Raw genomic sequence first — 126,906 nt, forward strand, 5'->3', positions numbered from 1 at the left:
CAGAGCTAGGAGAGAGGTTTGCTAGCACATAAACCTTGTAAAACCACAACTTAAGGTTTTTACACTTTCATTTTTATCAGGAAAAAAATTTAATGACAGTAGTTATTCTTTTTTCTGTGATAAGATAAAATAAAATAGTAGACTGACATGGAGGGTGGTCTCCTCTGACCGTAAACCAGTCAGGTCATGGTCAGGTTGAAGGAAACATACATGGCCACTGTCAACTGTCAAGCAAAGTATATGTCGAATGCTGTGTTTTCCAAGAACACTGGATGAATAACACAGACAGTACAGTGTGGTTGCGTCTGTGGTGACATGCTCACAGTGATGAACTAAGATTATTGCTCTGCTGCTATATGCCTTTGCCAACCAGTGCAGTTTCTGTTTACATACATTTTTCTCCACACTTGTATAAGGTCACCATAACAACTTTGATCACTGAAATCGAATCAGTTCATCTTTGAGTTCAAGTGACAACTGATTCAAAGTTGAAGACATTAGCTAAAGGAACGCTTTAAATATCATGTTCAAAAGGCCAAAAACATGGTTTGTGAGGCCACTGTGACCTGACCTTTGACCATCCAAATCTAGTCAGTTAGGTTTTGAGTCCAAGAAAACGTTTGTGCCAAATTGAAAAGATTCTCTTGAGGATAAGATGACTTTGAACCTTGACCTCCAAATTCTAATCAGGTAATCAAAAGTCCAAGTGAATCTTTGTACCAGATGTAATTCAATTCTCTATGGGTTTTCCTGATATATCAGGTTAACAAGAACATGAGGACAACATGATCTTGACCTTCAACCTTTGAGTCCAAGTGAACAAATTTAGACATTTCCTCAAGGTGTTACAGAGATATTGCACTAAAAAACAATATTTGTAAGGTCACAGCGACTTTGACCCTTGACAACCAAATTGGAAGAAATCCCTCAAGGCATTCTTGAGATATCGTATTCACAAGAATGAAACAGATGGACAACCCGGAAATATATACATTCGGCCACCAGCTCTCACTGGTGTGGAGGAATAAAAAGGCCAATCTCAACATCATTATAGATGAAAACAATCCAGCTAAATGCATTGAAACTGGATGAGTTGGATGAATCTGCAGTTAACACTCTTTGTTGGAGTTTGCTGTTCAACAAGCAGCTTTCACAATATCACATTCTGACATATACTGTATTTGCATAATACTGATAATATTATGCAGTTAGCTAATAGCTAAGAGAAATTGTGAAGGGGCCCTTTTGTTTCCATTGTGGAGCTGCTGGAAACGGACAAAGTAAAACTGTCCCAACGGATCAGTTTGTCTCGAAGATCATTTGCAGAGAAGACAACTGATGGCTTAATATACTTCACTTCATTTTTCTCTAGTCTGTGATGAAAGAAACAGACAAAACAAATACCAACCAAATAGCCCTTTTTGTGTGTGGGATTACAGAGAAATGACTGTTGATGCACCAGCTGCAAGTAGCATCATCCTCACTTCCATCTGACATCAGACGCCTCACCAAAGAGAAGCAGTTCCAGCCATCACATTAGAGAGGATAGTGTGACATATGTGTTCAATCATTAAGTATGGCTGCAAAAACTGAAAGAAATATCCTCCCCGCTGCTAGGCCAACTGTCTGCTGGTGCTCTAACATACAGAGGTAACACTGTGGTATTAATCTTCTCATCTATCTTTTAGTAAGAAAGTATATAAGAAAATGTACTAAAATGTCAAACCGGTCGTTTTGAAAAAAAAAGGCTCAACAAGAGTTTGTATGTTGGGAGCTTTAATATTCAGGATCAATGTGAAGAGAAAATGCTCCACAAACATGCAGTGGAGCACCTGCAATGTCTCATCCCAGTTCATACAGTAAGTCGTCACCAAGAATACAGGACATGCTCCCGAAAGCCTTGATGAAAGAGGATTATATTCTAACATCCACAGCACCTTCAACTTCACTTGATTCTCTGGCTGAACGACTACCATCACAGGAGCCATGAGCTTTCAAATAAATAAAACTGATAAATACACAATATCCCCTGCATAAAAAAGACGTTTGGCAGTAAATAAGACACACGAATATTTTCTCTCAGCCATTTGCAAACCATACAGAAAATGCTCACAGCATACTTACCAAGACTGACGAGGTGTTGCCACGAACCTTTCAATAGTAACAGCAATAAAGTGCAGATTTACGGCAAATGTTTTCATCGTTTCGCCTCTATCAGTGCCCCTGCTTCAAAATTAATTATTGATTAATCGCTTTGCTTTTTAAGCAAAAATGCAGACTAGCAATCACAAAAAAATGATTATGCCCCAAATCGCATTTATCTCGCCCATTCATTACTATTGTATTGACAAGAACCAAAGTTGTTAATCGCCAAAACCAAAGAAATAAGCAGTGTCAGCATTTCCGCTGACCGTGCTAAACCAGATATATACAACAACATGTAAGTGAATGGATTGATCGAGCAGGAGGGCAGGGCTGGCGAGGCTAACCATGCAGAGGAAGGTGCATATGCATAATCATCAGTTTGCTTTAGTCTTAAGTCTACACGAAACAGCACTGAGACATGATGACACAGATACTACTGTGAGTGTGGGTATGTGTTGTGTGTATTGGGGGGGGGGGGGGGGGGAGCGGGGGAGGGGGGGGGGGGGGGGGGTGGGGGGGGGTGGGGGGGGGGGGAGGGTGGGGGGGGGGGGGGGGGGGGGGGGGGGGGGGGGGGGGGGGGTGGGGGGGGAGTATGTGCATGTGTGCCTACATATTGAAACTGCTGCTCAATTGCCAGTGCAGGCGCCAGCAGTAAAAGGTCAAGGCAAAGTTTAGATGGCGTGTACCAGGGGCCTTAAGATATTCATAGCCAGCATTTTAGCCTGGAACATAATGAGATGGAACTGGTAAATATTTGCTGATGGCCTGAAAAATTCCAACCATGCAGGGAACCTATTTTGAATACAAAAGATGTCGGGGGAGGATGATAAGTGTGGATGGGTGGGGGTGGGGATTGGGGGTGATGGTGGGTAGGGTGGGTGGGGGGGTGGCACTTGATAGCTAATTAGTACATTTGCCCAAATAATTAGAATGAGCGCTCATGGCTGATATCACACAGGAGAGAGGTGTGTGCAGCATTCTGAATGGGGGAATCTGCATTTCATAGGCCGCTGGCTGCTTATAATCCCACCCCCAGGGGCCTTTAATGGACATATTTATCTTTGCTGCATATTGGTTATCTGTGATTAAGATTGGCAGGTTGATGCACCAATGAGTGTGCTCTTCCTAACATGAGAAATCACCACCTGAAAATGCTGCCGCGGCTGCTCGAAGTGGATCCTCTGGCTGTGTGGTGAAGTTGAATCACACACTGAACAACCCAGCTGTGTGACCGTGTACCCACCCCACCTGTCACCAGAGGTGAAAGAGAGAGGTCCACGTGTCTGGAGACACACACACATTACACTGTGCAAATAGATACTCCGTCTCATTATCCTGTCCTTTAAGCAAAAGCCAAACATGGCTATTTGTGGTACCCCTACTTTGATTACCACTTCACTTCTAATTCACATTCAGACAGTCGAGAAATGGAGGGAGACATGGGAAGAGCAGAGATGAGAGGATGGAGGGATGAGAAAAGAGGACTGGGGAAGGAGAGGGAGAGAGAGAAAGAGAAGAGACGTAAAGGAAGAATCAGAGGTAGCCTACAGGAAACAGGATGTGCAGTGATTTGTGTTGGTGGAATTAACGCACATGTACAGCAGGCCTCACAGTAGCTAAACAGTATATGCAGACAGATACAGGAGTGGCTCAGGAGGTAGAGCGGGACGTCCATTAACTAGAGGGTTGACGGTTGGAGCCCAGTCTTCCCCATTCCGTGTGCCGAAGTGTCCTTGGGCAAGATACTGAACCCCCAAATTGCCCTTGACTTCGGTGTGTGAGGGATGTGTGATAGAGAAAGTGCTGCACATAGATGCACTGTATGAATGTGTGTGTGAATGGGTGACTAGCAAAACTGTGCTGTGAAGAGTCATCAAGTCCTAATCAATACAGACAATTTATGAGGAGGCCTCAAATTCTTAGAATATGTTGAAACAGGTTTTCATCCAAGTGAGGTCAGAGGTCAGAGGTCAAGGTAGTGATTGAATTTCTGGGTTAAAGCAATAACTGTATATAATGATGGACGACATTTCGATCAACTGGTGGTTGGCTGCAGTATCAGAGGTCGTAAACCCTGCCTCTTCTGTGTTAGCAGATTGGACATGGACAAAGTAGAAAATTCAGTGTACACGTTTCGTACATTTTTCTCAAAGATAGTTTCTGACATTTTTAATCACAGAGATGTTTATTCAAATATTCATGTTTCTGATAAGTTTGGTTTTATTTTGTGCTAAACACAAAGGGGGCGAGACGTCATGATTGACACCTGAGACTGAGTCACGATTGGTCAGACCAATATGTTTATGATTATCACCAGTATGATAATCTTCCACTACTTACTGCAGATACACCACTGTTCAACCCAGCTTAACTCACACTGCACTTCATCATAAATCTCACCTAGAGTCTTTTATTCACTATAAAAATGTAAAAATGTCTTTTATTTTCAATTTGATTTGCTGATTCAGGCTCAAACACACACCAACATGTGAACAAGAGGAATTCTGACCCTTTTTTCAACTTCAAGCACTGAAACATATATATTATCTTTTTATATAAAATAATTGAACTTTGACATTTGAAAATATATATACAACATGTTTCATTAGTTTAAACGTCAGTTAACTGGACACTATGTATCCACTGTCCCACAAAATAATTTAACAAAAATAACTGAGATTAGTCTGCATGATCAGATACTCAATATTTCTGGATCAGATGAGGTCATCCTTACTTTGAATGAAACCTATCGTTTTTCAAATAGAAATATTGATAACACACACATTTTTAAAATGCCCTCTGGGTCTGCGCCAATTACAGCCATTTGGTATTCAATCTACGCATCTTGGATCCAGATCAGGAGAAAAAATGTAATTGGGGCCTCCCCATAGTTACTTTATAGAAAGGCTCTGGATTAGGGGCCTCCTGACCCCTTAGGCCCTCTGTGCCTACTTAATTGATTCAGTAATCCAAATACCTACCTGAGCTGCATGAGTAAATAGTCAAAACTGTGAAATGTGGGAGGACTTGATGGCTCTTTCTGCTGCTTCGAACTCTGACCCCGAAACAAACCACTGATTAAAGTTCTTCTGTCTACAAAGTATGGTCCCACTACTTAGAAAGTGACTATTATATCGTTTGGTGTTTTATTTAACCCCTTTCCTCACACAGAAAGTGTGAAAGCTGGAGGCGGAAAAAGACAGATGAATGATGCCTTGCATGCCAAATATAAATGGTGGGTCTGTGGAGAAGGCCAACAGAGAGAAGAACAGGGGATGAGAGGTGAGGAAGATGAAAGGGAGACAGAAGTGAGGAGGAGAAGGGAGCAAGTGGGAGTACTTCACTTAGACCTGGAAAGTTTTTCAATGTCCTCTACAGATGTAGCTTCTGAATTCTTCACTTTGTACAAGTCATCAGGCAGTAATTTTCCTGCCTCGACTCAAGACATGGAGCACAAGAGGAGGAGGAGGATGTGAGGAGTCAACGTAACTGAAATAGAATCTGAAATGGAAGCAAGGATACAGATCAAAATGTAATCCTGCTTATAGCTTGGTCCAGTTGAGGGGAGAGTCGGATACAGAGAGAGCGGGAGATTATGTGATACTGTAAATACCTTACCCTATCTTTACAATTAGTCTCCTGCAGGCACGGCACACTCCAAAATCACATTGAACAACTTCTCTAACAGGGTCAAGGAAAAGATGATTTAAGCCTCTACTATATTTACGTGCACGGCTACAACAGCCTGCCGCAATTTGTCTCTGTCTCGCTGTGTTTTAGCAACATCTGGTGCCCAGAGATTTAGGTTAGACAGGTAATTAGTGGCACGTATTTGTCCTAAAGACAGGTGTATTTTCATTTAAGAAACACTCCATCACTTCTCCGGATGGGAGCCTGTTTGTTACACTTCATCTGAAGGATAAACAGCAGCTCTGCAGCTCTGCGGTGGACACAGAACACATCTGTACGCGGCCGCTCGGTTTTATTTTCATTTAGATGTTTTTTAGATTTAGCCCTACTTTCCTGACACAACCCTTGCACGATTGCAAGGTTTGGCAAATCCCAAAATGTTTTCCTGCTTAAGTATGAGGCATGAATCTATGTTAACAACTTCACACAGGATTAACATCAGTGTCCCTTCTAAATACATATTTTTCTTCCTCGCTCCTCTCACTCAGCATCACCATTACTCCTTCGTTCTTTTCCCCCAGCAATGTTCATCCCTATAGGATTACGGATTTTACATTAATATATCTCATTTAAGTGCATCTATCTAAATTATAGTTTATAATATCTCTCAAATTTGATTTACTAAAAATCTACATTTCTCTGTGTCTCTTGTGTCTCTTCTGTCCTCCACTCATTCCTGTCTGCTCTACTCCCGTCTTCAGCCCTTTCCCTTCGTGTTTCTCTCACTCTTTTACTTCCTTCTTCCCTCTCCAGATGAAGCTGTATAGTCTTTAAAATTGAGATTCACTTCATCACGGTCACTTGGCTCTTGGTTCTAATAAATCAAGGGCTGTCCACCATTGCTGCTCCTCTCTGGAAAACAAACTACCCCTGGATGGATCTCCTCAGCTGCTCCTAATGGAGGTCGCATTCACAGACACACATTCAGCCGCACGCTGGAGAAAAAAAACAAAATACTGTCCTGACTGAGCGTCTTTGCATTAAAGCACAAAGTTGAAAAGAGAAGAGAAAATCTTTTTTAGGTTAATGTTGCTAGCTGTTATTAATGGTATAGGTCAGGTAAACGTAAATACACTAACAGAACAGCTCATGAAGAACACATGTGCTCATTCATGCAGTTTTCCAATCAGCCAATCATGTGGCAGCGGTTACAGGTCAGGAGGGTTCAGTTGATGTTTCCATAAAATATCAGAATGAAGAAAGAATGTGATCTCAGTGACTTTGACATGGCATCTTACCAGCTTCTATTTCTGTTTCTGAAACTGTTGACCTCTCCTGGGATTTTTACACACAACAGCCTCAAGAGTTTTTAATCATTATGGAGCGAGGAACTAAAAACATCCAGTGCGAAGGATGGAAAACTCATTGTTGATGAGTGAGGTCAGAGGAGAAAGACCCGACCAGTTGGAGCTGACAGGAAGTCTGCAGTGACTCACATAACCACTTTTTACAACTGTGGCGACCAGAGAAGCATCAGAATACACAATACATTGAAACTTGAGGTGGATGGACTACAAGAGCTGAGACCATGTCAGGTTCCACTCCCGTCAGCCAACCACAGAAATGTGACTTTGCAGTCAAAGACTTGGAAAACATAGCCCGGTCTGTTGAATTGGATCTAAGCTGAGGTTGCAGATGGCAGCTTCATAATGTGGCATCCATGTAGACTGTCCAATCTTTGGACTATGGGATAGAGTGGCTCCAAAATGTACGCCCAAATCTGAACTGGAAATGTTCTACCCGACCATGACCGATCTATCATTTGAAAGCTGTGACCTAGAACCAAGCAGAACAGAGAAACACTGGACCTGAACCAGGCCAAGAGACACAGACCCAATCTGCACCAATTTCACATTTGATTGCTTCAACAAGTTAATGTTCATTGACAAGGGGTCAAAACCAAACTTTGTGCTTTAACTAATGTAATGTGCATCCAAACCTGTATGTGTCCCGGGTTTGGCCTTGTGTCCTGCGTTCCGGTGAACCATTGGAGATGTCTACTGTGGGAGGAACCATGGCATGGGGAGAACATGAAACAGAAAGACTGTGGTTGGCCGGCAGATTCAACCTTCGAGCTGTGAGGCAGCAAATAAAAAAAAAAACAGCAGGTCATGGCTTTGTGGTGAGCAAGCTAACCTCCTTCAGAAGGAGAATTTGTGAGGGAGCCTTGTTTCCACTGTGGAGAAGCTAGAACCAGACAAATTAAATTGGTCCAAATTATTAATTTGTGTCAAAGGACCATCGACCACTGATATGGCACAAGAAATTAAACAAACACTGAAGGACATGGTGAGAAATTCTCTCTTGTCTGTGCTGAAACAATAGTTGTAAAAAATTCCACCCAACTGGACACTTTTGTGTGGAATCACTGCCAAGTTTGATACAACTGAGAAACTACTGTCTTTCCACATCATGCATGGATCCACCCAAGGTCAGGATTTGTTTGGATAAGTTGTTTAGGCAAAAATCTGCTGTGAGAAGCATCATCATCATCACTACCATCTGACTTCAGATGCATTATGCAAGAGAAGCAGTTTCAATCATTGCATTAGAGAGTTTATTGAGATGTACATGTCAGTTATTTGAACATGTCAAATAATGTTATTATATTTGAAATGGCCAGTGATAAGAAAAAGGTTTCGCTCCACGTCACAAAGTTAAAGTCTCAGACTAGTTTCATGAACATGACAGTGAGTTCATTGAACTTCAGTCACCAGATGTGAATCCACTATAGAATCTTTTGGATGTGTTAATGTGTTTGCACTGTTTTACTGAGCCAAATTTAGTGACTCTGGCATAAGCATCCTTAAAAAAACATTCATTTATAATATAAGGTAAATTGCCTGTTAAAGTCTCCTACAGTCTAAGTTGACGTGTTCAGGTTTTTGGTTTTGTCTGACCAACAGTCTTGAACTCAAAAGTATTCAGTTTAAAATCATATAATACACATAAAAGCTCATTAGTGTGACGCTGGAACCAATGATGGATTGGCATTTTCACAATTTAAATCAAAGTGATTGAAATTATTGCTGATCAATTTCCCTTTTTAATTAACAAATCGATGCAGTTTCACTTCTAATTTCAACAACATATTTCACCTCCATGTTTCACATATTTATTTATGATTAGTGACCAGCCATCGTCCACTCTGTTTCATAGCTGCTATTGCCATGTTTTGATTAGTGGTGCGAGGGAAATAAATGAAACTACAATGTCACTCAGTATAGAGCATAACTCTGACAAGGCTGACAACAGTCCCCCTATGAAAAATGAAATATCAGTCCCTAAAAATGCCAGATTAAAAAAAATCAAGATCCATTAATATTTCTCTGAGAAATCAATTAATATCTTGAAAAACGCCCTTTCACGCAATATGAAAGAAAGTGGGGGAAAAAACCTGGATCCGCCCCCTGATCCAGATCTGCACCAAAATATAATGGGTTCTTCCCTGACCCATACCACATCCTTCCACATAGTTTCGTTGTAATCCATTCTGTAATGTTTGTGTAATCCTGCTAAATAACTGACAAACAGACGAATGCAGATGAAAACTTTACCCCCTTGGTGAAGGTAAAAATGCAATCGATGCTTTTGCAGTAAAGTTAAACTTAAACCTGACATTTGTCAAGGAGCACAGGGCGTTACACTAACATATAACCAATTAAAAGATCTTATTTCATGAAATTAATTAGAAAGTTCTCCACCACAGTCCCCACCTCCATGCTGATATAGCTCATTATAAGGCATTAAAGGTCATTAGTCATTATAATACCTTATGATATCATGCGTTAAGTCAGGTATATACACATCAGTTACTTGAATGCCTCGTCATTACAGAGACATTTTTCTTCACTATAGTCTCTGGTTCAGTCAAACTGCCAAATGTGTTGTCCTGCACAAACCACACCTTCTGTAGCCACTTCTTCCATAGAAATATATTCCTCCACATTTAATTGTAAGTTTGGGGGGAAAAAAACAATGAGATCAATTGTGATTCAACTCATTCCTCTGAATGGAATTATCTGCACACAAAAAGAAATTCAAAGTGTCTCTGCTGTACGGGCTCAATCAAAATATTCTGATCCTAGTTACAGAAACTGAATATGTATGAACAGCTCAAATATGCTGAATTTATTTTGAATATTTAATGAGATATAAAATATAAGTCTATTTCAGCAACTAATAAAATCAGTCTTGTATGAATGTGCCATAGATTGAAATTGAATGGTGAGAGAGGGCGAGACAAGAGGGAAGAGGGGAGGGAGGAGTGCGAGGGAGGAGAGACGAGGGAGAAAACAAAGGGTTCAGAGCTTCATCAACATGCTATAACTGAGTGGCACGGCCATATTTTCCTGCATCAAGCTCAGTCAAAATACCAATGTGCAAATCTGAGCACCTCCTCCCCTCCATCTCTCCATCTCTCCACATTCTGCCACCCCCTCCTCCACATCTCCCTCTCCCTCTATCTCTCTGTGTGTCCAATCACACGGCAGTCCTTCTCAATAAAACAAATTAACTGATTAGACATTTTAATCTCAGTTGTCTTTGACCTTGTAGAATATATTACTGATGTCTACATCGCTGAGAGCAGATAATGCGGCAGGCAGCTGCTTTTCTTAAAGACAAAACTGCCCTTTTTAAAGAGGCGCCAGACACACAAGCTAACAGGTTGGGGGCAGAAATTTCCCTCCTCCTCCTCATCATCACCCTCCCTCATCCGATACCCCCCCCCCCCCCCCTCCACTTACACACAATACACACACACAACACACATCCCACACCACACACCACACACACACACACACACACTGTTCTCCCCTCCCTGCAGGCAAGCCAGCAGGGAAGGGGTTAAGGCGGAATGCATTAACAAAAGAAAATTATAGCGTAAACATTCATAAAATCTCACAGCCCCTGATGTCGGGAGCTAGATCATTAAATTTCTGCAACAATTAGACCTTTTCTCACGGCGGCAAATTGGAGCCGTTGCCATGGCAAATCTGAGCCTTAAGTCATTATATCTTTGATTTGCGGAAAGGTCAGGCGCAGACAGCCTAATAACTCAGGGAGCTGTTTGACAGATTTCATCCAAGCATGATCACATAACAGAGCCAAACTATGTCGGCAGTTGTTAAAAGCAAGGGAGGGGTCATTGGGAAGGTTGGGGTTATGGAATGTTTCTGCTCGGCTGGGCCCAGCCTGATCCTGATAATGTTCCTGACTGACTTTGAATCCACTGGAATAAAAAAAAAAAGAAAAAGCCAATTTCTTTAACTGTGGATTGGTGGGGGCTGTTGTTTTATTTTTCTTCAAATGGCCGGAGCCAGATTAGGCTGTAAGGAGGGCAGTGGTGTTAAGGATGGCTGATTTAATGCCTGCATGAGAGAAATGTCTCTTAAAGACGGAATAATAGAGAATAGAAAATAATTAAACAGAGCAGAGCAGAAAGCGGAACCCATGCTGAGCAGGAGTGAATGACAGTGTTCTGAGACGCCAGTGATGAACTATGAATTATTTCCCATTCAAACACATATGTTGAGGGAATTGAGATCGCTGTGAGCTGCTGGTACAGTGTGGGATCGAGCGGTAGGCTGCAGCACAAATCCCTCTCATTGACTCGTTTAACAGCCTTCACACAGAACTTTGAATAACGATCAGCTCTCCCGACTCCGTTAAGACTATATGTCTGAAATTTGCTGGCTTGTTTAGACCCTGGCCACCCCTCCTCCTCCCTAGCCCTCTACCCCCTCCTCTATCCTTCTGAGTCTGTGGGCAGTGCTGGCATTTCAGTTGTACGTCCCTCAAGGCCCCAGCAAAGAAGCGAGTGCTAATACCACCCCCTACTGGAGGAAAGGAACAACTGCCACATGCTCTGTCCCGGGTAACAAAGACAGAGGGGTACGGTTGGTGGACAAAAAAATAAAAACACCTCACAATACAATGAAATCTGTAAAAACAACTGAATCATTCAGAACTTCAACCCAACCTGGACAAAAGAGAGAGCATTATTTGTTAAACAGACGTTACATCTATGGCAGAATGGCTGTATTGGATTGCTTTGTTACAGCTGTAGGTGTTGTACAGTATCGTATGAGAAAAGCCAGGCAAGTGAACCTCTCATGGTAAGATTACCCCACTATGGACTCCTGGAGCAAAAAATATGTTGCTGGGCCTCCAAATTCTGACACTGTGTGGATGTATGCTCTGTCACCTATAAATACCCACGAAGTGCAAACTGCAGACTGCACTGCAGCTGGGCAATATCATATTTTACCTAGAAACCCGTAAACAACCAGTGCTACCTGTCCCAGGTTTATTGTGTGTCATATTGTAGGCAGGCAAGTTTTTTTTTTTAAGGATTTAACTCAGAGCCGCTTACAAGACAACGTTTCAAGATACGATAATGATGTGAAACCCGTCTTTTGTTTCTTTGATTTCAGCTAATTTCAGATGGTCTGAAAACTGAAATGTCATAAATAAAGTGAGTACACATGATCAATAGTGTGCAGGATGTTTCTGTTCTTTCACAGAGTTTTTGATCTAGATGGAACAGTGGATGGCTGCTTCGGTTCTTAGCTCCCTCTCATGCTGTCACTTGTTTTTGCAACTTCAACATGATTACTTTCACCAGTGAAGAACTGCTGTTTTATTTTTTACCCATCTTTACGAAAACAGAAAGTCTTGTGGGGATTTTGGTCAAAGGAGTGTCAGCTGCTTTCAGACATGCACTGAACCCCACATAATCTCCTGACATTCTCCTGAGGGGCTCTATGTTAGAGCAAAAACATCTGGGTGAGAAGCTCCGGACCTTTCTCCAACCAGCCCCCTGTGCTCCACATCGATTTGACTTTCATTCAGTTTAGACTTGTGTGCTGCATCTTTAGCCTCTACTGTATCAGGGTGGCCCTGTCTGGCCCCCCTTGGCATCATCGAGGCGCATTGCTCCGCTGGTCAACAAGAGATTCTGCTCCTCTGCTCTTGGGAGGGGTCTGGCCGTCCCTGTTTACAAAAACTGATAATCACATGTATTAAGTTATTAATCGATGGTGTCGGATCATGAATCCGGTCACTTTAACCCTGATGTCCTGTAGCACATGTTGCGTCTAGCAGATGAACTATGTGTGCATGTGTTTAAATATGTGTCTCATGAACTCTAAAGGGAATCAAAAAAGTACAAATTAAACATCAAAACTGTTCAGGTCCTAATAAATTCGGATTAGTGTCTGTGTTAAAGTGTAAAGTGAGCGCAGGTCACGGTAGAGACGACCTGTCCTGATCCTGAAGCAGCGGTGGTTATAATTATGCAGCAGCGGGACATGAACGTAGCGGAAAACATGAATCAATTATGTTCTGTCTCTGCATCGATGCAGAGTCGTCAAACTGCACCCAGCGTCTGCAAAGAGGATGTTTGTTGGCTCTTTCAGACAGAAGACCAGGAAGGCAGGAGGCCCACACAGGGGGTCGGTCTCCTCTATGTCAGTCTGTGCAAACCAGCTGCGCCCATCCTCACCATTTAAGTTTTGAAAGCTGCAAAATAACACTGACCACCATGAAACCCTCCATCACAACACTCAATGCCTCACATCACACTGATGTCTGTGGACAATGAAGTTCTAAGAAAGACTGGTGGTTAACCACCTGAAGGACATCACAGCCCTCAGTGAGGCAAACAAGTGCAGGATGCAGGTTACATTAACACCAGACATAAACAAGCATTCAACCCCTAAAAAGGACCATTTGGGATTTGCTGCTGATCCGGTTTTAGGTTGAAAAATCTGAGGTTGCATTTTAGTCTGGACAAGCACAAAACAGAGACTTTCACTTCCTGATTGGGTCTTATCCCTCATGACGTATTCTTCTCTGATCATACAGCTTCTATCATGTGACCCTTTCCTGGAAAACAGTATTAGCCTTGACTACCAGAGGTGAATGGAACATGGATTATGAATTACAAGCCTGCATTTGAATTCTGCATTTTACTCTATAAACTGCTTACATGCACAGGAGGCGAGCTATCATTAAAGCCATCTGCAAAAATTCCCATGGGCATGTGCATGCCCAGTGTACGTGGTCATGCGATATGGCTTCTCAGACATGAGATTATTTCTGACAAAGAGCGACAAAAAAATACAAAGATTATGTTTTTTAAACAGCATTTTTTTTAAATGGTGTTAGAATGGACGTAGCTGCGACCATGACTGCAGTAAATCCAACAACACCTTGTCTCCTAAGAGACATATGCAGAGATCCTGTGTTTGGACTTCAGCTCATCCCTCAATACCATCATCATAGAAATCTTCTTTTCAAACTCACTCACCTCACTGTGCCCTCCTTCACCGGTAGATCACCAACTTCCTAACAGACAGACCGTCATCACTGCTCTCCCACTATAACCATAGTCTATTTCCTTGTGGGTGCATACTTGGCCAGTAAGGATTATGACTCTAAATCTCATCTCTTACTTCCTGGTCATATATCGTCCAAAATGTTGAAATGAAAACGAGTAACCAATTTACATAAAAACTAACTGACATATTGTTGTGGACTTTTAGGAGCCTGTGCCCTGGTGATTCAGCCCTGGAACCTCTTTTGACTTAGGGGGTCCATGTCAGTCAGCAAAACCCCTTCCCTCTCCCTTCCTTCAGCAGAGGCTGGAGGAGCAAAGGCCACTGGGAGTTGTAGGAAAATAGGCCAGTGGGTAGGTGGTATTGGAATGCTGAAGACAAATGTGGAGGTGGGTTCAGCTGTGACACAGGGGTAGTCTCTGGCAATAAGATCCTTAATATTATCTCCCCAAGTCCAACCATGAGTCAAAAATCTCCTAGAGCGCCTTATACCTTCTGTACTCCCTGAAACTTTGGTCCCACAGTGAATACACAGGTCCCCAGTGTAAAGTTCTAAATGTAAAGAGCTCTGCAACATCCACACACACTCAGGCGGGGTTTTCAGGTGTAGATATAGAGGTGTAGAGTTAGAATGAATTATTCTAGATTCAATACAGAACATTTCAGTGCATATGTTTTACCTGCACCCAAAATGCAACAGAAACCACAGGGAGTCTTCAGATGCCTTTCATTTTGGTACACTTTGTGTTGTCAATTTATTTTAAATAGTTAAAAACGTTTTCTTCCACTCAATAAAAAAATTATTCAAAATGACAAAGTTAAAATCTTCAGAAAGGTTTTCTTGAAGACGTCAAAAACTGAATGGGTCTGAATACCTTCTGAATCCACTGTATTTCAAGTCTGACGGCATCACAAAACCAGTACAGCAGGACCAGCACATAGCTGTCTTTAACCTCACAATCGTCATGACCACATAAAAAATAACTTTCTTTAATAATTTCCCCAACTTGTAAAGTCATGACTCACCCTATTGTAAACCTATCTCTTATAATGTCCTCATTCCTTTATAATGTCAACCTTCAAACTATTGGCTTTGTTTCTTAAACTGGACTGGATCAGATGTCATTGTCTCATAGGTCATCACTGGAGATAACACAAAACAGTTTTTGGTCAGAATTACCACTTCTAACGTTCCTGTACTGGTCGAAAATGTCATCAAAGCTTTGTTGTTTGATTAGATATCCAGCAGATACAGAACAACGTTGTGATACCTGGCCAGCTGGTGAATGTAAGACCAATATTCACTCTATTTTAGCTCAGTTTTTGGTCTCTACCAACACCTGACGAAAATGACTCTTTGGCTGCTAAACGCTCATCTGCTCACCAGCAGAGATTCTCCGCTCTGGAGCATTCAGGTGAGGGATGGTGCAGCAGACAGAGACAGGACGTAACGTATTGATCCAGCTGCCGAGATCACATGTTTTTGTTTAAAGCACACCGACACCGGCGTCAGCTCTTATCAACATAATCTCACTTGACATCTTCATCCGTGTCTTCCACGTGTGTGGATCCTCTTTTTCAACTCGAGAATTTTTTCTCTTTGTGTTTTCCTTTTTCATTTTTGTGCCTGTTGCATGTTAGAGGCATCATCAACCCCACCCTTGCTAGCTGTGAATCCAGAGGAGGATCTGCTGTGTTCTCACATAAGCTCTTCTGGAGTTTCTGCAGACTTTATACTAGGGGGCCAGGCGGAGAGAGTATGCAGAAACTCTGAAGGCTCTCACCTGGACATTTGCATCCACTCGTACACCTTGGAGGATCTCCAGAATTCAGTGTATGTCTGAAAACAGCCTACCTGTGGCCCTGTTCAGACCTGAATGAATAAATGTGCGCAACTATGAAGAAAGATTTGACGTTTTTTTGATGGATACATATTAATCAACGTATGGACACTGAGAAGCGTAAAAATATGTTTCAATGAGAGAAGGTCAGAGGGACGTCAGCTGAGAAAGGGTTCCTTCATATGTGGCTCAGGACACATGTGTTCAAGAGTGAACAAGATGTGGCCACAAATGTCCCAGACCACCTCCAAATTTGGTTTGGTTTGCATTCAGGACACATTTGGGTTTGTTTTTAAACCAGTAATTTGTGCTGACCTCTTGTGATCGGATCATTCGGGATGGAGTGTAATATCAGGTCTTAATGTCAAGCACCAGGATTGACCCTTTCAAATTGTTCATGTTATCATGTGTTTCACAGACTATAGAATAACGGTTGGAGAGAAGATAATGATCAACAAAAAATATTTTTTCTCACACATGACTTTATGGATCTTGGCTCTTCTTTTAACTTTGCTACAAACTTGCCTCAAAATGAACACAGTGCTGCGTCTTGTTCTGACTGACAAGAAAGTACATTTAATCGGTTTAGAATTAGTTTCTATGCTTTCTTTAACCATTCTTAATGCACATGCGTATTCTTTAAGACGCTGTAAGAGAATTTGGCACCATATTAGTTATACCACCATACAGAGATCACTCACTGGGTGCTGTCGGTAATATATCATATTTGGCTTGATTGGGGGTTTTAAAGATGTAGTATTTCAAAGCCTATTCAGCCACATCAGTTTTGATAAGTGATGGTCATATGTCAACCTGTGCTCCTGTGTCTCGAGCATCACTCAGTCAAACTGCTCAACTTGCTTGTTGAACAGAACCAAAAACTGGTTTAGGGGTTTTAAAGGCTATAGCACAACAGAGCTGATTTTCTTTGATGGGCCCGATTTAGTTTCTCCGTCTACATATAGGAGGACGTACATGGATCAAACATAAAATTCTACCAGTACTTTTACACTGTTCCACGCGTAATACACTAAGATGTTCTGTATTGTGCTGCCAGGAGCAGAGAAGAAGAAGGCTGCTGTGGACCAACAATGATGCACAATGAACAATCATGGATATAAAGTGCTAAGAAAATCAGCTTTCCAAAGGTTTAATGAGAAAGGAAATGCACTCAGTGATACACTGTATGTTCTGATCAGTAGCACTGAATATAGACATAACTTTTGTTTGTTTGCAAGATATCTGCAAAGGGTGCCATTAAGGACTGAAGACATGTGGACAGGGACACCTCTGACAATAAGGAGAAAGGTTGGGCTGTGGTGAGAGGATGGGCCACTTAATTACTAGAGGTATTTTGAAGTAAGCACATATCGTTCCCATGTACTCCGAAACAGCAGGAAGTCAGACAAGCAGCTCATCACATGCACTTCACACGGAGAGGTGGGAAATGCACCCCCCTGGGAACTGCAACAACAGAATTTAAAGGTTGATTTATAGTTAAGGGATTACAGCATAACTGAAGAGCCTATGTACGTAGCCCCCTCATCTACACCATAGCTAACATGCATCTCCTCAAAATCCTGCAAGTTATGGCTACAGCAGTCATGGAGATTCCATGCAGTAGGCTGTTGGTGTTTTGTCCAATGGGTTTTTGATGAGATATTGTTTTATTGTTGAAAGTGACGACAACATTAGCAGGCCAAACAAAGGTTTGTGTATCTTTTTACTTACACATATCTAGCATCAGCACAGCCTATGGTCAGCATCTTGTATTAACTATGAAAAACATGGTGGACCACTGTTGCTTGTAGTAGTAAACACAGTTACTGTTGGGAAAACAATTAAATCATGACATGTCTGTAAAGGTGCAAAACCTCTCTGTGGAGATAACAGGAAGAGAAATCCAATGTTTACGTACACAACTAAACCTAGACTGTAGGTGAGTTCAGTAGGAGTAATGGTGTTATTAGTAGTGGTAGGGATGGAGATTGTAATTTAAAAAATGACGTAAGATGAAAGTCAAATTAAAAATAAGAAAGAAATCTCTATATGTTAAAGGCATTGAACAGACATCATTAAAGAGCATGAATTAATTGTATCAAATGCCATATAAGGGGTTTATTTAAAACCTTTCACTGATATATTTTAAAGCGGTTTGCACAGATCTTTTGGACCTGTAATTATAGCAGCGGTCTCAGGCATAGTGACACTGATTCTCTCAATCAGCGCTGCCAGCATAGATACAAGTTGGCAGATGGACCCATCACATTTGTTAATCAAGAATGGGAAACTGATTCTGACCTTCACAAAGCTAAATGCAATAGATGTAAGACATCATGAGGAGTTATTGATGAAAAAAAGGCAGAGGCATGAATTCTGTGAATGAGCACTGTGTCATGGCTAAATGCAACATTTTGGCACAAATGCTGAAACCAGTCTACAGCTGTGGTATTAATTTGATCTGTCAGGGGATTCAAAAATACAAAAAAGTATGGCCAAAAGAAAAAAAAGTAATGTCAGACTAGGTGAGAAGTGAAACATGAAGTGAGGTTGCCACTCACAGAACAAGGCAAGTGATGGTGTGTGAGGCTAATATCTCCTCTGTCTCTGCTGAACCCTTGTTGTTGCGGGGAGGAGGAGGAGGGAAGGAGTGGGTCACCTGTAATGACGGACTCTACATTGTGGCCATTCCACAGTCATTACACCGTTTACAATTACTGCTACCTATCAACCCCCCCTCCCCAACTCCCCAAGAGGCCTGTCTCAACCATTAGCACCACGACTCAAATGAAGTGGATAATTGTGTCTCTCTGTGGCACATCATGAGACAAGAGAGTCAGACGAGAGGAGGAGGGAGAAGAGAGAGTGACCAAATGAGGGAAAGAGAGAGAGTAATGTTGAGACGGAGAGTTGCACAAAATCTAAATGGAAAGATGTGTTGTAATCACAATTCAATAGACTTTAGCAACTAATAGCATTACTTACACAGCTATGCATGGAAGTCAGTGTGGCGTGACTCATTTTGCATTAAAGTTACACTGCAAACAGCTGTAAACACCTGGAAGTTCAATGACAATGATCTGTCTTGAGTGAAGTGCAGAATGCGTCTTTTGCTTAAATATCTCAAACTTTCATCTCTAATGCATGATTAGGCTCTCACCAGATAATCAGTATCCCTTTGCATTGATGTGAGACATTATTTTCCTAAGGAGAGCCAAGATGCCAAACTTCACAGGCATACCATTACCTTGAGCTCTGCACACAGCTCAGAGTGCATTGCTCAACTCTTGTCAACCTCCTTCTGTTAACCTTGTCCATCAGGTCAGCACAACTTATACTGCTCATCATGAATCCTCTAATGATGTCAGAAACCACAGAGGAAACGCATGCTTCTTCCAGTGATTTGGGAAATTGCTCCTTTCTTTGCTCACATCTCTGAGCAAATGGCCAAATGTGAGAACTTTGGCAGGTTTTAAACTTCTGTCTCATATACATCAGCACATTTTAAACAGTATACAACTTACTGCCATGAATTACTTTTACAAAATTGCCCATGGCCTAGTACAACTTTAAAGCGTACTTTAATTCCTGTCCTCACCGGAACAAAGTGGAGATAATGAGGCATTGCTGACCTTGTATCTGCATTATAGGGATGCGCGGAACGGTTCTGACGTCATCCTGATCCACATGTATGCTTGACTCATAGACTCATCCACCCATCACCCACCCGAAGGAAATACTTTCTCCAATTCAGAGACCCACACCTGCATGAACATTCCAATAATAAAATAGCATCCAATTTGACAATGCTCAAGATTCTCTTAGCAAGGTGCTGCAGCTGTGGGAATGAGCTTCCTTGTTTCTCCTCAAAAGAAAGTAAATTGTCCTCTGATGACTCGTCCATTTGGCCTATTTTACCCTCTTTTCTTATCAGTGTTTTTGCTTTACAAAAAGGAACAAAGACAAGGCAGGAAGAACATGAGCACTGAGGAAGTGTTCTCGCTTATCTACCTCATCTTTGCAAATGACATGCACTCCTATCTACCTAACTAGCCTTCAAAGCTAATAAGTATGCTAATTGTCATGCTAAAAGTCTTCTAAGCTAACCAGCTCAGTACCTGAGCCACCTACAAGACCAAACAGCACGTGTAATACCTTTTTCACACTGAAATTAGTGGGTCATTAGGTAACATAAGTCTTTGCCTCAGTCACACACCTCTCTTCCAGCCCGCAGCCAGAACTTGCTGCAGGGTCTGTAATGTGTTTCACTGCTCAGTCAGAGACAAGACTGAATTGCTAACAAAATTGCCAGCAAACCCCTTCATCCAACCTCCACTACCAATCAATCAATACATTTTTATTTGTATAGCCCATACTCATAAATCACACTTTGCCCTAAAGGGCTTAACTAGGTATAAAAAAAGGTGCATATGGCCTAAACCCTTGAGTAGAGTAAGGAAAAACTACCAAAAGTAAACAAAGGTTTGCCAACTGTGTATATCTACGTTGTTTCTCTCATGGACCATTTCTGCTGTGTCCCCACATATGTTCAACTCCACAATCTAGCTATCTACCGAGGGAATATGAGCCGTGTTCAGAAATCTTCTCTCATTTTCCAGTTCCTCCCTGCCGGTAGCCACCATGCATCATACCTGTTCACAGTTGCTTGCTGCCTGACTTGTTTACCATCACGAACAAATAAAATCCCATTATGTTTCTAGTGAATTTACCTCTAACTGCTTGCTCTCAGTGGCTGCTGCACACACCAGCCGTTAGTTGTGTCCAGATGTCTCAACCTTGAGACAGGCTTTTTATGCACCTTGATAGAGCGTGCCAAAGCGTAGTTACATATACCTACATGTACTAAAAACACAACATTGATATATTATCATCATGTAAAGATAACATGTTAGCAAACAGTTGCATACACATCCAGCAGACAGACCTATTCATTTGGATTTCAGTTCTGCCCACTTTTAGCTCTTTTTTGGTCTCCACCAATCTCTCTCTGCTTGCAAAATGTGGGGTCTTTTTTTAGCAGCAATATAGCATCAAGCATCAGTAGGGGAGGAAATAAAGCTGGCCACTCTGATGATGGGAAACGCTATCTGCTAGAGAATGGGTACAGATGCTGTTAATATGCACGTAATCTGACTGCTGTGTGCGTGTGTGGAGGGTGGCTGAGGCGAGACAGACCACATCAGTGTCAATTTACAGCAATTCCCACTGTCAAAAGTGGGAGGGAAAAAAAAGGGAGAGTACTTCCCATTTTCTTCCCAGATCTTTTACTTTAATTCAATTGGACCTTTCAATACCTTACTTTAGACACACAGGAAGCGTTCAGCCTATTGCATTATAGGGAGTGGGGCAGAGATAAAGACACTGATTCTTTAAAGCTCTGCGGCACGAAAGGAGATAAAAGCAGATAAAAACCCGAGTGTGTTTTTCCTTGTGTTCTGTTCTGTATTGGAGGAGAGAGAATTAAGTCGCTTTACATTGCTGCCTGTCTGTGTTCGAGAGACTAAACACAAGCTAACACATTTTACTAAACTAAGACCAGGGCTTCTTCTCTTCATGCTCTCAAAGTGATGACACACCAAACGTGTAACCTTGAAGTTATCAGGCGCTTTCATCAGTGGATCGACGTGTTCTAAACCTCTTCTATTATCAAGCATGTAATAGACATGTTTTGATAATCAACAAGACGATCAAAGGGATCATTTCAGTATGAGTGTGAAACCACAGAAAAAAAGGTAGAGGAGAATCATGCCAACAGGAAAGCAACAACTTAGTCTGCCACACAAGAATAATAGGTCAGTTGTGATTGAACAGCTCCATCTCCGGCGATGACAAGCCTGCATATCTCTTCTTTTTTCCAGGAATCTCAATCAATAAGCAGTCTCTAATGTCTCTGACTGAGTGAGAAGCCTGAATCCATATTTAAATATCAGAGATTCATAAAGATTGCCAGTGTCTTTAACCCCCGTCTTCCAGGATCACCACCCCTGTGCGCTCCATGCGCAGGCGCTGTACACAGCAAAACACTCAGAGGTTGCCAGATAAAACATCATAAAATGACACAGTAGCACCACCATGATGGCTCCAGGCGCTACCTTTGTCTCCATCACAGTGATGACTAAAATCAAGCATTGTAACGCGACACCCTTGATTTCATGCAATGTGGCGGATTATGGATATGAATTGAACGCTCAGCTCTTTTTTTTGTGTGTTCCAATTTCCAAATTAGGATTTTCTGCCTTCATAATGACACAAAGTATTCTCTTAGTCAAATCAATGGCAGCTATTTATATGAGCGGTAATCCCTCAGCCAGTGCTGAACTGCCAGAAAAAGAGGGATGGCTTTTAAAGTAATGCTGCAAAACAAAAGGAGACACTAAATGAATGCAAATTGGCTTCGCCGTCATTCTGAATGTCCATCTCTGAGAGCGCGGCTCAGCCGACGAGGAGGACAAAAAACACCCAAACAGCTGTTTAAGACAGCTCATTTGGTAAATAACCCATAACACCGTGTTCACCACCAGTTAGGCTCAGAGTAAAATGTTGAAATAAGCTCCCCTCCTGTCCACTAGCAGAAGCAGCAGCAGCTCATTCCTCTCTGTCTTGCATTTTAACAGAACAGGGCATGAATGCCTGACAAGTAGGCTATCATCCAAGAGATCATTAAGCACAAGGGTTGAAGTGCCATCTTCAGTGCCATGGCAACTGGGTTGTGAGATGAGATAAAAACAATGCGAGGCAGGAGGCAGGAGGCGGGGCGGCTGCTCAATGATCACCACTGATCGATGGATCTCTCTCTCTCCCTTTAGAGGCCAGGCACAGGAAGAACAGGGAGGACAGCGAGAGAGAGGAGTGGGGGAGAGAAAAGCCGAACAGCTTCAGGGCTTCATAGGTGCTCTAACAGTGGGAACTGCCTCTCTTCAAAGCGCAGATCGTTTTTCCTCACAAGGGTCTAATTGAACGTGTCAAACAGTGCATTTGCATGAGAATGATTATTTTTACTTTGTAGCAGGGCTGAGCCAGAGGCCTCGCATCTGTACCGAAGAGGAGCAGCTCCACACTCACACAGAGTGGAAGATACAGTATGAATGCCGGTCACAGATTCCTTATCATACCAACATGGCTGATTATTTTACAGCTGTTTTATTTTGTTGCTCTTTTAATGGTTCATGAGCTCAAAAATCTGGGTGCCGATGACGGCCTTTGTGTTACAACCCAGACGGATCAGCCTCACTCCACTGTTTGTGAAGCATAAGCACTTTTGTGAGTGTGTGTTTGCATAAAGTATCTATTTACCTCTTCCTACATAAAAGCCGTTTCAAGTATGACAGAGGTGAGTGGAGAGGAGTGAGTGTATTATCTTGTGCAGCTGTCAGCACTGTATGTGGTTTTGTGCCGGAGCTCCGCACGGGGCTCCCACTAAATGCCATCAGGTTACAACTGTGGTTGTTTGCTCTTTTTAATTATAGCAGGAATGCTTTTTGAAGCGTGTGATAAGCATTCTACAACTACACAACCCCCACACAACACCCCCGTGCACCCACCAACATGCAAATCACACACACACCCCAGTTTGGGAAGTTTCCCCTCTTTCCACATGTGCTAATCAATCTGTCGAGAGCAATCTGTCAGGAAATCTTTAGCTTTCAACAACTTGGTGTGAATAGGGATGAGGCCCCTTCCATGGTGCAGGGCACTGCAAGGACTGAGCAGGAGCTGTCTTCATGGAGTGTCAATAAGGATTATGAGAGTGAGCTTTTATCTCTTCAAACACAGAGACCAGTCACTCATTTAAATGGATGAACAATTCAGGTCTGCTCAATAAATAAAAAAAGAATATACTTCCATAAATACATTCAAATCCCAACTCCATTCAAATTCCAGCACCATATGCTTAATTTAAGATCTAATCTCCCGTTTTCTATTTCCACCAATTCACAGACGGCAAATCTTTGTACACGTACTTGTTTAAGACCTCAAAGGATAAACACAGACTACCTATTGTTGATGGCAATGCACCTTTATCCTCAACTTAAGACCCACAGTTCCTTTGAGAGTGCTCCTGGCAGATGCTGTATGCAAAGCAGGTGCACTGAGGGAAACATGCCCAACAAAAGAGACATTATTGCATTTCACAACCTCTCAAAAAGACGAGCAGAATATTAAAGGTGACACAACTGTATTTACACACCATTTCAATATACCTAAAATAACCCTGTTTCTATCTTGCTCTATCAAATAAAAGGAGGCAATAAAATCTGCCAAGAGAAGAACAAATAAAAGCAAATTTTGACATTTTGCTTTCTGACGCCTTCCATTTATAGGTCAGAGGAAACACCAGCCGACCTCTCATTGTTTTTTAAATGGCATTTTGTAAGGCCGGGAAGCAGGAATTAATTAATGCGAGGGTAGCTGCCACTGTCAAAAGGCAGCACATTAAAATCAATGATTAATAAATTCAAAACACACAACAAACTCAGCTGGGAGATGAAAATAGTATTGTGCGCTCCATAGGAAGCAGCCCCAGTGCGGGTCCTCCCACTGAACGAGGCGTCCACTCAGATGGCTAATGGAAAGTAGCCGGTGCCAGCTGTGTGCCTGTGAATAAAATCACTTTAATTAAAGGAATTACAATGGAAAAGGAACCGGGGATGTGTGGAGTAGTATCGACAGGAAACGGCCTCTCATGTGTGACGCACACATATACTCACATCCACACAAACACACGCACGCACACACACACACACGCATACTATGAAATCCCATAAAGACTTAAAAGAACAGAGTGCCTTTGTGCTCGTATTATTAACTGGGTCTAATCCACACATGCTCTATTGTACCATACAGCTCTAAGATTTACTCCAAATATGTCCCCCTGAGTCGACATTATAAGGGAAGATACAGATACTTTAGTAATGTCTGGCAGCGCGACACCCACTGAAGAACAAAAAACAAATGTCTTGAACAAATAACAAATGTCTAAATACGATTTCATAAGGTATTTGTTTGCTCAAGCAAGGACAACAAAATTAATGAAAGGCAAATATTAGATCTTGTTGGTTTGCCTGCAGGGGACATGGTAATAAGTGCAGTTTGATTTAACCTTGTATCAAGCAATACATGAGAATGAGGGATGTTTAGAAGTTGTGGGTCTGCCACAGACACACAGTTACATCCACACACAGTTCACAAGAGGTATTTAGGTGGACTTTTTTTGTCGTTAACAGCCCAGAAACTATGTCACATAGTCTGCATTTGCATCTTTCCTTGCACTGAGTGAATGTTAACAATAAAGAAGGAGTATGATCCATACTTGTTGTGTAGGAGATGGAGAATTCATGTTTGTAGAAAACCACATTTTCATCCTTTCCCATAGCTGTTGAGATGTTTTACTCTGGACCAAGATGGTGCACCGACCACTGTCATACTGAAGACATGAAGTGTCCACAATGAGTCGTGATTTATTTGACTAAGTGTGATGATGTGAAAATTATCTCCAAAGAACAAATGTGGGGCTAAACACATACAAACACTGGCACAAGAAATCTGGAAACCAGAGCCAGAGTTCAGGATGTAGTGTTTATTTAACGAAATTAAATATATGCTAATTATAATTTGCCTAATATTAAGAGATCCCTGCATGTAGAAATGGGGTTGACGATGAAAGAATCTGAATATTGTGAATGAAACATCGTAGAAACAAATTTATTGAATTTCCTGTTGTCCATTATATCATGAGTTCATATATCATATTCCAGATTTGGATCTGAAGAAAATTGAGAATAGAGCTATAATTTAATATTTTTTCAACAATGTTAAATCTCAATTTATGTCTTATAAGCATCCAACAGAGGCCAATAAATCAGAAAAACAGAAAAATGTTTCAAGGAGTCCATGTTTCATTTAATAGTGATTACTTTAATTATGAATTGTAAATATTAAACCTCACAGCATATATAATAGCACAGATGTTATAGACAGCAGATATTGGACTTGCCAGATAGCAGCGTTATTTAGAACATTATTAATGACTGTACTCTATTTAGATATGTAAGTTTCAGTGTCTGACTGACATGAGTCAATGTGACACTCTTAGAACAGATTCACCTTCTACTGTCTGTAGTTACATGTCTGCTCCTTCTGTTCAGTACAAATATCTGATATGAAATATTATACAGGACGACGTGATGGCTGTCAAAAAGTCATATTGGTCAATTTCTCTCAACTGTGTTAAGTTAATAGTGTGTAAAAAGAGATACATGAAATAATGCAAAATATTTTTTTCTTCCCGAGGAAGGAGCGTCCGTAAGGAATTCATGGTTCATCCTGTAGTTAATGATAATAGCCACAAGAGGGAGGCAGACATTAGACATAAATTAAAAGAGCCCTGAGCATTTGAACCATCGCTCTCATGACCCTCACACAGGCTACTGGCACTTGGGCTCATCAGTGTGCTGCTGCCATGTTTGTGTCCCCACGCACCACAACATACAATCATCCTCTGAGTTTTTTAACGCAGCCGTTGTCGGCCTTGTTACCATCGATATCTCACTCCACTGTGGTGAATCAGCCCGAGTCAATAAAATATTTAAGAGTAAGAGAAGAAGAAACTAAGTCAGCTGGTGACATCAAAGTGTCGACTAATATACACTGGAGAAACTTGTTTACATGGGATGGTGGCAAGGCCCTGAGGGACGTCTAGCCTGGTTCCAACTCTGCTCAGCGAGAGCAAACAACAGCAATGGCAGTGTCAACATACAGAGAAGAGACGAACCACTGGAGACACACACGCCTGGATCCATGCTGGTGGTTTACAAGAAACTCTGAGTAACCAGTCTCATCGAGCTTCTTATTCTCCAGTGACCAAGGGAAGAGCAAGTTCTCGTGTATCAGTTAAAAAAGATCAAAGGTATTTCATAAAAAGGTGGCTCAGAAAAGATGGGATTATTTTTGAAAAGTTAAATTAGCCCAAAACTGAAATTTAAATCATATGTTTCGTTAAGTCATGTCATGTCTCCACGTCTGGGTTGCAGGTAGGAGTGAAAGTTACCAGGCTCATCTAAAGAAGGGGGTAGCTTCACTCATAGAAAGATCAGGAGAAGAAGAATAGAATAATAGAAACAATAGAAAATGTGTGATAGTGGTAGTGAAGGTGATATTTAACCAGGAGAAATTCAAATGGCATAATCCCATAAATAATTTCCAAATACTCAGAATCCAGCTGAGGTTATGAGTCTAGTGTCTCTTTAGTATAAGGGTGAGTTGTTTTTATTTTTATGATGAACAAGAGACTGCCGGAGCAGAGGGAAAGAAAACTAGTTAACGTCTGACTGAAATATTCCTTCTTCTATTTTTAAAAAAAATAAGAGGAATATTTAATAGTTTTGGATTGTTTTCCTAATAATAGCCAGCACAAGGTCATTTGTTATTTCCAATCATCTCCATCAAGTCTGCAGCGACTGGATATGAGGCACTGTCCTTCAGGAGTAAAAGGTTGTTTGCACAAGCAGCTATAATCATCATTATGTATTAAGTAATTTACATTAACACTCTTTTTTTAGGGACTGTGTATTAAACACGTGGACAAAGAGTGGAACAGCAGAGTGATTCTGCTGACCTGTAAAACTAAACTCTTCTCTTTGCACCAACTCATTTGGAAAGAGAAAACGGCCAGTGGGGAAAGTACCAACACTCGGCCCACAGACCAGAGATGGAACTTCAGTCGGTCACACAGCATTCAGCTGATCAATGCTGGAACCTGATCACTCAGCGACAAAAAACACATCACATCACAAGAAAAGGCCTTTTGGAAATAACTGTAAAGGACCTTGACTGTCTATGATTAACTGAAGATGAGGGTTTTAGAAGTTTTGAAAGGAATGTGAAGTGTGTAAGAGGTGTTCACAACACACCCACGTGGACACCAGGCGTCTAAGAGGTTTACTGTAAATGTCATGTGCCATTTTGTTTATGGGCACAAGTTAAACTAATAATAATTTATATAGCACGTTTCAAAACACATTTACAAGGTGCTTTACAAGTTAGAAGTGAGAAATTGTAAAACGATTAAACTAGACTGTAAGATCGGAACTAGGAGAAAGCACACCTATAAAAATGAATGTAAATGTAAAATAAAAGCACATGTCCTTGAAACCTCCCAACCTAACTACCAAAGTTCTGTAGTGACAGATGATGGTGCCAATATTGTAGCTGCAGACTGAATGTACTATTCTTGTTTGGCACATGACTATAAATGTACTTGTGAAGGTGTGCTTTAAGACTCTTCCTGATCTGCTTCCCACACAGGAGAAACAGTGCGACAGTAGTATTCTCTCACCTCAGCATGAAGGCACCAGAGAGGCTTTAAGAAATACACAGACGGCTGAAAATCCCAGAAGACAAACTGAACTACAAGCAGTTGAAAAAAGGTGGAACCTCTGCTATTCTACATGTTTGAGAGAGTGAGCAGAAGGAAGCAGCTCCCACAGTCGTCTGTCTTCTCGCAGAGCGCTCGCTGTGTTTAAGTGAGGAGGACAGGTCTTTGATCAGTCTGTCCATGCATGCCCCGAGGCTCTTTGTAGAGGGAACAAGAGAGATGGCGTCTAAAAAACATGTTTTACTTTCAAACGTGATCTCCCTCGTGTAACTACTTCTTAAAGCTACTACACCTCATGAACATGTATCTCCAGAGCTGTCACTGTCAACATCTCTTCAGAGGAACCCAAACCTTTCATGGTGATGCTGTCAGTACGTCCCCGGACTCAATATTTAAAGATCCAGTGTGTAAGATTTAGGTGAAAGGGATCTATTGGCAGAAATTTAATTTAAAATAATCCTAGTGATGTTTTCACTTGTGTGTAATGATCTAAATGCAATGAATAGTTGATTTCTTTAACCTAGAATGGGCCCTTTATATTTAAATACTTTATATTTACACAGGGAGCGGATCCTCTCTATGGCGGCCGCCATGTTTTTTTTACAGTAGCCCATACTGGACAAACACCTTTTGAGTTTTTATGACAACTAAACAGTTACTCTTTCAAGTTTGGAGGGGAGGGGGAGGTGAGGAGTGCCACTTCACCACTAGATGTCAGTAGATTCTACACACTGAACCTTTAAAAACAATTCCAAGACCACACGTGCGCACAGATTGGCCATGGATGTATCGTGGGATGCTACTAGGGACTTTTGACCCGTTCCTTTATTGTGATCTATACGGACACAACTATGGTCGGAAGAAAGAAATCTAACAATTTATTTAGAATATCTTTACTGCATCACTAAGACTGATAAGAGAAAAAACACTGAACCAGCCTCGGTTCTCCATCGTCAAATACTAGTGTTGTGTTACCCACCACCTAAATGCATTTTGCATAGTGTAATGCTTCCTGCAGATGAAAGTACACAAGGGATATTTTAGTTATTATCATTGTTTGCACCAGGTTTGCACTAACATCCCAAGAATCAGAAGTTTGTAGGTGCTGGTTTCTTGAGAACAGTTCTATTGCTGACACTGGTGGTATACTTAATTCATTTTATCCATAACAAATCATTTGAATGAACCTATGTGCTTGATCCTCCTCTACACAAACAGCTGCTCTCTATAAGTCTCAGGAAGTTGAACAGTGACACAACAGTATTTGCGCTGTGTGCAACATTCTTTCAGTCCCAGCAGGCAGCTGACTCAAGTTTTTAGCACCACAGCTTCCTCAAGCATATCATCTCACTTCGCTTTTATTCCAGTGAGTTGTAAACATTTATTCAGCATTAAGTTTTCACACTCTGTCAGGTTGTGAAGTCAAGTTTACTGTATCTGTATGAATGACACATATCGAGACTGATTACACCCCTGGTCAACATCACTATAAGGATGAATAATGACTAATCATGTCTATTTAGTAAGTTGTATTTGTTTTTAGTCAAAGCCCAAGAAGAATGAAGCCAATTAGTTTGGAAAAGATAAATGTTTGACTAATTAAACGACTGAATAATGAAAGGTTCATATTAAACAACCTGCTGCAACAAAGGTTTCATTCATTTCATCAGTGACATTCCTTTCTTTTATTTTAATTTTTCATATTTTGTGTGTCCATCTATTATTTTTGATGACAGATCTAATCCTCCTGGGTGTGGATGATATCAGTCTTCTTCACTGATGAGTCTCGTCAGCTGCTCTTTGCTGGAGGGTTTTGTTGCTCTTTCCTCTGCTTTAAAACACTTCAAATGTTTTCTATTAGAATCATAGTGAGAGGACATATAGGTCATTGTTTTATATTCTTTATAAACACGTTTGTGATTTTCTTCAGCGTTTGAGATCAGTGTCACGTCGGGAAATTCTTCTCCTTTCAAGCGGCTTTAGACTGGGTGTCATCGTTTCATTCAGTATTTTGGGAAAACAAACTTGTATTCACAGAACCATCTAGAAATGTTATCTCTCCTATACGCTGTTGACTATTTCACAGACATGCTGGATCCAGACATATGTATATGTATTTAGGTTTCATTTGATCAATGAACGTGCTGCCAACATTCACCAGGCCTCACTTCTTGTTCTTTACTCGAAAAGTTGAAGCTGCAGATTTGTGCCGATTTTTTTAGTTAAGATTTTCTCATTTGTTTCTCGATCAAAGAGTTTGACTTCATGCTTCATGCGGCGTCCTTCACTCAGTGAAGTGATCAGTGACTGAAACGCCATTTTCCACAGATAACCCTTGTACCGAGTCAGAAGCACTTAGACGTCTGTTTTTCAATGCAAGGCTGCATAAATAGTGAATCATGCATGGCGTCATTTCTCAAGGACGGACACTGTCCCTTCTGTTATTGGTGGTGTGGCTCTTCCTATTCCTCCTTACCACCTGCTGCTGCTGGGTTTCAGCTTCACTAGCTGTGTGATGCTCTTTTATCCTCTCCATCTTGATGAATTTTCACAATCTGGTTTCTCACTGGTTCAGGCAGTTCCTCATCATATGGAGCCATATGCATTAGACACAATCCAGGTGAGTAGTGTTGAAGACGTGGCGTTCACAGGTTATCTTGGAACCTTGTGCCTCAACTGGAAATCACAGATGTATTTACACATATTTGTTGCAGATGTGTTCAGTCTTGCTGCACTGGGTTCGTTGTACTTTGGGATCCACATATTCAGTTCATATAATTATACATAACATGAAATTCCGAACACTTGAACTTGAAAGTAATGTAATAATTACCTCAGATAAGGTTTCAGCTGTGTATATTTGTTTGCCTATATTTGTCTATTAATTAGCAGGATTACACAAAACCTGCTGAATGGATTATCATAAAACTTGGTGAGAGTATGTGGTATGGGTCAACATTTTCCGTGATTTCTCAGAAAATAATTCATGGATCTTGATGACATAAATCTGTCATGTTTAGGGGACTGATATTTCTTGGTGCGTCCCCTAACCCCATGAGGGGACTGTTGGGCCTCGATGGAGGTGTTTGCTCTACGAAGTGCCTTGAAGTTGTAAAATGACAGACACAGATTTTAATAATATTGACCAGGGGCTCTTCTTAGTTTTGTTCTTGTTGTTCTGCACTTCCCTGCTCTGTGCCGGTTGGTGTTTTTGTGAGTCTGTATTTGTTTAAAAGAAATCTCAAGTCAGGATCTCCACCCGTACACTGAACTGTCGACGTCAATGTCCAGTCAGGATCGACATCATGTACCTGAGATGGTGTCGGCTCTGTTTCTGGAACAGAAAATCCAATGAGAGCTGATAAACTGTACACAATACCTGAGAGGCGCACCATAAGACATCTAACACACGATCACACTGCTCATCTGGAGGGAACAGATGAATATTAACCTTTAAAAGAAGCATCATTAAGAAGTGGACTGTATTAACATAAGACTGAACCATAGACTACTGCAAGGGGCAGCACATAACATAATATACTGAGTGTGTTGTGTTGAACTGTACTTGATGAAATATTTCAATGTTTTATGTGATCTTTTTTTATATTAGGAAATTATTTAAGTGTTACTTTCTCTTAGGCTAAGCCATAATGTCTATGATTCCATACTTAAATCCCTTCTTAACAAAATCTCATCTCATCTGTGGTCTCATCTGCTTCTCTTTTCACTTTGTTTACCTCTGTTTACTTCTGGTTTAAGCAGCTCAAATAAGGGGAAATCTGATCTAAGCAGTAAGATGCCACCATGAATACGTCTCTGCTGGATTCAGATACCTAGATACGTTACACACATTTTACAGAGAGGTGCTGATGAGTGAAACCTTTTTAACCTTCATGAATGTAGGACCGTCGTGTTCCACTGTATTATAGATGTACCTGATAAAATCTAATCTAATGTATGATCCATATTTTCATCCATTAAGAACATTCAAGTCCGTTAAATGATAATTAAACTGTAATTGTAAAATATAATAATGTTACCTATTCCATCTTTTCATCCTCAACCTTTCACTTCTGATGCTGCTGCTTTTTAAAGATAAATGTGCATAGTCCACAAGTACTGGGATAAAGGGGAGGCTCTGCTCCGTATTACCCATTGACATGGTGGATCACACTATTTGAGCTTTTCTTTTTTTTCATTCACCACCAGTGAATTTACATTAAACGGACTAGACATGCTCCGTTTTTGCTCATATGCTATCTGAAAATGTGTGTTTCTTTTTTTGTGTTTTGTGAAATGTAACAGTTTCTCTCTGTTTTTGTATTTTGTGTTGCACCTCAGAGCACAGAACTTTATACAAGCTCCAAAAAAGCCGGTGATTCTGTGCTGTTTGGCCTTCATCTTCCTGCTGAAGCATGTTAAAGATGCTCTGTCACAGAACTGCAGACTTTCAGATTGTCAGATTCACAAACATAAAAACTTGAGAGAATGGCACTCAGTAGAGCGTATACATCCACCAAGGCCCCAACAGTCCCCTCAAATTGAATCAAGCTGCATTAACACACTCATAGATATCAGTTCCCTTAATGTACCCGATTCATAAAATTATTCCCCAGGAAAACTGTGAAATGTTGAAAATGTTGAATTTTAAAAACAGTAAAAAGAAATACTAGATCTGCCCCCTGATCCAGATCCAACCAAACATTAATGGTTTCTTCTCTGACTAATACCGCATCCATCCACCAAGTTTCGTGGTAATCCATTAAGTTGTTTTGGTGTTTTCTTTCAAACAAAGAAACCAACCAACAAACAAACAAAGGGACAGCGATGAAATCATGAGCTCCTTGGTGGAGGTTATTAGCTGGATTGCAGAGACACTTGTATAGTGACCCATGGTTTTAACTGGAAACGCCCATGATGAGAAGTATTAGTGAGAGAGACAAAGTAAATGGCGAATGGTCTGTATTTATATAGCACTTAGTGTTGATGACCACTCAAAGCTCTTTACAGAAAGATTTTGTACTGAATGAACCCTGTGAAAGTTTTTCCTTTCTGACGTTTCTTATGTGGGCTTTGTCCTTGCCTGAATTTGAGTCTAAGGATACAGGACAGACTTGTATCAAGTCTGTGTTTAGCTGCTGCTGTTCTCCACGAACTAACCTGAGAGACCTCTGGAGCTGTCTGAAATAACTGGGCAGTGTGAACACACGCTTCTACAGGACACTTGTTCTAAATCCAAAGAGTAAGAGCAGAATTGTCAAGACACAAAAAAAATTTCTCTCTCTTTGCCATTATCACATTGTTGGATAGAGAACAGTGGAGAAGACCACACAGGTTTCTGGCAGGATTCAAACTGTAAGCATTGCAGTAATGTGGCACTCACTGTTATTCATCATCATTGGAGAAATTTTGCTCTGCAGTGTGTTCAGCACAGGTACTTTATCAGATTGTATCATTTACATGTGCTGTTCTTATGTTTTAAATATGCAGCTCTTCATGCTGTTCCTCTTAGACGTCAAACCTTTTTTTCCCCCTCTGTCACCTTCATTATGATGGTTTGTGTACTTTTTTCCTTCACCCTTTAAGAATCCAGTGTATTTTGTGAATACATTCTTTACTCCTGACTGGTTGCTGTGTAGTAGTGTTGTACCACTTTCGGAATGTTGCTGCAGAACGTCTATGGTCGTTAAAACTCCAAACCAGCCACTGATGGATTTCACCACACTTTTCTCCGAACATTAAAAGTTTCAGATCATAGCTCCACTTGCACTTCCCTTCAGAGGACTGAACCCCTCAGCTGTCATTTAAATACATTCTGCATTCACAATGTGACCTGAGTGACAACTGATCGTCTAATTTTGCCTCTCACATCATCACTGTACAATGCATGTTGTTTTTGCATGTTCTCTTCCTTAGTGAGAACAGAATGTGACAGAGTCACACTGACACCTAGTGGAATAAAGTATGAGTGCATGTGTGATCAGGAGTCGGTACACGGAGGGTCACAATCACAGTAGTAAGAACAGTCTTCAGCAACAAATGGAAAATATGTAGCAGCATTTTATTTCAAAAGTCAAATAGACATCTTACATATTGGTGGAGGGAAAACAAACTGCAGGTTGGGTTAAAAAAAATAAGAGTTAAATACAATCAATAGTTTAGCTTCTGAAGCTTGGTGTTTTCACTTGTCCATTCATGTAGCCAAGCTACTGGTCCCCAAGTAAAATATGGCCATGTGTTGTCCAATAAAATGTCCAAAGAGAAAAAGAGTTGAACCAAAAATGAGCAACACCCTATTCATTACAAAAAAATTAAAAAACACACACACACACACACATACACTCTCTCCCCTGTTCCATCATGCAAAGCCCACTTTATAGCAGCACATAGAGCCAAACATGACCCTAGCAATAGTTTTTGGGCAAATGAAGCCACTAATGGAAAAATAAAACAATCACTATTAAAACACAGACACACACACACACGATCAAATACAGACTCCATTACACACAATTTGGCCTCTGCATAGAGAATAAAGATGACAACCATTAAAAGTAGGTGTGGCTGGAAATTGATGCAAGGATGAGGGTGCAATGCTATTAAAAAATAAGTTTCCTCTTGGGCCTTTCCATCCCTACTGGCCCTTTGTTTTGATCCAAAGTGGAGGGTTGAATAGGTGAGATTCCTATGGGGATAGGGGCATTTCAAAACCATTTGTTCACTGATTATCAGTGCCTGTTCCCCATACAGACACTCAAAAGCCTCCGGATCCAAGTAATCAGCATCGCTTTGAAATAACCATTTCCATCAGTGTTTCCTGAACAATAATCCATCCAATCGTACAGGTTCACTGGTACTGCAGAGGCGTCCACGCAGGCAACACACGGGAGTCGCGTCTTTCTTACAGCCATAATGTAAAAAATCTAATTGGGACTTGCTGTAGTCTCGTCATCTTCAGTCGTTGCGTCTCTACTTTGGGGAATGTCGCGGTGGAGATGCAGTATTCATCCTCGGTCGGATTTTCAGGACAGCGGGATCCACTCGGACCAGCTCGTCAGTCTTCTCACTGCTCAGGGGTGGAGTCAGGACACCTGAAGGGACTGAACAGCTGCTGTGACACTCCAAGTCCACATCCTGGTAAGAGTAGGCCTTGTCCTGTACACAGCAGAAATACACAGGGATTAACAGGAGGCGCGAGGGGCTTCTGTGCTTTCCTAAAATCTGAGTTTGAAGTTTCGCTCTAGGACTAGGGGATACATCAGTGCATTTCTGTACTTTCTAAATTGCAATTAAAAGTGATCAGGTTACAAGAGGTCATCGGCATGTATGTGACACCTCTCAAAATGACAATGACCTAAAGCAAAGAGCCAAGACAATGCTCAAGACAACTTGAGTGTCACAGACTTAAACCGTACAGAAGATCTGTGGAGAGACACTTCCCGTCCAATCTAATGGAGTTTAAGAGAATGTGATCAACTGTACATATCCAGGTGTGTACAGCTTGTAGAAATTTCACAGAGAAAAGAGTTAAGGTTCCGAAGGTTTTTGTAAATGAGGGATTAGAGTTGTTCATTTTTAATAAATAAGCAACAATTTCCAAAAACATGAATTCACTTTTCCATTAGTAGTTGTTATTTCCATTATTGACAGTAGACAGGTGGGCAAAAATATTAATATTAATCTAATAACTCACATGGCAATAAAATGTGTTACACGAGTGGGTCTAAATACTCTGAAGCCACTGTAGCTGGTCCTCAGTTCAAAAGGTTTCAGTTGTGATTTAAATGGCAGATTTTTTGCAAACATCATAAGTTTGTAGATTTCAAGGTATTTTCATGAGCTCCAGATTTCTCCAAGAGTTACTATTTTTCTCACTGCTTTTTGCACATATCAAAAGTTTAAATAAAATGTGTGCCCTCTTCTCATTACAATATTTTCACTTACCAGCCACGTGAGATACGAAACATGGGTCTGGATGTTGTGCATGTCATCTGCTGGGATTCCTGTGTAAGTCTTCATAGGCGACCCGCCGATCTCCCGCAGTGCCATGGCAAATGGAACCATCCACCTCACACACTCCTCCACCTCCACCCTCTTCAAAGCTGTACAGAAAGAAGGACGAGGTCAGGACAGCAAGAAACAAAACTGCATGCCAGAGCTTCAATAAAACTTAACTCAAGAAGAGTACATCTAAAATGAAGTGAGTTTGTTTTATTTTTACCTGAAACGTTCTCCACCAGCTCCAGAGAGGAGAAGTGAAACAGAGCTGACGCAGCAAGGAGGCCATTGGAAAACTCAAGGCAACGCACATCAAGCAAGCAAAGGTCCAACAACTAGAAAAACAAGAGAAGAGCTGAACTTCAACAATCGTAAATGTGTCTGCTTTTAGGTTTTAAAGATCCAATATTATTTCATGAAAAATTGAGGAAAAACACCCCATTTTGCAACATTAATGAAGGAGATAACTTTTAAGTAGATCTGCATCAAACTTTAGTGAGTTCTTCTTTGACCCATGCCCCATCCCTCCACCAAGCTTGCAACAAATCATTTCTGAAGTTTTTGCATTTTATCCTAGAAATAATAAACAGACATAGACACATACCTCTGCTATGTGTGCGAATGTGGCCTGGGGGTATTTGGGGATGAGCAGGTCGTCCGTCTCTTTCAGGTAAGCCACCTGCATGTACACATTGAGCCAGGAGATGGGAGTCTGTGGGCTCAAACTCCACTTCAGCTCCTGTGTTAGAAAAGAGGAAACAAGCCGACAACCGTCAACAATAGAAATACAAACAACTTCAACCTAAATTTAAATCAAGGTTTTCCAGGATTGTCAGAAAAGAATTAATACTTTTTTCTAAGATCATGTTCTAAAAGAAAAAGAGGGCTTTCCACTACAGGTAACTAAGGGCCAATACTTTCCAAAGTTTTAACAAACCAAATCAATTCTAGCAATACTAGACAAATGCAGTAAAGTTCATACTGTTGTATCCTGGATCTAGCATTTCTTATATTTTATGTAGTCTGTGGCAGCCCGTCATTGTCTTACTTGTCCTGCCAGTTTCATAATGAATCGACTTTTTCACTTTTCATAAAACAAAAGATCTTAGTGAGTTGTGCAGCGCTCTTTGCCCACGGTCACTCTCTCTCTGTCTCTCTCACAGAAACAGTCTCATCTTTCACGGCCTACATCCACATTACTATGTTTTCCTTTCAAACTGCACATAGACCTGGCTTCCACGCTGCTCTGAGAGGTTTTGGAGCTGCTAAAACTGAGAAGTTTGGAAATGCTGTTGGCCCCATTCTAGTTTAAAAAATGCAGGGCAGCATTTTAGTCTAGCCGGGCAGAAACTGAGATGTTTTGGAAATGACAAACACTCAAAACCACTTGCTGATCAGGTCTTTTTGTTCACGACGTAGCCTTGACTGATTACTCAGGCTCCTCACATGACCACCTTCCAGATGAAAATAACTGACATGAGCCTCAGCTAATAGTGTAGAACGCACCATTGATAATCAATTACAAGCTTTGCTGACCCTTTTGTCTTTGCTAACAGCTATTGTGCATTTATATTCTGCATTTTACAATGATTTTCATGAGCGGGAGACTAATTATTATTCGAGCAATCTGTGACAATTCTGCAACAAACAAGTAAATACTTCCTGTGCACACCAGGACACGCATACTGACTGTACTTGAGTGGTCATATGATACGTGTTTGAAAATGCCGTTTTAGTAGTAGTATGGATGTAGCCAGGGTCGGACTGGCCATCGCTACACCAGGAGAAATCCTAACATGTTACCAGTTGTCAAAACATCAATCCTCATTTCCTTGCCCCCAATATCCCAGCTACAAATTCTGTGGTAACACTTGAGTATGAGTAACATGCATGTTCTTTACCTTCATAACAATGATTTCCATACTGAGAATCTCATCTTCAGTGCAGGCCTCGTCTGTAACATAGGCAAACTGGTGGACCTTGGGAGGATACATTTCCTGGTTGAGGCAGAGATACAGGAGCATTAAACAACCGATCATACCAACGTGCATATTTTAGAATGTTGCTGGAAAAAAAGGGGCAACTAAGATAATGAAGGTAGAACAAGCTCACAACAAGACACACAGAAAAGGCTACTGGTTTCATTCATCCCACCTCACATCCCGTGCAGTCCCACAGTTCTCACCTCTACTTTGGCAGCGATGAAGAGACAGGTGATGCCGATGAGCTGCAGCGTTGATTTAAAGACGTTTCTCTGCGTGCCCATGAAGCGATCAAAGTAGTCCTGAGCCAGGTGGTATGTCTCCCTGTGCAGTTTGTACACCTCGCTCACCTGAAACATGCACCAAACAGAACGTTAATGCACTGATGAGGCCTCCTGGGACTTCAATACCGCGTCCACATTATGTTTGTTTATGTGAGTGATATTAAATGGCTCTAGGAAGTTCGATTTATCAGGAGGAGCTGGTCTCGTGGCAAAATGAGACCAATTCATGCTTCTGCGTGCCTCCACATAGACGTGTACCCTGCGCAGAGCCCTGTGCCGTACCCTGATGTGCACCTCCCCAAAAATGTAACGCATTTCCAGTAGACTCGCCACCATTTTTGAATTGAGTTGAAGGAACGAACATGGACAACATAGCGGTGATGTAATTGCAGTGCGACTCACATTCACCTACGCACAACTATGAATGCTCGGCCCGTGCGTAGGTGACGTGGGTACCTACGGCGTAGCTTTGACGCAGAAGCATGAACTGGGCTTTAGAAACATCATCAACACGCCCACTCACTCGCAGTAAATAGTCCTATGGTTTCTGCAGACTTTACACTACAGGGCAGAATCTCCAGAGGCTCTCACTCGGACATTTGCGTTCACACGGACACGTCCTCCGGAGTTCAGTGCATGTCTGAAAGCACTGCAGATATTGTCTTTTGTGATGCGGTTCCACATTACCTCCACGCAGCCCTTATCACCATAATTCATATGGGTTTACACTTTGATATGAAGAGGACCTCAAATCAAAAGGCTAACGCTGATAGGGTCTTTACTGAAAGTGATAAGGGCCAAATCAGACTGGGTGATCTCCTCCAGAGAGAGAAGAGCTCATAGGTCATTGCAGCTCATAATTCAACTTCAAAGCAACCATGTTCAAAGAACTGTTCCCACTGCCAACAAGACACTTTTCAGTATAACTGTTTGTGCCACAGGATGTTGACTGATGAGATGTTTTTTTTTTCATGGCAGACATTTTGTTTTTGGAAAAGCACAGGTGTAAGTACTGGTGTTAATTAGTGGGCCTCTTGAATTAATTAGAGCCGTTGTTAAAGTGACCAGGAACAGCTGTGTTTCTCATAAGGTCACATGACATCAAAATGTCTGCTGGGAGAGTTTACACTTAGATTCTCTCAACAAGAATATCAAAGCAGAATTTGACTTTGCTTGAAAGCAGTTAAGGTTTAGTGTTGCTGATGTTCTGCAGTGCAGTTTCCACTAGTGACAGTAACGTTAACCTGAGAACTATTGACTATCGACTGTAGTCATGAAACCGAAGCTGCTTTCAGACATGTGCTGAACTACAGATAATCTCCTGACATTATCCAGAGCTGTTGTATGTGAGAACGCAAATCTCCCAGTCAGTTGCTGCGGATATTCTCCCGAGTTTCTCCTGCCAGCCCCTAGTACGTCTCTGGGTAATGTCCGAGTGAGCTCATGTGAGAACACAGCAGATTATCCGGAGGATTCACTGAAAGCAGGTCATTGATGACGTTTCTAACACGCGACGGACGCAATACTGAGAAAAACAAAAAGAATACAAATAACTCAGGATGAAAAATGTCAACTTGGAAGCGAGATTCAAGAGCTTTTGGTGAATAGGGCCGACGCTGGTGTTAATGTGATCTCTGAAGCGGAACTTAAAAGTTACGTCCTGCCGGCTGCACCACCCATCGCCTGACTGCTACTGCTGTGTTCTTCATATGTGGAGGTTAAATTGGTCACTGAGACGTGCTACTGACCTCCATGAGCCAGTCCAGGAGAATAGCTCTCATCTTTGGCTGCAGATGAGGATGCTTCTCCATCACGTGGACGTCCCTGGTGTAGGTCTTATCCTTCTCCAACATGTTGTTCCACACCACATCCTTACTGGCCCAGCTGGTGAACAAAACCACTCGTGTTTAAAGTAAGGTTTTCCATTGACAGAAACATGAACCAGAACAACAAAACACTAGTGAACACTTTTCAGTCAAGTCCCTACAAGGCTGTAATTCATCCCTAGTTGCATAGGTAGTGTTAAACAGTCAAACAAAATAAATAATTCGTCGACAAGTAAAGTGAAAGGAGATGGGTGACAACTTAAAGAAAAAACAATATGTAGTATCTCAATAAGGTGCTGTTCCAATACAAGTATAGGAAACAACTTTAGCGCTCTGCATTTTGACTTTCTCAACAACAATGACTTTAAACTTGGCTGGTTTGTTGAGGAACCATGGAATTGTGGTGTCCACAATAAAGTTTGGATATATTAACACGACAAGCGCATGCCAATTGTATGTGAATGCTCATGCGACTGTCGGGGTCATGTGATAGGAGCCTGACTAATAAGCGAAGGCTACGTTATGACAGATAAAGACCCAATCAGCAAGCAATTGAGAGTGTTTGTCATGATTTCCAATCATCTCCCTTCATGTCCACCTAGCCTGAAACGCAGCCCCACAGTGTTCAAACTAAAACAGGGCCAGCAGTGTTTCCAGACTTCTGTTTTAGCGGCTCTAAACTCCAGAGTAGTGAGGACGCAGGCGTATCTGTATCAGACTTGATTCATTTTCAATGGAAACGTAGTAATGTGGAGGTAGCCTTAGTAATGAAGATTATTTCTGATATGCAGCTAAAATGGTTATTAGATTATTTTAAAGACTGATTTAAAACTAAAACCTTTGTGTGGATGTAGCTTTAGACTCACCATAGTTCAGGGAGTGGGGCACAATGCACGGGGGTTGCAAATATGTTGTTAAAGATGTAGTGGGGGAAGCCTGCGTTTATAAGAGTAACAGGTCGGTCCTCTTCCTGATCCGGTGTTGGGATCAATCTGTGTGGACTCTTGTAACCAGCACCTGGACTCCAGGTCAGCTGCACAGGACAGAGAGGGGGATAAGGGATGAGAAGGAAAAAGGGAGGATGAGACCACAGTAAACAAACATGTGGTAAGGACGGCTCTCCAATAGGCTGACTGCAAACATTAAGTAAGTTAAGTGTATTTAGTATGGCACCGTTCATAGTACAAAGTGCTTTACAGAAGTATTACCAAGAGAGGAGACTACAGACACACTACTTAAGAGAATAACACAATTAACTATAGATGAATCTATATGAGGAGCTTACATATAAAACACAGCAGTGGTGCATTAGATACAATACAAATCAAGTGGTGGGGATGGGTAAGTGGGCCACATATACATTAACAGAACTGAGGCGTGGGGTGAGGTACACGCTTTACAACCAGGCGTGGAAACCAAGCCTACCTCACAGTCCCGCTGCTTCTTCCTCGTCATCTCTGCTACCTCCTCATCCAGATCCTGTATATACTGAGAATCAGAACAAAGTTAATAAGCACCAATGAAAAGCACAAGAAAATGCAATTCTACTCATAGACAAAAGAAAGCCAGCTGCATCAGTCAGTAAGCCTTGAGTGACACAGGGGACAGTGATGTATGTAAGTGACGTCAGTCTCAGATATTCATTCAGGCCTACATTTGCAGGCCAGCTCCAGAAAATGTGGTGTAGACCAGAAACAGGCCAGTGACAGGTCCACAAGCCCAGCACAGCTACTTACTATAGCCACATCTGCCTTCCTCTTCCTCGGTCGGACGGTGTTTTCCTTGGGAGCAACAGACTCTGCTTCTGTGTCTTCCCTGTAACACCAAGACACGCGCACAGTCACTTCCACGAGCTCAGACACACATGCTAACAGGCTCATAATAATCAGCTCCCACAGCAACAAGCTAACTAGCCGAGTGGCTAAAGCTGCATCCACTCAACTTTTCTCTCGCTCACTTTGAATGACGCGCCTGACGAGAGCCGCGCTCTAAATAAGAGAGGGACTCACCGTTTTCCTCGCATTCTACTCGGAGGGGTCGGCGTCAGCTTCAGAGTCAACCTGTGGAGGAGTGGAGATTTTAAAACTTTTTATTCTCTGGGGGTTCAAATAAAGCACACCGCTCCACTCCCAACCCCCACTCCCTGCTCCCTCCCGCTGACAAAGCCCAGCTCAGCCTGGCGCGGGGAAATGGAAACAGTACGTGGTGCTAAAAGTGGCCAGAAGTGCCCCAAACAGCGAGGGACACCCAGCACAGTCCCACGGAACACACAGCAGACACCACACTGTCCACCCGGCCCGGTTGTTTTGTGTATTTTTCATGGGAAGGTGGTAGATTCGCCCCTGCTAACTTTGAACAGCTGGCTCGGCACATAATGGCCGAAAGGACCCCGGGCACAGCTGAGACGCCAGTTTCCTCAACTCCCCATTAGAACACAAACACACCCGGAGGAACCACGGAGGAGGTGAAACAGTGGGAGCTCCTGTACTAACTTGGAATCCACTGTTCGACTCCAGCGCGTTTGCTGGAGCTTTAGCTGCAGCCGAAACTAGCTAAACCGAACTAACTCGATAAAGCGTCGCTTCGGCCACTCACCTCAGGATTGAGCCCTTGAAGTTCACTCGTGTCTGGAGGGAAACACAGGTGCAAGTGGACTCGGTGCTGGTTCTCCTGCGACTCACCCTGGCAGCAGCTCTTTGTGTGTGAGTGTGTCTCAGGCCGGGCTGGTTCCTCTGAGCTGGCGCCTTGTAGGGAGGAGTAGCTCGGACTTGGCGCTAAACCTCCAGCCTGAGCGCCTCTTTACGGGTCAACTCCAGCTCCCCAATCCGCAGCTCTCACACCTGCAGCGGACACTTTGAGACTATATGTCGAGCATCCTCCATGTGAGGCGTACCACGGCAGCAAAATCAAGTTTGTATTTTAGCAGACAAACAGGAGGCGTGTGGTGACAGCTGCAGGGGGCGGGGCTTGCAAAGCGGAAGTGCCCGGGCACCGCGTGGCTAGTCTGTCAGATGTAAACAAAAGCGCGGTTCTGTGGATTCGACCTGAAATAACACAGCACAGGGCCGAGGAGCGAGAAGTAGCCACAGCTTGTTGTGATGTGCAGTCACAACAGGTTTCTCAGCCGCTGCCACTCTCCGATATTCAGCCAAACGTGAACTATGCTAACCTGCGGATGTTTCTGCCGGGGACGCCCCATCCACTGCGCGGGTTTTATACGAGCCCTCACATCCTACTTTGTAAAAACAAGTTTTGTTTTGGATCTAGATGCCTGGTTAATGGTGGATGCTTGTTTTCTGCACCAACGCTTTGGGTCGATTTTGACGACGGTAACATATTTGACCTTTGGTCAATCACGTGATCTCCATGTTTAAAACGCACACACAAAAATGATTTGCTCTCTGCTCCCTGATTGCTTCACTGAAACGACAAGATGAAGTTTTTGGATCTTTTTGGACGATTAAAGTCTGTGGTTATTGGAATGATCCATGTCAAAGCATTACCAGGTAAGATCACAATCACCTGTGTTCACATGCAATGTTTTCAGTGGTGGAGGAAATAGTAGAAGGGAAATAATAATACCACTGTAAAAAAAATGTTCCATTACAAATGTCCAGCACTGAAAATGAAAAAGGGCGCAAGTATTACTAGCAAAATATACTAAAGTGTAAAAAGTACATGGCCTCATGAGAATGTTATCCTGTATATATTATATATTACGGCATTAAATTATCTTCGGCCATGCATTAATATATAAGAAACATTCTTATGTCACAGGAGGTTTTGGTCTCTGAATTGTGGAGGAGTAAAAGTGGAAAGTGGAATGAAATGACAGTATAAGTACTTCAAATATACTTACTTAGATTGTAGTGCTGTAAATCTAGGCGCTATCATTTTTGATGGATTCTACTGTATGTAAACAAGTTTCTCATTTTCCTCAGGCACCCCCCTGGGGTGTATGAAAATGTCACAGATCGTTGAGGAGGCGTGCAGGGAGGCATCAATCTACCGTGATGCAGGGATTGTAAGTTATCTCACATTGTGTGAATTCCTTATGAATCCTAACTTTCACCTGGCCAACCGGTAATCATTTTTTACCAATCTTAACTGTGACCTGGTAAACCATTTGTTGTAACCTCTTCTCCCAGGATGGTCTGATCATCGAGAACATGCACGACATCCCTTACTCATTCTCTGTGGGCCCTGAGGTGTGTGCCTGTATGACAGCCGTGTGCAGTGCTGTGAGAAGCGTCTGTCCGATCCTGCCGCTCGGAGTCCAAATACTGTCTTCTGCTAACCAGCAGGCAATGGCCGTAGCTCTGGCTTCAGGTTCATACTCTACACCAGCTAACTTATTCTTACGAGGCTGAAATCCTCTGCAGTTTAAGCTTGTAGAACGAAGATCTTCAGTCATGTGTTATCACTGCCAATGTTTAAATAGACAAACAAACATCACAGCAGCTGATATCACTGTGTGGTCACCCATTCTTATTAATGATGTATTGTTCTTCCTGAACAAAGATCAGATACTTGTATGTCAGATATCACCTGTACTTGATGCAGTGGCTACCAGTTGGTAAACTACATCATTCTAATGTTTGTGTATGATCACAGGTATGGATTTCATCAGGGCGGAGGGTTTTGTCTTTTCTCACGTGGCTGATGAGGGCCTCTTGAATGCTTGTGCCGGAGAGTTACTGAGGTATCGCAAACAGGTCGGAGCTGAGCATGTGCAAATCTTCACTGACATCAAAAAGAAGCACAGGTGAGGTCATCGCCTGCACTGTTTGATTAGAAAGTTCAAAGCAGAAAACCCACTGATAGACAGCAAATAACTGAAAACATATTTTACACATATAACTGTAGCTGTTGATGTAGGACTGCTTTTATTCTGACGATCCTGACAAAATTACCAATGGCAGGACTTACCAGTGACCCAGTCCCTTTCTGCCACTAAATGAAGATCCATACCAATATTTTTGGCGTGTCTAGAAATAGAACATTAGTCAGGGAGATTTAAGGTCTTTTTAAGTTCATCAGGAGCTTTAGTTTGGCTGCCATAATTTATTTTATCAAACTGCTGCAGGGGAAACGTTGGACTTAAGTCAACGGTTAGAATGAAAAACCCTTCAGTTGTATTATCACACACATATGTAAGAATAAAACCTGTTCACCAAATTGCTTATAGTTCGAGAATGCTGCCAAATGAAAGAGATTTCCAGGTACAGCCTGATAGACAAATAGTTTAGTGTGTTCCTAAGCAGGGGATCTTTAATGTTTTCTTCCCACTCTGTCTCGCTCCCTTCCTCTACCATCTGTCTCTCTATGTTCTCCTGGTGTAGTTTTGGATTTACATTACTCTGTTTGCAGTTTTCAGGGATGCAACTAATAATAAAGGTAGCATTAGTTTTGTTAGCAGCTATTTTCCATGTGTCTTCATTGTCGACACTTGTCGTAAATTCCCCCCATTCTATGTTATTCTTTATTTGAAGTACAGCTTAATTTTATTCCTGCGACAGTTGGATTTTATTTTATTTTTCATCTCAGCCAGCCTTTATTTTACTTGGTTTATTTGTCTGTATATTTTATGATTAAATATGATTCTTAACTTATTAATGACCAATAAAAATATGAAGAATTTCACACATAAAATGTTCTCAGTAAAAATAAAAGACAGAGGCTTGTGGAGGAAACACATTATTTATTAAAAAAGTAAGGATTTTGTGTAAAATGATGAACAATGCAGCTCATGTACTATCGACTTAATCAAAGTTAAAGAGAGTTGCTTAATAAATGTCTTTTTCTTCACCTTTAGTGAAAGAGTGAGTTTTCTAGAGTGTTAATACATATTTTGTTAGTAGCCTGACCAGTATTGGTTGGTCAATAATATCGGTAGATATGAGCCTCTCACAGACATTTTGCGTTTATGTTTAACAATTTGAAAACTTTTGTTTTAAAGAATTAACAATGCAGAAGAGATGTGCAATTATGTTTACATTTGACCTTAAACATAATAATATTAGTTTCCTTAATTCAAGTTCTAATATAAAGTTGTATTTGTGTGTGTTTTTAAAATATTTATTGTAAAGTTTATGGTTAAACTATAAAATATCAAGCCTCAATTACATTTCTGTGTCATGAGGGTTTCATATCAACATCCTATAATCATTGTTCTATATTTTTATATTTAATGTAGGCTATACATGTGTTTGATAAACCTAAGTCAAGGACAAGTGCTCCAAAAGATCTTGTTCTTACAAAGTACCTCCACTTTAATTTAGGCTCAGTCATTGTATGTGTTGTTCCCCAGCTCCCATGCCCTGACGTCAGACGTGAGCATTGAGGAGACGGCCCGTGCTGCAGAGTTCTTCCTCTCTGATGGACTCGTCATCACAGGAGCGGCCACTGGTACAGAGGCTGACCCTTGTGAGCTCAAAGGTACTTCCACAAAAACTCCACACTTCCACAACCAGGAGAATCATGTTTATCAAGCCAGCCTTGAGCTTTCAAATCACTGTTTGACACTTTGGTATACTTTTGGACAGTAACAAATGGCTATAACTGATGTTTCACCATTGATTCTATTGAGTTAGCTGTGATCTATTTAATCAATCATCTTTAGTTTATAAAATGTTTTTTTTTAAATCCCCTAAGTGAAGAAGCACACCCAGTCACTGCCCAGTCTGTCCAGCAGAGGGCACAATCACCTGCAGTTATTGTTATTATCCTATGAGAGTTCCTGACCGCAGTGTTCAGTGTCCACTGTTGGTTATAGGACAGGACACAGGTCGGCAGGCACCCAATATGGCACCCATGTGAAGCCGAGCTGCTCTGTGGCTCAATTTAGGAATGCTCTCACCTTGTCTCTCTCTCTCTCTCTCTCTCTCTCTTTCTCTCTCTCACACACACACACACAGACAGACCCACATTGTTGTACTGCTATCTTTGTGAGGACACTCTTGGTCAGTTTTAGGGTTAGGGTTAGCCTAACCCTAAAACTGAGGGTTAGGCATTTAGTAAGGGTTAGCCAACCCTAACCCCCTAACCATAACCTAAACCTAATTCTAACCCCAAAACCAAGTCTTAACCCTCAAACCCCCAAAAATGTCCTCACTCTGTAGGGTCTATGCTCAAAATGGTCCTCACAAAGTATAAGTATACACACACACACACACACACACACACACACACACACACTATATTCAGTGTCGATGGATATAAAGTAATATGAAGCCTGAGATGTCTGACCTCCTCTGTGAGGTTAAAGAGTTGTTCCATCAGGCAGGAAAGGAGCCTCAGCACCAGGTAGTTGCTGACTTGGTGGTGGAGGTGAAGGTGATGGTGGTCGTCAGCCTCCTGGTGAACACTGAGCAGTGTACACTCAGTCCACTACTTGTAGAATTAAAGAAAATGGCTCATTTCCACGAGATTGTGCTCAACAGTTGCCATCATTATTCTAGTTTACACACATGCAGAAGCACACACAGTATGAATACTGTTCATGAGAGTACCACTGAATCACGCGTCATTGGTTCCAGCATTAATCCAGCATTAGACTGGATCTAAGTTAAGTCAAGTGGAGGAAAGTCACAAAGCAAAGATTTTCTTGTGCTGAGTACTTTCATGTTGTGCTACTTTATAAACCTCCACCACACTTCAAGTGGTTCACTGTGATTTAGTCAAATTCCGTGGCTGCACTCATGAACCTGTTTTTACTTACACACACCCATTTCACACTGTACAGTGTCACAGCAGGAAGTGAACAGGTGCACAGTAAAACAGCTGAATGCCATGACGCTGCTCCAGTTTCAGGGTCCTGGTGTTGTGCACGCTGACTCACTGTCATGGCCTCATGGAACACTTGTATACAACCCAGCCAATGTTATGTACACCTGTGCTTTTTTTTTACTATGAATAGTTAAAGTGTCTTCCATGAAAAAGAACAATGAAAAAAGATGTTGTGTTCTATGATGTGTAGCTTGACAGATATCGGTCATAGCAACCAACCCACAGAGATTTATTACCTGTTTAGTCTGTTGCCCTGGTTTGGCCCCTTATAGCTCATTGTTTGTTCCACAAGTTTCCACTGTTTTAGTATAAAAGCTCAGATTAACCATTGTTTATCAGCCCCAAGCAGACAAAGTTAGTCAGTAACTGGTGAACATAGAGGACCAGTAAACCGTTCAGGAGCCACATATTTAACTCAGGAGACCAAAACAAAATTAAAAGAAGAGGACATATTGTATTATTAATGAACAAACACATGAAATTATGCTAATGCCATATCAAGTCAATGAGTAAAAAGGCAACCTTTTGTTAATATGTTCACTGTATGAACATTATCAGGTGACAGGTCACAGTTGTGTTTAGTTGTTTTTGTTGCCCAGTGGACAAAAGCTGCTTCTTTAATAAAACAAAGACATACTTAAGAATCCCCTTAATGTGAAATACCTGTTAAAGCTAGAAGCTATGAAACTGTTCTAATGTGTGTGGTTAGTGATAACCTGGTGTCACATTTGGTTCAGTTTAAACAGGCAGCTGTTTTAAGTGAGCTTATTTTAGAATAGAATAGAACCTGGTATATTCCTCAGTGGTTGGTGGATATGAAAGCAGAGTTAAAAGGATCACAAGTCAATATCTACATATCTACTTAACTTGTAAATAAGGAGCTGTTTCCAAACAAATTTGTCACATCAATCAGACAAGGGACATACTATGTCAGCTTGCTGTAAGCCAAAAATTCTTTAAATTCAAATTCTTTACATAATTTACCTGGTACTACCAAAGTAAAATTAAGCATTTTTACTTTTAATGGAGTATTTTTCCATGGTAGCGGTCCACCATAATTCAAATTCTTCACTGGATTAATCTGTGGGCTGTGATAAAAGACCCCCTGGTCTGTATCTGCCAGGGTCAGTTGGTCTGAAATCTGGACAGTGTCCCTCACATAGCTAGGGCTGTTATTTTAAGAAGCTTCCAACCACCATATGCAACACAGTAAACACTTGGAGCTTAACAGGCACACAGGCTTGGTTTCGCAAATGAGAGCATACAAACACACACACACACACGTGCACTGTATGGAGGTTGGACTCTGCTGTGTGCAAAGATCACTGGGCGTATCACAGTCTCTCTTGGTTAAGCCCCCTCTCACCAGTACCACAGACACAGTGGGGACAGGTGCAGAGTGCTACACTACACTGACATGAGCTTAGATGCCGTTTACACATTTGGTTGTAACGCTGTACTGTCTACATTTTGTATGATTCGATTTCAAATGCATCCATGTACATGAGCTGGTGAGAGATGGGTATTTTATAAAGCTTTTGTATGACTAAAAAAACTTGATGTTGCTGAAATGATTATTTTTAATGATTTAAAAAAACTGGTTTGCTGTTTCTTTGCTTTTGCAGAGGTTTCCCAGTCTGTGAGAATCCCAGTGCTGATTGGTTCTGGAGTGACCTATGACAACATGGAGTGCTATCTTGATGCAAATGGAATGATCATCGGTTCTCATTTCAAGGAGGGTGGCCACTGGGCCAATGCAGTCCATCCAGAGCAGGTGAAAAGGTTCATGGGAAAGATTCGTCACCTTCGAAAATGACAGGTCCTATTAATAATGCTCAATTGTACCGTCAAGTCTTAAAAAGGTTTCACTTGACCTAAAAAAAGACCTCAGTTACTAAAGGTCGTAAATGTAATAATCAACGTAGCGTAAATCTTGACTGCTGTAGAAAGTAACATTAGTTATGAAGCTCAGTGATTCATAAAGCACAAGGGTCAATCTTCTGCATCCAGGTCACATCAATTAATTCATTATATCATTAGGATATGTTGTTTAATGCAGCTGGAATATACTGACAAGAATGCCATATAAATGTCAATAAATGACTGTTTTAAATGTTATTCTTTGTATTTTTAAAAAGGACTTGAACAATCAATGATTGAGTTTGTCGTTTTTACTGCCATATTAAACAGAAACCAGCTTAAGAAAACAAGATTTATTTGACTTTTTTTTTTACAGTTTTATAAATACACACAAAATAGAAAAGCATAATATTCAACTGTATTTACAAATGTGAGTCAAAAATAAACAATTTGCGTGGATTGGAAAAAGTGGGTACCAGCTGAAAAATACAAAACGGTACACTTAATACAAAACTTAAACTGTGGTTTTGAAATTACCCCCTAATAAGAATCAATTTAAAACAAATAACATTCATTTTAGGGAATTCAGAGATAATAATTTCACATGATATGAATACTGTACAGGTGCACATGGTATGAAATATAGCTTTTAATATACTTCTTTTAATCACAAGAACGTCTAAAGCTAAGGCACATAATATAATACACAGAGTACAACCATGGAGTAACCAGTCAGAGTCTGGCAGCACCCAACTGCATCATACGTCAGAGCAAAGAATTTTACAGGATAGAATTGTTCTTTTTAGAACAGTGTCACACACTGTAACAGTAAAAACATGTCACACACCACAACAATCCAAACAAGTCACACAACTCAAATCACCGAAAATGTACATATGCTTATATTTTAAAAGTAACTGCACACGTTACTAATGTTTTCCAATGTGAGCGACTGACTGTCGTTCATGATATCAGGAGATTGAGGTTCATTGTTCTCAGCTTTTTCAGAAGTGAGGGCTGCCAACGTTAAAGTCAAAATTAAAAACTGTTACAGTGTTGCAGTGAAACCAGAGTATTTCAGAGTCGAGGCACCATGCTGCTCACTGGGCCGTGGTGGAGGCAACCTGAGACACACCCTCTCACAAGCAGTTTCCTTACTGCTTGTTAGTAGTTGCAGAGGCGCTGGCAGGGCTGCTTGAAGTGGCCGTAGCGTGGGGAGAATCGCAGCTTGGCTAAATTCTGCCTATGGAGGGAGCTGCGGCTCAGCTTCTTCCGCTCAGCCTGAGTCCTGGCCCTCTGGACAGCCAGCAGCTGGATGTTGCAGGGCAGAGGGATTCCCCAGGCAGCCAAAAGCCAAGAAATGTGCTGCCTCACTGCCACTGACCTGGACAGACACATGAACGGATGTTAGAGTATGTGTTGATACTATATAAGGTGAATAAACACCTGAGAAATTACTGTCAACCAGCCCTGTGTGAATGTTCTAAATCCTCTGTCCTTCTCAAAACTAATATAAGATTTAGACCAAAAATATGACATTTTGTCAAGATTTTGAATGATCCCTTTTTGTCAGGACATCAGATTTGGGTTAAATCTTGAGGTTATAGTGTTTATCAGCATTACAATGCAGCAGTTATCAATAAAAAACTCTTTAGTCTATCCATTAAATATAGTTAAATATGAGGCAACCCAGTTTGCTTATGCCTTATGATTTGTGGTTTATTTGCCAAACATTTCTTGACATGGTGCAGCGATTCTAGCATAAAACACACAAAAAGCTAAACGTATCTGTGGCATTCGGCCTTGCCACAGGGCTCTCCCACACACAGCCAGAGACGGAAGTGTTGCTCTTAAACATCTTTATTAACAAATACACATAAATCTCTAACTACCAACATAAAGTAGACTGGCTTTGCAGCCCAGTCCTCCACTCAGTGTCTGGGAGTCTCTGGAGCCTCAGTCTCTCTGAGTTCCTTCCTCAGTTCCTGAGGCAGCGCCGACGCTGCCTTTTAAGCATGAGGACCAATCAGCTAACAGCTCTCACCTGCGCTGATTGATCCTCTATAGCAGGTGAGGGTGCTCTCCCAGCCCCCTCACCTCCACAGTATCTCTTTTGCAGTTGGTTTTTCTTGTCATGTTAGCAGCTTTCTCCTGCTTGCAGTCTTTGTGCTAGCAACCATCCTCTAGCTATAGCTACATACAGTATGTAACCTCCCAGACAGAGTGGTATCGATCCTCTCACAACTCTCTGTAAGAATACCAGTGAGCATATCTCCTGATGTGCCAAACTAGTCCTTCCTGCCGACATGGACCACATAACAGTAATGAACTCGCGTGTCGACAGATCAGTTTCAGTGACAGCTGAGCCACCAGGTGAAAAGAGTATCAGTTCTGGCACAGATCATCAAAGAGACAAATAAGAACAAAAGGAATGTGAGTGATCTGTGCCTCATCAATGGCTCCATAAGCTAAGCACTACAAAAAATTAAGAAACACCTTGTATGATAGGGAACCTGATCTTAAATATAAACAAGGGGAACAAAGCTTCGAATGGCATTTTGAGGTATAACTTAAGAATTTCAGGTGACCTTGGCAAGCCAGGTCATCGTGCTGTGAGACTGCACAGATGTTAAGTTCAGGGAAGCTGGAATCAAGATCTGTACTTTGGTAACGTGGCCAGCGACTTCAGTAGGGCAGTGGCAACAGGATGCCAAGACACTGGCTGTGAGACACCGTCTCTGACAAAAATCAGACAGATGGAGGCGGAGGGGAGGCAAACCCGAGCAGTCCAAATGAGAAAGCAACGCAAGTGGACATCCTGGAAAGGTGTCAGAGAGGGAAAGAATTTGTGGGCTGACATTTTGGCGATGGAGCCCAGCAGGATAAAGTTCATCCTCCGTAGCATCTATGACCTTCTTCCAATTCTAACAAACCTTGTCCTGAGGGGACTAAAACGAGACCCAAGCTGCACATTGTTTGGACAACTAGTCACTCTGAAACACATATTGTGTGAGAAAGCACTCACAAAGCAAAGGTACAGATGGAGGCGCCACAAGGTCCTGGCAGTAAAATCATCACAACTGGAAGATGAGGCCAAGAAGTTGAACACTCATCCATAAGCAGAGAGAGAGAGTCTGGCGCCCACGATAGGGGCTTGGAGCAGCAACAGACTAGGAGCAGACCTCAGAAGATGCCGCATCTCCCCTAGGAGATTTACTGATCTGGTCCAAAAGCACAAGGAACATCACCATGATGGAGCTGGTGGTCAAAATGGAAGTGAGGATAAAGTAATCCTTCCATCCAAAGCTGTGAAAATGCCAGGCACTGGTGAAAGAATGGACTTACAACAGATGGAAGGTTAAGGATCTACCTGTGGAGGTCAGAGCAAGAGCATTTCCAGGCCAGTCACTGTGGAGAACACAGGGCTGCCCCCCAAAGCCCCAGAGACAACCCACATGTTATCAGTCGAATCAGTGCATCAAACTATGTAGGAAAACAGCACGGAAGGCTGTAAACTTGAGTCTTGTCTCAACTGAGCCAGTTATGCCAAAATAACACATTGGCCCGGCAAAATGGGGGTCGTTCTCCGAGGTGAACCCGAGAGTAACCAGGCAAAGATGAGACACAACATCCCTACTCTAGCTTCCAGCTGTTTCTCTATGAGCAGCTGTAGCCATGAAGGAAGAGAGAAAACATAGAACTAGCTTTCTAGACCTAAAATCTGAGGATAATGACCCCAGATATCTAAGGGGAATATCTGGGGTCATACTTTAATTATACTTTACTTTTAATTGACATTCTGAATGCAGGTCTTTTACCTGTATTCAAGTATTTTTACATTGTGTTCCTGCTATTTAGGCTTAAATAAAAGGAGCAGAATAGTTCCTCTTCCATTGTGTGTGTGTGTGTGTGTGTGTGTGTGTGTGTGTGTGTGTGCTTGAGTGTCTGAATGGAAAGTAACCTGGGAGTGTCCTCTTCATCTTCGTCAGAGCCTTGCTCCTCCTCTTCCTCCTCCTCCTCCCCACTCATCCTGGGTCTCATCTGGTAGACAGACATGCTCGGGTGCTCGATCAGCAGGTTCTCGAGTGGATCCGCCTCAGGGACTGACAGCGACCCGCTCTCTGTGTGAGGGACATCCCAGTTCAAACAGATCAATTTTCATCCGGCTGTAAGCTGTGCCCTCACTGACCCACGAATGTTAGAAGTCTCACCTGGGAGATTAACAAAGACCCATCCTCCCTCCTCAAACTCCATCAGCTCGTCAAAGCCATCGTCTGCTGCCTCAAAGTCCTCGCCTGTGTTCCAAAGCAGATGAGAAAGAATCTTTCCGATCATCTTGATGCCTCGGCTTCGCTCTGTAAATGACCAAACACAAGCAGGTAAATCACAACTATGCAGCAAAGTCACTGTGAATAAGTTTTGGAAGTTTTGTGGACTCAAACACTTCACCCACCCCTCGATCGGCACAGTGGTGAGTAGATAATGAATGGATTTTCATTTCTGGGAGAACTATCCCTTTAACTTCCTCTCAGCTTGTGTCTTTAACAGTGCAAACAGCTCCCCTTGAGGCTGTCTCAGGAAACACCCCAAAGACATGTCTTGACACCTGCTCTATATCAACAAGTGCTTCCATTACGCCTGCTTAGAAACCTGAGCTGCCTGAGTTGTTAGATATATCTGCATAAAGGGGGGGGGGGGGGTGCAAGTAATGTAATGTAAAACATAAACATCATGATGCAAGAGGCTGGAATGACACTGATTTAAGCAGCATTATACAATCTGTTATCTGTCGTCCATGTAAACATTAACATAACTTTAATTTGTGACCGCAGCTGACTGACATGTATTTCAACACTGGGTTCCCCATAACTTGTATTCCAGCATTATGTGAAATGTGGTGTAAATCTACAGTGTTTGTTGATAGTCCTTGGTCCACGTTCCCAGGATAATCTTGGATAGTCTCTTAATATGACTGATACATACTGTTGTGTGCAGGACTTACACTGAGAGGTCAACCTGACCAAACAAGTGAGAGAAGTCACAGTAGTCGATATAAAATAAGGTTTAATGTAGGTAAATGTTAATATGCACAACAAATCTTTATTTTTCCTCAGCTGTTTTACAGTATCGTTGTATATACAACACTATCTATTATGGCCACAACATATCAAGTATTATTAGTACATTTCCGCTGCTGTTGTTTACCAGATCTACATGTGAGACAGTTCTTCCTCTGTCTGCTTATCAGTGTATGTGTGGAGTCTCCCTGTCTGTGAGCAACGACACACTGCTGGACACTGCCCCCCCCCCCCCCCCCCTGTCTGTCCACAGATCAGCTGACTGTGCGCACACACCAGTGTCTTGAAATCACAACAGGAGACTTTGCTGCTGCAGTAAGACGAGTGTACATGACAGCCCAGAGTATATTCAGTGAGAATAACCGAGGCTGCGGAGTGACACGACTGGAGAGAGAGAACAAAGACAGACTGAAATAAAGACCACTTCTTGTCGCACTCACCTGCTGGAGCAGGAGTTCCTCTGTGTTCGGGTGTGGCCGCGGGTTGTTCGGAGACTCTCCGGCTCTGCTGCAGCTCTTCACACTTTGTTTTGACCTCGAACTTGTTTGTGTCGGAGAGTCCTCCCTGCGTCCTGTGACGTCAGCACCGAGCCCCGCCCAACGGGGCTGCGTCACACCAGGCGTCAGCCAATCACACGCACCGAGCTGTGACGCATATGGACAAATATGTGACCGCGACGGATCACTTTATATAATATAACTTTATATATTATGACTTTATTTACTATCACTTTATACAATATCACTTTATTTAATCATACGTGTGTGAACATGGCTGAATATTGTCAGAAACTGTCATCGAGCTTATAAACAAAACCTATTTTTATCAAATCTATTTCCTGTCGTGGACTAATGTTTTCCACGCCTCTGTTCAGTGACATATAAGTCTATAACATGTATATGTTAATGTATGTGACACGTCAAATGTCTCAGTCAATCAGGAAGTGTAAAAACTATTTAGCTTTTTGAATATGTTGTGTTTTTGTGCTTTTCCTTCAGCGTATACATGCGCAGTACACGCACCTGGCGCTAGGAGGCGCAAAGCAAAGCGGTGGAGGACTATCAGATATTTGAACTATGTCTGAGGATAATAATGTTGTTGTTTATTATAAGATTATTCATAAAGGCAGCATAAGACCATAAATACCCCGAGTTGTAGGCTATAAACTGTTATAATAATGAGTTCAGCACTACTGTAAAAATGTTCCAAATCACAAACAAAACAGTTAAATGTGATTATTTATTTATTTGGTAACGCAGTTCCTCTAATGTGAATGTGTGAATGTCGTCATAGCCACTGACTCAAGTCATGGAATAATGATCATGGATCTTACAGGTACTGAAGCTGCCTTCATGACCATGGCCACGGGGTGTCGCTGTGGGGCGTGAGCCTGTCAGATCAGAGAGTTTGGATTTATGCTGCCTTGTTCTCAAAAACCATCCTAGAATTGTATAATATTTAAATCTAAAACCTAAAATAAATAAATAATTAACATGAATATCAACCTATATCTTTCCCTATATCTGAAATTAACAACAAAAACAGTCAAAACTATAGACTGTATATAAAACTTTAAAACCTTTTTTTTTACAATTTCACTTTACATTCGCTAAAGGTGGAATAAAAAATGTAACCTTAAGAGAGCCTTTGCGGAATGTCCCCTACAGTTTCACAAAATCACCTTCAGAGAACATTCCTAGAATGTCCTGTAATGTTCTCTATAGAAGTGACCTTAGGAGAACCTTTACCTGACGGTTATCTGTCTGCTGGGTTGAATCAGTACACTTATGATCGTTGGCAAACATGCAGCTTGTATTCAGGGGCAGACTGGGACAATAATTCAGGCCGGGAATTCGACTCGTTTCCAGGCCACACTTCAAGCAAAGGACCAGACCTCTAATTTTGAGGTGAGGTGGTGAACCGTCATTGTGAAGTGAAATTAGCCTGTGGAAACAGGTCGTTTCTCAATGAGAGTCTGTTCTTTTGTTGCTTGAATTAAGTTTTTCTTCATTATAAAGTTTATTCACACAGTGGTAACGAGAAATCAAAATAGTTTTGTGTGACTTCTTTAAAATGAAACATTTATTTAGAAAAATATCACTATGCATCAAGAACATTAAAGTCTAACAATTGGAAAACACACAAGACATTGTCTTTGTGCTCCACAGGCTCATGGGTCAGGTGCCTCGGAGGAGACTCAGCAGTGCTCACCTAGAGAGGAGGAAGAGGAGGAAGAGGAAGAGGAAGACACACCTCCCATTCCAGGCTCAGGAAGCAAGTTGAGAGGGAGAGAGAGCAAAGGATGCCAGAAACGATCAGTGTTTCTGATGGAGAAGAAGACGTCGGCCGTCCGTCCCAGTGGAACGTGCAACAAGTGTTTTCTCACATCAACTCTCTGCCAGGTACTGATGTGGCTTCAGCACTACTTTGTCACTGAGGATATTGAAAATGGCTGGTTGTTAAAATGTTCTTGTGTTTTGTCTATTTTGCATGCATTTCATTCAACTGCAGTGCGTTGAGGTTTCAAGTCTTTTGTAAAATATAGTATCACATAAGTAGAAAAATGTACCTATACACAATTGTACGAAAACCCTTAACAATCAAGCCCCTTCATATATCAAAGAGCTCATAACCCCATATTATCCAAATAGATCACTTGGCTCCCAAAACACAGGCTCTCTTGTGGTTCCAAGAATCTGTAAGAGTCGATTCTCTCGTTATTTGTTTTATTTTCAAGAAAAATATATAAATGAGTTGAGGGATATAATTGTTAGTTGTAGCTTTAATAAATCAAGTCCGATATATGTGTGTGTGTATATATGTAATTATATATGTAATAGGAGCATTAGGGGCTGTAAGCCCCAAACTGGGAGAGTGGCTCCAGCAGATCCCAGGCTCAACATGTGAAGCCTCTGTCCAGAAAAGCCCAGTTCTAGGAACAACTGAACTACTGCACAGAAGCCTCAAACTCCCCTCTGAGGGCCCCAGCTTGAGAAAGACGAACCAGCCCATGGCCCTTCTGTGGGCTGCCAAAACAATGATATAATCATGTTAATTACAGTCTGTCTTCCAAATATAAATATGGATATTAGACATAGGTAACACAGGGGAAACAATAGTATTGCATATAATGAAGCAGCCAAAATGCCATGCCTGATTATACTGTAAACTCTTCTTTCGTCAAGAATGTGAAATGTCAATATTTCACAAAGACATAGATTTAATATTAACAGGAACATAAAGTTAAGTGTGTGTGTACAATGTTTGATAAAGCAATGTTATCTGTGCAATACTGTAGCTTTAGGATGCTGTGCACTGAGCTTCTGCTACAACACCTATAGAATATAGCAGGTCAGACACACTCCTGGTCAGAAGGTGGCGCTAATGCACCGGGAGGTTGTGGCCAAACTGTAAAGAAAGGGAGGACGAAGAAGTCCGGTCATCGGAGCAGATCCATGTGTAGATCAAACTCTGAAGTTGGATAGTTCAGCAGACTGAAGGTAACAAACTCATGTTTCACACCAACTTTATTAGACTTACACTGGAGGGGATGTTAGAGCTAATGTGCTCAGCGCGTTGATCCGTTTTCAAACCGAGCGGGAACTTGATATTGACGTTTAGTCAAATCATCGTTGTTTACCACTGTCCTGAGCTCATAGTGTCAGTAATAGGACTGTACACTAGCTCGTGTACTGTATCAGACACGGTTTAAACCACACTGCGAAGCTCTCTGACGAGCCTCTCACGCCAAACTCCATCCAGAAGATAGTTGATTTAATAATACAAAAGCTGTGTACACGGTGTATTTTAATAATTCAACTTTTCTTTTACGCTGTATGGGAAAGTAAAAGTGAAAGCATTTGTTCTTGTCGTGTAGCCTTCGGTGTGCTGCACCTTTTACTTTTTCCTCCTAGTTCGACAACATTCCAGTTTATTATATTATATTATATTGTATTGTATTGTATTATTATGACCCTCATGTTGGGAGGATTCATCACAGGACTGTAGTTAATTGTAGTTGAGCTCAACTTCATCAGTATGAAGTCAGCTGCATTAGAAAATACAGTATGGGCAAACCTAAGTTAGAGAACTGTGGATTTTTTTGAAAGAAAAAACTACCACCGCTGCTTATATGACCAGGTTCACGTCAATGTATTCTTATCATTTCTTTCATTGCAAATTGTTTTTGGGAATTTCACCACTCTCAAACAATTACAGTTAAGGTGGGTTTAGCATTAGCACCAGTATGTCACTGTAACTTTATTCTCATTCATATTCATCCCTGTTAACATTTCACCTCATTATACTTCTGTCCCTGTCTAAGGAAATCTACTGACTGTGAGATACTAAGTGAAGCTGTAGAGAAGTTATACAAGACACTAGGTGTGTAGAGTTACAGGCTGAATTATATTAGCTATATTTTAATACTGTTCATTTTCTTTTAGTGATGATGTTAAGTTAGGAAGATGCTGTATCCTAACACGGCTTACAGCTGGGCTCCTTCTCACTCTTAAAGAAGACACCACAGTAGAGTTGACCCTCTGCCTTCCTGTCTTTCCAGTGCCTCAACACAGAGATGCCTCCCCACATGAATGACGTCATGCGTCTGTGCTGTGAAATATCAGCACACGACCAGATCAAGGTCGCGGTGAAAAACTCCACCAAAGGAGCGATGGTGGCAGGAGGGAGTGCCTTCGTAGGTGGGCTGCTCGGTGGACCTGCTGGGATCGCTGTGGGTAAGAACCTACACCGTCACAAAAACACCAGACCCGATTACTGTGTTTGTGATGTCATTATATAACAGCTGGTCCACATGTCGCCCACACCGAAGCCGTTTTTCAGTCAGGACCACCAAAAGGAATTCTGCAGAACTGGGTCCGCACATTCTGCAGAGTTTTGCCTTTCACACATGCACAATGCAGCAGGAGATTCTCCACCCAGACTCATTCACATGCACAGAAATCACAGGAGCATTCAGGTGAAGGGTGGAGCAGCAGGCAGAGGCAGCATGTAACTTCTGCTGCGGAGATCACATTTTGTTTACAGCACATCAACACCGGTGTCGGCTTAATGACGGGAAGCCCTCTTGACATCTGCATCAGTGTCTTCCACGTGCATGGCACCGCTGTTTCATGTGGAGATATTTATATTCTCAATGGGTTTTGTTTTTATTTTTGCATCCGTCGCGTGGAACAAGCATAATCAACCCCCCACTAGCTCGCAGTGAATCCTGTGGAGGTTCTCCTGTTCTGTTCTGTGTCTTTAATTCCTGATCATACAGAGCAATCAATTTAAAGATGTCACCATGGGCTCATGATTTGGAATGGTCACTTTTCACCATGTTTTTGTGTCCTGTCAGACTGAGATACTGAGTTGCTGCAGTAGTTAGTGGTATCTCTGTCATATAGCAACCAGACACACCCTGATTACATAACTTTCCCACTGGTCACACAGTCTATCAAATTTTCATAAAACCCATTTGGTTCATTTTCAACCGTCAACAGTAGCACCCACTTTCATTGAATAGAATAGAGAAAACTCCACTAATAAATGAACTTGTTTAGTTTAACCATAAACTTAATTATGAATAACTATTAATAAAAATAAGACACAAATACAACTAAATCTATAGAACTTGAAGTAAGGAATTACATACACATAGGATCTTAACATAAATGCATACATTTTCTGCATTGTTTATTCTGTATAATACGTTTTTATATTGGCCAACATAAACTCAGATACTAATAAGTCTTTAAAGGGCTGATATTGATTTTATCAGCCAACTGATGGATCAGTTTGGCTCTAAACCTATAACTGACCCTGTATCCACTTCCTCCTCGTCGTTGTGTCTCTGCCAGGCGGAGCGGTCGGTGGTCTCTTGGGCAGCTGGCTGACCAGCGGCCAGTTCAGGCCTCTACCTGAGATCCTGATGGAGCTGCCACAAAACCAGAAACAGAAGCTCTATACTGACATTGTGGCCATCGTGGGCAGCCTGGAATGGACAGACGTAGCCCAGCTCATCGCTCTTGTGATGGGCAACGCCACTCTCCAGCAGCAGGTCACCGCTGCGCTGCTCAACTATGTTACAAAGGAACTCAGAGCAGATGTGCGTTATCGGGACTGAGTCGTTCTCACAAATGGACTTCCCCAGGTTTTCTAGTTAGACCTGACGAACAGCCAGAACAATGTATACATATATGTAGACAATGTATTTATGTTTCTGGCTGTTTAAACGTTCATGATTGTGTCAAATTAGGTTGTTAGCCTTCACTATCCTCAGAGTGCTGACCCCAACAACAAAGAAACCCTTCTCCCTCATGTGGGAACTGTCTTCGAGAGCTGGTGATTCAAGTCGATTGTCTTTGTAGAGGCCGAAGTGGACATAATAATAGAAACACCTATCTACATACAATAAGGGAAACAGAGACACCTCTCTGTAATGCAACACAAACTTCATCCTCCAAACTGATCATACAGTTGAATCAACATGTCTCTAACAGTTTTAATGAAAACCTTCACACAGGGAGCCCTGCAAATGTCTCATTAACAGCGGGCGGACTGAGGGTCTATGGCACAGCCTCTTGTGTGGCACTGGTTTAGATGAATAAACAAGTTGAATAAGCTTGTTTATTCATCTTTCCGTAAATGTTGATAATGCTTCAAATTTCATTTTAAGGTTAAGATGCCGTTTCACCGTTTTCCAAGGTTGAAATGTCTGCAGGGAGGATTTCCTGTGGGTCTATTGAATTAGACTGCATTCGTTTTAGCCAATAAACTTTCGTTTTACAATGTCACCTTGGCATTTTCCGTGGAGACTAGACTATGAGCAATATCATGTGCAGGGCTCTGCTGCTGTTGTACATTTTCATGTAAATGTGCCTTAACTGACACACACCTCTGTAACCTCTAAGATATTGAGCCCAGGTCATTTATTCTGGATTACAATGTTGTGTTATAAATCACACACTCTGTATCAGGGTGTGGTTAATAGTTTTCCTGATTTTTACATTTGCAACCATCAAAGAACCCCATCAGGGAAGCGTTCAGCCAGAGGCTTAAAGAACTAAGTGTCCTCAGAAAACGAGGGGTCCTGCACAGTCGGAGTGAGATCACATGAAGGGACTCCAGGTGGATTTGAACAAACGACCTTCTACCTTGTGCCAAAGTCTACCAAGAAGAACTGGTGTTGTTTTAACGACAGAAGGTGCAAACACCAAGTATTGATTTGATTTAGTTTTTTATATATATTTGTATGAAATGATTGATCATTTAAAAAGATCATGGCCTTATTTTTTAAAACCATTGCTTATGTTTCAATAAAATAAACATGGGATTCTATCATGCCTTGGACTGACTATTTACAATTCTCAAAACATGTACAATACTCACAACACACGTTTGGCCCCAACTCTAGAAGTCGTATCTTATCGTGAAAAAATACATTAAAGACCTGTTGTAAAATGTCTTCAAAGTCCCCACTTCATACACTTGTAATGTCACTGGTTTTCTACCTTCCACCTTTGTAACACACTCAGGAAATTAACACAGGATCATATTTATCTCTGCAAAGGAGGTTACGTTTTCACCCCTGTCTGATTGTTAGATTGTTTGTAAGCAAGATAACACTAAAACAACTGAAAGGATTTCCATGAAACCTGGTGGAAGGATGTGGTTTGAGTCAGAGAAGAAATCATTTAATTCTGGGGCAGATCCAGGAAGTTGTTTTCTCTCGATCTCTTCAATGTCTGCGAGATAGGACATTTCAACATTTTCCCCAATTTCCGAGAGAATAACTCATGGATCAGGATGAAAAAAATTTGACATTTTGAGAGGACTGATTTTTTTATGTGTGTGAAATTTGGTGCAGCTTGGTCGAATTTAAAGTAACTGTTGGGCCTTGGTGAAGATATGCGCACTACAGAGACCCAGTCTAATTTTCACATAGAATCACACTTTTTACTGTCTCTGCTTATACAGGCTCCAAATGAAAACTTTTAGTCAAAAGCACAGGGAGGTGGGGAAGAGGTAAAAACACAATTTCAAGCATTTGTTATTTCAACAATATGTATTTTTTGTATTCCACATCTGTTGCTACATTAGATCTTTGACATCAACAACACATCAACGTCCCATTAAACAAGTCCCATTAAACAACTGTTCAGTACGTCTGATGTAAAACAAAGTGGCGCTCAGGTTTTGTCATCAAGTCCAGAGGAAATATATTCTGTTTTACTTGAAGTTGCCTGGATCCTCTGATAGAGGTTGAAGAGTGAGCACTGAATAAAGCTGTAGTGACAATATTTAGGGACATGATAAGGAAGAAGATTCAGTGGACCTTCAATACCTCAATGAACAGAGATGAAGTGTAGCGTCTGTGACAAACTGCTGCAAGTTTCAGGTGATGTGGACGTCCTGACAGTGAATACACACTGATGTGTGAAATAAGTTCATGCTTTTTTACTAGCGTGTGCAGCAGTTTATGTTCATTTAACCTTGATGATTTTTTTCTTCCTTATATCTGGGTTTATCTGCAGTGAGACACGTAAAAGAAGTCGTGCGTGTGAAATGTGCTGTTCTTTGAAATGACGCTCATATGGTGTCAGTTTACATTTAGTTGTGTGAGAAAAGCTACATTTATACAAAGCTCACACATACACACTTCTCATGGGGATATAATTAAAGTAGAAATCAATAACAAAAAAACAAACTATGTGACATTGCTATGGGTTGAACATTAAATGGAAAGTGAATCATAAGGATGGGATTAAATCATCACCTCACTTTATATGTTGTATCTTTTTTTAGCAATCAATACAGGATAGGGAGTAGAAAAATCAACTGAGTGGTGCCACCACTTCTTTATATACATTCATGTCTATGTCAGAATCTTCCAAAGCAGAACAAACATCTGCACTCACTCACTCCAGGACTTGAACTTGAGTACTCATAAGTCATAGGTTTCAAGTAAAGTGTTTTAAATGAGTCATATTGACCATATTATATAATTATAGTGTAGTAAATGTTTATTTCCATAAAAAGGTAAGTAATATGATTACACTTGTGTTTATTTGTAAAAACATCTTTTGTATGAGGATACTGAAGAGCAACACCACATCCAGCACATTCCTGTCAGGCATAGGAGCCCTTGTTAGGAGGCACAGAGAGAGACACTGAGGTCTACAGCTGAAATGGCAACGGATCCAAAACAATGAGTGGCTAAAGCATCAGATTCACTCAGTACATGCTGATGTTATTGATTAGGCCCAAAGATCTACAGCACAGTTAACATAACCTCATGCTACACGTCAACAATCAATTTTTTTTTTTGTGATCACTAATTGATCAAATCCATACGTTTTCATTACATCACTAAAGTTGTGCGTAGGACTTGATCTGGACCATGGTAAAAAGCAGAGGTCTGGTTTAGCACGTGTCTGTACTGTTTAGTCAGTACAATACACTGACCCACACATGAGTATACTGCACACCAATATGACAAGACACAGGTTCTGCTGCTTTGAACATGCATTCACTGAATTGTTGTGCCATGTGCAGAAAACAAGCTGTAAACAGAACATTGAATTAGCACCTCAGATTATAACAAGCAGCATAATTACACATGTAGCAAACTCTGACTATGATCAGCGTTTATTTAGGTGTGTTACTGAAACACTGCGTTTCATTTGGTGCTGGTGGGCAGGTCGTGTGCAGCGGTCTGATCTGAGCTTTGGTGCTGACTCTGAGCAGAGCGTTCAGTCTGAGCCACAACAGTTCAGTCGCAGGTGTAAAACCAGAATAAAGAATTTAAAGATGAAAATAAAACAAACGTAATACTTCAGAGGAGAATCAGTCAGGTGCTAATTCTGTGTGTTTGTCTCACAACACCTTTCACACTAAACACAAGCGCTATAATACAGGAAACAGACTAGAAAGAACATTGTCAAGTGGTCACTAGCAATTACACTTTCTTCTAATCATTGCAAACTAATCATTTCACCCCTTGCTACACATCAGAACTCCCCAACCTTCCACATTTGTGCTGAACAGGAAACACAAAGTGAAACCGGACCACCTGACAAGACACGAGTGAATACACGTTATAGGCCCATAGTCACAGTAAAGCTCTTCAGGTCCAGATAAGGTAACTTCTATAGGTGACTTGTTTAACCATGGACAAAAAATAGATGGACATTTTGGTTTATGATCTTTTCACTTACATGCTGAGAGTGAGATCTCACTCTCCTTTCACTCTCTGAGAAAGAAATGAAGCTACAGTCAGAGGATGATTACTTTAGCATTACAGACAGGAAACAGGCGAAAGCAGCTTTACTCGCCGAGTCCAATGGTGAAAAACAATATTCCACTACCTACACCTCTAATTAAATAACCTGTCATGTCTTGTTTGTTTGTACAAAAACAGCCATGTGAAAAATAGAAATTGCTGTTTTAGACGGGTTAGGACTTCGACGTATCAAACTGCAGCTTGATGTTTTAAATCCTGCTTCAGACATGACGGTAGGATTTCTTTTTCACCTTTGGACAGAGCCAAAGCATCAAGTATGATGATACAAGTACATTTTATAAAAGGGAAAATACACTAGGTTATACAGACATGGGAATATCACCGGTTTGGCAGTGTTCTGTGAAGAAGTGTAGTGTGGTGCTTTAGACTCTCGTCTGTTTGAAGGCTCTTTCTCTTCTTGACAGAGAAGATTTAGAGGCACTTAAGTGAAGCAGAGAACCTGGAAACAAAAGGACGTCTTCACCGTGAGAAGCTGATTATCCATCTGCTACCTGCCGTTCTATATCCATACCTTTTATCCGAGTGTCAGGATTCTATGTGTAAAATTTGTGCTGAATGAAGCTAAAATATTCCCAATGAAACAAAAGTTACAAAGCTTTGATTTTCCTCTTGAGATGACTTTGGTGTTTTTACAAAAGTGCAAGTGGGTGAGGAGACGAGGAAAAGCTTTTCAGTCCTGTGCAACAGTTGTTTGAAACACTACAACAACTGAATTCATTGTTGAGATCATTGGTAAATTTTTCTTCTTCTTCTACTGAGATTTTCAACGGACTCGGTCTCATTCACGTCTCCTCAGCGACTCTTCAAAATGTCTGAATAAGAAAGGCAGTAACCAAGCAGCTAAAACACACTAAGGGCCTGGACACACGTACGCAAATGTAACACCGGTGAACCTTCACTTTCTGTTCACTTCCAACCTGTGCGAGCAAGGGGGCGAATAGAACGTTCACTTCCTGTGGTGAAGCAAATCTCCAGTGTGGCTTCACATGGAGCTCAACCCGTCATTTGCGTACGTGTGACCGTGTCATAAAACTAAACTGTTCAGAGCTGCAGAACATACGATCATTCAGAGGTGTTCACAGTGTGTGTGCAAACACATAGATCACACACACATAATCTAGGTTGAAACCAGTGACACATTAGTAAAGATATGTGTGAAAAATAACTTGAATAAAAAAGAGAATGTACACAGTACAATACATCAGTTCCAATCAAAGGAGAGTAAAGGTGTAAAAAATGCTGGAGCTGTGTTGAGTCTAAAACTGTTCAGAGAGGAGGTCACACAGTCTCTGAGACACTGATTCCCTGCTGGTCCGGAGGGTCAGACGGTACATCTGCACAGAAAATACACACAGTTACTCAGTCTGAGTGATGGTGTGTGTGTGTGTGTGTGTGTGTGTGTGTGTGTGTGTGTGTGTGTGTGTGTGTGTGTGTTTTTACCTCGGCTTGTGGGTTGGGCTCCAGTCTGAGCAGGCAGCCCACCTGAGTGTTCTTAGTGTGAATGACTCCAGCTCCGACAAAGTTTTCAGGATTGGGATCCACCTGCTCCAACAGAGCGACGCCGAAACCTATGATCTGCATGAGAACATACACAAGAGAGATCAAAATGTTTTCCACACAGGGCTGAAGTCTGTCTGAACACCGTGGACCTTGAGTCTAGATTTGTTTTTTTAATTCTGTTCCCTGTCGTCTACAACAGGGATGATCACAGACTGCTCTTATTGGTGCAGGTTGTTACCTTAATAAAATGATCTGCATTCATTCTCAATACACTTTTTCCTCATATGGGAACTTATCAGACACATGAGACTATAGCTGTTTTCAGACATGAACTCCGGATAATGTTAAATGTTGGGTTTCATTTTTCCTTTCCCATATGAAGAACGCAGCAGGAGATTGTCTGGGTTAGACACGTTCAGAACAACTGGATAATATCTAGAGCGTTCATGTGAGGAGTGACGACTGGGTAGAGCAGCAGGAGGCAGGACAGAACATATTAATTCTGTTGTGGAAATCACATGTTTTTGTTTACAGCACAACGACACAGGCGTCTGCTCTTATCGTCAAACGCTCTGAAATCGCGGTGGCTTCCCAACTTGATATCTTCTTCTGCGTCTTGTACGTGTATGGTTTCTCTTTTTCATCCCGAGATATTTGTGTTCATTTTGTTTTTTTCTGTTTCGCGAGTTAAATACATCATCAACACGCCCAGTCGCTGGCTGTGAATTCTCCAGACATTTTACAAACATTTTTACTAGGGGATTGGCAGCAACTCTGAAATTTACAGTCTCACATTCATTCCCTCTGATCTCAAGAAAATGTCCAGACTTCAGTTCATGTCTGAAATCAGCATCGATATCATCAACATCATCTGTGAGTTCCATTAACAGCCAATTGTTTTCCCACTGAATTTTAGTCTTATGTAGTTAAGGATTAAAAGAAAAAACACAGGAGCATGTCACAATGAGCTGGTGGATGTCAGCAGCTGAGCAGTTTCTATTAAAAAGGTTGGATTGTTTTGGTACCTTGGCCTTGATAACGTCTGTGTCCATCGGGTGTTGGGCTTTGAAGATTTTCTGAACCTCTTGCTGAGGCCTGAGGACACCGAGAGAAGGGGGGGGAGGATACATACTGATTTTCACAAGGAGGAAAATAAAAGCAACATCATGTTACTATAGAAAACCATCAACGACAAAACCTCATATATACACAACCTCATTCTGTTTCAACTTTTTCTTGTTACATGCTTCCTTTAAATAAATAAATAAATCCTCCCAAATAATGTGGATTTGGACCTACCTAAACATATTTAAGACCTAGTTAATACATGCAATATTTAAAAGAAATTACACCGGTCAAGCTAATAATTCAAACTTACATATAAACAACAAATGTGAAAGGTAATAAAGCAAATTCAGTTTCGTTCTATGAAAAACGCAGACTATAACATCAGAATCTGGTTTCCTCATTGCTCACTTTAACAGTTTCAGCAAGAGAGCTGCAACCAGCATTAACACAGGCCAGGCAAACAGCCCATTCCAGACAGGCATGTGGAGAACAGGCACTGCACCAGAATTATTTCATAATAATAATGATATCATATATTTATCAAAGTTTTTGACTTTTTAAGACTCCAAAGAAACCCTGGGTATGTTGTTGCCTAAACAATGAGCTTTGATCGAGTACCGCCGCCAGCTTTCAGGGAGTTTTTACTTATTTTGAATTTGTTACAGCAGATATAATGTCTCAGAAGAAAGTGGCAAATGTGATGCCAGCTCAAAATAAAAAGCCTGCTACAATAAGAGATTTTGGAGAGCTTGCATAATCCTATTTTACTAAAAAGAACTGGCTTCAACAAGTGATGCAACTAAAACTGTTATAATTCCTGATTAATCTGTTGATTTTATTTTATTTTTTATTAATCAATTAATAATGAGACCATAAATGTAAAAAAAGAAGTTGAACTGATGTTGTTCAACTGTTGGGAGTGTCTTCTGACAGAGACATGAAATACAGGAAGGAACATCCCTTACTGCTGACAGGAAAAAGCAGCAGAGCATTGATAACATGGAGTGAGTCTTACGCTCCAAGCTGTTTCCAGCGTTGGAAGAAGTCCTGGGACATCATCTCCGTGGGCTGGAAAAACTTGTTCAGCATCACAGGGAGTTTCACTGCAATGTTCTGAAGAGCTCCACCGTACCTGTTCACATACAGAGTCAGGAATCAGCAGGTATTTCACTGGATACCAGAAACAACAAAGGATGGATTCAGACACCAACCTGAACTGGATGTTGAGTACCAGTGCATCCGTGAAATCTGACACGCACTCAATGTTGAGGATCTGCTGGGCCTGAGCCCCACCTTCTACTACGGGTTCTACTGTCTTAGTCTGGACATTCAGCTGTGGAGACGAGGAGTCAAGGATTCTACCAAAAACTAAACAACACAAGCCTGACAGCATCAGTACTGAATAGTATTGATACCTACCTGTATTTACAAGACCCTTTTGTTGTGTTGGAAGCCGAACTGAGTATTTCTTTTATTTGACAATTTGAGTGACCTGCAAAAACCAATCGACTGAGAAGTAGTAGTAGTAGAACTTGTTGATTTAGTTGCATTAAGTAAACTCCAGTGCTACGTTCGTGTCACCAGAAGCCATTGAGCAGTAGAAAGGATATGAGTCATGAGTGCGTCAGAACTTGTTACTGATGAGGAGAAGCTGAGGAACTGGGTAGATGTCTTGTTGCCATAAAACATGTGCACGCGACCTGGAGGACAACAGGAACAATCATTCAGTTCCTCCTGTTGAACAATTCACATCTGGCCAGTATCCACTACATGTAAAATGATATACAGTACTCTATACACTATACAAAAGTGCAATTTCATTCAGATTCCTTCCTTTGCTGGTTTATACTGAACCAAACAAGCTGACATATCATTGCCCCCGTGAGACAGGATGTGTAACAACAGCATCAGCATTTTTTTGTAGCCATGTCAGCTCCCCCCCCTCCCCAAAAGTTCCCTGTTCTTTTGCAGAGAATGGATTGACAGAATTAAGGCACAACATTGCTGCCTTGAGCAGGCTGTGTAAAAGAAGCTTTAGATTTTAAAGTCTGATGTGATTTCCCAGCAGTAAAAGATGCACCATTCTGACCTATTATAAACACGTTGTGATATCAAGCTTCTTACCCAGGTTCTGTCTGTACTCAGACTTCAGTCCAATCTGCAAAAGCTGGTTCTCATAGATAACACCGTTGTTCTTACACACAAACCTGGAATTTAAAAGCACACAATTACACATTTACAACACAGAGTTTTGAAAACTTCTGCTTTAGGAAATGTTTTAAACGTTTTACACTGGAAAAACATGGAAAAAAGGCCGGAGGCTGTTCAGACCAGATGCATGAGTTTACTGATACAGGATATATTAAGACTGTGTTACAAGCTACAGTGGAGTTTTTAAGGTGGTGTTGTTAGATATGCTAGGAGGATAGGGTCTAATAAAAGACACTATCTTTCTCCATTATGGGAAAAACTAGATTCCGTGTTTTAGCCATATGAGAAATTAAAAGTTAGGATACCTCTGCAGCTTGGATCTGATCTTTTTTTAAAGCAAAACAATGTTTTACTTTAAATTGCAGCTACATTATTAGTTTGATGGTTCACTGACTGGAATAAGGAGAATGGTGCTACTTTACTCATACTCCTTACCCTGAACGTCTGTTCTTGCTCTAGGTAACTTTGATAAACGGGTACAATCTCCTGTGAGAAGTGTGGAACTGATTGATAACTGCAGCTTCAATTGCGAGAATCAGGCACAACAAGTTAAAGACTAATGCTGAATTGTAGATCATTTAAAAAACAACAAAAACTTAGAAGTCATTAGAAACCAGCATTTATCTCCAATATTCAGCGAGGAAACTTAAAATATGAAGAATTCTACACAGAGTTTGGTGTATTTGTTACAGAAGCAGCTCTTCTGGTTCCAAAAGCTCGGGATCATGCGTAATATCTACCGTTCAGTTGAGTTTCAGTTCAGTGAGTGGGACTACACAGTCGAGCGTTTTACTCAAGACATTGATAGACTTAGTTTTTTCTCTACATGAAAACCATTTAATCACTCAGGCATGGAGCCCAACATAAAAATCTGTAGAGTGCCTCTTCATATTTTATTGAATGAGGATTACTGTATGTGTGACTATTTACAAACAGCTGTAACTTCCATTTGTCAGCAAATTTCATCAACTGTATCGCAGTATGGTCTCACCTGGTAAAGTTTTCCTCGCACACGTCTGTGGACTCGAGGGTAGAGCTGTCAGAGAAGACATCAATCAGCAGATTGGGTGCTGCTGAAGGGGTCGAGTTAAGATTCAGCAGGTCTGTGAAGGAGTGAGTGGAATCCTGGGAGAGAAACATCAGCAAACATAATCTTAAACACACAGCATCTACAAACAGAGCACAACTAAATCTGAGTGCAAGTATTATGAATACTTGAATACAAAATAACTACAGCTATTGTGTGTTTGAGCATTTCACATACTGTTGACTGTAAACTGAGAGTTGAAACACACCGTCAGTGTCTGGGAAGGGCTACTGACTGAAGAACGCCACACTGTATGACCTATAAACGCTTCAGCTCAGGTTCATTTCTATAGAGTGACATCAGAATCACTTGGTATAATAAAGCACTAATGGTGCGTCAAACAGATACATTTCCAATAATCAAAAGACATAATTCGAAAATCCACGAGACAAGAGCAGCTGTCACTCACAGTGGTAATAAATATTCACTCAGTCATTCACTATGCTATGTGTTGTTTCTAACTATCAATATACCATGATCCCAGCAGAGAGAATGACGGGGCTAGAAGAGGCAGGGCGGGGTCTGTTGGTAGGTAGAAGGTCTGCCAACAGCGAAAGAGAAGACTGATGGAGGAAAAGAAAGAGGAGAGGAAAGACAGGGAGAAAAGGAGACAGGACAGGGGAGGTGAAGATCAAGTAAATATTAAAAAGAAAGGAAAAGAAAGGTAAAGGCTATAAACTAGTAAGAAGCAGTATACAACAATATGCAGAATATGACAGTGATAGTTTATGTGATGCAGGGATAAGTAGTGCAGTGTGTGGCACGCATTCAAAATACTGTGCTGACCTTATTATACAGCTTCTTATTACAGAACTACTGTGGAGTCACCTTGTTAGTGGCTTCAGTTTTCTCGATGTGCTCAGTGTTGCCATTGACATTCCGCCGGGCGTCGTCGATATCGGGCAGATTGCACGGGCCCTTCTTCCTCTTCAGCTTGGTAAGGATTGACGATTCTCTCTCTGGGAAAGGAGGCATTTCTTCTAAGACTGTGGCCTATGAAGGGACAGGGAGAGAGAGACAGGAATGTGAAGCCAGTTGCAGTTAACAGTAACAGAGGAGAGTGTTGTAAATATTCTGTCCACTCCCTGCATAATTATTCACAAACCAATATGTCAGTGCTGGCAATGCAGCTGAGCCTCAAGTACTCGACGGCTCTCTGCTGAAGTTCCACGTCAGCGTTTCGGAGCTGGCTGTCCGACCGCAGGACGTCTTGGATCGTGGCCTTTACTTCTGGAAACAGGTTAATGAACTTGATGTAAGCCGACAGCAGCAGTGCACGAGTTGGCACAGAGCAGAGATGAAACTTGGAGTGAAGAAGGTTGAACTGGATCAGAGGGCTGAAAAACAAACGACACAAAAGAAGACAACATATTAACAGTAAAACCTACTGATGTCAGCTCTGGACTAGATTAAAATCACATTACAAAAGTCAATAAACCATGTTAGGTTTTTAACATGGCATATTAAGGGTTGGTTCACCAACATTCCAGACATGTAGATAATGTTGGTTCCATTAAAGCTACACTGTTTCAGGAAAATAGTCACTGAGGTCTGAGAGAGAAGAGAGTGACTTTTCTATACTGTTGAATTATCAAATGTCATTTTTCAGTATTGGGACAAATAAAACTTGGATATCTAAAAAACATCTACAGTCCAGATAACACCTGAGTCAAGTGAGAAAATATTTTCCTATAAAAACTGTCAAAACCAACCAAATCAAAGAAGAGCTGAGCAGAAACATCAGCTGAAAAATTATAGGACTTTCAGAACATAGAATTTCACTATGTGGATGATGTTATTTTACCTGGAGCGTGAATCACCAGCAATTAGGTTACCAAACTCTCCCAGGATGTAACCCCCCACCTTAACCAGGTTCTCGTGGCAGGCGGGTGCCTGTAGTGCCTACAAGAGTTCACAAGGCATGACAGCATTGGGTTAGGATTAATGTGGAAGAAACAATAAACTGCCGTCTACTCTAAACCTTTCACATATGAAGAACGCAGCACAGGATTACACGGGTCAGACACATTCAGGAAAAATTCCACAACATTCAGGCAAGAGGTGGCACCTGGGTAGAGCATTCAGGAGGAAGAGCAAGTTGTATAAATTCTGCTGCAGAAAATAGTTATTTTGTTTACAGCTGTTCAACAGCTGTAGGTTCTTCAAAAGCTCACTCGCTGGGAATTTGTTTTTTCCTAATGTATTCTCACAGGGGCTCACTCTGTGACATGTTCCATTCTTTTTACTGAATAGCTGGAGGGAAAGGTTCAGGAAAATGTCTAGAGCAACCGAGTCAGACATCTGCGTTTTCACATTCAGCCCCTCCAGAAACTTTCAGGAAAATCAGTGCATGTCCAAAAGCAATTTTAAGTTAGGTGGATATATGGCAACCACTCAGTCAATATGTAGATGTTTTGATTGCCACTGATGTAACGCACAATGGTTATTTTTAATCTGTGACACTCACCTCAAAGACAGTCTTGGCAGCATAGCCTTGGACATCGTCTTGGTTTATGACAATCTGAATGACCCGATACCACACTTCTTCACTGACATAGTCGCCGGCGATGCGGATGAGGTTGAGGATGGTATCCACGTACCAGGTGTAGTCCACAGCATACTTCTCTGCCAGGATGGCCACCTTAAGCACCTGAGGGAGAGAGAAGCGAGAGGCTGAGGGTGAGAGAAGCACATATAGGAGTATAACGATGGTCAGGCTTATGCTGATGACCCACTATCTCCTCTCTGATTGAGTAGTCGGCCGTCTCCAGGTAGCTCAGCATCTCTGCCACAATCTGCTTGGCATTGCTGCGGTCACACATGGCGTAGAGCAGATCCACAGCCCGCTGACGGACACTCACATCCCGCTCCGTCTGTATTGAAGACACACATTAACAGAAGGTGTGAAATGACACATGGGAGACAGGCCGCCAACTCCCGACTATTTCTTTAAAATCAATAAAGATGTAAACTTAAACTGTAAAGAGGTCACGTCCAATTTTTATGTCAATATTAGCTCTTTCTGGGCCATCGTGGGAATATTTGGAAGACAGACAGCATTCATTTGCCATGATGTGAATCATCTAATGTGGTGAAAGATATAACAAACTAAAGGTCAGGTTTAAATAAATCTCTGCACTCAAGGCTTGACTTGGAATAAACATGATAATTAAATAAATAATAGATTGTATTTTGCACAGTTATAATATATCTTTTCCAAAGATTTTTTGAGTGAGAGAGAAAAAAACGCAAATCTTACACCCACCGATAGACTATGCTTTAATAAAACCTGAGGTCACAATGTGCAACTTTACATATTAAAATTATCGTCCTCCTAAATGATACAAAGATCTTAAGAGAACACTCAAGAGTTTCCTCTTACGAGTTATTCAAGAAGCTGCTGAGAGATGATGTGGTAAATATATAGACTTACTGACAATATCTACCACACTGACTGGCCAACAGGTGTATGGTCTGTCAGTAAAAATGTAGGAAACAAAAGTCATCGGGAGATAACATATCCCCCGCTGGCCTCCACATAATTTGAAAGAGCAGATCATTAGGTTCCGTCACAGTGAGCAGAAATTGGGATTTGGAGCCCCACTTCACTAACGGTTTTGAAAATAGCACATTGTTTTGGAGTTCTGCTCAAGAAATAAAATGATAACAGACGAATGGACAAATCCATCACTTTAACACAGGAGACTTGCCTAACAAAGCGACGCACATATTTTTTCACGTTAAAATGCAAAAGTTTATCATTACACAACTGATGAAGGACCCACCTTTAGAGCATTGATCACAGTTTCTATATGCGTCTTTACTGCCTCGTGAGAAAACTCTGAGCTGGCCAGTGTGCACATACTCTCCAAGGCCAAGTAACGGAGGTTGGTCTCCCTGTGCTGCAGGAACTGACCTAACTGGTTACAGGCCCGTACCAACAGCGTGGGCTCACTGAGGGACGAGACACAATATCAGAACTGTAGCATCCAATAACACATTTCAACATTCAAAGTGTGACCCAATGACAGCTACAGCAGCTTTGACCGGAGGTAAAACATCATTTGTTCTGTTCTTGGTGGGTTTCTTGCTACACGTGGAGTAAAATCTAACATTTATCTGTCCAGTGACACTAAAGGTTAGCTTCTCTAGCACATTTTCTTTTTCCACAACACATCTCTTTAATCCCTGATATTCCAGGAATTCAGTGAGCAAAGGTAGTGATTGTGAATGTGAACAACCTGTCATGGTGGATGATGAGGGCGATGGCTTCAAACAGAACAGCGTTCTTTGCGTTGGAGTGCTGGACCTTCTTGGACTTGGGTGGCTCCTGGGCTTTATTGAGGATGGTCTCCAGACACTCGGTGAGACGACTTCGCAGCGCTGCATCCTCTGCAACAACACAGCCTTCGGCCTTAACACTCGCCAAGTCTTTGCTTCCACAAACTCTCAGTATAACGCCTTCATCATACATGTTTTCATATCAACATTGAATAACATCACTCTATGTCATGTCACTTGACAAGAGACATTCCGGCCTTGAATCGGCAGCCCACATTGCTGGTTTTCTTCTGACCATCTAAGTGAACACTGGCAATGTTTTTCCACCTCTTTGTCCAAATTTACAGTATCAGAAGATATTATGTCAAAACTAATTTTTTTCATATTTAACTTTTTCTAGTCAGGTGCCAGCTGGTGTTGAACTGCTTTTTTAAGATGGACATACAGCAGCTTTGTCCAAAGTCCAAAGTTTCCATTTTCCTAGATGTAAGTGAAAAGTTTCTGGAATGAAAGCATACGACGAAGAAAATAATAAAGATTTAACAAAGAAATTATAATCATAATAACTCTTCAGCCGCTGAACACACATGTGACATTCTTTCTACAATTGCAGTGAAACATTGTTCAGTCCAACACTGTTGGACAAATTCTCAATGTGGTAGTTTACCAAAATGTGAATTTACTGCTTTACTAGCTCTGGACAAATTTGTTTTATTCTGTAACTGACAATTTCTGGAAAATTATGCTGCTCAAGTGGAAATTATGCAAAAACACTGTCGATCTAGAGCTGCTTACCAACTATATACGGTAGCAAAATCTTAATAATGGTGGAATAATTAAATTATTCATGTGGGGACCATACATATTATTAATGTAATAGATGTGCAAAAGTTTTCAATGACAGACGTTTTCTCCATTTACCAATGGTAAATTTCACTATTTCCACTTTTATGGTAGAACAGTAAGTTTCCACACAGGTCTATGGTTTCTCTGGCCTACAGACAGACAGGAATGTTATGTATCATACCAGGTGGAGGGTAGCACTGAAGAAGACGCAGCAATTTGACAGATAGCCATGGTGCAGCAACGAAGTAGTATGTATAGTCCTGTAGGTCGATGGATGCGGATGTCACAATCTAGACATAAAAATAACAAGATAAGATGTCAACAGATGTCAAATCAGATTTCCTCTCTGACCTCAGTGAGATGAAGACATTGTGTGAAGCTGGAGAAAGACACACACCCTGCTGAGCCTGGCCACAGCAAGTGAGATGGATGTTTTGAAGTCGTCAGGACTCTTCTGAGCCAGAGTGGTAATAAGGCTGGTGGCTGCTGTAACCACTCCCTGAAAACAGACACACACACACAGCTTTATAACAAAGAGTTCAGACCAACAAACAAAGTACTTCATCCTCTGGGCAACTGGGTTTTGGGTGCAGAGAAAGTGATAAGTGATATACTAATGCTATACACAATATAACCCTATGAGCCAAATGATTTGTGATTTGTGAATATTGGCTATACAAATAGAATTTTATTGATTGATTGATTATACTATATACAAATTATTATAGTAAACATTTTTAACTGTTACTCTAGCAGAAAAACTCAACAACATGTTAAACTTCAATCAAACTGAATCAAATTTACACTTTACATAGACACTTCAAAAAAAAATGTTTTCCCCAAGATTTATTACGTTTCTCAATAATTCTTGAAACCATTTCACCACCACCCAGTTTATTTCATCAGTGAGAAGCTCCACTTCCTTTGTGCAATGCATTGTGCAAGACCAGTGTTCATCGACAGTATTTAGTGGGCATGCCTCCTTCTTTGAGTGTACTTCATTTTGATACTACATACTCAAAACGTTCTTGAACCACTGTGTAGTGTGGAACTGGGACATGGGTAGGATCTTACCAGGTGCTGGTCATTAAGCAGATGCACCACTCGAGCCGTCCATTCACCCATGGGCACCAGGTCAGGAGACGTCCTATTGAGTCGTAGCAGACACAGTGCTGCACTCTGCTTCACGCTGTCCATGGTGTCCCTGATAGGAGCAAGCACAATACAACTTGATTATTCACTAATCAATACAAACATTATATACAAGTGAAATTGTCACTGTCACAGTTTCACACTATAATCCTTAAGATTTCAGTCGTGTTTAATTTGGAGATACCTGTGTTTGTTTATGAAGTACATTATAACAGTACAGGTTCCAGAGTTTACAAGAATTTACATGAATCAACCACTGGGGATGGCTGCTCTGTCAGAGATGCAACAGAAGATTAGCAGCATTAATGTGTGTTTACAGCACAGCCTGAGAAACTGTGGAGCACAGAGCACCCTGCCCACCCTCATCCTGTAATAGACAGGGAGGCACTTTGAAGTGCTGAATGTGCTAGCTCCGTTTCCTGTACGTCCCTCTGTGAAACTTGAAATGGCAGGAATGGCTGACTGCACCACCTGCATGGAAATCTACTACATAAGACACACATGACAGGCTTTAAATGCAATGAAGAGCAATTGCAGAAAAAACTATGAATAGTAAACAAAATAGGGTCAGGCGAAATTAAAATCTTAAGGATTATAGCCTGAAGAAAATAACTGATTTCATTATCACTGCTGATACAAAACCCAGGAACATTTCTTATTTTGTCAGATGCTAACCAAATGTTCGCAAGATGTCTGAAATTAAACCACTGATAAACATTTAATATTTTCCATGAGTTTTTTCCACGATTTACAGTATGATCCTGCTTCGTTGACATGCACCCTGTGCAGAACCCTACGCCGTACCCTGACGTGCACCTGCCCAAAAAATGTATCTGCGCGTCGAGGCAATCTAGAAGCTGTAGCTTCGAAGCAGAACCATGTCTGAGTGAGAGGCTCCGCAGTTTCTGCAAACTTTCTCTGCCTGGCCTCATAGTGTTATGTACGAAGAAATTCAGGAGAATTCGTTGTGTGTTTCAGCTGGATTCACCACGAGCTAGTGGGGGGGGGGGGGTTGATGAGCCTTCTAACATGCAACAGATGCAAAAAAAAACAAAATCAAAACAAATATCTTCTGGTGAAAAAGCGGTGTCATACACATAGAATACACCGATGAAGATGTCTTGAGAGTTTGTGGTGATAAGAGCCGACACCGGATCTGTGTGTTGCAAAGAAAATCACTTTGTTTCCGCAACACACTTAATCGTTACTTCCTGCCTCTGCACCTGGCTGAAAACCTCCCATTGCGTCGTGTATGTGTGAAAGGCAAACTACAGGTAAACTCCATAGCCAATTCTCCGGATTTTACAAGCAGGTAATGTCTGAAAACGGCCTCGAGTCACTTTAACTCTCTATAGATGCATTAATGTTTATGTACAAACCCTGCCACCAAGATCCTGGGAATTTCCGAAGCGAAAGCCTCCGCCATCTCTCTGCTGCCCACATTAGCGATGCAGTGCAGAGCCAGGTTCATGAAGGTTGGGTTGCGGCTGGCCAGGTCATTCTTAATGCCATTGTTGATGAGACTGATCAGGTCGCTGTTAGAATTCACCAGCACTGAGATGAACAGGTAACCCTGAAGGGAGACGTATTTTGGGAAAGGGTTTTTAGTGAAATTCTACTGTGTTTGTAAAAGTTACTTACACACCCCTTAGCACTACTCTGATGGGAATTTCAATCAAACATATTTACGTAATCAGTGATTAATGAGCTCTCAGCTATCAACACTGCATGAACTTAAGGAGACACTTACAATTTGTTTCTCTGTGTACTTGTTGGAGCTGAGGAGGTTGACGGCCTCCATGTGTCCGAAGTCAATATCATGTCCCAGGAGAAAGATGAAAAGCAACTTGCAGACGTACTTTTTCTTACTGTAGCCATCTAGAGCCTTGTCTCCTATCCACACGTACACACACACACACACACACACACACACACACACACACACACACACACACACACACACACACACACACACACACACACACACACACACACACACACACAGTTAGAGATGAATGTCTATGAACTTACAAATGCAGAGGTCTGTCATTTCCCTGGATACAATAGGAGGTAAAGAATACATTCAGTCAGATGAGTGACGGAGGACAGAGAAGGGAGGAAGGAAGGTGGTGGGGGTTGGGAGGATTTATCTTGTAATCCATGGGTGAAATGAAAGAATTTAGAATAGTCCGAGTCGGGTCTATGTCCATGTTTTAATTTGTCTCCTGCTTGTGGTTGATACTCTGATTAACAAATACATTTTATAAATAATCAAGATTTTTACACATGTTTTTCCTTCAATGCCCTCTGCCTAAAACTATAAAGAAATATATTATTCATGGCCACCACCACCATGCGCTGCCAAGGCAGCTGCACCACGCCCGGATTCTGTGACAGCCTCTGTGAGTTTCATTTTACTCGTTAACACTCACATTTTAATTTTAATTAATCTCTGAGTCAAAGAAATTTGAAGAAGCTTTGCAGTATGGCCATAGTTTAGTTATGAGATCCTAACATATCACACAAAACCTTTCATGCTGCTAACAGCACTGTCAGCTGAAGGACCAATCACACTGTATGGCAGCAGAGGAGGTAGAACCAGCGTCTGGTTCAAAGGGAGTTTAGTCGTCTTTGCTAACACACTGCACTGGAGCTGAGAGCAATAGTGCAGAAACATCACAGATTGGCAGTGGGGTTACTTCCAGACAGGAGTCAATTTTCTAAATGTTATATCCTGCAACACAGAAACTTAAATGCAGGGAAAGAGGACAAGCTGTTGGGAAACAAAGTTCACCAAACTGCACAGTTAACTATTTCCACTGCATTTAGAGGATGATTACAGAGACTAAAGCTTCCTTTCTACTGTGTTTTGACTTTGACTAGAAAAGAGAGTCTGGATTCATATGGAAATCAGTAGTGATTGGTTGATTTCTTTGCTGGAAAACTGAACTGACAAATGCTGCACTAATTGGTCAGATTTCTGTTACTTCTTGTGATCAGTTTGAAGCTAAATCCTGGACGGACATGGCCATGGTTCTGATTTTGCCTTCTATTTCCTTCTAGAGTTTTATATTGATTTGATTGTTGTGTCCTGATGTCCAGAGAAATGCTACGTCTGTAGCTACCAACATGTTGCTTTATAATGAAAATGGACCACACTTGTAACTGTTCAGATGTGACATTACTGAGTCTGAATTGGGATTATTTTTTACTGTGACCGACAGTTCTGCTCCACTGAACTGTTGAGCTTCCTCATATGGCACTAAAACACAACAGCTTGGAACAAAGGGCTTGTTGGACTGCTGAAAATAAACTTTCCCCCAACATATATTCCTGTGCTCGATTGTACATTTTTTTACGATTTTAAAAGACAAGCACATAGAAAAACTAATCATCATCAATGAGAAACTTCTCTGGCATAATGGAGAAGAAGGAGAGCACATAGGTAATATGGTAGAAACAACACAGGCCAGATTGCTGGGCACTACAAGCAGAGGAGCTTCATTCTAGAGCAAACTAATTATAGGCAGCGTGGAACAGGTGGCAGGAGAAACAACACCAACAGGACACACAGATATATTCACAAAGAGGTGTGTGGACTTGTGGACAGTGCAGTCGTAGCAACAGTCATTTAAACAAAGCTGAATAAACTGAAAAGGGTCAAAGTCAAAACAGGGTCACAACATGGGTTCGTGAATCAGCAGCAGTAAACAGAGTCAGGGGAACTTGTTTCATGGAGGGCCAAGGTCTTTATTCCAATCAGGTGCTATGATCAGACTTTGGATAGAATGAGAACAGCAACTCATGGCCCTCTGTGGCAAATACTGTAAGTTGAGCCTGATTTCTCAGAATTGTTCACCTACCTTTAAATTTGGAACGGATATTGGCCAGTTCCTTGTTTATCCTCTTTATCTCAGCCTCCTTACTTTTACCTGCAAATAAATAGAGACATGTTGCATGTTATTGCATGTTACAATAATGTGGTCAGTCACAAACCATCCTTTTGTTTGCTCTGTTTTGCTCCTTTTTGATGTACTCTAAATATTTTACTAGCTGTGTTAATCATGATTTAAACATTCACTCAGTGCAACAGAATGGCTCTTGTGTTTCTGTGTGTCTCTATGTGTTTTTTTTATATTGATCATTTGAGCTCCATTATACAGATGTATATTAGATAGATTGGACACTTAACTAGGGACATCATCACTGATTACTTCCCCAAGAACAGCCTCAAATCTTCCCAGCAGGGATTGAACAAGTTGAACGTGTTGACACAACAGCATCACATTGCTGCATATTTGTTCGATGCATACTAAAGCTGCAATTATATCATTCTAACACAACCAAAACTTGCTCTATTGGATTAACAAGTGGTGGGATGTACTTTTCACTTTTACTCCACAACATACATAAAAAAATATCTGTACTTTCTTCTCCACTACATTTTGTCAATGCATTGTGTTACATGTTCACTTTGTTTATCTATGAAAGAAAGGGGAATTGGTTCACTGATCCAATCCACAGGAGCAAAGCACATCAGCAGCAGCAGCATCACTGGTAAAGAAAGGGTGGTTAGGGTTAGGGTAACCCTAATTCTCACCCTTACCAAAAACATATTCATAAGAGGCCACCGCCAGGACGCAGCCAATAGTTCATATTACAATGCAAGTGTTTTCCGTAGCATCATCTGCAGCATTCCTTATAAATATGGTAGAGTCTATACTGTTCTTGTAATAAACCAAATACACAGGGGACAATAATGTAGTAGACTTTGAATTAGGAAATAGGTTATGCTTGGCCAGTACCTTATTCAAGTAGAAAACTCTTTTACATGGGTATGTTTTTGTCAATATATTTGCAGTTTTATTTAAGTAAAAGGTTTCAGTACTTCCTCCACGACTGCTGACAATAGGTGAAAGTGATTACATTTAGATGTTTCTCTTGGATTTCAATGGACATTTAGTAGGAGGCCGGGCAGAGAAAGTTCGCAGAAACTGCGGAGTGTCTCACTTGGACATTTGTGATCACACATGCACCTCCTCCAGAGAAAATACAGAGTAACTGTGGAGTTCAGGGCATGTCTGACAGCAGCTTCTGAAAGCAGCTTAACAGTGTCATCGGACACATGTGTAAACTCAGACTCACAGACGGGTAAACAAAACAGAATTTGTAAACTTAGTGAATGTATTGAGAGGCGGAGGAGATGGCGAAAGACCCAAAATGAACCCTGTAAGCAAACTTAGTGGAGCTGTGCATGGCTCCCTGGGTGTCTGCCCTGGGCTTAGTGGCGATGTGGCCGGGCTGTCCGCACTCGGGCCCGGGCAATGGAGCTGTCTGGGATCCCTGGGTTTGTTTTGTTTTTTATAAGTCTGACATGGATCAATTATGTTCTATACCTCCTCACTGTGCTTGTGCGATTCATAAGCATTATATGGATATTGGACTTTTGTTATATTACTATTGATGAAGTGATATTGTGATCATCATTGTTATTGTTTAATCGCCCAGCCCAACTGCCACCTCAGACATAATTACAAATAAAAGCCATCTTAACCAGACTATCTTCTCTGTGTATTGTCTGTTTCATCAAGTTATGAAAACTGTTCAAACATGTTAGTTATACGGTTAATGTGTCATACATGTAAATAGTCAGTGTTCTCATAGTTGTGAGACACGCCATGTAAAAGCAAAACATTTACATAATAATTATGTAATTAATAGTATTACAAGTCATTACTAAATCATAATTGTGCTATGTGTAAGTCAAACACTGTTATTACTTAATATTGCAATTATTGTCAGTGATTTTAAAATGATTAATAAACAGTGACTGTGATCGAGGCAGTAGGTTTATCAGATCACTTATATGTACACATGTAAGGAACATACAAGCTGATGGGGCAGAGGGTAACATGGGATCAACACAGATCAATACATGTAAACACAATGATTGTGTGATATGTGTGTTACTAGGTATACATCTTCTCATACTGACGGGCAGCTCTAGTACAGGCGGTCAGCGGGACACTTGACTAACACACAGAGCTGTTGATAATGTGTCCTTCAGACGTTCCCTCAAACATCCCGCACAAAGTCTCCATACACAAGGTATAAATGGTGTCAGAGTGGAGTCCACACTTCTGGTGTGACAGTATATGAAGCTGTGATGTGGCTGCACGGAGCTGAAACGCTACAGACGAACACAAATGCCAGTTAGTCGTTATCTCAGTCTGGCGGTGCGGTCCACGCCCTTCGACGGTAGCTACTTGATGCTAACAGCTAACTAAGTAACGTTAGTGCATGCTAACTAGCTAAGCGGCTCTCTCGTGCTGTTCCGACACAATTCCCTTTGCAAAGCCCTGTGAACTGTGAGGAGGAGAAACAGACACACCACGCGACATGTTGTGGAAACATGCCGGGTTTACATTAGGTTAGAGCGGCGAGCTAACTTGTCACTAGCCGAACCAAGAGGCGTATGAGTGGGATCAGCAAACTCACAGTTCCTGATGTCAGAGATGAACACGGCCAGGCCACGCATCCCGTCCCCTTTAGAGACGGCAGGCATGTTCTCCTTGTTACTTTCCCCTGTGAGTCAAACACTCGGACCATACGAGGTAACTTGCTCCGCAGTTGTTTTGCCACAGCTCGGAGGAGGAGGAGGAGGAGGAGGAAGAGCAGCAGCGCAGGGACCCAGAGATATGACGGAGACAGGATCCAGGCACACTGCGGCTGCGTTCCTTCAATTCACACAGAGTGACGCCTACAACCGAGCAGGGCCGCGTCCCGTACATGTGGAGCTGCTCACTAAACAACCACTGTGTTTCCTTGATGGATGTTGATGTAATGTATGTTGGGTTTTTATATAACAAGGATTCCCTAGCTGAAGGTTGAGAACTCTGACTGCACAGAAGAGTAAGCACCTCAAAGGCAGTAAAATCTGGTGCACTGATGAAGACAAAATGTAATGGTGGTTTGACTTCAGTGCTTATAATGTGATAAAAATGTCAGGATGAACTCTGGTTTCTTGTTTCTTTCTATGTTTTTCAAATCTTTTTCTATGTAATGGTTAGTCGGGCTCTGCCCTCCTCAATGGATGATTTTACAGTATTGGTGGGTTTGACAGTATAGAAAAGCTCAGCACTGAACATTGGTTTGCTCTGGGCACTATCTGTTTTTAAAAGTTCTAAAAATTGCTTTTACCAAATGGCTTTTACTCAATCGTTTTTAGTTCACTCATGTTTCTCTTATACTTTTCTTTAAGCATTATTATGATGTATACTTTTATTTGACTTTGATTTTCAATGTTGTACTATATTTTGTACTGTTTTGAATTGTTTGAATGGTGCTATTTAAATAAAGTTTTGTTTTTCATGAAAATAAAATAAACACTTTCAGTTTTTGATCAGAACAAACAAGTTATTTGAACTCAACTTGTGCTTTTGAAAATTGCAACTGAATTTACATTACACATCACTTTAAAATTTTACTATTCTTAACATAACTGAATAACAATTGAAAAAAATATCTTTAAATTAATAAAAGATGAAAATAATCTTTAGTTGCAGCCCTAAGTAATTTAATACACAGAATAGATGCAGTTCCATAAACATTACATCTTCGTGCAAGTACAAAAAGAGACACAAAAGACACCTAACCCTAACCCAACTCATATTTCATCTTTTCTCATGTAGGATGGTGGTTTCAATGGAACCACACATCTGTGCATTGCTGAGGCATTCAACTCAACACTGACACCTGGCATGATGTGCCCTCCATGTGAAGCCCTGCAGCAACTTTGCAGTCAGGGACTCCAATAACTCCAAAGAGTTCCCTAAGTATTGGATGAGAATTTGGATCTTGATCATTGTATCTGTGGCTGTTTGAGGCAGGAGACACCAGATGGTGAGCAATACCCACAAAACCTATACCGGTACATAGAATATAGAAGACATCCCAGCATCTGAACCCAGCTACCTCACTTTCACAGTTGGTTTCATTATACTGAGATACTAAACAAAAGTGACACTGAAACAAAACTCCTGCTGGAGTACAACATTTTAATGGTGTAAGATTACTAATGATATATTACATTTATTTTATTTACTAGCCCAGACCACACTGTGGTCTTGACACTCTCTGCCCCCATGTCAGACATACCTGTGAAACATTTCTATTAGTTTAAACATCAGAGCTCATACAGTTCATTAGTTCTCAATTGTTATAATAAACATTAGTGTGCATCAAGAACATCACTTATTAAGAGAGATGGTGTTATTGGGTCAAATTTACATTCAAATACTGTCAGGTTGAATTTCTGTCCATCTCATAGGTAAGTAAAACAATCAATACTAAACTGGTCACTTGGTTTTATCGTTTGGCACGTTTCATCATCACCGTGATGCTGATGATCTCTACACCAGCGAAATTGCGCCATCCCCTGGACATTTTATTCCATACCAGACAATAAAATCAATATTTCATACTCTAACCATCTGTAAATAGTCTATCAAACCATCTATCTAATATGAGACATTAATGAAAATATTTATGTCTGGTAATAACATGAACGTAATCTATTATGCAATACCATATTATTATGCCATACCATATTAAGATGACTACTGGTGGATTTAAACTCACTACATTCCTGACAGATGTGTGTTCTAATACTAATACCAATAGCATAAATGCTAATAGTAATTATCTATAGCCCAATATACAGATGGATCAATTAGGTAATTTGTGATTAGTGGCATATTATCTGGTCCTCACAAATTCAATTGGCTGTTTGAGTGTTAAGATTTCGTTTTAGTGTAAGGTTTAGAATTAGGTTTAGGTTAGGCATTTAGATGGGATGGTTAAAGGGATAATTCACCCAAAAGTGAAAATTCACTCATTATCTACTCATCACTATGCCGATGGAGGGGTGGGTGAAGTGTTTGAGTCCTCAAAACACTTTTGGAGTCTCAGGGGTAAACAGTGTAGCAGCCAAATCCAATACAATTGCAGTAAATGTAGACCAATTCTTCAAACGAAAAAATTATAATAATGTAGCTGCCATCAAAGTCAGTCATACAAAGCTAAAGTTTAGGTAAGAAATGTAGTTCAAGGGAGTCACAAATAACATGCCTCCATACTGCCCCGTAGAAAGCCCCGTCATTCAAATTCGACTCTTAGCCTAAATGTCCTCTGATACCCTCTTTAGAGCCGTGTTCGCGTGTCGATCACGGCTGACATTTAGGCTTAAAACATGGTGTCATTGACACCGCTTAGGTTTTTGTCAGTTGTTTTTTTACGTTTGAAGAAGTGGTCCCCAGCTACTCTGATTGTATTGGATTTGGCTGTAACGTTGTTTACCCCTGAGACTCCAAAAGTGTTTTGTGGACTCGAACACTTCACCCACCCCTCCCTCGGCATAGTGATGAGTCGGTAATAAGTGAGTTTTCGTGTTTCTGTGAACTATCCCTGTAATGTTCCAAATAAAAACAGATTACATGACTGTGTGGTGAATGTACCATTTCCCTGGCAGTCTCAGGTAATATGCGGTTCATGCATCTGGTGCATTTATGTTAGATTGTGTGTCCTGCGGCACATTATGGCCCAGCAGAGCTGAACGTTGTATCCGTGGTACATTAGCCCAGCTCACTCTTGTATCCAGTCTATGGGCAGACCATTTCCGCGAATCAGGAGAGACGCGTGGGCGGCTCCGCGGCTCTGATTGGCCCGCTGCCTGTCAGTCAGATGCGGCCGCGCTGAGTGGATGGCGGCGGGGAGCAGGGGCTGTGAGGGCGGGAGGAGGAGCTGGGTGTTGCCTCGGTCTGGGAGCTGAAGTCAGACTCAGGATCCCCGGTTGAGACTCAGCTCAGTACCCGTCGTGGAGCTCCGCACTGCCCCGTCGCCACCGTCTGGTCAACTCTGTGCCCAGTGTATATGTCTGAAATAACCATGGGAGTCGAAGGCTGCACCAAATGTATCAAGTACCTGCTCTTCTTCTTCAACTTCATCTTCTGGGTAAGCTCGCGTGGGCTTTTCTGTTGTTGTGCGCGTGGTTTTCACACGCTGTGTGTCGGTGCAGGGCAGCGCCGCCCCTCTTTGTAGTTAGCGGTCCGGGCTCGTTTAGGCGGCCGAGCCCTGGATGAATGGACGACGCTGGATGAGACCAAAAACATCTTTACACGAATCTAATGTAGTCCTTTAAACGGTTTACAGCCGTGATTCATCATGACCACACTAACCGGAAGAACCGTGCTACAGCCCTTTTTCACCACTACGGGGAAACATGGCGAAATTAGGCAAATCAAATAAAGTGACTCAAAGGCGAGTCTTAACTGGCCAGGTTCCACCGAGCTGAACACGACACACCAACACGTAGAGTGGTTGATAAATCAGAATTAAACGAAACGGATTTCTATAGACAAGTGTAATAATGTGTGTGTGTAACATAAACAGGCGCTTTAACAGTTTAGAGTTAAATCTTCTTGGCGCATTCGGTAGTTTGTTCGGAGAGGAGCTTTGTTTGGACTAAATCCTCCTCCCAGTGTGTGTGTGTGTGTGTGTGTGGGTGTGTGTTTTAAAAGGGGGGGATTCTTGGTGGTTTTCATTTGGTGAGTCAAGGCCCTGTGCTTGGTGATGGATCATGGAAACGTTTGTGGGTGTTTAGTTTTACTCTCCTTACGTAAGAGCTGCTGCTCTCACTTTGTTCTCAGACAACTCCTCATCTCACGTTTCTTTCTCTCTTTGGTCCTTTTTAAAATTCAGCAGTCAGAGCCTTGATAGAAAAGTGGGGCTCTCTTGTTGTTATTTTTTTTAAAACTCCTGAGAAGAGACTGGTGCAAAACAGAGAAGAAAACAAGCCTAAGTGTTTCTTAAACCGAGACCAAAACCACTCGGTTGTGTCAAGATACAGGAAGATATAACCACAAAAATGCCATCCTTTGCTCTTCTCTCTACCCAACCCCACAGTGGATGCAGACAGGGGAGCACTCATTACTTTACCAGTGTAACAAATGGGGCTGAGCAGAATGCTTCAAAAACGTTGATGCTTTGGCCACTGCCACATCAATCAATGTCCAAATCAGTATTCACATAGAAAAGTCATTAGTTTTGCATTTGGCCATAAACCAAAGAACCAATAATAAGTTAAACCTACTGATGGCTCTGGATGAAAATCTCACTTAGTTATAACTTTATCCTCAGAGGGACATGAATGTCTGTATCAAATTACATGGCATGCCACCCAATAGCTAAAGCTTAAAGTCAAACCTATGATGTTGTTAAAAAGAATAGAAAGCCTTTATTGTTGCCATGGATATCTGAACCACATCTCATGATGATCCATGTAATAATTACTTATATCTAAATTGAAATACTTACTCAGTCTTGAGCAAAGTGGTTGATAGAAAAAAACATAAAATATACACAGAGCAAGTTATTATAGCACAATACAATTATGAAAAGAAACAGAAAATCGTCTCTTTGCCCATGTTTAAGTTCATTCTCTTCTAGCTCACATTTTACCATCTGTCTTTGACAGTTATCACTGTGGGACAGCTAATGGTGGGTTTTGTTTGCAACAATTCACATACATGACATGATCTTGATCAATTTGACCTGCAATCGTGAAAATCGTATGCAGAATGGGTCGAGGCATTTTACAAGACATCAGTGTTAATAGTCCTGTAAGTGCCACTGGCTGACATGTTCCAGACAGGTCTCCCAGTTTAGAAATAGCTTCATTAACAAATAAGGAAGCCAGTGGGGAGAGTTTCGAAGGGCTGTACTCATGTTGTTACACGTGTTACATTTTTTAAACAACCCGTGTTCTGGTGCATTAAAAATAAATCTGTGTTGCATTGTCCTGATGTCCTGTTACACATGCATAACATTTGCTGTCTCAGACAGCTGTAGACACTTTACTTATAGCATTGCAACAAGTTATTACTTTCATTATTGACTGATCTTTTTTTAAATTTATCTCTCACTTAATGAAATTCACAAAATATAGTTACAAACTCTTTAGTTCTGAGAGCACAAGGTCTCTTCTTCAAATGTCTTGTTTTGTTAGCAACAATCCAAAACCCAAACATATTAAATTCTCAATAATATACAACAGAAGCAGCAACGACGTAGAAACTACAACCACAGAATATTTGCTATCTTTCCTTACTAAACTAAGTAAACTTAACTAGTAAACTAAACCAAGTAATTATTATTGACTCGTCATTGTTTGCAATTGTTCGTTAAACGTCAATTTTGTTGTCCCTTCTCTTTTTTGTATTTTCAATAGCCCAACCAGACAATTAATAAAAACATTAAAACTGCATTTCCTTACATCTTATTGTATAAAAATGTCTCTATAGAAATGCTTTTATATGAATAAAAATAGAAATACAGCCAGTTTTAGATCATATTCAGAAACAACAGTCATTATTGTAAGCTAAATTATACTGTCAATTCGCCCCCAGTGTATTTCATATTGTGTTACACTATAATTGATTGTAAACCAAGGATAATTGTAATTATATACTTTTTTTCTTATTGTTTAAATATATTAGCTTTTAATTCAAGCAGTAGTCGTATTTCTAACAAGCCACTAAAAGATGTTGGAGACTGACAGGAAAAACTGTTACTTCCGATGGTGTCCCCCTGACAGCCATTATCAGTGAAGAATGGCAGTTTAAGTGCTGCTGTTGAAAAGCGGCTGTGATGACCAATTGGCTCTGTATTGCTTATTGCAGGACCATCCTTCAGTGGTAAGAGACCACAGCGTTAATAATAAAGCTACAGTACCAACACTGCCATGTCTAGATAGTGAAGGGAGAAAGCAACCAGGAATTTGCAGACTCTAGATCTTCAGACAGTCCATCCAGTCTTGTGTTGGGCCACACACTGTGCCCTCTCCTTCTGGCTCCTGGAAGAAAAACAAGTAGAATAGAGTTGACCAGACCCGAACGAAATGTACTGGATTATTTCTGCTCTTTCCGAGAGCATCGCCATCACAAGTCAGTTGGCTCAGGGACATCCTGGCACCGGCTCTGTTCAAAGTAAAGTGTCATTATGAAAAAAAGTTTGTGTTTGGAACTTTTAAACTAAGTGAAAAACTTTAGCTTTTTCTTGTTGACTGCTGGTATGACAAACCAACCACCTTATGTTATCATCCCTTTGATAAGGGTGGTTAGTAGCCTGTTGCCATGCTGATTGCTTTTGTTCCTGTGAAACCAGCAGGGCTGAGGTTGTCAGTTTTATAAAGTTTTCTTTCTCTTGTTTAGTTAGAGTTAAGTGATTGAGATTTGGTTTCTTTAATTTCATTAGGCTATGTTTTTAACCTTGCTATTTGGTTTGCCATCAGCCCCCTGAATTGAATTCAATGCAATATTCACATCACACCAAGTTCAGTTAGTCTGGGTAGTATTCTGGTTATGTGATTGCTTGGTTCATGGAGTTGATGGACTTTCTCCTGTTGCGTCCCGGTTACCCCTGTGATGAAAATAACAAAAAAGGGTGTGTGTGATTCATACAATATATAGACCCGGATATAGTGTTAGTAATACACCCGAAAAGTGACTTTAATGTGATTGCATTACAGCATCCCTTTAGGTCTGTCTTTCTTTTTAACACATTAGGGCTTTTAGTTTTATTGGCTGCTCTGAAGAGCTCTGTGAAAGGATCTGTCAGGGCAGACATGTCTAGTCCATCTGTAAAGATGCTTTGACTGCGATGTGCCGTTACTGAGCAGCCAAGAGTGCAGGCTGCCTCTTTAAATGGGAGACCTCCTGTTTCTATAAATCACACTGGACACTGAGAGGGTTAAGAGGCTACATGGGGTCGAAGTGGGGGTTGGTGGATAGGAGGGGGATGCCTCTGTGTGGTGGTATAGGAGTTTTATGGGAACAGCAGACAACACCCAGCCCCCACTCCCCCTCCTCCAGCATGCCCAGCATTCTACAAACCCCTGTACTCTGGCCGGTAGGCAGAAATAGACACTTGAGGGAGAGCTGGCAGGGAAACTTGTCACACCACGTGCTTTTTGAAGAAGCAACTTTATAGTTTCAGTATCATTTCACTGTTGCACGTGGTTAGTAGAGATATTTTGATACCAGTACCAGCGTTGAAAATGCCTCCAATACTGCAGAGGAATCTGTGTACCGATCCATTACAACATCGTAGATGTGGTTTCCGGTAGTGTAGCGTTAGCAGGAAACTAGCTGTCAGTTTTTGTGTCAGCAATCTGGCAGCAATTTGTTAATAGTGTCAGTAATTTGGCAATATTTCACACTGGAAAGTCCCACAAGTAAAATGGCCACATGGACCACATTCAAGACTGTAGTTTCAAGCTGTTTCAAGAAATTAATTGTTGTGTATTCATAGGTTTATTTATTTGTGTTCTTTTTCAGTTACGATTGTCAAACTAGATTAGAAGTTCTATGGCATTCATTCTTTTATATGTATTTGTTTTTTAAAAGGGTTTAACCTAAGTCAGGCTGTACAACCATGATAGCAATCATCACTTCCATACACAATCAGTCACATACAACTGTTAAAATACACTATTTAAATATATTTTTTAATGCACTGGTATTGGATCAGTTCACTGTATTGACCTGGTATTGGAAATTACCATCCCTTTCTTTAGTGTGAGTTTATACTTTCTAAATTGTCTTTTCCTAATTAGAATTAAATTCAGTAAGAAGTTGGTGTTTAATAAAATATAATTTTGTTCTTATTTTGACACCCCAGTGTCTTAGATTGTCATCTTATTCAGCTTATTTACTGAAGAAAATTCGTAATAATTTCATTTCAAAACAGTTCCCAACAAAATACATGTAAATCCTGGCAAATTAGGTTAAGATATACCAAGACAAATACACATGATGAATACTTAATTTTATAAAAGTGTAAGGCTGACAATGAGTTTAGAAAAACAATCCTCAGGACTTTCCTGAAAACAGCTAGGAACTGTCGTTGAATTGTTACATAAACACGAGTATGCTAGTATGTTGGACTGAATCATACCAAAGTACTGTGTGTGTATATGTGTTATACATCATATCACATCAACACCTTTGGGGACAAATTTCAGATTACAATCCAATCAATTGGGGACAAAATCTGTGTCCTCAATTGAAGAAAAGGCATATATTTGGTTCAGTGTAGTCTAGTGGGAGGGTAATGTTTTCGGCTAGACAAGTAGTAGTTATGCTTGGAGTAAGACTTTAGGAAATTAATGTAGGTCTATGTGAAGTCTGCACAGGTGAACTATTGTCAATATAGTGATGCATCCACACTACTCCAGTGTAGAGTCTTGTAGCCACTAAAGCAGAGAAGTTAGAAAACGCTGCTGACCTTGTTTTAGTTTGAAAATGTGGCGGTAGCGGTTTTGTCTGGAAAGAGAAGTGGAGATGTTTGGAAACGATGATGTAGACAGAACCACTTGCTGATTGGGTCTTTTCCGTCATATCAAGGAGAAAAATGATTATTTGAGCCAACTGCGACAATTACTTTGTCCAGCTGGGCGTGCATGTTAGTATGGGCGGGAATTAAAACTGATACTGCACCAAAACGCTTGTGTGAACAGAATTAGTTTGTTTTCAAACAAAAATGTAGGAGTACACAGTATGTAGGTGTGGCCTTGAAGAGCAACTAATGAGTTCTGGAGATTCCCCACTAACAACATTCACAATAAAAGTGATCTCCCAGCTTGTTAATAATAGATGTTGTCAGGCTGATTGGTCTTTTCTGAGGTTAAGATTGGGTCGTGTACCTCTTCTTGGTGTACAGCATATAAAACAAGGAGAGATAAGTGAAAACACCTTTGTCGTTGGCTGAGTAATCTATTTCAAATCCGATAAATTATTTTATGAAGCCTGAATGAGGTTTGACAAATTAGTCCTTTTCAAAAGGCCCTTTTCATGTCAGACAACACAGACAAAAATTCCCACTAAGCTGAGCCAGTGCATGCACAATGCCAGGGCTCTGTTGCTAAAGCCCTGAATTGAATGCAGCCATTATTAATGACCTGAGTTTAATCGGCTTTTCCTGCTGTGATATGTCAAAATATCTGCAGTTAAAAATAATTGCTACAAAATGCATGTTATAATACTTTATTGGATTATAGGCTGAAACTAGCTAGTTAGTTTCAGTCAGATATTCATCTTCAGATTTTCTGTTGAAAAATCAGTGGTAGTCAGTTTATTATCATAAACGACTAAACATATTTACAACTAGGAAGCTGTAACCATGATATTGAGAAATGTTTGCTTTAAAAATGTCCTTAATTCAAGTAATTGATCAAAATTTACTGTTCAAAAAAAGACAGAGTGTCACTCAGCTTCAGCTCTATCAGACCACTCAGTCAAAAGCAGCCAAGAGAGTGTCTTGTTAGCATGTATGTTAGGCATGGGTCCTGAGTCTTCTGACTAATTCCACTAAATTTCATTCAAGTTTGAGGGATTTCCCTGTCTAAAACAGTTAAAGATGTCAAACGACCTATACCTTGACTATGTCTCCAAGGCCATCTTATGGATTTGTGATTAACTAGTTTATTAATTTCTAGCTACTGGCTACTGATATCTGTGTCTGTGTGAGTCACTCCCTTCTGAGTGTCCTTGCAGCTGCAACTAAGTTGGAACCAAGACTCTACCCCTTAGCCTAGTTACATTTGTTGAGATAATGAATTTCAGTTTTGTCCTGTCTGGGTTCTCCCTCCATTCATCATTTATAAAAATACTGTTACTTACACCGCTCAAAAAAATCTGGTTTCATGTGCCTTCATGTACTTCAGTGACTCATCTCAGTGGTAAGTCATGTGGTCGGTGGGGAGTTCACTTAAAGTGTGCATGTGTGTGCATGTGTTGAATTTTTACGCTCTTGCCAGTTATGGTGTTGTTATCTGGTTGCTAGGCAGCTGCTGGCCTTAGCTCTGGAATGGACCTCACTTAGAGGAGGAGTATGGGGAGGGAGCGGGATGACTCGGCCTGTTTTATTTTTATTTTTTCCAGATCGTTTCACAGAAACAAGCGTTGGCTAGTTTAATTAAGTTATTCTATTTGGCCAAATTCTCTTTTTTAACATCCAAGTATCTATGTATATTAAAATGTCCAAACTCATATGGCGCGGAAGGGTGTGTGTTGTGCTGGTCAGTGGTTTATTTTACCGCTGCTGTGTGTAGTGATGCTTGTTCCTGTGTGCCGGTTGTGGTGAATGCTAACTCTAGTTATATTTAGGATTTCTTTGTCCTGGGCTAAACAAATGGGCTCAGGAAGGCCTAAAGAACAATACATTTCAGTAGCAAAGTTACATTGCAAAATGTGCTAGGTTTCCCTGAGGAAACTGTTTGGTAGATGATGTCAGGATAAAAGTGAACAAAGAGTTCCTCATGTTGACTGCTTTGCCTATAACCTGTTTGTAAATTTAAATAACTTATACTTAATCTACAGGAGTAGTTCAATATTTTTGGGATTTCTCTTCCTTTTGCCAGAGTTAAATATAAAGGTTTACTGAACTGAGACGGTTTGCCAAACATTGCCTTTAAATATTTGGACTAGTTGTAGTTCTTGCACATATTTGCTTCCCTCTAAGGATTAGAGCAATCAAACTACAAGTCCTGGATACGGAACGAAGCTGAAACCTGACAGTTCATGAATGCTCGCATTGGGGAAAGTATTAACGTATTAACCGACATGAGCAAAATTCGGTCGGTTTGAGGTTATAAATATCAGTTTCAATAAATGTCCGGCCTAATTGGGAGGTATTGGAGGTAACTGTGTTGGCCCTTTGTTCTTTGATAACACGAGAGAAATCCAGGTTAGCTAAACCATCCAGCTCTAACTCTGTCTAACACCGGGAAAGAAGTGTAATTCCCAAAGTATTGACACAAAATATCCCTAATATCCTCCTCTTCTCTGCTTGTGTGTCCTAAAGCCAGTGAGAAGAAATAACGCAGAGAATGAGCGGAGCTTGGGCTCTCTAGTCATTTTCTTTGATCCCCCTGTAATGAGAATAAGTGATGCTGTCCATAAAGCTACTTGATGTTAAAAGGTGCATCCGGATGGTGGATACTAGACACCAAAACAACTTCATCTAGTAGCACAGTTGTGTGTCTGCTTTCAGACTCTAAGTTAACAGTAACTCAATATCCCTTTTACATCCAGCTTGTGTGGCTTGCTTTGATATGAACAGAACCTCACTTATTTAATGTGATTAAAGAATGAAAAACTAAGTATACGATTTTGAGGTGCCTATAATTTTGGAGTAATTAATCGTTTTCTTAAGTGGGATGAGAAGATTGATACTACTATATCTCAAGCTGTTACTTATCTTGTTGCACAGACTGTTTTTACACTAGGGCTTATGTAAGGATGAACATATGAGATCTAACCTGTTAATCAATTATCTTTACAGGTTTGGATATTGTTTCTGTTTAGCAGAATGTTGTGCAATTAACTGAATTGAATATACAATTAATTAATAACATGTTGTGTTGTATGTGTTAGCTTGCAGGAGGAGTAATCCTGGGCGTGGCCCTGTGGTTGAGACACGACCCCAAGACAAGCAACCTGCTGGAGCTGGAATTTGAGGGAGCCCATGCCCCCAGCACCTTCTACATCAGTATGTGTCTAATTCATATTTTCTCTTCATCTGTCTCCACACTGTCTCTTTCTCTAATGGTGAATCTCTTCTCAAACACTCTGAACACACAGGTCAAAGTATGTGTTTCTGGCTTTTTAGTTTATTTGCATTCTTCCGCACGGAGACACTGCTTTGTCCACTAATCAGACAGTTAACATAGTTACTCTGTGGATTTAGTCAAATTAAATGCCCATACACTATGCTCATATTAGGGTGTTCAAAACAGCAATACAATTTTCAAAATACAAGTTGATGTTTATCCTGACAGATTTTCTGATCTCTGCAACAGACCATACTTCTATATCAAATCTGTGTTACCCACGTTTAAGCAGGTTTACTTTTCATCATACTACTCATTGGAACCTCATTGATGAATGCTGTTGTAAAGAAATACAGTCATACGAAAAGGAAACTTCCCATAGGAACAGCACAGCTGTATCCTGAAACCATTAATGGTACATCATTCCTTTAATGTTAAAGTGATAGGTCTACATTACCAATTAATGAACATAAGTGTATATCCTTCATCTACAAGACTCTATTGTTTAACCTCACTGTGATATTCATTATAAATTAATTAAACGTCACTTTTATTTGAACTGCTAAATATTTCAAATAGCAGTCATAGTATTATATGTATGTTTGTAAAGAGATTTACTTTGTTGTAACTTACTCTTTGTACACCAAATCTTTGGTTTGAATTAATTACATACATTCTATACATGCACAAAATCACATAATGAATTGAAAGATTGACTCTTTGGTCACGAGTTTTAACTAAATGTAGCCAAACAAACAACTTCTTTGACCTGATGTCAGTTAGTCTGGACACTGACACCAAGTAAACATTGAGTAAATGATAAATTAGTTAGACCACAGTGTGCATTAGGTTGCACAAACGCAAAGTTCACCGGTAGTCTTCCCTTCTGTGCCCAGTTCTGCTTGGTGCGTGTGGTCTGTGCTGCACACAAATATCATTTGTTATTCGGAAAAGGATCTGTTGAAGTCTTACAGTGAGTCCTACACTATTCCCCCATACACTCCACAGCAGTTGAAGTCGCCACCTTTCAACCCTGATTAGACTAATGGCTGTCAATCATATATCAGAAAGGATGTGGAGCCATGTTCCTTATTTGGATCTGAAGCCATTTACAACAACTGGTAACATTTATGACAGCCGCCGACATATAAACTCACAAAACATTAACCTGAAATTCATGATGCACGTACAGTGCAGGATTTACAGAGCTGACCCCCAGTAACCTGGATGTGAGACTGTTAAACTGGTGTGAAAACCATTATGATTATGTGGGGCTGCCCCGCCTCAGCCACATCACCAGCTACTTGTGACCAGGTCTGCCAGAGGACACACAGCTCATCATATGACTCTGAAAAAAAAACTTACACCCCCACACAACTCTCTATTCGACTCTCAGAAGAAGTTTCATGGCGTCATTTGTTACCTGACCTCTCCGACTCCCTGTGCTCACTTACACACTAATTTAATACGGCTGAAGTCACAATAAAACCCATCTAATGAACATGCTTTTCGCTGTCTGATGTCAGACAACAGAACAAGTGTGAAATAGAGACTGAGAGGCGACCCATTAAGACAACATGTCATGCAGGAGTCACTTCCAAGCTTCTGCTCCGCACAGGCTCTGCACAATCCTGATTTTATAATCACATCGCCTGACAAACTCGCTAAACACATAATTTAAGGACGACAGCTGTGCTAAGATATTGGCTTTATTTATATGTAAGACGATCCCTCAGAGAGAAACTTCAAGTTACAGAATGTGTTTCTCAGCCATTTTCCATAGGAACTCTGAATGTGTTTCTATGTTTAAATCAGGTCTAGATCTAGTCTAGAGTTTCTGTTTTACACAATCAGAGATATTCAGCATGAGACATGTCCTGCGTTACTGGAAATACTCTGTTACATGCCCACTGACTCGCTGTGCATCATCTGGATAATGATCTGCTCTATTCACACATCAGCTCAATCAGACATTACACAGACTTTGTGTTCAGGAGCTAGTAGGGTTAAGTGGTTTCACAGTGGTTTGGGTTCACACATACATCTCCAACTGAACTCAAGAAAAGTTCAGGGTTGCTTTGGATATGTGAAAGCGGCTCTTTGGGGCATTCGTTTTCGACTTCTGCTGACTTCAGCTGACATGATGATCAACATGAACTGCCTGGGACTGCAGCAGGGGTTGAGTGTAAGAAGACTGAAGTCAAGCCAGACACATTCTACCTCCTGTAGTTGTCAATTAGCTCAATACAATGACTGATCCCCCACAGCCCTCAATGTTGTTGTAAATCATTTTCAGGTCATATATATAAAAGTATGAAGACATTTTCAGGTCATACATAAAAGTTAGAAAACATCTAGGACAAAGGATTAAAGTGTGTGAGTGAAAGGTCATGCAAAACCTGCTGGAGCTACACTGATAGAAAGATTAGTTGTTTCTGTTTTATTGAGAACCATAGACTCGGCAACAAAGAAATAAGGGCCACCATATTGGGATAGAACTAGGAGGACAAAAAGAAATAAGGACATTACTGTTTTTGAACTAAAAAAATTCAATTGCCAAAAAGGAGGAGATCAAATAAATTGCATCCCCTTTGGAAAAGATATGAGATAAAGGATCTTGATAAGAACAAGCTACATGTCACAATGTGTGTCAGTGAAGCCTTAAGCCAAGTAGGACAAAATTCAGTTGTCAGAGAGTGACCACAGCCCCTGACTCAGAAAACTGCAGCTGCTTTGCTCCTACAAGGTTTTAATGTCACATGATATTGGAACATTCTTCAGCACCAGCGAAAGTTGAACAAGGTTCCTAACCAGCATGCATTGTTTAACATTAATCATAATAGGCCTGCCTAGAGCTGGAATTAGCATCTGTTCTGAGTGATACAATAACAAGTGGACAGCTCTAGGTTTAAGACCTCAGACCACATTTGGAGGTGTTGGCCATTAAATTGTCAAAGACACAAACACGTTGATATTGGGAATATCTGTAGTCGGGTTTAGAAACAATATGATTTGGTCTTTGTGGACAGAAATGGTGTGTTTATTTTGCATATAGAGCGAGGAAGTGAGATCCATTTACAAGTGATCACAGGAGGTGCATTCTAACGCCACATGTGAACTGACATACTGTAGATTTGTCACTAGGTGCTCTTTTCGAAGAAATGTGCGAGTGGTGGAAACTCCCAGAATTCTCCATTGTGACTCACGCACTGTCTCACTGACTGACTCACTCACTGAGAGACGTTCGGTGCTGTGGTGCTGCAACGTCCAAAACAGTCGACTCGAGGGGATGTTTGAAACTTTGTTTTTGTCGTACTCTGAGGCTGCATAGCTGTGTTCAGTGAAAAAGGGGGGAACGACTAAGGAACTTTCTCTGAAACAGCCTCAGTTATCACATCTTACCCATTACATAAAGCCTCCCTCTCATTCCCAAGAAGGGGAGAAACAGCCCAGTCGGTGCAGGAAAGAATTCCTCACTAGCCGCCACCCCCCTCCTCCCCGGCCCCGGCCCTACCCCTCTTCTTCCCTCCTTTTTGAAAGTTTTCCTTTCCTTCACTCCGCTCGGTTTCTTTCCACTGTCGTTGCCCATTACTTCCCCATCTGGTTGTGGTTAGTGTTCCAGTCGCGCTGTCTCACTTCTCCTCATTTTTCCTTTAGTCCTTCCCTCCCCCCTCCCTCCCTCCCTCCCTTTAACTGTGTTGGCCCTTTATTTTCCTCCCTTCCCCTCCCCCTGTCTTCGTCTCCTGCTGCCAGGAACTTTTCAATATGAACTCCTTCATCTTCTTTTCTTTTCTCTCACCCCTACCCACTCACAATTACTAAATGGCGACCAACCTCTTGCTTTTCTGAAGAATTAGACTTATGGTACATATACTTTTGACTACCCTGAGTATCACTGAAATCTGTTCCCCGAAAAGTCCCAACGTAAAAATTATCAGTTGAAAAACCCCCAAAATGTTTGTGACATAGTTAGCGACTGTCACGAGAATGGTGGTTGATGCCAATCTTGACCATGGCTACAAATGTTTCAGTTTTTATCAGATAACAGACCTGACTCAGTAGTGTTTCTGAAAACCAATACAAAGCCTCAATCGTGTAACTTCTGTCGGACCAAACATATTTGGCACTTGATTTAAATAAAAGATATTCTGCTTACTGTATTTAAACTTAAAAATATGTGTCCTCTTACGGCCTACTACATTGTACCGAGATTTAGTCAAAGTTATTGAATGATTTTTCTCAAGTCACGTCCTCATAATGAGGAATTAAAGGTCATAATATTATAAATAGTATAATACCTCCTACCTGTTACATGTAAATGTAATGTGTTCATGAGTTTGCTGTTGACAGGCTGAGGTCTTTCAGTGTCCTCAATAAAATACCATCTTAAAGGTCTTTTCTTGGCCATATCCACCACAATCTCAAGTCAGAATTGTGGGTGTCTTTACATGGTTGGACTGCAGTATACATAATAAACTACCGAAATATAACAGGGAACAGGAAGCAACAGAGAGGAAGGCTTCGTATAGTAAACAATAGTCGGATGACTTCAGCAAAGCAGCTAATTGCATCTGCATGAAAATATTTGGACTTTCATTGTTATGTTAGCTTCATCACCTTAGGGAAACTCCCTATTGGAGCCAAACCAACTCTATTGACTGACTTAAAAAACAACGGTGGATGTGGTTTCTTGCTCATTATAAAAGACAAAAAGGGTTTTAAATATTTGATGAATCTCTAAAAATACAAATATACATTGGCACACAATCGTCTGTGTAATATATACATTTCTTTGCCATATGTGACCTGCCCCATCCACGACGACAGTGCAAACTCCATCCCTGATAAAAATTGTGGAATGTTTAAAAAAACTAAAAGTAGACTTTGAAATATTTGCCTTTCTTTTCTTTTTTTTTGCTAAAGAAAATCACTGGATCAGCTGCTTTCTATTTTTTATGTCCGAGTGAAATATCTTCCAAAATATTGGATGAATTGCCATGAGGTTTTTGTCAGACATTCATGGTCTAGAGAGAATTACTTCCAATGAGTTTGCTTTCCCTTGTCCTTAAAATTTGGGCCCAAGGTTTCATCTACACAATTGAACAAACTGTGATACTGATCGTGTCTTGACTTTGGTTTTTGTTCCATCAACAAGTCAAAATGTGTTTGTCTGATACTTTGGTTTATCACTGAATACCTGCAAACCCATTGACATTCCTGTCGGCCTCAGCTGTAATTGGTGTTTAGTGCTGTTTAGTAAATGTTAGCATACTTAGCTGAAAGCACCACTGTGCCTAAGTACAGCCTCCAAGAGCTGCTAACATGGCTGTAAACTCTTATGAAGAGTTTAGTTCATTTCCAGCCCTTCAGAATCTCCATGAATACCCGTAATCTACCAGAAGATAGTGGAAAAGTCTGCCAAAACAGTGCACACTTCAGTTGGCACACAATCTTCCCTCTAACTGCATGTCTACACAGAAAACATTTCAGCAGGGGGTTTTTTTATGTCACACCCGTCTGTGGCCCTGTGCAGGGAGGATCCAATCACAAGTGGACAGCTCCAAGTACGTCACTTCGCACCTGGCATAAGAATCTGTCAACAGTGATCATTTGTGGGTAGATCTCACTTCCCTGTTCTATATACAAATACACAAGACCAAATGATTGTTTTTAGCCAGTCAGACACATGAACTGATAAAAAATACTTTTTGTTCATTATGAAACTGTAGCAGGTCAGGTAACCACATACGTCCCAGACCACCATCAAATGTGGTCTGAGTGATCAGATTGCTATTTTGTCCTCACTGCGTGTTCAGAAATGTACTTAGAGCTGTCCACTTGTGATCTGATCACTCAGGATAGATGAACAGGGCATGAAGTGTACCCAAGTCTGTTTTCCTCAGTTATCAAGTGTGTTTGTGTAGTGGGCTCTGGCTACTTCTAAAGCACGGTTGACCTATGCTCAGTACAGCACCTTAAAGCATCTGCTAGTTAATGTGCTGCTTTTGTTGTGCCTTTTTTCGCAGATGAAATGTAAGGCACACGAACGCACATCTCAACACACAACACTCTGTCTCCATTAAGTACAACCTCAAAATGGTGTGGGAGTGTGGGGTTTCAGACATCCCAGATGCACTTTGGTTCAAAAACACTTCCACTTATAGAGCTATAAAGATTAAAAGCCCATTCTGATAAAAATTCAAAAGCTAAAAGTTTGGGAACCATTTCTTATCACTACTCACTTCCTCCATGATCGCACGTCATGTTGTCTTTATGCAGCATCTCATGGCAATCAGCTCCTCCTCAGAATGAACGGGGGAGATACAGAAGGCCTGATGGATGGAAGCAAGGGTGGATCCATGAGAAAATTAAATAAAGACGGACAGAAGAATAAATTTAAGTAAATGGAATTATTGCGAGCATAATTTTGAATGAGCAACTGTATTATACAGAAAGGACGGGTGGTGGTGTTGTAGCAAGAGAGGGAGAGGCTGAGATCGCCAAACAGAATTGCAGGACGACTGTGTCAGACTAGAGAGCCACAATGCAAGAGATTGAAGGAGCACTTGGTCAGATGCCAAGATATCAATTTATAAATTAGCCTGAGTATGTGAGTGGCTCTGTGGGTAGAAAAGAGATGGGGGATGATGTATACGAGGTACAGGAGCAGTTAGTGGTCTACAATCGAATTTTGTCTGAGCTGACAAGCAGGAGTAATGATGCTGAGACTGAACACAGAGAGAGCTGCATTCACAACCATATACACTGACGTCCACATTTGTACTTCAGTTATTCATTGTTCACCAGAAATGATTAAGATGGATAGAATTGAGTTGGGTAATTTGTTATTTTGGAAGCCCAAAAGTTATCAATCTTAATCAAATAGAAAAAGACACAGTGGAATAAATTATATGAAAAATACATGAATAAAATTATGAAACACCATGAATATTAGTTGAGTTTAATCTCAAATTATTGAAAACACCTTGAGCTCAATTATATATTTTAGACATTTCTTATAATTCCATTTAATATTGAACACTTTATTGGTAGATTTTTTTGTCATTGGGGTTTTGTTAAAGGATGCCTCTTGCCTCTACATTTGTACAGCACCATTATATTTGAAGGGGCTCCTAAGTTTGTATTTTCCTCTTCATCATGGGCGTGTTTGCTTATTTTGTTGGCTGAAGCAACACTCATCATCAGCTAACGCTAATATCTGACATTTCCGAGCCTTTTACCGGCACATGAATGCACAACCAATTAGCGTTTGACTTCTCAAATGTGTATGCGCGTTCAAAAGCATTAAAACCATATGTAATCACTGTAATAGATGACCTCACTTAAGCACTCCGCTACTCTGTTAGTAGAATGTTTTTTTCATGTTTACTGCAATGAATGGAAACTAAACTGCTGCGTGGAGAAACCTGTTTAACAATGTAGGAAAGTCTTGAGCCATTATTTATGAGTAAAAGTTGCTAAAACAGCAGAGTGGTCTTAAAAGAAAGGGGGAAAAGTGAAGTGATTTTCTGTTATGTTTTTTTTCTCACAGACTACTGAACAAATTCAGAAAGGATAAATATTTGTATGAGATCCTTTTATATGTGCTTAGAATTTATATTAAAACCCACAGAACAGCTATAATATAATACCTTGTATCTCCTCTCCAGTTCTATCTTTCCATCCTGCTTAAAATGAAAACAAAACAAAATATACAGATTTGGATTTACACCACACACCTCCTGAGAAGAACAGAGCTAAGAGAAATACTAATGACTGTTTCTGAAGAGGCATTTGAGTACATTCTCACGTCTTTCTTTCCATGCTGCACCCCCTTCATTAGCCACACAATCTTAATCTGCAGTCATCTGATGGTATAACCACGAGGGAAGGAAAAAAAGAAAGATGTGAATTACGGAGCATGCATACTTTGTGTAAGAATACACAGAACAACTTCCTGTGAGCAGAACTGGATCATGACTCATTGGGTTTTTTGCACAGCTTCCCTTGCAGTTTCCATCCTTTTTATAGCTGATTACTTCTTCCCTCAGTAGCAGAATGTGAAGGTTTCTAAAACCTCTAAATGTATGTGTGTTGCCATGGATACTAATCAGTCAATGTTTTCTGTCCATCTATCTGTCCAGGTGTCCACATCCTGATCGCTGTCGGTGCAGTGATGATGGTGGTCGGTTTCCTTGGTTGCTATGGCGCCATCCAGGAGTCTCAGTGTCTTTTGGGAACTGTGAGTCACAATCACATCTATCACCTTTAAAGGTTCCCTCTGGAGTATTACACTCCTAGTAGATTCATGGAATTGTTTGCCAATGAGTGTGTCCTGGTTGTGTTTTTTCTTGCACATGACGACGCACTGATGATATAACACACAGACCAAGGTTTTACAATATTATACTGATCAACATGTGAGAAGGTAAGATGCCAAGATTAGCAGGATAGTACCTACAAAGTCAGGGAAGAAGACGACTGCAAGTTGACTTGAGAACATGGTTGCAAACAATGCTGAGTTTGAAATACTGAAAGTTCCTCTCTTAACATTGTTTAAACCCCTTAACGATAGAGTTACTTTCCTGTATTTATTCTAGAGGGAGTAACAGAGAGAGTATTTAATATATCACCCGTTACAAGCTACCTTAGCTAACTTTAACATAATGACATTAAGCTTCACTGGCTTCTCTGATAGCCCTCATAATACTACTACTGTGAAATCGGCATTATCAGAGGCTTTCCATTACCCCACCCTGCAAGTTGTTGTGATTAGGTTATTAAATATGAAATATGAGACCCAGGCTTTCTGATACAGTTTTTTTAGAACATCATAAACAGTGCAGAAGATAGAAATACTCTGCCATGGTGTTGACTGATTATTATGCTCATTATATGTCTTGTATCATATTAAAAACTTGTGTTACAGGATTAAAATGAGATTATCTACATAAAGATATACAGGAGTAGGGGCATTTGTTCTGCGTCTGCAGTGTAGTGTCAATATGCAGACACTGTAGTGGACTAAATTATGCTATGGTGGTTTCATAAGGATCTGAAAATCTTTTACATGACACCTAAGTGGACACGTCACCCAATATTAGCCCTATTTCCACACTGGGCTCCAGCCATCATGCAGGCCTGTTGAGTAAGTATTGCACTTTTAAAACACACATTTAGCAACCGAAGTATTTCACACAGAGGCTCAGACACTTTTTTAGGCTGTTGTTCAGCTGTGTTTCTGGTTGTATGTGTTATTTGTGCTGTTTTCACTGGGCTTCACAATACCCATAGACTGTATAGGGAACACCCTGCTCGGAACAGGAAGGGAGGGGAGGTGTAGCCACAAAGCATTTGTTTTGTGTTTAGATGCTAGTGCGACATCTAGTGGCGATGAATACCTCGTGTAACCTTTAAATAAAGCGGCTTTCCATTTTTCAGGGAAGAAGTGCACTTGATGTTTGTTAGACCTCTAGAATGCTCAATGCATTTTACTTAATAACACACACACTCTTTACAAAACATCTCCTCAATTATCTTATGTTTCTCTGTCCTCTCCTGCAGTTCTTCGCCTGCCTGGTCATCCTGTTCGCATGTGAAGTTGCAGCTGGAATCTGGGGCTTCATGCACAAAGACACTGTAAGACTACAAACATGCTAAATGAAATAGCTATTCAACATTGAGCCCCAAAGTACAATAAAAACAGTTGCTTTACAAATTATTTAGACCCTTTTTCCTTTTCATACACTTGATTTGATTTTATATAAATAGATTTTGTCACTGTTGCCCTGTAATGTACACTCAATAACCAAAGTGAAAATATTTTAATAATTTATCCAAATATTTTAATAATCAAAAAAAAACTCTCATTCACAAAAGTATTCAGAAGGCATTAACTCAGTATTTTTTTGTCGAATCCTTTTTCTGATCAGACCAGAGTGGTCATCCTTCCAGGAGGTTCTCTAAATCTCTGCAGAGGACATCTGTTAGAGTGTCGTGGTTTGGTTCTTGGTCCCCATCCTGACCAAGGCCCCTCAGTCTTGGTTCAATGGCCAATTTAACCCATTTCAAAATGACTGACACCTCTGAGCTTAAACATGTAAAATTAAATTATCTCTCAGCTGTCCAATGTTGTTTTGAGTATGCAATTTTTTTAAGATTACCCTGTAAGAATATATATTATTATACTTTAATCTGCCATACATGCATGTCTATCCCAGTTGTCACCTCATTTATTTCCAATACAGAGCATCTTAATTTCCAGAATCCTCAAAGATGCCTTTTACCATCTGGATAAAAAAAAATTTGATTTTTAAATCTAATTTACCACATTGTGACTGTATTACCTAATCCAAACAGAGATGGTTGCCGGAAATTACATTTGTGCTCGTTTGATTTACCATCAGTTATGGATGCTCTGTTCCTGTTTCTGGAAAGCCCTTGATGTTTGTTGCATGTCCATCCTGTCCTTCTTTTTCAAACAAGTACAAAAATAGTGCTTTACTAATACTTAAATAGGACTTTTATACATCTGAGCTTGAACTCGGGTAACAACACCATTAAGTTTTGAGTCAGAGCCCACACAAATATCCTTGCTTCTGTTTCAGGTGTCGAAGGAGATGATCAACTTCTATGACTCTGTGTATGACAATGCCATGACTACAAGCCTCAGTGACCAGAAGAAGCAGACGACTGCCTCTGTGCTCAAGGTGTTCCATGAGACGGTAAATATAGAATCTATCATTTATGTTAATATAAAATATAAATGTACTTCTAGGTTATAAATGTCAATCAAGATTTATTTTTATTTTCAAACATAAATTAACCACATGCTTAATTTGTTAAAACCATCTCCTTTAGGTTGTCAGGTCAATTTTGCACAACTAAAAATAAATAGTAAAGACCCCTGTGAAGGCTGGGACCCTTCAGTGGAGCAGCAGGTGTGCAACTGACCTAGATACATATGACATGTAATACTTAAACCTCGCCACAAGGCAGAGCTGTGTTTACTACTGACACACTGTCGGGACAACAATAGCACAGTTTTTGTGTTTCAGTGTCACAGTTCGTATTCTGCAGTTTGTCTTTAATAAGCTTTTATTATATTTTGTATTGATCAAACACATTTCACTCATTTAAACAACAGCGGTGCACTGACTTTGATATAGCTTTTTTTCTAAAAAGCTACTGACTCCAAAGGTCCTTCTTTTCATGTTTCTCCTACTATTCATTATTATTTTGTACACTGAATTTTGCTAATAAGGTTTTTTTTTAACGTTTGCACATACATTTTTTCTCTCACATGTGGGCGCTTATAACCAGCCTTAGTGTCAGTGGCCTACGGATGCTTCTCCAAAATTGGGTCAACAGCTCTGAAAACAAAAAACATGATAATCTAAACTTGTGAAACACATGAGTAATATAAGATAAGATAAACGTAATGGATCCTGCTTGGGAAATGTACTCGTTGCAGAATGAGAACACATCAAAGTATGAAAATAGAATGAAACATATATTAAATAGAAAATAAAATAAAATGGAAAAACTGAAAATATGTACATTGTATACTAATTTCACTACAGACAAAATATTATGTATAGAGAAACGTGGAAATGAAAGTATGAACACTAGAGTAAGAAAAAAATACCATCCTTATTTCTCGTAGATTTTATAAAATCAGAGGAAATGTACAGTTGTGACCTGATGAGGTCATAATGGTGTTGTCCTGTATGATATATGTCCTTATACTGTACCATGGGTCGTAATCCAAAATGTGTGGGTCTCATAAGGGTATTAGTTTTTCTTATTGTTTCACATGAATGAAATTATGTATGATAAATGAGGCAAAATTAAATATTTTCATATAGAAATGAGCTTTGAACACATTTGTAGGATCTTTACTATGTTGTCTTTGTGTTTCAGCTGAACTGCTGTGGTAAAGGCCTGGGGACGTCGATTATGACGACCCTCACAGACTCGCTTGGCATAACTGACATCTGCCCCAGCAGTAAAATAAACGTCGTAAGTGTCATCTTCCAGCTCAACTGTTTTATCACCACATGCAGCAACTGTGCAGGAACGTAAGAAAAACTGACATTTTGAGTAGTTTGCATTAAAGTATTTGTCAAAACCCAGATCATTAACAAGAACAAAACCATGTCACCGCAGCGTATTCCTCATCCTTTTCATCGGGAGCCCTTCAAGTTATCTGATCTGCAGATGGGAGAGGAAAGAAATATTTGTCTGACATACAGAGTCTTTATAAAAAGTCAAATTGGTTTGAAATGAATTTGCACATGATTCGTTTGGAACCAACACAATACTTATAAATACACAATAAATGTAGGAACAGTTCAACATAGAAATATGCTTATTCACATTCTAACAGAGTCAGATGAAAGGATTGATTCTTTTCACACATCTGTGTTGTGTACAGAGCTGGAGCTGAGAAGTTATGAGCTTATATATCTTGGTGTTAAGTTTTGAAGCCTGGGTGTGTAGCCAACACTTCTGAATCATATTAATTAACAGGCTGTATCGTGTGTTAAATCCATACACAACAGAACAAACCTCTAACACTTTCAGTGTTTGCTCAGTGGACATTTCCATCCACAACAGAAATCTAAAAACAACAATTTGTGGTTAAGGGAGGAGTCACGTGTTGGACCAGATTCTGGCAAGTCCCGGCTCCTGGCTGGTCTCAGGAAGAAACAGCTACAGCTCATGACTCCCTGTGAAAACCACAACTTGTTTTACTTTGATGGTTTTGTATGGATCAAACAAACAAGATATAATATTTCATTAGCGTGTATACGGTGCTGCTAAATTCATTTGCTCTGGCTTGAGCTCGATTACAGCACATGCATGGTATCAATCTTCTCATCCTTCTCTAGGTAAGAAAGGGAATAAATATATTTCCCACAATGTCAAACTGTTCCTTAAACGTGATCAGTTACACCTGTCTGCGGAGTCAGGGGCCTGAAAAGAAGCACTGATCTGCCTCTATCATCACTGTTAAACTACGCATGTCCTGTGTGAGAACATAAATCTCAACAAGCAACTGTATCTCATAAGGCAGGTCTTTGTAAACAGGTTTTAAAAGATATCAATAATTATCTTATTAACTCCTGCTTATGTGCATTTGCCATAATACACTGATTACAGCCCTGAGTGAAAAAGACTAATGACTGTAGAATAATACCTAAATACTAAAACATGGATCTTAGTTTTCTCTTTATCCTCAATCAGAGCAGGTGAGGTTTTATAGCTGTTTTGAAGCAGATATAAATTCATGTTTTGATGTTTTGATGTTTTTCCTCTGCAGAGTTGCCACACAAGGATCCAGGAGCTGTTCTCAGATAAGGTTTACCTGATCGGTATCGCCGCTCTGGTGGTGGCAGTTATTATGGTGAGGACATGAAGCAGCACGTCACTGATGTCAAACCTTAAGCATGTTTGATTTAACCTCCACCACATGGTGACGCGTAGTCATGGATGTGGGTGTTGTGTGGGCCAACGCTGCTCATTCATTGATGCAATGAATAAATGATTATAAGTACAATGTATAAAAGAGATCATTCAAAATTGATGCTGGTTCAGCTGCATCAGTAACCTAAGACACCGGTACAGTGACTGGCACTAACTTCAACAGTAATCACTACACAATGCTTTACTGATAGGATTTTAAAATGTCTTGTTTCTTTACTATGCAGCTTCGTAACAGTTCTTTTGTATGGCCACAAAACAGGGAAGTAATGTTACCAATGCTTAAACAGAAAATAAAAACATGTCAGTAAACCAGAGCAATTAACAGATAGATTTCCTGCCTGCGCCAGTAATGATCTACTTCACTGGGCGTCTATACTTTTGTTTCCAACATTTGACATGTTCATATTCCCCTATATGAGTGTCATTCAAACAGGAGTAAATAGTTTCAATGGCACATGAATATACATTAGGCTCTTTGGTGAGTGTTTTCTTTACCTGTGAATGTGGGAAAGAGTCAACTCCTTTTTTATAAGGAATTGTGTGTCTCTTAGCAGACATTGAGTCTTGTTGTTTCTCAATAAATTGTTTCATGATGTAAGTTCCCCTAAAACCATTACCCTGTATGTCTCTTTAGTATGTATTAACGGTTAGCATGGCCCGGTAGCTTGAAAGCCAGCTATGTTGTATGACAAAAGTGCCGGCACGGAATGCTGGGCACGCCCACAGTCAAGCATTGACCCAACATATACAGTACATATGAGTCCAGTCTAATAATAATTAGTATCGTCTTTTTGATACTAAAAAAAACCCAAACATATTTCTCAGAATGTCAAACCATTGCTGTAAGTTTTATTTGGATTGCTGCAGTGCTTATTTAGGCTTGAATATTGCTTTGATGGAACTGACAATTGTAGATTTTTTATAGTGGATATCTAACCAGCACCTCTGTGTATGTTCCTCCTCTCAGATCTTTGAGATGATCTTCAGCATGGTGTTGTGCTGCGGGATCCGCAACAGCCCGGTGTACTAAAGCTACAGGGGGGCTGCCAGCAGACGTGCAAATGAAGGAAGGTCGACGTTGCAGTCGCTGTCTCATTCACTCTCTTTTCTTTTATAAGCAGGAAACTTCACATATATATTGCTTGCTGGATTTAGTCAGCTGGTTGAGAAGACAACGTAAAAAACACCCTCCATTGAGCATTTTCATGACACTGTCGACAAATGTTTTGTTAGTCACAGATGCTGTTCTGCATATTTGACCAGTTCTATCCTAATCTGATAAGTAGATTCGTATTATATCACACTGTCACACATAAATTTCTCTTACCAGTCCTGGTGCTTTAATCCTTTAGGGATTCGTTAGTTGTTTACTGCCTCCTTGCCTATGAACATGCTCTTATATTCTTGGTTTTATAGATGTTTTTTTTTTCACTGTTATGTATAAACTGTATATAAATATATATATTAACAGTGCTTTATGACTGCATGAGCATGGATATTACAGTAAATTCTTCTCCTGTATTCTTCCTGCACTCTGCTTATTCAGCTTGCCCCAGACTGAGACCAGATGATGGTTTATTAGTCCGCCACTAGCATCGGCCTCACCACACCACGTGGAGTGAACGTAACACAAACGCACTCCCCCCATCCCACAGATCACTGTCTTGACTCAAATCCACATCAGATGTAAGATGAGAGGGTCCATACCACTCTCGTGTCTTGGGGTAAAAATTTGAAAGCTAGAGCCAGTGGGTGACTAGATTAGCTTAGCATGAAGGTTGGAGGGAAGAGGGAATGTGCTCTGGAAGTGTTTTTGTCCAGGTGCAGAGACTTCTGGAGTCGACCAGTGAAAACTCGCACCTGGCCCAGCTGTAGTTCCATCATATCCCTCCCCTTAACTATAATTCATCATTAATACGTAACCAAGTCATATTCATCGCTCGTGTTAATACATTTGTCTGTTTCACACATTAATGGTGTTTTTCAGGGCTGTTGTGTAAAATTTGATATTGCAAGTGTTTATGCTCTTGTGTCTGCTCTTTTTTTAATAGTCTCAGGCTAATAGCAGTGCTGATGTTTGTAGTAGTAGAAGACAGTGCAGGCACATTAACACTACAGTGTTGACTCCACCTGGCAAATGAACATGCTCACTATTTAGTCCAGTGGGGTGTTCTTCCACCACATGAGCTTAAAAATACGTGGTGCTGTGGTCTGTTCCTTCTTGATCCATCTGCCACTGACATTTACGCAGCAACGTGTCATAAACACATACTCACAACGAACCATCTTGTCATCCCGTGTAACCCTCCATATTATCACAGCATTTGTCCGCCAACTAAAACTTGTCTTGTTAACATCTCATACTTAAACTGAGAAGCAGTAAAAAGTGTCTTGTAATATTTACAGCTCTGACGTATTGTACTAATGAAAATAATGAAGGCTGTAAAAAGACAATATATGCCTTTTCTCGCTCTTTGTATTGTGATATCTTTGTCCGGTACGTCGTCAAAGGAGTCAGAACAGAGGGTGGAAGATTTTAGTGGCAGTGCGGACTGGGAGGAAATCAAACCTTCAATACATCATGAGCCAAAAAAACGACACCCACTAGCTGTGTGTCTCTGACAGAGTCTGTCCATGTTGCTGCATGTTGAACCTGGTAACACACTCAGGCCTCACTGCCACTTAAATCTCAACCCTCTCTACTCTTGTAGACTTTGGTTTGCCCAAATATAAAGGGATTAAATGTATTTTACAAATAAATTTGAATTGGTCTTGTGTGTTTCTTTTGGACTCATTACATGAAAGGTGGATGATAAATGAAATGTTATGCCACAGGATAACGATAAGGTGACTAGAAGACTATGAAAATCTCAGTCAAAATCTCTTAAGGGTTCTTAAGGTTTTGGTTGTTAACTAAATCACAGATTATAGAAGGATCCAGCTCCCAAAGTGTCTCAATTGCCCCCTGGTGGCTAGCTGCAAACCCCACCTTAAAGGAATAGTTCACTGAAAAATGGGAGCACAGACATTTCGGCTAAAAACAAGGTGTAAATGACCTTGTTTCGAGTCGAATATGAATGTCGGGGCATACGGACACTTGGATGACACCACACGAGCAGTATGGAGGTTTTTTTTCTGTTTTAATACATTTTAAGAATTGGTCACCATTTACTTCAATTGTATTGGATTTGGCTGCAATGCTGTTTACCCCTGAAACTCCAAACGTGTTTTGTGGACTCAAACACTTCACCCCCCCCCATCGGCATAGTGGTGAGTAGATATTGAGTAAATATTCATTTTCAGGTGAACTGTCCTTTTAATGTCAGTGGATGGGACATGGACCTAATGTCAAAGTACACGTCAATCAATTTTTTCTCAAAGACGGTTTCTGTCTTTTCAAGTAAGTTTGTATTAATTAGTTATTTGATATGATACAAAAACAGGGTGATACACAGCCTGACACGTGATTTGTTGAGCGTGTGCATCAGCAGGACTTAATATCGCAGTTCCATCCCCTCACCAGTGCAAGATCGCAGTGTTAGCATCTGGGTGTTTTGGCTTCATTTCTGGATAGTGGGAGTGAGTGGAGACGTGTCGTCCATCGTTTGGTGGATGATAAAGGGTGTACAGTATGTACCTTTATCAACATAGACACTTGAAACATTTTTCAGGTTATCAAACAATACAGTATAACTGATAAATGTTTTTTATGTGCAACAATTAAATAAGGAATCTGAAATTAAATTGTTGGGATTTGTAAATAAAAGACTTATGGAAGACAGCCTACATTGCTCCTTTGCTTGAAGGGGTCCAATGAGCTCAATTACTATCGTCCAATCTGGAAACTATCTTGCTTAGCGCAACTGTTAGAGAAGCTGGTTAATGATCAGATAACATTTTTATCTCAGCACTCATTTTTAAATCTTATCAATCTGGATTTAGACAGGGACACAGTACTGTGACTGCAGCATCTACAATTTTAAATGATGTTACTACCTTAGGTAATAAACAGGACTGTGCTGCCCATTTTATTGATCTATCCAAGGCGTTTGACACAGTCGATGGTCAAATTCATTTAAAACGTTTAGAATTGATTGGGTTTGGTAATAAATCCTCTAATTGTTTTTTAAAGACCTTAGTGGTAGAACATAAGCGGTTGTGGCTGATGGATTCCAGTCCAGCTTCATGGATGTTAACAGAGGGGTTCCACACAGATCCATCCTAGGACCACTTTTATTCACCATTTTTATGAATGGAAAAACTATTAAAAAAAAAGTTTGATTCACCTTCACACGGACAAAGCTATTTTATATACTACAGCACTCTCTGCTATCCAGGCAGTAAAACACCTGCATCTTGATTTCTGTGCTTTACAGCAGACACTAATAAAGCTTGAATCATTACTAAACAAAGATAAAACAAAATGTTTGCTATTCTCTAGAAAATTGATACAGTCATTCTGAACTAAAGATTTCTACTCTGAATGGGGCACTAATTAAATGAGTAGAGTCTTATAAATACCTTGGTTTTTGGATTTATGAAAAGCTCTGCTTTAAAAAAAGCATGTCAACGATCTAACTAAGCTCCTTAAAGCAAAGTTGGATTTTCTTTACAAAAATAAAAAAAGTAAGGACACCAGGAATAATGAAGTATAATCAACCTTTTTATCTGTCATGGACTACGGCGATGTGATTTATACACTATGTGCTCTCCAGCCTCCACCCTTAAACCACTCTATGCTGTCTATCACTCTGCTCTCAGGTTCATAACAGGCGATGGCTTCAGAATGCATCACCGTGTTCAAATCAAAATGTCAACACTGAGATTGAAAATTGGCTTTTAAATACTACGCCCCACACATGTGGAACAACTTACAGAAGTTTACAAAACTAGACAAGCTGATCCCCTGTAATAAATTAAAATCAGTTTTAGCTGACATAAAGCAGTAGGAATGTATATGTTTTTCTATAAATTCTTGTTGCTCTCCCTATGTTGATGTCCTTAGCGTGTTTCTTGTGGTTTGTTGTATTGTCTGTTGCTAAATGTTGTTTGTAAAATGTATCATCAAAAACACAGTAAACTGTCAATATGTCTGTATTTTACCAACAGGCTAAATATCTGAAGCATCTACTCTTTTAATTTTGTCAATCAAGTATGCACTTTGTCTTTTCCTATAATCATTAACAATATAACAGAACAGTTCATCCTGAGTAATGAACAAGAGAGTAAACAGTGGCTTCAGAAAATAGTCACGCCCCTTTACTTATTGTATATCTTATTGTGCTATAGATTTAATTTATAAAGATACAAAATTTAATTTTGCTAATGTACTCTCAATAACCTATATTGACAAATTAAAATTGATTTTTTGTTAATTTATAACATATCACAAAGCGAAACATCTCATTCATAGAAGTATCCAGACCCTTCTCTGTATTTTTGTACAGGCGTCTTTGCAGTTACAGCTTTGAGTTTTCATGGTTGAGTGTCTACAAACTCACACACCTGGCTTTGTACAGTGTATCACGTTCTTCCTGGCAGATCCTTGAACTCTATCAGACTAGATGGGAAGTGTCTGTGAGCTGCCATATTGTGTTGTTTTGGTTGTGGATTGAAACAGGTTCCTCTTCAAGGACCTCTCTGTATTTGGCTGCTTTCATTCTTCCTTCGATTCTGACCAGTGTCTCCGTCCCTGCTGCTGAGAAGTACACGATGCTGCCTCCACCATGATGGATGTGGGGCTGGTACCAACCAGGTGATGAACAGTGCCTGTTGACTTACTATTTGAAGTTCTGAAAGAAAGGGTTCAAGATTTGAAATGGTAAATGCTGAATGGACTGTATTTATATAGTACTTTTCTAGTATTAATTACCACTTAAAGCACACATTCATACAACACTTCCATCACACATTATTGTCACACTGCTGGCACAGCTGTTTTGGTGATCAAACCACTGGACCATTGGTTAGTGGAACACCAGCACTTTAAGCCACAGACACACTATAAAACCCTGATCATAGCAGAGAATTGTTTCAATCCACCAAGCATACACCGATACCAGTGATGGGACATGAAGCCATAATCCATGGTTAAGGAGGCCAGTGCTGTATCCACTAGTTTTGTCTCATCACAATAAGAATATCTTTCTCTTGCTCTCAGAGTCATCTTAAATGTCTGTCCAACTCCAGTAGGCTGTAACATCTTTAACTCAGTGTCTTCTGTCCACTGACTCAAAGACCTGATCGATGCAGAGATGCTGAGAAGGTCGTCCATCAGCAGCGTCTCCTTCACCAAATCTAGAGCTGTGCTTAATGTGACTGTTGGGTTTGTGGTCACCGCTCTGATCAATGCTCTTTTTGCGCAGTTTAACCATCTGTTGGAAGAGTCCTGATGGTTCCAGACTTTTCATTTCACAGCTATGGAGGCCACTGTGCTCCTGGGAACACTCAGAGCTTTAGTAATGGTTTCATACCCTGCCTTGCCTAATTACAGTTTTATCACCAGGCTCCACAGAGACTTTCTTGGAATTCGTGGTTTGGTTTTTGCCCTGACACAGTGTGAATGTGGAACCTTGTACAGGTGTGTGTTTCCAAACCTTATCTGAACAATTCAGTTAGCCGCACACATGTGAGGGATATTACGATGTACTTGAACATTAAGCAGAGCATAATAGCAAAGTTTCAAATACTAAAATAGATGTAGGAAATTTGTTGAGTGTAGGCTATGTGCAAAATGGTATAAATTTAAAAATGGGGTCTGTGAAGCAGTTTGATCTCTAATATAGAATCTGGAGCTGCAGTCAGCAATCTCCAATGCCCCCTTATGTTCTAGATGATATCACAGTGATTCAGCAGTTTTACATATGAATTCAAACGACAATTAATTAATTTTACACACATCTTGTGGGTGTAACGGACACAATATACCTTTCAATAGAATTTCATGATTTTGTGGAGGCTTGTCAGTGTAATTCTATGTGTTGGGGTCTACTGTTTGTGTATTGGAGATGGAGAGTTAACTCTGGGTTTATTATCCAGTATGTCTAATATTAGCTTCCCCCCTTTGCTCAAATCCTTTTTTTTTGTCATATTTTTTTCCATCGGGATATAATTTATCATTACTATAAGTAAAACAACAAAACACTGTCCCTACCAAGCTGCTACTTCATCTCACACAGGAACTTGCCGTGCTGTTCAGTCGCCCTGCCTCTAATAAAAAGGTTCATTTGAGTGTGGATGTCCTCGTGTGGAGGGTTCAAATGGATTCTAGAGGCACTTTAAACCAAACCTCACATGCATACTGAGCAGCTTCAGACACTTGGAGCATCATAATCGGCCTTGTCTCAGTGCCTAACTGTAAATGAAACCAGGTCTTTGTCACAGCCAGTGACTTTAAACTGATTTCTTGATTCTGAAAAAATAACTGTGTCATTCATTAGTATTAATAGAAGAAGACACTTGAGGAAACAGATTCTCCACAATCTGTCTACAAATAAGAAGAAACACAACAGAGGAGACACTTGTAAATCACAATCAAGCTTGATCCATAATGTTGTATATCTTATATCTATAATTTCATATGTGATACAATACAAAAGAACTAAATTGATCTTTTCCGAGTCTCAGCGTTGGTTACACTGCCTCCATTGCTGCTGTCAAAGATGTGAAGGATTTCATATTTAAAATATAATTTATATTATTTTTGACAGTGTTTCCAAATAATGAAGGTGGGACAGAGTTATTCTGTTTACCCAAGTTTAGTTTAGCTCCCTGTGTGGTCACTGGTGAGTTTTCACACACAATGGGAGAAATCCAAAGAAAACAGGAGTTGGTGCTCTCAACAGCCAGCAGCTCAATACATTCTGGACTGTGCCACCAGGGGGTGCAAGATTAAAACAGTACATAGTGTTGGTAAAATGTCGCTCCTCCATGAGTCTTGAAAAACAGCTTCAGTCATGACAGAAGTGTGTGTCACTGTACTGGAGGGACAAACAGCAGATAAGAGATTCCTTCATGTGATGTTTGAATGACGGTGACCGATCTGGTGACACTAAGAAGCATATGATTCACATCATTTAAACCAAACCACTGACCTCGCATGGCCTGAGTGGAAGCATCTGCATTTGATAAAGTTCTCCTCTCATTTGGTCAAATGTTCCCTTTAATAAGTCAGCCCAGTTCTTACCACTCTGCTCAGAGAACTGTAAAGCTGTTGCCTTGTCAGCTATTACTGTATATAAGAATAAGAATAATAATTATACAGATACATATTTAAATATATATTTAAAATCTATTAAGCAGGTTCAGGTTAATTTGAGACTCTAAATTGACAGTAGGTGTAAATGTGAGTGTGACTGGTTGTTGGTCTCTGTATGTTGGTCCTGTGGTGACCTGTCCAGGATGTACCCCTTTGACTTAATGTCATCTGGGATTGGCCCCAGCTCCCCCATGACCCTCAAAGGATAAACAGTAAAGATAATAGATGGATGAATGCATCTATTTAAAATGTTGTGGATAAAAAAAATCTAACAAAAGTGAAAGTGAAACCATGTTCCAACACCAGGAGGGAGGAACAATGCTTTAGTCATTTTAAATGGGCAGTTTTTCAGTTTGATCTCCCTCGACCCACATGAACTAGCTGCTAAACCGCAGCAATGAGGCAGGACTCCTATTAGGAAACAGGAAATCTATCATAATCTCTATGTCAGAGTTCCATAGAACAAAAGGGAACATCAGACAAACTGGCCTTTATTTGACCTCCTTGATTCTAACCATATACAATATGGTTTCAAATAAGTAATAAGATATTTCAGACTTTTCTATTGACCTTTTGATTTATTTATTTGCTTTTATTATATATTCTATAACAGAATTTCAAGGTTTTAAAGGTCCAGTTGTTACTTTACAAGCAACCTTTGGCAGAAATGTAATGAATAATACTATTCATTCATGTTTTCATTCATGTTTTCATTAGTGTATTATCACCTGAAAATAAGACTCTTTGAGTTTTCATTACTTCATAATGAGACCTTTATATCTACATGAAGAGCAGGTCCTGCTCTGTGGAGTGATGCCATGTTTCTACAGTAGCTCAGAGTGGACAAACCAAACACTGACTCAAGACACAAATATGTTTAGAGATACTTTCAGAAATTAACTCCGGAGAAAGTCTGCAGAATTGGATCCTGGATCCTAAAGCGCTAAGAGTGGTCATCAAGACTAGAAAAGCATCATAATAAATATAGACCATTTACCATTTAGCATTTTCTGAGTACAGTGCACGTCTGATAGCAGCTTGTTACCTGAAGGTCACACACTTGGAAAGGGAGGGTGAGGTGGAGTGTTTTCATTTGGTTGGAATCTGCAGCCTCACCGTGAGATGCCATTAAATCTGACTCACACAGCCTTTCAAATTTTGGGAACGGTTGCCTTCTGCTGCTGCCACTTGAACATGACAGGGTGTGAAGTTATAATGTAGATTTAAGACGGACATATTGTGACCTCCTGTTGTCTCTCCTCTACAGTGTGGTTGTGTAAACACAGAATGGAAAGTTTCAGCTCACAAACAGACTGCAGGTTTTATTCCACAGAGGTAAGACCTTAGAGACATGAGCAGAATAGTGTGATGCAAAAATAACCAATGAGAAGTGAACTCTCATTACTGTTATGAAGCAGTGTGGACAGGGACATAGAAACTCTACTTAGTGAGCTCTAATTACTCTTTACATTTTATCCAAGAGCCAATCATATACTGTGATCAAATCTCTACAGAAACTTATACTGCATCATACAATAATAATAATGACAATAAAATAACTTTATTTCTATAGCAATCATCTACACACGGTTGCAAAGTCCTTTACAAAATACATGGGAATAAAAAAACACATAAGAAAACAAGACAAGACAAAAATAAGAAAGATAACTTAAAAGCAAACAAATAGAAAATATCAAATTAAAACTTTAATAGAAAATATTAAAAACAAACAATATCCATTTGATAAAATGGATTGATATCACTGTCACGTACAGTGTGACCATTAAACGTGAAGCTATAGCTTGGGGTGGCCAGATTCTTTAGAAAAATAAACTTTGCTGCATTAAAGGTTCAGTGTGTACAATTTAGTGACATCTAGTGACGAAGTGTCATGTTGAAGCTGAATACCCCTCACTTCACCCTCCCCTTCCAAACATTTAAATATTAAGGGCCCATTCTAGAGTAAAGAAAACAACAATTCGTACAATTTAGATGAAACACACTAGTGAAAACATCACAAGGATTATTTTAAATTCAATTTCTACCAATAGATCCCTCACCACTAAACCTTACACACTGAACCTTTAAAGCTGCACTGATCAATATTTCCATGTGAACAACTGACCAAATGCTTTTGCTTGAAGTGAGGGGAGTCACTTATAGTGAGAATCATCACATGAACTTCAGTTTTTAATGTCTTTCAGCTCATGGTTTTGGTTTTACAGTCTGCAGCTCCACTGTGGTGTTCACTCTCATGAGTCTTTTGGTTGTTGTAATTAATATGACTTATCACTATTTTTCTTTTCTTTAGAAAGGCCTGTGTAAGCCACGATACACACTCTCCCTCCCCCATTCTCTGCTCCATTATCTCTGCACATTACTTCTCAGTGCCAGTTTGTGTGATTAATAGCTGACAGAATTAGTCCCGGCTGCTCTGAATTCCAACGCCCGCTCTCTACCCTAATGTAAACCATATCTACCCTATCTGCAGCAAAAACAAGAAAACTAGGTTTTTGTTTTAAAAATAACTCAAAGAAATGTTGGATGTCCTCAAAAAATGTCAAGTCAAGTGCTTTCACCTAACAGAGTTCAGTGTCTCCGATAGTTGAAATTATTGCCGTTCATTTAAACCTGTCAAGGCAGTGGCTGACAGGAGATCTGTGATTTAAAGCGGTCTGCACCAGCTCATATCCACTGTTATGACTTCAGGCTGGTGTCCAGGAGAAACATAAAAATACAAGATGAATGAGGAGTTAGTGTGTTCATTATTGCAGTCTTATAGGTATTAAAACTTATATGTAACTTCAGGGAGAGCCCTGGTCAAAGTACAAACCAACTTTTGACAGCTAAATAAACTATCAAAAGAAAAGTTACTTTCCGAAACCAAATTCCCTATCGATGCATAAAGAACAAAAAAAAAATGGGTGTAAGCGAAAAAGGTTCCTCTCCTCTGTGGGGCTTCCTGTCAATAAGTCAAAGAAATATGTGAAACAGTAACTTTTCATATCAACGTACAGGGGAGCGGTAGCTCAAGAGGTAAAGTGGGTCGTCCACTACCCAGAGGATCTGGAATCAGTGATTCGATCCTCAGCTCCTGCTCTCTGCACTCTGAAGTGTCCTGGGGCGAGATACCAAACCCCAAATTCCCCCTGCTAATGGTGTGTGATATAAAAAGTGCAGCATATAGTAGCACTGTGTAAAAGGCTTGTGATGTAAATTGCTTTGAGTGGTCAACAAGACCAGAAAGTGCTGTATTACAGTCCATCCACCATTTACCATACAATACAGCTGTGGACTATAGCACCAGACAAAAGCACAGTGGGAGTAAGCAGGCAGCTGAAGTGTCCAAGAGGTAGAGAAGTGGAGACTCTTTTGATTCCCCTGATGGACTGTGATTGGCTCCATCGCCTCAGTTTCATCAGCCAATAGTAAAAGGGAAGGAGAGGAGGTAGATCTGAGGCCCACAGAGCCGACAGGTATCTATGTTAGAGGTAACTATAAAACCATCCAGTATAAAAAATATAAATGATCCTTTTACTCAAGTAACGCTTTATTGAACTGCCACGTTTCTGAATGTTGTTCAGTTTGTTAACAAACCAAGTTGTCCCTCAGAGCTACGATGCTAATGCCACTTACAACAGATTGGAATGTGTCCCTGGCTCCAGGTCCGCAGCTGTCTGACCTGTCTCACTTTACAACATGGACAACTCACTCTGCAGCTACTGCTCCAGACGTAAAATGCTGACAACAAACAGATGCTCGACTTGAGGAATTTTAATCGACTGAGCGGCCTGATAATGAAGATTTAAATCTTTGACTTTCAGCTCTCAAGTGTTGAAGTACAATTTTATGGAAGTCTGTAACTGCCTGTTTCTAAACAAGAATATTTTATTTTCAGATTTATGACAAACTAGCATCAACATTTTATGAACTAATTTTGTATTTATTTATTTTTAAAATACTTGCTTGCAAAATAAAAACGTAACCGACATATACTGCTAAACAACACAATGATAATTAAATTGAAAATAAATTTGCTTTTTTTGTTTTTGTTTCAGTTTCATCAACTAAAGTCAACTGAACAGGAAATTTGCAAAGTAGAGATTTTCAGGAAGTCAAACATAATGAAAATAACCTTGTATTCTATAATCAGAACAAAGGTTAATCCAGTTTGCCTGTTACAATGTATTTGGAAAAGATGAGGTTTTTGACATTCATTTTGTTTTACATAATTTATACACATGGGGAAAGTTTATATCTATTTATGTATTTAGTTACATTAAAGGAGAGGACCCAGAATAGAAAAAACAAATCACTGCATTTGGTTGATGGTTTAAACTGTTTGCTCAGAAGATCTTGTTGGGCTCACAAAAATGAAACAACATAAGAACACAGCCATACAGTGAAGTTGTAATTTGTGGGCTACTGGTTTTTAAAATACTACTCAAATAGCCTGTAATTAACTCAAGAAGTAAAGATAATGACTTTAAGATTCAGCAGAATTTGTTTTACATTTATATTTTTTATAATAATTTAGTATACAGTATAATAATACACTTTATTGAAATAACACTTTTTAACAAAGTTTCAAATTAAATTTGAATTAAAAAACAGCAAGAGAAACATAAGGATTTACACTCAGTAATAAAAGAAAACCAAATAATGTCAGTTTCACACCACAGATGTACAGATGTACACATTCCTGGGTGTATGAAGTAAAATTACATTTGTGTGTGTGTGTGTGTGTGTGTGTGTGTGTGTGTGTGTGTGTGTGTGTGTGTGTGTGTGTGTGTGTGTGTGTGTGTGTGTGTGTGTGTGTGTGTGTGTGTGTGTGTGTTGTTACTCAAACGACCAGTTGCAGTCATTACACCCACACCCACACTGAGTCGGTGGTTTCTCTGTATGGTGCAGTGAAAGCCTCCTGCTCTTGTTTCTGAGACAGGCTGCAAAGATCCCTCCCTGAGCCTCCCTTATATTACGACTCCTCACACTCAGAATTAGTTTCCCAGACCTCCCCAAAGAATTTCTCATGTTAGCTTTGGGTGAAGAGATAATTTCCACATTCCTGGGCCCCTAAACAACCAACCCATTGACAGAACTCTGCTTATTCCACATCCTCTCATTACTATCATTTGTTGTCATTTGAAAAGTCGGATATGGAGCCAGAGGAGAAAACCCACAATACACAACTTCACTTATCATATTTGTGTAAACACGGAAACATGTACCACTTCTTCTCATTAGCTCGTGTTCACCTTGGGACTCAGCTCAGTGAACTTTGGGAAGGTTTGGAGTTGACGTCACGTTGTTTTAGCTGAGCTGAACTTGTGAACCATCTGACTCTACATCCACCCTGTCCTCCCCATTCTTCCTGTTCGCATCACTCATCATTAGCTTTGCATGAGCATGATTATTTCTAAAATCTTGCACAACATAGAGACATGATTGTCAAATCTAACAAAAGATACATTTGGTAACAATGAACACAACAATGTAAGTATGACATCTTTTAAAATAACCATGACATTTTTTTTAAAACCAGCAGAATATCTTATTTTAATCTTGTAGCAAATGAAAATGTAATAGAATCGCTATGACAAGCGTTTCAGGAAGATTGATATTCACGCCGTCAAAACAAGCATTTACACAGTCTGAGTGAGAGTAACGACAAACGTTCGTGGGTTTGATGACTACTGAATGTCTGTGGTCCACAGCTTCATGAATAGGTCAAAAACGCTTGAGCTTGTTGAAACTCTTAATTCATTCAAAGCACATGTATAAATGGAAAGTTCCAAATCTCTTCCTCTATTTGAGTTGGCAAACAATCGAACTCTGTATCACAGTCTTGTCACTTTATTCCTACAACAAATTCAGTTAGTAGCTAGGTCAGTCCTGTCTGTTTCCTCCTGCTTTATTTATTTTCTCCTACACTGTGTTTTAATATCGACGACGATAAAGGCATAATGAATTCAAGAGAACATACCTCCATAGGGGCAGGCTCGACAGTTTGATGAGGTTTAGCTGAAATTTTGGCCTGAATGTATTTTTCACACCTGAATGCAACAATAATTTAAATTAAAAGGATAATAAAAATGAACTGGAGTCCTAGAGTGAAGCTGTGAGTCAGTAAAACGTGATGGAACTTAACAGGTGAGTTCAGTAGCTGTGCATTAGGCCTGCACAGACCGTTACCTAAATCCTGTTTGTCCGACCTGGTTGTCTCTGCAGCATGGACATTGTCTGTAGGCTCACAGCCTACGTGCACCCTCTGTCTGACGTGCAGAGAATCTCCTTCCTGTGTCGTTGTCATGGTTTGCAGGCGGACGGGCACATCATACGATACACACTCATGTTAGAATGTGTCTTCACAAGTGCAGTCAACACAACATTCATCTATTGAGCAAAGTATCATTTGACAATTTCCTGCAATAAAAGGAATGTCCCCCACATCACAAGCTTTCCAGGCTTTCACGATGAGCCCATTGGACTCATGGAGTTAATGGAGACTAGCTTAACTTTCCAGGTGGCCCCAGGGACAAGATGAGCTTTGTGGCCCCTGTTAACCCCAGCTCCTCAAACTCTGTGCAGCGTCATATTGTGCTGTTGTGCTGCAAATACCATAAACTAGTATGTTGTCACATACAGTATCTGTTGAGAATTATATATTAAGTCTTTTAATGAAAAGATGCTCATCTTTATCTTTTTATTAAAAGACATCAGAAATGTGCATAAACGAATTCAAGTCACTATATACGTGCAGTCCAGTAATGACTAGGTGCATCATAACAGTAACAATTACCTTCTCCTACTTACTTCTATATGCGTTCTGCACCATGACATGCAGGGGTGGGGAGTGTCCACGGCAGAGCTCACTGATAAAGTCTAAGTAACTGTCCACATCAAACAGAGCCGTCCGTCATATGTTTCTCTGATTCTGCATTTGACCCTGCAGGCTCTGTGTTTGGGAGAGTTCGACTTAGGAATGAGCTCTTTTATTTATTTTCTTGCATGTTTTACAATCATCCATTTTCATCTATTGAGGTGGCACATATTTTACTTTGTATTTGAATTAGTTGTGGGATACATACATAATAAATAGTGTATATAGTGAAATTCACTGTCACTTTAACAGTTACAGCACATATTTGTATGCTGTGCTCTTTCAGGGTGTCATGGCAGCCCCAGTGTCACCTGAGGCCACAGCAGAACTGAACATTTGAGGAAAGATATTCATGAACTTCAATGAGACCAGATGGATACTTCATTTGATTACACTTTAATGGCTTTTATATCTGTTGGTTCATAGGGACTAGTGACTTTGAATCACCTACTTAAACTGCCTCATAAGCCAAAATGTGTTTTCACAGCAGATATGTTTATTTCTCATAGAAAATAAATGTTATTAATGACATTAACAATGGCTGTTTTGTATTTGATTGCTACAGACATAACAATGTGATAGTGAGCCATGGTTCATCTTATCATTTACACATCAGTTTCATCTGTGAGTCTGCTGCCTTGACTCCTGCAGCTCTTCTTCTTCAGATAAGTGCATAAACTGTAATCTGGAGGTGTCATCGTGATAAATTGAAGAAAATGCCAAGTTATGCTGTAACAGTGGTGGACTGTTTTTTAAAAGAATGGCAGCTGGAAGCAGTGTCAGCGAACCAGGAGCAGAAACTACGCTAAAATAGATAAATAATGAAATTAGCTCTGTCATGTGGTGAAAGAAAAAGCCTTTGTGTCCCACAGCATCATGGGCATCTCGATAACCTGTCAAACTAGTAGAGTAGGTTCGTGACTTTTGTCTGATGTCTCAGGTTATTTTAAGACCTTATTTTAAGACTTTTGTAAAAAATAGAGACAAATTTTGACTTAAAGAGAACTGTGTCTGCACCTAAGAAGAGAAAAGAGACTAATTACGTGTGGATCTCTTCTTTGAAAAATAATGAATGAATTCAGTCTGCCTCTGTGAGGTCTGATTTTAGTCACATAGTCAAACATCTTCCATCTGATGTAAATCCATTAATTATCTAAAACGTGTAACCTTTAACTATTTAGATTCTCCAATCAACCTAATTCCATTCTGAAAGTCTTCAGGATGTGTGATGTAGCTGGTGTAACCGGAGAAAACCCACGCAGACACGAGGAGAGAACTCAAACTCCACACAGAAAGACCCAACCCGGGATTTGAACCAGTAACCTTATTGCTGTAACCACTTCATCACCATGCTGCCACTGATACATGTAAAATAGAAAACACAGATTAGCACTAGGCTATATTGCAAACAACTGACTTTACAGTGTTCAAGTAAATGCCACAAACTGATTGTTTGAGCCATATGAACATTTAACAGCAAGAGGTGCAGGGACTCAGCTGAAATTACAGCAGAGAAACGATAACAGTAGACCTATGAACATCAGACACTGTTCTGGTCAGTACAAAGAGATCAGTGAATATCTACTTACTAATTCCACAAACACCTGTCTATATGTGGAACACATATGTCACGAAACCGATCGTCTGATCAGCTTCACTCTTATGGGTATGTGTACTGTTAGTGGCCCAGGGAAGAGTAGTGTCGAAATTGGTTGGATTTGGACAAGTGATACGTTCGATACTGATAAAATAAACAGCATTGTGTAACAGTCAGTGGGGGCGGGGCAGTGTGCCTTCAGTCCGTGTCTTCTATGTCCTACAGCCGTGGCCTGCAACTGGGTCAAGTGCCATTAAAGTCACAGATCATTTTGTACATTTGATCATTTGATTTCACAATCATGGCAACGACATTCAATGAATCACTTCCTAATTGGC

General features: G+C 40.6%; 6 protein-coding genes across 7 annotated transcripts; 3 read left to right on the forward strand and 3 right to left on the reverse strand.

Annotated features, from left to right (window-relative positions):
- Positions 1-34,466: 34,466 nt before the first annotated feature.
- ccne1 (cyclin E1) lies at positions 34,467-43,490 on the reverse strand. Its single transcript, XM_034572064.1, has 12 exons — positions 43,098-43,490; positions 42,512-42,562; positions 42,239-42,317; positions 41,928-41,990; positions 41,369-41,535; positions 40,425-40,560; positions 38,596-38,742; positions 38,312-38,407; positions 37,015-37,149; positions 36,634-36,745; positions 36,357-36,514; positions 34,467-35,567 (listed from the first exon to the last, which is right to left on the reverse strand). The coding sequence occupies exons 2-12, from the start codon at positions 42,523-42,525 to the stop codon at positions 35,382-35,384; spliced, it is 1,293 nt and encodes a 430-aa protein (XP_034427955.1). The 5' UTR covers positions 42,526-42,562; positions 43,098-43,490; the 3' UTR covers positions 34,467-35,381.
- Positions 43,491-43,657: 167 nt separating this feature from the next.
- On the forward strand, positions 43,658-50,338 carry zgc:162297 (uncharacterized protein LOC555865 homolog). Its single transcript, XM_034572077.1, has 7 exons — positions 43,658-44,008; positions 44,444-44,526; positions 44,651-44,831; positions 45,117-45,267; positions 46,813-46,940; positions 49,916-50,182; positions 50,217-50,338. Exons 1-6 carry the CDS (start codon positions 43,936-43,938, stop codon positions 50,104-50,106), a joined length of 807 nt encoding a protein of 268 aa, XP_034427968.1. The 5' UTR covers positions 43,658-43,935; the 3' UTR covers positions 50,107-50,182; positions 50,217-50,338.
- Positions 50,339-50,779: 441 nt separating this feature from the next.
- Positions 50,780-55,826, reverse strand: si:ch211-260e23.9 (tumor protein p53-inducible nuclear protein 2). Its single transcript, XM_034572092.1, has 4 exons — positions 55,669-55,826; positions 54,362-54,505; positions 54,112-54,271; positions 50,780-51,534 (listed from the first exon to the last, which is right to left on the reverse strand). The coding sequence occupies exons 2-4, from the start codon at positions 54,483-54,485 to the stop codon at positions 51,315-51,317; spliced, it is 504 nt and encodes a 167-aa protein (XP_034427983.1). The 5' UTR covers positions 54,486-54,505; positions 55,669-55,826; the 3' UTR covers positions 50,780-51,314.
- A 2,763-nt stretch (positions 55,827-58,589) lies between these two features.
- LOC117753769 (protein C19orf12 homolog) lies at positions 58,590-62,501 on the forward strand. Its single transcript, XM_034572103.1, has 3 exons — positions 58,590-58,728; positions 59,790-59,964; positions 61,090-62,501. The coding sequence occupies exons 2-3, from the start codon at positions 59,805-59,807 to the stop codon at positions 61,353-61,355; spliced, it is 426 nt and encodes a 141-aa protein (XP_034427994.1). The 5' UTR covers positions 58,590-58,728; positions 59,790-59,804; the 3' UTR covers positions 61,356-62,501.
- A 1,201-nt stretch (positions 62,502-63,702) lies between these two features.
- Positions 63,703-84,396, reverse strand: LOC117753744 (AP-2 complex subunit alpha-2-like). Of its 2 annotated transcripts, XM_034572041.1 has the most exons (23): positions 84,178-84,396; positions 81,543-81,611; positions 79,430-79,572; positions 79,059-79,252; positions 77,602-77,731; positions 76,925-77,026; positions 76,709-76,817; positions 75,642-75,792; positions 75,186-75,354; positions 74,136-74,273; positions 73,868-74,050; positions 73,205-73,302; positions 72,506-72,737; positions 72,229-72,393; positions 71,874-71,963; positions 71,305-71,438; positions 70,227-70,309; positions 69,713-69,802; positions 69,314-69,437; positions 69,118-69,234; positions 68,060-68,129; positions 66,975-67,109; positions 63,703-66,868 (listed from the first exon to the last, which is right to left on the reverse strand). In XM_034572041.1, the coding sequence occupies exons 1-23, from the start codon at positions 84,242-84,244 to the stop codon at positions 66,791-66,793; spliced, it is 2,871 nt and encodes a 956-aa protein (XP_034427932.1). In that variant the 5' UTR covers positions 84,245-84,396; the 3' UTR covers positions 63,703-66,790. The 2 variants fall into 2 exon arrangements, with proteins under 2 accessions (XP_034427932.1, XP_034427941.1); XM_034572050.1 differs by lacking the exon at positions 71,874-71,963.
- A 3,081-nt stretch (positions 84,397-87,477) lies between these two features.
- On the forward strand, positions 87,478-112,594 carry LOC117757074 (CD81 antigen-like). The gene is made up of 8 exons (XM_034577821.1): positions 87,478-87,690; positions 96,171-96,285; positions 104,491-104,588; positions 105,911-105,985; positions 106,954-107,070; positions 108,269-108,367; positions 109,671-109,754; positions 110,802-112,594. Exons 1-8 carry the CDS (start codon positions 87,610-87,612, stop codon positions 110,862-110,864), a joined length of 732 nt encoding a protein of 243 aa, XP_034433712.1. The 5' UTR covers positions 87,478-87,609; the 3' UTR covers positions 110,865-112,594.
- The last annotated feature ends 14,312 nt before the right edge of the window (positions 112,595-126,906 follow it).

Source organism: Hippoglossus hippoglossus, chromosome 3 (assembly GCF_009819705.1).
Source record: "Hippoglossus hippoglossus isolate fHipHip1 chromosome 3, fHipHip1.pri, whole genome shotgun sequence".
Taxonomy (NCBI): Eukaryota; Metazoa; Chordata; class Actinopteri; order Pleuronectiformes; family Pleuronectidae; genus Hippoglossus; species Hippoglossus hippoglossus.

Excerpts from the sequence above, each read along its gene's own strand:
- ccne1 (XM_034572064.1), bottom strand. Across the intron at positions 40,561-41,368 it reads GCCCCACTCCCTGAACTATG|CTGGGCCAGTAAGGATGTGG; the intron begins GTGAGTCTAAAG and ends TTTGTTCACCAG. Across the intron at positions 35,568-36,356 it reads TTTCGTATCTCACGTGGCTG|GACAAGGCCTACTCTTACCA; the intron begins GTAAGTGAAAAT and ends TGCTGTGTACAG.
- zgc:162297 (XM_034572077.1), top strand. The coding sequence starts at position 43,936 with ATGAAGTTTTTGGATCTTTTTGGACGATTAAAGTCTGTGGTTATTGGA. Across the intron at positions 44,527-44,650 it reads TCTACCGTGATGCAGGGATT|GATGGTCTGATCATCGAGAA; the intron begins GTAAGTTATCTC and ends CTCTTCTCCCAG. Across the intron at positions 45,268-46,812 it reads GACATCAAAAAGAAGCACAG|CTCCCATGCCCTGACGTCAG; the intron begins GTGAGGTCATCG and ends GTTGTTCCCCAG.
- si:ch211-260e23.9 (XM_034572092.1), bottom strand. The coding sequence starts at position 54,485 with ATGATCGGAAAGATTCTTTCTCATCTGCTTTGGAACACAGGCGAGGAC. Across the intron at positions 54,272-54,361 it reads GGTCTTTGTTAATCTCCCAG|AGAGCGGGTCGCTGTCAGTC; the intron begins GTGAGACTTCTA and ends TCCCTCACACAG. Across the intron at positions 51,535-54,111 it reads GATGAAGAGGACACTCCCAG|GTCAGTGGCAGTGAGGCAGC; the intron begins GTTACTTTCCAT and ends GTGTCTGTCCAG.
- LOC117753769 (XM_034572103.1), top strand. The coding sequence starts at position 59,805 with ATGCCTCCCCACATGAATGACGTCATGCGTCTGTGCTGTGAAATATCA. Across the intron at positions 59,965-61,089 it reads ACCTGCTGGGATCGCTGTGG|GCGGAGCGGTCGGTGGTCTC; the intron begins GTAAGAACCTAC and ends TGTCTCTGCCAG.
- LOC117753744 (XM_034572041.1), bottom strand. The coding sequence starts at position 84,244 with ATGCCTGCCGTCTCTAAAGGGGACGGGATGCGTGGCCTGGCCGTGTTC. Across the intron at positions 79,573-81,542 it reads TATCCGTTCCAAATTTAAAG|GAGACAAGGCTCTAGATGGC; the intron begins GTAGGTGAACAA and ends ACGTGTGGATAG. Across the intron at positions 77,027-77,601 it reads TGCTTAATGACCAGCACCTG|GGAGTGGTTACAGCAGCCAC; the intron begins GTAAGATCCTAC and ends GTCTGTTTTCAG.
- LOC117757074 (XM_034577821.1), top strand. The coding sequence starts at position 87,610 with ATGTCTGAAATAACCATGGGAGTCGAAGGCTGCACCAAATGTATCAAG. Across the intron at positions 104,589-105,910 it reads CTCAGTGTCTTTTGGGAACT|TTCTTCGCCTGCCTGGTCAT; the intron begins GTGAGTCACAAT and ends CCTCTCCTGCAG. Across the intron at positions 108,368-109,670 it reads CCAGCAGTAAAATAAACGTC|AGTTGCCACACAAGGATCCA; the intron begins GTAAGTGTCATC and ends TTTCCTCTGCAG.